A 144179-nucleotide genomic window follows, 5' to 3' on the forward strand; every position below is an offset into this window, starting at 1 on the left:
ATGCAGAAAAAAAGTAAAGCATTTTAGCACAAGAATGCAACATAACAAAATGTAAAAAAATTAAGGGGTCTGAATACTTTCTGAATGCACTGTAACTTACAAACTTAAGAAAAGGGAGTAATTTTTCAATAAAAACCTGTTCAGTGGCTTGCATGTTCATGCCTGAACTTGCAATCTTCAGCGCTACAAAAACGCCACAAACGAACATGTGAGCCACTGTGTATAAGCTCTATAATAAAATTCTTCTCCATCAATACAATCTCTATATCAATTATATATCTCTTGAATATCAATTCATTAAATGTTCTTTTGTGCTCAGTATAAGAAAGTCACACATGTTTGGAAAAACATTAGGATGAATAAATTATAATAGAATGTCTCGTTTTAGGGTGAATTATTCCTTTGACACACGGTTAAGGGAAAGATACATAAAACAAAAGGAGACAAACACAATTCCATTTCATGACATTTATTGATCAACTAGAAAATACTGAGATACTAAAAGAATTGAAAAACACTGAATGCTGGTTGCATCTTTAAAAAAAAAAAAAAAAACTCATTCCATTGAATTTTACGCACAAGTCAACAGCAATCTTCAATATCGGTATCAGTATTTTTTTTTTCTTTTTTTTTACTTAATTTTTTTTTTACAAGATTAAATGTGTGTACAAAGTATATCCATACTGATCTCCCCCTCTCATAAAAGGATCATTTACAAAACCTTGATGCATTTAAAATGTCAAATAATAAATTTAAAAACTATAGATTTCTAAAAAAAATAAAATAATTTTTTTGTAACAGGACCTTACCAATGCTGAAGGAACAGCAGAACAGCAGATAACTCTCTCATCTCCAACATTCATGAACACGTTTCTTCCCTCACTAGCAGCTACCTCACAGAATCCAAATTCAGCAGTATTGCACATTAAGCATGGAGGACTATTGTTCTGAGAGGGGGAATGTCATAAAGAAATAAAACAATGATTTAGAAAACAAAAAGAATCATGCAAACAGTGAACTCTATTAAGCTTCTACTCGGCTATACACCATTTTCTCTAATATGCCAGTTAAACCTTATACATCATAAAAGACACTCAAAAGGACCCTGGACAAGTAGCAGAGGACATCACCAATTCATCCCACATGACTGCTATAAGCAGAGGCCACCATCTCATACAGTGACCTGAAGGGGAAAGGGATGGACTCTGATCTCCATTACCGTACGTTCACACCAGAGGCGACGAGAGTGTCAAATCGACCGGAAGTCATTCATTTTCAATGACAGCCAGCGTCTCTCGGCGGCGAGTCTTGGGCGGTGTGGGCGTCAGATGAAAGGTCAAGTGCAGTCAACATTATGGTAATGAGCTGTGACAGTTCGTCGGCAACCTATTGGAATATAGAAGTGCTCCGCTCTAGCGAAGTCTAGAGAACACAACAGTGTAAACTTTGGTTCCCACCAAACATTAGTTCCGAAGATAAAATGGAGGAGAAACTAATTATTGCCGTGGCGGGTTTCCCAGTAATATATGATCTGGCCCTGTTTGTTTACAGGGATATAAAACCACCAAGACCACAGTTATTATTACAAATGTATTTTATTTTGATAACAAAGAACTATAATTTGAATTACTTTCTGCCATCGATCGATTTCTTATTTTCACATTTTAAAGAGTTCATGAGGATATACGCTACTTGTGATAGGTCGGCAAAAAGTAAATGGTCGACATGTCTGGATGTTTAAATTGCGGCCCCTTTAAATACAGTTCACAAAACAAAGCATTCTGAACAAACGTTGCCGCCTATTTCAACTACGTCAGAGCGTCCACGAGCGTTGAAGGCAGGGCAGCCAGAGCGAATTTTTACACTCTCGCCGCTTCTGGTGTTAATGTACTAACGTTACACTACGTCACAATAAGCAAAATATATATATTTTTGTTGATTGCTGTAATATTATTTCTAGAAGCATATATGCGATTTCTAAAACATGCAGACAAAAATACTCTAAAAAGTGCTTTACAGCTTGACTCAAGCTCAGAGTAAACATTTTCAGGGGCACTTAAATTGTACAATTCAATAAACAGGCAAATATTCAACACAAAATACATTTTGTATTCAAAGATCATGTCAAATCAAATCAGCTTGTGTAATGTTGCGTCAGATTCTCTGTGCATTATACTATTATTTGGCATTTGAATAGGCTTTGGGTATGTGTAAAATCCTCAACCAAATTAGGGGACTTAAAAAAAAATTAAACGGTCTGAACCGGAATAGGCTGAATATTGTTCAAAACCTCAAGACACCATACACAATGATAAAACAAGTTAAGAAATACAAACTATTGAATATCAACAAGATATCATCTCTTTAAGAGAGATTGGGCAATGTTATGAAATGTACGTAAAAACTTCAGACATAAGACATATTTCAATCATTACCGTTATACTATCTGTAATAGTGTTAAAACATTTCTAAGATGTAGAAGAAATTCTGAAATACTGAGTAGGCCAAATATGTTTCCAATCACTGAGACTGGAATTATCTAGTGTCCATACCCTTCTTGATCTCTCTATACTCCCACAAAAACAGGGGGATAATAAAAGCAAAACAACAAAGAATCAGGAAGAGTCAAATAAACATCATTCAGAGTCGTTGGGGTATTCATGAAAATGTAAAAACAGACAATGATTTAAAAAGCCCACACATGGTGACATAAAATGTGTAAAAATACCACTAAGAGAAAATATCAAATAAAAAAAAATCAAACCAAGGTGGGATGTAGTAAGAAATACAGATTTAAAAAATTTGGCTGGATATAATGAAAAAAAAAAAAAGAAAAAGAAAAAAAGATGTAGACTAAAGGCGGTGGCGGCAACTGCAGAAATATTGAATCAAATGAGGCTTCTAACCTTGTGTTTTTGAATATATCCTGGAAACCATACATGTTTACAACCATAACTGTTATTTCTACGTTACAGTCTAAAACCATGAGAAATGCACAAGAACACTTTCCTTGCCGGCATCTAACAAAACATGCTTTCAGCAAATACTTCCAAACTAAAAAAAAAAAACCTTCATACCTCCGTTGAACCATAAAAATGAGGTACAAATAAAGAACCATAATAATAATTAAGAAATAAAAGCAAGGCTGAAAAACATTGTCATTGTCAACATTGCCAGCTCAGCATATAATGAAGCCAAATAAATCAAATACATTTGACTGGTCTTGATTAAAGAAGCAGCAAATCCGTAGCCTGGTCCTAACAGCACACCAGAGCCTCTGATGACTGATGGCACTTTCTTTGGAACACAATATCAATCAGTGGGACCTATTTTCAAAGACAACATTCAGACTTTGATTCTGCCAGCATGTGGCAGCCTTTAGGGACCAAGGTTAAGGCTATTAAGGCCATGAACCAGAAAAAAACCGATTTAGAAAGGCAAAAATACCTCACCTTTCCCTAACAGATAACGTCGCCTTGTGCCTTTGCTCTGACCTGCTCAGCTATTTGTTAATTCTAAAAAAGTGCTTTCATGCATGACATGTAATTGCTTTCTGTGGGGAAGATTGGGGATATTTCTACAAAAAAAGGAAAGCCAAGTACAACAGATACGAAAAGCGAACATAGCTTGATTACATGGCGTTTTGAAATTGTCATTCTCCATCTCACTATCTCTCACTGACCCTGAGAAGCAATGAGAGAACAAAAATGTTTTTTCCAGCCCACCTGCACGGGGGATTGTCAAGGGAAGTCTGTCCTGTGTAAGATCAAGGACAGAATTTAAGTGCTTTCTGTTGTAAAACTACATTATGGGACAACTGGTTCTGAACACGGTCAAATTCCATAAACCATTTGTCCTGCAATAGTAGTTTTGATATTACGATTACATTTCTACATTTCATACGTCGTCATTGTAGTGGGCATCTGAGATCGGATCCAGTAACAACTAAGATATTTTTCTAAAACTAGTTCCTGATATTTATGCTTTAAATTTTATTCACAGTTTATTAAAGCTTTTTTCATCTTTTACTGTTTTAAAAAAAGTACTGTCACATAAACCTGATACACGAAAATAAAATATATTTGTCCATATTGTATATACTGTAGCTTTCTGTATTTACAAACGGGGTCATCTGCATGATTTCTCTAAAACAACCGTCCCTTTAGAACCCTTGACTCATTAAAAGAAACCTCCGTGAACAAAGAAACCTTTTTGGCCTCCGTGGCTGAGGGAGATGATCGTATAAATATTCAGATAGATCTTTCGGGCTGCTTGGTTGGAAAAGTGACTCACTTTTTCCACTGAATAAACCATTCTTGCAGACTTGCGAAAACCACAGTTCAGTCCTTGGGTCGTGAAGAAGGGGGAGACCTTTTATTTAAGTTCTCATCAAGTAGGGCCACAGCTAGAAGTCTGGTATTATTTTACCTGTCCAAATGTATTAGCAAGACCTTGTCCCTTTGAGTACTTGCAGGGGTCTAGTAGTAGTACACTGGACTGCGGAGCTTGTGGTGAAGATGGCTCTCTGGGCAGATAGGAACTGCAAGTGTTACATGCCCTGTCAGCTTAAATTACTCCTCCCATGAATTGGTCCCAGGGCCAAGAAAGCTGGTTTCAAGCAGGCCCTCTCACCCTCGAGACTGAGTCCCGCAGAAGTGGAGTCCCATCCATTCCAGCTGCACTGGTGATGGGTGAGATGAAAGGGCTCAGCTGTGTAAATGCGTTTGACACGTTTTGACTTTCTTGGACACATTTTCCTCTTTGCTTTCTTAAACAGAGATTCCTTAACTGCATAAGTCCAAAGAAATAATTTGTCCACCACATTCACATCACCAGATCAAGCAAGAGTGACCAACAAAAGGTGCTCCATAAACTGGCAAGATATTTTACGTCAAGTTCTGAATCTGTACTACATCATTTCTGCAATACTGAGTGATTCCAAGTTACAATTGACTTGAAAACATTAAGTGTCAAATGAATGTCACAGGTATGACATATCTTAAAGCAGTCTTAACTCAGGTAGTGACTGTAATCTCAGCCTCTTATGTGTGTCTTTGTCAGAACATGTTCCATACTTGTTGGATTAGTTGGACTTTGAGTAAAACCACCAAATTTGTCTAGCTCTTGTGTCTTGTATCTCTTCCTTATGTCCACGTCTCATTTGTTGCTCCTCAGCAGATGACGGGAACCCCATCAGTGTTAAATATCATTCCAGTGGTGGGTTCATAAGTGCCTGCTAGATAGTAAAGGTCTTCACTGTCCTGGTACTTCTTTGTTTTAATCATCTGCTCATATTGCTCTAGGCTGACCACCAGACATTTATGAGAAATGGTTTGAACATCATTCTCATCAATATGAGAGGACTGGTACAGTGCTCGCTAGAAAAAGAAAAGGGGAAATGGAGATCATTCAATATTTTTCCCAAAAAACAAAGACGATTATATGATTTATTGCATTGATTACCTTACCTCCATGAAGTCTTTCCTCTGGTTGGAAGCTTGCAGAACAGCAGGAAGACTTTGGCCAGACATTTCATCCCAGTTCTAAAAAAAAAATTTGAAAAGTTACAAACCCAGATTAAGGATAGATTTGGATAAAGTAAAAATCCAGTGCTAGTGTAAAAAAAAAAGAAAAAAAAAAGCCTTTGAGCATTTAAGCCTGCAACACATATTATGTTTGTTTATTGAGCACCAAGAGACCTTTTTGTCATGAAGTTTCTTTCCAGGGTTTGTTTCCTCTGGATGATAGAACCATTTGACCCGGACCACCATGTTGCTTCCCCAGGACTCCCACATGCTCTGGATGTGTCCAATGAAGGGGAGGTTGGGTCGTCCAGCAGACAGGAAAACCGCACAATCTCCAATACAGATCATTTCCTTCCCACGCATTATGGCCTTGTAGAAAAGCTTCTTTGCCTTCCCTTTCATTCCCCGCCTCTGATAAAAGTTGAAGGGAAAAATAGTTTTCTAGTGGAATTTAACAAAGCAAGACATGTGATTCTAGATTGGCACACACTGCGGTTGGCTTTTACAAAACCCAATATCCCTCAAATCTGACTCACCTGAGTAGGCTTTCCAAACCACTTCCACAGCTGTCTGGCAGGGAGGAAAGCTGAGATCTTGGGTCTGTTCTCTACAGAGGGAAGTCTTTGTCTTTTTGCCAACTCCTTGGTTGTTGGGAGGTGAATTCCCTCACGTCTTTTAGGGCGACCAACACCCTGCTTCACCTTCTGCTGCTTCTGGGACTTTTGTTGCTGGGAACACTGTTCCTGTTGGGTGGTAGAAGAATGTTGCTTCTGGAGCTTATGGATGTTGGCTGAAAGCCCTGCTTTTGCATTTGTCTCCTCTTCCTCCTCTTGAGGTGGCACCTGCTCCACAGGAGATGGTTGAGAAACAGTGACATGTTCTTCATCTGAGCTGCAGGAGGATTCTTCGTCACTGGTGGAGGAGGAGGATGATGAAGATGAGGAAGAGTGGGATCTGGCTGAGGATGAGGAGCTGCTGGTTGAAGAGCTGGACGAGGTGGGGCTTGATGCCCGTGAGCTGTTGGAGCTGGTGGAGTCTTGTTTGTTCTTCTTGTCCTGGGAAGCCCCTTGCTCTTCTCCATCTGATTCAGAGCTGCTACTGCTACTACTACTGCAGCTGGGACACTCTTGTTCCCTCTTTTCCTTATCCCCAGAGCTGCTCACCTTCATCAGACCATCACTGCCACATCCCAGCTTACGAACGCTGTAGGTGGACACGCTCTCTGCATTAGGGTGCTCTGCCTCAACTGGCTTGGTCTTTGCTTTCAATATTTTTTCAGTGGTGGTGGATACTGTCGTGTAGCTGACGCCCATTACTGACTTATTCTCACGTTTGGAGAGGTTCTGGCCCTCCATCATCATCAAGGCTTTGGTCTTCTTGGTTTTAGGTGACATGACTCCTTCATGGTCAAGTTTGATCAGGATTTCAGTTTGAGGTTGCTTGCGTTGCATTTTTACACCAAACGCTGATGTCTCCTCCTCTGCTTTTCGCAAGCGCTTGACTGGCTTTCCTTTCCCTGCGGGAATTGCAGTCCCATTGTTGGACATAAAAGAGGCCAGAGAAGTGGAGGGCTCATTATAGAGATCCACAGACAGAACTTTTCCATAGAGCGGTGGAGAATAGACAGACTGTGGCTGGGAACGCACTTTGGCTGGGGGCTTGATTCCTGTGGTTTTCTTCTGGCTTTCATTAGATACGGGAATGGAGGGACCGGCTTGCTTAATTTTTCTACCTGGCCGTGGGATGCTTTTTTGGCTGGACAGGGGCCTCTCGGGGACCTGCTTTGGGCCTGGTGTGTCAGTCTTTTCATGCTCCTTTGGAACGACTTCAGGCTCTGGAAAGTAGAACAGGAGGGAAGGTTTTAATATGCCAGACCAAAAACACACAGAATGCTGGGAGGCTGAAAGCTGTTACTGTTCTGGCAGAAAGCTTTTTTACCAACCATAAGAAAATGATTTAAAATCTATAAAACCACTAATACAGTTTTGCAAGTTCACTACATTTCTCATTTCAGTAATTTCTAGTTCTGACTGCTTTATGTTTAATTTAAACCAAATGTAATATTAACCTTTATGAATAATAATAATAGTAATTATGTTGTGCTTTTTTTTTTACTTGCTTAAATTTGAATGAGGGCAAGTGTTTGGTCTAAGGAGTGGAAATTACCAGGTTTTGGTTTGGGTTTTCTCCCTCGACCCCTACTTTTTGGGGCAGACTCCTCCGTGCTTTTGCGAGGCATCTCTTTGCCCTCATGTACATCCTTATTGCACTTCCTTCCTCGTCTTCTAGTGCTGGCCACAAGGAGGGCAGGGGATGGTTCTGCACCTGTTCAGACACACATTCAGTTTAGAAAATATAACTGAATGCGTTTGCATGCATCTTACATCGATTATGATTAATAAACGTGAAAGGTCATGTACATGACTTAAATGGTTTTCTTTCATTGCAAAAAACGATGAGCACACATAGATTATCCTGATGTACCCTGATGTCAGCTGCATCTAAACGCGTTTACAGGCATTCTTACCGGCTTATCCAATGTGCTCATAGTCAAGCACATGACTGTTTTTGATTTGATAACAATATCAGTTAAAAAAGATAATTTTTTTAATAAGTTCATTTTATTATAGTTATCAACATATTGTAGTGCATGTAAACATGCTCAATAATAGACACCAAAATTGTATAGAACATTTGTAATAGTTCAAAGCCTATTTGCCAGTTGAAAAATTAAATCTAAATAAATTGCTTTAGTAACCAAACTATTTGCAAATTTCCAAATGTTTCCCTTTGATATATTTTGAAAGCTATCATACACAAAATTCACAGCCAAATACACAGATATTAATATTTATACTCTGTGCTATTTAATATTGCACACAAATTGAAACCTCTCCGTTTCACTCAAATGCAATCCACTGGCAGCTTTTACTTTTTTACTCAATACTTCAAGAGCAAAACCAAACAAAATCAGTGGCTGCATATTGTCCAAATCAAACAAAGCACATATGGGGTGTTTATATATCTTGGACATTCAGGTAATGTTTTAGGCACTCTTTCGTGCCTTGGCATTTACTCCCTACTTTGCTGAATACTCACACTGAATCTTGTAGTCCGGCGGCAGCAACCTAATATGCGAGAGAGGGATCCGCCCAGCGTCTCCATCATCAAACTCCACTGTGATCAAGTCGTCCACTTCTTCCATATCTGGGCTCCCTGGGGACACGTAACAGAATTGAAGATTGACGCAAAGGAATGCACATCACCTCAATTTACGTTTCCACTGAGTAAAACAGAAAATACTGCAGCGCAAAAAGCAGCAGCATATTTCTCAGCGGTGCAGTTGAGGCTGCAGGGATTCATACAGGGCCTTTTCGTTCCATTGGTTGACAGCAGCAGCGGCAGCGACCTCCCTTTAAGAGTTTCTTGACAAGTCTTCAGCTCCCTCCCTTTCTTAGCAGGAGGGAAAATAAATAATAATAGAGCAGAGCTCCGCATGTAGCTAACCACATCATCCTTCATTCCCTGGCTCAGTTTATCTGGCAGTGCTTATGGGCTTGCTTGGCAAAAAGATTTAGATTAAAGGAAATGAAACAAGCCTGTGCTCTGAAAGGTTTTCTTACTGTGCCTCTGTTCGGAGCACAGTGGACATTTGTATGCAATTAAAGTTTTTGCACCTCACTGATTCTCATCCTATTTCTTTATTAATTCTCTTTAGTCTTTATCAATGAGATGCGATGAGAGCCAATTAAGTTGGCTGTTGTCATCATAGATGCCATATTTGATTTAAGCACTTGACTTTAATAATTTTTAATAAATTAAAAATTTCATTCACACAAAATTATTGTATTGGTTCAGAAGAATTTTAATATACTGCATGAGTCTTATCAATTACTTTTACTGTGATTTTATGGGTTTCTTTGTCCTTTTTCAGTTTGACAGACCAGAGTCAATTACATTATGGCGTAAATTATTTTAAATAATTCACCTTATGTGTTTCAAGGAAGAAAGTTATAAATGTTTGGAGCAACATTTATGTGAGTAAATGACAACATTTTCATTTTTGAGTGAATTATCCCTTTAATAGCCTGTGAAAAGCACTAAATTAAGCGGAACATGCAAGCCCTACCTCTTACGACTGTGCCAGGGTAGAGGCAACGGTACTGCTGGCTCCAGTAGGCTGCAATCCTGGTCCCTTGGGGAAGGTATCTGATGGAGGGGGGCTTCACATCAATTATCTGTAGGACAGAGGCAGTGAAAGAGATTAACCATGCAACACTTTACAACCATCTATTTGGTAAGATGAATAACTAATGAATCATTTTCTGGTAATGAGGAAATTTATTTTTTATATAATCCATCAAAGAGAGGCTGTTATGGCTAAGGTTGCTTTTGGCAGTGGTCTGCTTCCAATGGTTCATTAGGAAGGAGAGGCAGTAGTCAAGAGTGTGTGTGCCTAAATCAACAGACAGAGGTACTGGAGCAAAACAGGCCCTTAGCTTAATATCAGGGGAATGTGCTAAACCGTTTCTGTATTTCAGCATGCCCTGGGCATGTTAGCAGAGAGAGAGGAAGCCGAGGAGTGTGCCTGGAGTAAAACACAGGCCCGCTGTGGTGAGCCGTAACATGTATGTGGGTCAGTGACTAGTACAGGGCAGTGTTGTGTACTGACCGCCTCCTGTAGCAGCTGCTCCAGACAGTAGATATGTGGCCTGTTACCCCTCTCGCCCTCCACCACCACACTGTATCTATAAGATAGGACACAGCATCATGAGCCCAAAACAAACATAAAAAAGACTAAATCTGAAAGGCTCAAACACGGAGGTATAAATATAATGTCCTGGAAATAGTCAACAGAAACAGCATTCGCAACCTATATTACTTCCATAATTTAACATATTTCTGAGTGAAACAGAGCAATGCACCAGAGCAAAAATACAAGGCAGGACTTTTATCAAATGGGAATTGTAGACGTTAGATCCCAGAACAGAGCCAGACCTAAACAAATGTTTGCAGTCAATTGTCCACTTTTGGTTTAGATCTGTATTTATCTGTTTGTTTACTCACAATGGTGCTTATCCTGGATGTCTCAACTGAGCGAATACGTCACACGAGACCGCGTGAACTCAGCCCGCTTGTGAAGATTACCAGAATTGATGGATTACAGTTAAAAAGTACTTCTATATTAATATTTTTTCACAACAAAAGTGATCAAATCACTTTAGAAGACATTAATTTAACTGCTGGAGTCATATGGATGACGTTTATGCTGACTGTCTGTTCTTTTTGGAGCTTCAAAAGGTTGGATCACTCTCCACTTGCATTTTAAGGACCAACTATTTTTCAATTTTGATGGATTTGGAAACTGTGCTCAGTGCATAATGGTTTTGTCTAAAGAATATATCAACCGGGCTGTAGCAGAGAGATGCAGAGGGGCTAAATCAAAAGTCTCAGGAGCCCAAAAGCTGAGGCACTTTTAACATGCAGACAGGGCTCCTCTGAGAACTACACAGAGCTTTGAACCAGCCTTTATTCACAATACCCATCGAAGCCTGGCTTTCTCTCTAATCGCCCTCCCCTTTATTCATGCACGACTTCAGGGACGAAATTTGGAGGGCCGTGCATTCCTTGCCCGATAAGTTCATCCTTTTGTGGCTCTGTTTTTGTCTTTACTGTCAAGAAGCCAGTGCTGTGGGGGATATGCCTGATAAGTCAAACAGTTTCTTGACATATTGCAAGTGAGAGCCAAAATGGTCACCGACGCAAATGGAAAAAAGGAATAAAAGGCAGGCAGGCTAGGGTAGGTTAGTGCGTAGGCAGAACAGAATCCAAACATAGGCTTCTAGCTCCTGATTTGGAATATTATTGGAACATTATTCCAGGAAGTTCACTTCTAGTTCAAGACATATTACAGTTTCCACTGCCAAAGTGTACCACCAAGCAAATATATAGATATTGTTCAATTAAAAGAAAGCTTTAAAGGATTAATTCACCCAAAAATGAAAATACTGTCATCATTTACTCACCCTAATTTTGTTCCAAGCCTGTAGGACTTTCTTTTGTGGAATACAAAAGGAGAAATTTTGAAAGAATGAGCTGGCCATTTTTTCACTCCATGCAAATACAAAGAATGAGGACTGGAGCTTTCAAGCTTCTAAAAGGACGCAAAAGCATCATAAAAGAAGTCCACAGGACATACAAGGGTTTGCAATTTTGGGTAAACTAGTTCTTTAAGAGTCTTATGGGTTGTTGGAAAAAGAGGGAACACAGTGAGTGGCCCTTAAAGGCGCAGGTCACTCTGTATCTCTGCTTCTATAAGTCAGCATGGGTTCATGGGACTCAGAGCTAGCTTTCATAGGTGTCCATCACTGACTGGCAGCCTTATTACTGTGACATGGACCTGGGAGGTGATGTGGGACAACCTCCCGAGAACACTTCCTCCTGGTGCTGGCCTGAGGGGGAGGACTCTGCCAGCCAAACCTGATTGGTTGTGTCTGCAAAGCCTGGGATAAATTCACACCAGCTGCCTCATGGGGGAGAAAGATTGTCCAGGCTCAGACCACATGCAGCAGGGTTAAATATCTGTCTGTGGATGTTGTGGATGGCTCGCCTGATATAGGTTTACAATATGGGAATGTTCACCTTCACCAAAATGTGTTTGTTCGCAAGTGTAATGGAAGGTATTTTGTACTAATGGTCAGTATGGAGTCATTTCTAATGATAATAAATGTTCTTATGGAAAAGTTAATCTACTTTTATGTAGCTACATTGGACTTATCAATTTCAATGTGCTATACATTTTTTAAATGTCTCTTTGGAATATTTGATTATGATTGGTCAATAGCAACATTTAAAATGTTTTTTATTTTGCCAAACTGAATAAATGATCTTTGTCCGTGGCAACAGATTCCTACAGGAGGTATACCGATATATTGGTTTTACCGATTAATTGGTGCTGATAGAAGCTTTTTGGAACTATTGGTTATCTGCAAAAATGATGATTTTTTTTTAATTATTATTATTTTTTATTAATCTGTTTCTCTTTGACCAGAGCTGAAGGATTCTACTGTTAGAACAGCTTGGTTCTACAGTATAACAGCAGGCTTAAGAGGTGAAATTAAACAAACATGTGGGGATTTTCTGTATCTAAATCTTTCATCATTGACTATCCATATTTGTTTCCTCACTTCAATGCATATTTTGTTATTCTGATAAGATAATCAATGCATGCAAAAAAATTAATAAGTGACTATATGGAAATGTGCCCTTTCAACACATACATAGTTTCTTCAATTTCATAACCTTATTCCCCATTAAAATTTGGTGAATATAAAGCTAATGTGGTAAACAGTTTATTATAGAGCATTGTAATTAAGTTAAGTTACTTTAAAAATAAGAGCCCGTTGTGTTTTTTGGGCTTGTTAAAAGTCCCACGTTATGTACCAAATCTAAAAAATATTCTGGTTATTATTGGGAATTTGGTTGAACAACCTGCATCTTGGATTTTCTTAATTTTAGTCTATATATCAGTGCCTACATTTTTTTTTTAATTTTTATATTCTATGCATCGATATGCACTCAACCGATGAATTGGTTATCAGCCTTTCCCACCACAATAGTTAATAGTATCAGCAAAATCCACTATCGCTTGACCTATATAATTCCTACACTAGCTTTGCTAGTTTAATGTCTCTTGTGGTCTTCTCACATAATAAAATAATTTGAATTCAAAACAATAATTAATGTCCATTTATTGGACAAGTAGCCACATCAGGGCCTTGATTACCCAGAGAGTGAAAATATACCAGCACACAATGCTAGTTGTCACATAAATTTCCTCTCTAAGATGACATTCACGTACCATTGATTATTGTTAGAACAGAGACAGATGGAACTTTAGTGGTGAAAATTCTCTTTATACAGAGCCACTGTTTTAAAATGCAATTAAAGAAATTACACAAAAATGTCTGTGAAGGATGGAGTGAAAGCTTAAATTAGTTCCCCGTTACACATAATAATGGGCCTGTGCTATTAGCATGGTCTTCACGTTTGAAAGTGTGACAATGGCTTTGCCAAAGAACTTTTCAGAGCAGAAAATAAAGGCTTCATGGAAGCTGAAGCACAGGCAGAGATCAGACACATTTCCTTTCCCTGGATTTCAGTTCCAATTCAACACTAGCTGTGTGAATTATTAGCACAATTAAGCAATCAACTGTCATGAACTTCAAGCATGTTCATGCCCACAGAAGCCCAAGCTCTCCCCAACAGGCGCCGTTAATGAAGACAGGTGAGGCTCATACAGCAGCAGAAGCGGCGGCATATACATCTGAGTGGACAAAAATGGATTTTCAATCTCTAGATGTGTTTAAAAAACATATTTCCAGAGGGCAGGGCAAAGACCAAGTAAAGGCCTAAGAGACACAGTCCTGCACAAAAAAAGCTATTTTTAGTACATGAGACATATGCACAGATTTAGAGAGAAAGAGCGAGTGATATTTCACTGCCTTATGACAAATCACTCATTATTCCATGCAAACTTACAGTAAATTAACAGATTTGAATTACTGCTTTCTAAATAACCCAATTAAGTGTATGATTTTTACACTGCTAAATTAAATCAAACAGAATTGCAAAAATAATGACTTCAAACATGTTTCCTCAACAAACTCACACCATTGGTTAATATACATTACTGATTATTATAATTTTTTTAAAAATGAAAAGCATTTAGAAATATGTTGAAAATATTTTGAATAAACTTACATGAGATGAAGATATCAGTTTCAGTCATATCAAAAACCCAATTGTTTAATTTTACATAGAGCATGTTGCCCCATCATGGGTGCTGCCATGTTTACACCACATGACACCGTGACATGCAACTGATTGAGTTACTACCACAAATAATGACAATAATAATAACACGTTTACTTTATCATGGATAAACGGCGCAACATCAAACGGCAATCATGAGTGCACAGCGGTCTACAACCGGGAGAGAGCTGGAGAGTTGCAGGTCTCCGGCCACAGTCCAGCACACAACAATGCACGAAAATTAGTTTGGATTGAATCCAAGAATGTTTATAATAGAGATGTATGGAGTATGAGATGGTGAAAAACACAAAAAAACAGAAGACAAACAAAAATGTTTGACTAGAAGCAGCAGCAAACAAACTTTCAGTATACACAACGATGGGTGTCATTATAGAGACCTAAACCATAAGTCCTACTGGAACCGACTGGATGAGTATGATTCAAAGTCTTTCTAGCAAGTCAGTCCACTGTCTTTGCAATCTTTGGAACTCTCCTGGGAGGCTATTAACAGTCATGACAGTGCAGCTCCTATCTACTTAAAGGGAACACCAAAATCTCAAACTGCTTGCCAAGCTTACGTTATATATATATATATTTTTTACATCAGCAGTAAAATCTGACAACACCGGTATCATAAATTGTGCTTCTTTGACACATATTATGCTAAAATGTGACATTTTCAGGGATGTCTAGCTAAAGCAAATGTGCGTTCTCGAGTTGATTGACAGGTGATGTCTGTATCTAAAAGGTGATTGGCTCTTTTAACTGTATGGTGGGACTACCTTTCTACATCTGTTGACCGTTGAGCAAAGAGCTCCTTAGTTGGCCGTTTCAATTTCTCCCATTCATTTTAATTGAAGTGACCCATCTCTCATAAATAAATAGTCTCTGGTAAGATGCAGAGCCAATTAAAAACTTACTGAGTGCACCTTTAACCAATGTTGAAAAGCCCAAACAAAAGCACAACAGAGCCAGTGTTACACATTTCGTCCTACGAATGGCTTACTTACAGATATCTGTGCATTTTAAACTGGGTCATGAGACAGTATTTTAACACTGAAAAAAATTACACACTTCAGCTTTAAGAATTTAGTATGTTACAGGAACTAGCATCCAAATATCAACCCCCCCTTACAGAAGGTAGCTTGACCTCTCAGGCTCTCAAAACGCTGGAAGTTGGGAGAAGGATTGTGACGGGCAAGATTGATGGCTGCTCACCTCTCTCAGATTGATAAGAGGAAGATGAGGTTCTGTGCTGCATGCTAAATATGATCATTGAGCTGCTGTGGGCTGCAGCTTTAATGAAACTAAATTGGAGGGAAAACACGTTTCACAGAGGGCAGGAACAAAACAAATTTCCCTGGGCCAGATGCTGCAACCGTTTGACATTTTTTTCAGCAAATGAGATTAGCCTTTATAGAAATGACTTAAGGAATTCTCTTACCCCTAAGGAGCAAATGTCGGTATCCTTGCTGATGTTACACGTGTCCATTTGGGAATGAGGAATGACAGTTTAATTCTTAGTATGCACTTCTCAATATTCATTTAAAGATTTTAAAAAAGAAAGAAAAACTCTGAGAGTGTATCTTCTCTGGGTACCTCTTGTCACTTGTAAGAAAAATGTTGCACAGCAACAGTTGCAGTGATAGAATTATTCAGAAATGGTTTTAAAGCGGGGCTTAGCGAAGGGTCAAAAAAACACACTTATTGTCTATACAAAGTATACACAATTACTTGACCACTCTGGATGGGATTTTTACTTCTGGACCACTTCTGTGGTCTACAAATAAACTTAAATAGGTAAACAGTTCAGGAGACAGAGAACATAAGAAAAACAGCTTGGGTGGGGTTTCTTACATGTCAGGAGAGTGAACGGTGCTGACATGTCCGGCGTACAAGAGTTTGTCATCCATAGGGATGAGGACCCGTAGTCCATCCTGCAGTTCATCTTTGTTAATGACACAGTCCCGGGGGGCTGAGGGGGAAATGGAGGGAGGTAAGCAAGGCTAGAGAGATAGAGGTGTGTCCAAACTTGTGCCTCTAAATGAAGCCTGAGCCATCTCATTATCGCCTGAAATGCTCTAAATGTTGCAGAACACGTATGTGTGAGCTCATCCCATTAATGTACGAATGCAGTCAGGCCGAATTGATTTTCTGATTTTTAAATGGCGGATTAAGATAAAATAAGCTGTGAAATTACCTCTCCCTCACGTCATTCAGAAGACATTCAATTTTAATTGCATGCATGACCAAGAAAATGAAGTCTAAATTTAGTCGTAAAACAGCAATTAAAAATGGGAGAGCAATGGGGAAAAGAGCTCAGCTGTCTTGCTGAATGTGAACGATGTATGCGTTTCAGTGTTTCCTGCATGTTATCTCCAGATATTTTATAGCAGTGAGCTTAAAGTCTGAATTGAATTTGATGGCATAAAAATCCTGTGTACTGCCAAATAACGCCAAAACACACCACGTCTTTCTATTGCTTTGTTTACATTAGTCATGCTGTACGTTTGCAGTCTGAAAAAATTACCCTTATAAGTCGCTTCTATTAATGAATCAATGCAACTGACTGTTTAAATCAGTCTGATGAATCCTTCACTGAATTAACAAACTAAATCAGAATGGTTACATACGCTTCCCTTACTGAACCACAAGTCTCTATTTTCATTCATGACTCATAATCTGGTTCAATACAAATTAAGTTCAATCAACAGCATATGTGGCATAATGTTGATTACCACATAAAACATTAAAACAATTTTTTTTTTAAATATTACAGTGAGTCACTTACTATGGAAGTGAATTGGGCCAATGTTTTAGGGTTTAAAAGCAGAAATTTGAAGCTTATAATCTTATAAAAATATTGCTAGGACGCCATGCGAGAAGTAGACGTGTGAGCGGCGAGCTCCACGCACTTTGTTGATTTTTTATTATTTCTGCGTTATAATCTGGTGAGATTTGATACACCCTGCTACATATTTGCCTTTGTAGTCAATATGTCAAAAAAATCTAAATCTTTGGGCTCTGGAGATATTAAAAGACACTTACGTGTTCAAGCTGAAACCTCTGGAACTGCAGACCAGGGATTCGACTTGAATGGCACGGTGGGAGAAATTCAGCGTCAACTGTCCAACATGTTTGTGATGCTGAAGAAAGTTTATGCTGACTTACAGATCTCGCTGTAATATGTCGATCGATTATGGCGATGGAAACAAAATTGTGAGTGGCAGATGTTGAGAAGTGGGTTGATTATCTGGAGTCATCGGAGAGGGAATTATCTGATAATCCGCTAGCGACCAAAGTTGATTTGGAACACATTCTTTAAAAATAATAGAATAGGAGCCATAGGAATAACATCCGAATTGTTGGAATTCATGAGCACGGGCAGAGATGTGGTGAAATTCCTAGACGAGCTCTTCCCGAGTCAGCTCGACATAACTGACTGCAAGCTGGAAATCGAGCGAGCTTACAGAGTCCCAGCTCATAAATCTGCTGAGGGAGGCTGGCCCCAAACAATTCTGGCCAAATTTCTGAGATCATCCGAAAAACATCTTGTGTTGCGTGAGGCAAGGAGCAAAGGAAAGCTTTCTTGGAAGAATCACAAAATTTTCTTGTTCCCAGAATTTGCGAGTGTGACAAGGGAGAAACGTGATCGATTCAAGGAGTGTAAGAAACTATTGCATCAACGGAAGATCGCTTTTGCTCTAATTTTTCCAGCCAAACTGAGAATAGAAACAAAGGATGGCTGCAAAGTATTTAGAAACGAAGGATAGCCGTGAAGTATTCACGTGTCACAATCAAGCACAGTCATTCATAAATACATTGGAGTGAGTAAGCCATTTGATGTTTCCCATGTGAGTGGACTGACTCGCTGAGCTTACTCTGGCTGTCTGAGGAAGCTGGGTGCCATTTTTGTTTCTTTTTGTGTTGACTCCGCCTAGCGATTAGAGTTTGTTTTTTGGAGTGACACTCATTCAAGGTGCATTTGCCTTGACGGAAGATCACTTTTACACTGAAGTTCCTGGCCAGTGATAAGGATGGAAGCAAAATAGCTACATGCTTCTAACAAGCAAAGTCTTTTATAGAGTTGATGGAATGAGGAAATCATGGTGGGTTTCTTATTTGACCTCTGAGTTAACTCAAATCCGGGACGCCTGTTTGTTTCTTTTTGTGTTGTTCTGCCTAGCGGCTGGAGTTGTTGTTTTTTTTGGATGAACATATCTTCGGGACAGCTGTGGATAAATCTGCTTGATCTTTGTGCCAATGCCTTCTACTGGCTGGAGTTTGTTTCATAAAAATTTCTTCTGTTATGTCATTTTGCCACACAAAATTTGAGCAGAGGCACTTGAGCAATCCGTTGGCAAAGTTGTCGTGGGGGTTCTCGTAGGCGTGTATGGACTGAGTTTAGAGGGATTGACGCTGGTTGGCGTTGTCGTGCGCAGGGTTAATGCACACATTTTTTCTTTTTTCTGTTTTGACACACAATTTATCCTTTATATTATATATTTTGGCTAATATTTACATGCCTAATGCTGATGATCAGGGCTTTTTTATAGATCTTGAAAGGATGTTACAAGCCGCTGGCACACCTCATGATATAATATTGGGAGGAGACTTTAATCTATTGATGGACTCAGTCCTTGATCATAGTGAAGAAAGTGTGTAAGCCCCCTAGAGCAACATAGGCGCTTCACCGGATGTGTAAAAATCTTGATATTTGGAGACATTTGAACCCATCTGGGAGGGACTATACATTCTTTTCATCAGTCCATAAGATTTATTCTAGAACAGATTTAATTTTTATGTCTAAATATTAATTTAATCTGTTGTTGATTGCTCAATTGGAAAAATGTTAGTCTCAGATCACACCCTGGTGAGTTTAGAGGCGTTGCCATATATGGAGAAAAGAAATCGTATAGTTGGTGCTTTAATGTATCCCTTTTGCAAAATCCTGATTTTCAACAAATGAGAAAGGCTGAAATAAGTGTTTATATGGAGACCAACTGGTCCACAGGATCCTCTGTGGGAGTGGCCTGGAAGGCACTTAAGGCAGTTCTTAGGGGCCGGATCATACAATATGCCTCATTAATCAAAAAATCCAAAGCATGAGAACTCGTGGAGTTGAAAGGAAACATTAAAAGTGCAGAGGCCGAATGTTGTCTAATGGCCTCAGAGAATTGACCCGATTGAAACACAGATATAATACTATTTTGTCACAGAAAGTGGTGTTTTGGTTATTCAGGGCAAGACTTTTGACTAGATATATAAAGCAGAGAGAGTCTTTTTCAACCATTCCCTCAGTGAAATCTGCTGGTGGTGAAATTTTTACCTCTGCCATTGATATTAATAAAGCAGATAAAGAATTCTCTTGATATCTTTAGTTCCACGTTTTCGTCTACTGATGAAGATATTAGAAACTTTGTGGAACCGTTAGAACTCCCTAAATTGTCGACTGAGCAAAAAAATTATCTTGATTCTGAAATAAGCTTGGACGAGATTGACGAGGTAATTAAGGCCTTACCTTAGGCAAGGCTCCGAGGACAGATGGTTTTGCTGCTGAACTTCTTAGATCTTATGCTACAGAACTGGCTCCACTTTTGCTAAAAGTTTATACGGAATCATTAAAGAGTGGAAAGCTTCCCCCAACCATGACACAAGCCCAGATCAGTCTGATTCTTAAAAAGGACAAAGTTCCAAGCGAGTATAAGAGTTACCGTCCAATTTCCCTGATCCAGCTAGATGTACAAATTATTTTTCAAAAATTCTGGCTAATCGATTAAGTTATGACATCTACAGATCAGGTGGGGTTTATTTGTGGCCATAGCTCTTCTGATAACATTAGGCGTTTCATCAATATCATGTGGTCAATTATCAGACTCCAGTCGCTGCCATCTCACTTGATGCCAAAAAGGTATTTGATATGGTAGAATGGGATTATCTTTTTAAGATTTTGTAAAAGTATGGGTTTGGGAATACTTTAAAGATAAATGAAGTTACTTTATAGACACCCTGTAGCAGCGGTACAAATGAATGGATTATTTTACTCTGGATAGGGGCACTCGGCAGGGTTGTCCTCTTTCCCCATTATTGTTCTGTCTTGCCCTGGAACCATTAACAGCCGCGATAAAAAGGAGGATGAGATTTCCAGGGGTGATGGCGGAAGGTGTGGCACATAAGCTTCTGCTTTACGCAGATAATATTTTATTATTCGTCTCCGACTCTACTAGATCTATGCCTTGCCTCCACAGAATTATTAATTCCTTTTCCAAGTTCTCAGGATACATATTTAATTGGTCTAAATCCAAAGCTTTGGTGCTGAGAGTGTTCTGCCCAGAAACGGCTTTTCAACTGGGCACCTTTCATTGGCCCAAACAGGGCATTAAGTATTTGTGCATTTTATTCCCAGCAAATTTATTTGATTTAGAGTTAATTTTAACCTTTTAATTAAAAGGTTTTCGAGCGATGTGGGCAGGTGGGCTTCATTACATTTATCTATGATTGGAAAGGTTAATGTTATTCAATTTAATTGTAAATTTAACTTGCTACTGTCTCTCTCTGTAGATGTTCCCCTTTCTTATTTTAAACAATTTGATAGCACAGCGAAGTCCTTCATTTGGAATGGAAAGCATCCCAGGTTACATTTCAATAAGTTACATAGGTCAATTGACAAGTGTGGGCTAGGCTTACCCAAGATTTAGTCCCCTTTCTATTGGTTAGAGTGGATTGGGAGGGGGGTTGCTACACTCGGTGACCTATATGAGAGTGGCGTACGGAGATCTTTTGATAATTTGGTTCAAATTGTAAGATTCCTAGATCCCAGATCTTTAGGTTTTTACAGCTGTGCAACCTGGGAGTGGTGTACACCCGCTTAAAGCAGCAGAATCTCTGGAAATGGTGATGACTGCTTTTGGAAAAGGTCTTGAGGAATCAGTGTATTACTCCCTGTTAATTCAGAGTCTGGGGGATGGAGCCTCAACTTCTCTCGAGATTATGGGAGAAAGATTTAAACTTGGTATTGGAGGAGAGAGAGTGGGCTAGGATCCTAAAAAGCATCAAGTCTGCATCTAGAGATGCAAGGATCCGTCTGATGCAATTTAAGATTTTGCATTGGTTCTACTGGACCCCCTCTAGATTGTATAGGCTTGGTCTTAAAGACTCACCCACCTGCTGGCAATGCCAGTCAGATGATGGGGACACAACCTATGTTTTTTGGGCTTGTATTAAGATTTTGGTTGAGGATCAAGCATTTTGTGTGTGATGTATTGGACACTCGGTTTTCATTTTGTGCCAGACTGTGTATTTTGGGAGATGAAGAGGTCCTGAATATAGTAGATAAATACATGAAAAGCTAGGTCCTAACCAACGGATGATTGGCAGACAGCTAATCCATAGAGGGGATGGAAGTGAAATGATGCGCCCTCATTTTGTGAACATTTTCGAGGAGATGACTTCCAGATGGCTGGGGAACCTGTTGATTTATGGCAGAAAATGGGGCAGTTATTAGTCTCATTTGGAGGGGTCCTAGTGTGGGGCAGTGGAGGAAGACAATCTTTGTATTTAATTTAAATAGTTTTTCCCCTATATGTTGAACTGTCGTTTTTATATACTTCTGTATTTCTATTTGTGTGTCTGTTTATATATGGGCATGAAGATATTTTGTATTTGTGCATGGGGGCTGATACCAAATGCATAATTTTGTGGTTAACATTTCTGTCTTGGCATCAATAATAAAAAAAAACACTTTCATTAATTCTTGTTAAAACTCAAGTATTATTTGAGCTGTAAAGTTGTTTAAATCGTAATTTTTTGTAATTTTAGGGTTTGTTGACATTACAACGTCATGAAAACGATTATGTAAAATTGGCTATAACTTTATAAAGAAAAGGTTAGTAAGTGATTTTATCACACTAAAATCATGTTAACACTAATAATGTTTATGTCTTGTGGCTATACTTTTGTAACAGTGTTCAACGTAAAAAAATTGTCCCCATTCACTTCCATTGTAAGCGACTCACTGTAACCCAGATTTATGCTGTTTTTTTTTTAAGAAAATGTTGGTAGTAATCAACATTTAGCCACGAATGCTGTCGATTGAGCTTAACTTGTATTGAACCTGGAACATTCCTTTAAAATTAAACGAGATTAATTTTGTGTACTTGGAAGATTTATGAAGTTTGTCAGTCATTACACTTGTTCGTATGACAATAGTAAAAAAAGATTACTTTTTACAATAATTATACTTTAATTTCAATAAAAACATTAAAATAGTTTTATAGAATTGTGTGTGGAGTATATGCATGTATAAAGAATGCACTCCCACTGCAAAAGCAGCATTCTACAGCAAAGACGCGAGTGTGTTTCTCACCAGGGGTGCAGGGTCTTTCAGGCTGAGCATTCATAGGGGGATTCTCGTCCTCTGAGAAGCTGCTGTCCTGGTTAGGCTCAAAGTCCTCATCAGCAGCCATACTTTCCATCAGTTTACTGACAGCACCACCTTTCCCTCGAGCCTACGGGAGGAATTCAAGCACATTTTGACCCAATTCCTGTGACAATATGAAATCTTGAACATGGAGCCATTGTTGGTTCAGTTCTAAAGATGAGACCCATGTGCTTACTAGAGTAGAATTGATTCAGAAAAAAACTATTTATATGACTGACAAGCTCAGTTTGCGAGATGTAGTGTTTCTTGATTTAAAATGTGGCAAATACCCAGAGGAGCTTCCGCTGGGTTTTACAAGACGTGATTTATACATTAGATGAAAAACTAGCAGCAGTGGAGAGTTTTAAAATGCAGTGGAGCTTTATCTTGAGATGAAATAATGTCCAAAGAAATAAATCGGGTAGGGGATGTGGAAAAATGGATGAAGGGAGGTGGCGTTTTGCTAATTTCACTGCTTTCCTGCTGAGTGTGCAGTCTAATTAGGCTAACTGCTCCACTGCACTCTCCTCTCCCTTTCTGCTTTCCCATCTCACCTCCCTCCCTTTGGGCATGGTGTGTACAGAGGGCAGGCCCATACAGAGTGGGACTGGGGGCAAGAAGGGATGCTTCATTTAAATGCTTTTCCCAACAGGGGAGAGGGGCCTTGAGTCTGCCAAGTCTCTCGGTTTCAAATATTAATTCGGCATGCTAAGAATGTGAGTTCATGTGCAGTAATATTATTTCATGTATTTGCTGCATGTACTAACAGGCAGCAGAGTTAGGGGAGATCAACAAAAGTAGCATATTTTGTCATTATTAGCACTAGTGAAAAACTGACTGTGTTTATTTTTTGGAATGCCCAATGCCCAATGTGCTCCAAGTCCTCGTGGGGGCGTAGTGACTAGACTCAATCCGGGTGGTGGTGGACAAATCTCAGTTGCCTCCGCTTCAGAGACCGTCAATCTGCTCATCTTATCACGTGGCTTGTTGAGCAAGTTACCGCGGAAACCTAGCAGGTGTGGAGGCTTCACGCTATTCTCCGCAGCATCTACACACAACTCACCATGCTCCCCAGCGAGAACCACATTATAGCGACCACGAGCATGTTAGCCCATGTGACTCTACACTCCCTAGCAACCGGGACAATTTGGTTGGTTAGGAGACCTGACTGGAGTCACTAACTGTGTTTTTTCAATGGCAGATATCTAGAAAGCAGCGTGGTGCCTCTAACGTGTCCATGGACTTGTATGAAATGTATGAAAGTATAAGAAAAAGTATATATCTTGGGTACTGTAACTGGTTGCCATATATTTTCAGTTTCACTAGTAAATTCATTAGTTGGTCATTATAATGTCATAAAAGCTGCATATATTAAATAAGAATTTGCAAAATGTTGTTCAAGTTTTAGATAGAAAATTAGTGATGTACGATTTGTGAATGAACTGTTCTTTTGAACCACTATTTTTTAATGAACCGATTCACAAAGCTTTGGTAGATCACCCAACTGTAAGGGATGACTTGGCTTAGGAGTAAAACTGTGAAATGGCAACAATGTTGATAACAAAATGGGAACAATTAAAACGAACATTCTTACTACTGGCAACAGTATTATTTGTCATGTTCTTAATAATTTTGAAACGATAAACAACATTTGAAACAATCTATAAAATCAAAATTTACCAAATGGTGATAAACAGCAATTTTACAACAAAAACTAAACGTTAAATGCCACACAAGAACACATTTTTAGTGATGACTGGGTTGTCAAATGTTTTTTAAAGCTTTTTTTAAACAAATGCCCAAACAAACCGATTTGGTTCCCAACACTATACAGTATAGTATATCACTCCACAGGGCATGAACATTACAAAAAATTATTTCTTGATTCATAATTTAAACTACTAAAATACATAATACAATGAAGTGTTGCAAAATAGGCGAGAAAAATAAATAATTGATTACATTTCTTAACTTATTTTATTTATTTATTCACTACTTTTCCAAAACATAAAATGTTCCTCATCCATTGATGTCTGCAGGTAGATTGGAGTTGATGCAAGGGGGGACCACCATTTAAACAGCCAACCAGATAGGGTTATTGTCTGATAATAGTCTCAAAACGTTTGAATATCAGCCGATAATTGGCAATGACAGCTAACTCAAGCGATATTTACCTCTCTAGCTTTGGGCTTCATCTTGCTCTTGTGGTCTGGACAGACTGAGTGTTCTCCTGCGTTCTTAGTGGGTGTACTAGAGAGCCGTGGTGTGGGCAGACACAAGGGGGTCTCCTTAATCCTTTTCTTCTAGAACATTCACACAAGAGACAAAAGGCAAACCATCAGTACAGACATGAGTGAAAAGACTCATACAAATGCAAAACACATTCAGGCCTAGTTCTCCCAGACATTACAGCTATTCAACAACATTGGATAGGCAAGTAAACATAAATAGGCAGTCATGTACTAAGCACTAAAAAAAGATTGAGGGAGGATGCGTAGGGAGGAACAGTGATGGCTAGAAATTGTAGCCTGACAAGCGGCAGTCATGCTATTGTGTTCAACGACATGACACTCACAGCAAAAAGCTTTCTTTTCCGACAAATGTAGAGGGACACCTGCTGATATCAAGCGCTCTGGCTGTTTCCTTGCTGTTGGCACACGGGACTCAATCTACAGGTGAAACTCGAAAAATTTGAATATTGTGCAAAAGTTCATTAATTTCAGTAATTCAACTTAAAAGGTGAAACTAATATATTATATAGACTCATTACAAGCAAAGTAAGATATTTCAAGCCTTTATTTGATATAATTTTTATGATTATGGCTTACAGCTTATGAAAACCCCAAATTCAGAATCTCAGAAAATTAGAATATTACATGAAATCAATAAAAAAAAGGATTTTAAATACAGAAATGTCGGCCCTCTGAAAAGTATAATCATGCATATGTACTCAGTACTTGGTTTGGGCCCCTTTTGCATTAATTACTGCCTCAATGCGGCGTGGCATGGATGCTATCAGCCTGTGGCACTGCTGAGGTGTTATGGAAGACCAAGATGCTTCAATAGCGGCCTTCAGCTCTTCTGCATTGTTTGGTCTCATGCCTCTCATCTTTCTTCTTAGTAATGCCCCATAGATTCTCTATGGGGTTCAGGTCAGGCGAGTTTGCTGGCCAATCAAGCACAGTAATACCATGGTCATTGAACCAGGTTTTGGTACTTTTGGCAGTGTGGGCAGGTGCCAAGTCCTGCTGGAAAATGAAGTCAGCATCTCCATAAAGCTTGTCTGCTGAAGGAAGCATGAAATGCTCTAAAATGTCCCGGTAGACGGCTGCGTTGACTCTGGACTTAATAAAGCACAGTGGACCAACACCAGCCGATGACATGGCTCCCCAAACCAACACAGACTGTGGAAACTTCACACTGGACTTCAAGCATCTTGGATTGTGTGCCTCTCCATTCTTCCTCCAGACTCTGGGACCTTGGTTTCCAAATGAGATGCAAAATTTGCTCTCATCAGAAAAGAGGACTTTGGACCACTGAGCAACAGACCAGTTCTTTTTTCTTTAGCCCAGGTAAGACATTTGACATTTGAAGCCCATGTCCAGGACCCGTCTGTGTGTGGTGGCTCTTGATGCAGTAGCTCCAGCCTCAGTCCACTCCTTGTGAAGCTCCCCACACATTTGAATGGCCTTTTCCTGACAATCCTCTCCAGGCTACGGTCAACCCTGCTGCTTGTGCACCTTTTTCTTCCACACTTTTCCCTTCCACTTAACTTTCTATTAATGTGCTTTGATACAGCACTTTGAGAACATCCAACTTCTTTTGCAATTACCTTTTGAGGCTTTCCCTCCTTGTGGAGGGTGTCAATGATGGTTTTCTGCACAACTGTCAGGTCAGCAGTCTTCCCCATGATTGTGAATTCAACTGAACCAGACTGAGAGACCATTTAAAGGCTCAGGAACCCTTTGCAGGTGTTTAGCTGATTAGAGTGTGACACTTTGAGCCTACAATACTGAACCTTTTCACAATATTCAAATTTTCTGAGAATCTGAATTTGGGGTTTTCATAAGCTGTAAGCCATAATCATCAAAATTATATCAAATAAAGGCTTGAAATATCTTACTTTGCTTGTAATGAGTCTATATAATATATTAGTTTCACCTTTTAAGTTGAATTACTGAAATTAATGAACTTTTGCACGATATTCTAATTTTTCGAGTTTCACCTGTACATATATAAAACAAGGACTTACCTTGTTGGGGTCTTTCCCCTCCTTGGCTTTGGCCAGCTCCTTAGGGCTCTGCTGGGATGGTTTGGGGACCCGGGCAGGTTTGGGAGTGAATGGCAGAGGAGTTTTGTTGGACGGCAAGATAGGATTGGCCTGGGCGGCATCATGGAGGAAGATGCGTTCACTTCTCCGGCGTGTCCATTGTTCATCTTCGCTTCCGTCGGCAGTAAGGTCGAAAGTGAACTCCCGCAGGGTCTTGGGTTTCTTCGGTTTGCACCCACGCTTGCTGGGGCTGAACTCCTCACGCATGACATTAGCCGGTGGTAGGAGAGGGAGCTCTGGAGCAGACCGCTTACCATGCAAAAGAGATGGGAACTTCTTTCTTGCCTTAACATCACTCTCGGAATCAGTGAACTTGAATTCTGTACCTACAATCCACAATATATAACCTTTGGTTATTAATAAAGCATGCATATTCTTGTATACTAAATGCACTCACACATAAAAGCAATATGCAATGCATGTTTGAGTCAGTATGGTCACGCACTTCAGCTGGACAAAAACAATATTTCTGTCTTTTTTCTTAATATCACAAACAATTTAGTCAGAATGAAATTCTGTCTGATTTTTACAAAGTTGGACTAACAGAATAAGATAATGCATTGTAGCTTGACATTGTCCAGTGGGTATGCACATTAATCTGACCACAATTGGCCTTACCGTTTTATGCAAAAGACCGAGATTTGTATTTAATGGTTCCTCAGCTGATGTCCATCTTTCAATCATTCAATTATGCATTGTGTCAAGTTTACCAGTATAGACAGATGAAGACTGTTGCTCAACTATGCAAAACTAGCTTTAGCTCCATTATAATGCTGCATTTAAATGTACAGAGTGTTACTGTGTTACTGCATTTTGCATTTGTAGGGCAGAATGTGCCTTTTATGAAACACAATGTAAATACTAAACCCTCGACTAGAATTTAAAACATCTAAATCTGGTCACTCGTCATTTGTGAACTGAGAATGACAATATAAATGTGTACATATGAGAAATAAACAGGGCCAGATGTGGGAACAAAATGTTGTTGCTTGGGCGCTGTTGCTGGGTCTTGAAATAGTTAATAAAGGGGTCTATTGGCCTCCACTGGCAGGCCCACCACATGCACTGCTGGGTACCCGCTCAGGATCACAGCCCCACCTCAAAGGAAGGCCTTTCAGCATCATATTCACAGCGAGCGCATACATCGCAGCAAACAACATGAGAGGATAATGACACTCCATTCTCAAGGTGGGGCACAACTGATGGGTGTCTATATTGCATAACACCCCTACTGAGTGACTGCTCCAAGCTCAATGTGTTTTCCTCTGCCAGTACCTTTCAATTCCCCCACTCAGACAGACAGACAGACAGACAGACACACACACACACACACACACACACACACACACACACACACGACAAAAGACAGCCAATAACAATGCATCACCTTGTCACCTGGGAATTCAAGTACCATGGGCTTGAAAAAGCTGCTCTTACATTAGACAGATTACAGATAAACGTAAAAGTGTAGAAAAAAAATACATGCCACATACAATCCGTGCAGGAAGAGTACTTTCATACCGAGATGGCTCTGCCTTTCCTCTTTTTTCTTGGCTTTCTGTTTGGCCTCCAGTTGGACAATGGAGAGCGGATTGGGGACAATGGGGCTCGGGATGGCACTCGCGGCAAAACGGGCCAGTAGACCAAGTCCACTCTCTTCTACGGATGATGAACACAGCCCATCACTTTCATCAAGCTCGTAATTATCATCATCATCATCATCATCTTCATTGTCATCATCATCATCCTTGTAATCGTCTCGCTCGGTGAGATACTCTGTTAACGATTGAAAGGACAACATTTAACACGTACGCCAAAATATTTGAGGTTTAAGAACTGAATGAGCATGAATTTCCCCTATAACACAACCCATAATTTTAATAATTTATTAATAAGCACTTAGAGATAGTTCACTCAAAATTTAGAATACTCTCACCATTTACTTACCTTCATGCCAATCCAGATGTGTGACTTTTTCCTCTGCTGAACATAAATGAAGATTTTTAGAAGAATATCTCTCACATTGTGGTCCTCACAATGCAAGTCAACAGGGTCCAACACTTTTGAAGCTCAGAAAAGCACATAAAGGTAGCATAAAAGCAATCCATACTACTACAGTTTTTAATCCATGTCTTCAGAAGTGATATGATAGGTGTAGCAAGAAACAATCAATAATTAATTCCTTTTTACAGTAAATTCTACTTCCTGCCAAGTAGGTGGACATTTGCACGGAGAATGCAAATCACAAATAAAAGAAGAGGAACTCTTAAAGAACTCTTGAAATAGGAGATTTGGGGTCAAAATAGACAAATATTATTTCTCACCCATACCCATCATACCGCTTCTATAGACATGGATTTTAGAGTCTGCCTTTGTGCTTTTTGAGCTTCAAAGTTTTGGACCCTTTGGACTTGCATTGTAAGGAGCTAAAGAGCTGAGATATTTTTTCTTAAAATCTTTGTGTTTAGGGCTGAAACATTTTGTTTATGTTATCGACAACATCGACAATAAAAAATTGTCAACAAAAATTTCCATTGTCGAACAGTCGTTTGATCTCATTTAACGAAACACGAGATTAATGTAATCACTATTGATGACATGCGAGAGCAGTACACGCCTGACTGAGGAGAGGAAGAATGACACAGATCAGTCCAGATGCACTCTAAACTTTCCAAACAGCTTCAGATGATGTAGATCACAAAGTATGAGGGAATTATAATGCAAAAATACCAAATAAGTAAATACAGAAGCACTCTCGTTGTGGAATAAGTGGAGCTGCTGCTCCGCAGAATCAAAACTTGCATGTCGAGCATTTTTAAAGGAAACACTCCGATGTTCCATCTTAAATGCAGTTATATTAAATGCATTCCAGCTTTACTTAAGTTAAAATAATATGGAATCAGATCATGTAAATAACTACAAACTCAGAAACTGGCATTTCTCTGTGTGGTCAGCGCCTCTACTATGATTTGCGTGAATGTCCCAATCTAAGAGGGAGAGATTGAAACTGCATCCGGCTGATGCACATACTGCCTCGGGGACGCTCATCCCTCAAGTGCACACACTTAATGCAGATAGATTATAATGTGATGGCTCGCGACTTATTGAATCATAATATACGTCACTGTGCATTTCTCATAGCGAAGAAAATTGGCAATATGCAGCTTTATTAATATGAGAGACTTTGTTTTTTTGTGAGTTAATGATGGATGGAAGTGAACAGAAAGGTGAGAGAGGAAGTCTTCGCCCCATTATACACTGCAATAAAATACATAATTTTTTTTTCTTTGGCTTGTTTTCCAATATAAATATCAAAAACTCCTTTAAAACAACATTCAATTTCTTTAGCAACTGTACTGCAGAAGAATTTTTTTTTATCTGAGAATGTTGAATATAATATTAAAAAAATATATATTTTAAAATACCTAAAAATACTTAAAAACAAAATGCATTTACCTGAGAAGCAGCATAAAAGATAATCAGGCTTGCTTTTTGAGAGCAGATCGTATATTTTGTTTTACTGCACTCACAGAAGTATAACCAAGAGAAAAAATACACCTATATTTAAGATACATTCTCTTAAAGCAAGTCTAAATATATGTATCTTGTTTTAAGGGTTTTTAGACAACTTTAAATGGGAAAAAAGACAAAAAGACTTGATAATAGATTTTTTGCAGTGAATTTATTTACTGAATTAAACTTAATGAAAAGTATCCCCCCTCCCCCCAATTAATTCAGTGAATGTCATTTAGAGGTATTTTTAAAAGATGATTTTGTCCTCTTTATTGTTAGTAAGCACGTTTAATACAACCTTTTAAGTCGGGGCACAAGCTGAACAATCGGTTAAGAGCTACTGATTAATCGTTGCAACAATTGCAGAATAGGCGAATAATTGTCCTAATAATTGTTAAATTAGTCAATTATCAAAATAATTGTTGGTTAGCAGCCATAGTTGTATTCAGCAGGAAGAAGAAAAAAACATCTGGGAATTCTTTGGGTGGATAATCCCATTTTAAGACCGGATGAAACCAAAATTGGATTTTTGTGGCTTTTACTCCATGTCTATTAGCTTTGAAGCCATCGATATGCTGGTGCATGCCAAAAGTTGAAAACTCACTTTTAGCAGGTACATACACTTTTAAAATGTACAGTCTCTCTCTTCTGAAAATTGACAAACTACTGAATGCTCATGCTGCACTTTACACATTTTTGTCCAATCAAATGCTCTCTAGAACAGGGGTCAGCAACCTATGGTACGCAAAAGGATAATCACTGTCACGCCAGCAACGCGAGAGAGGAATGGACTTTTTTTTATGAAATTCTGCACCTGCATTCCAATCTACATCTTGATGTAATCCTTCCTCATGATCACGCAGCGTGTTTTCATGAGCTGTATGGGAGGCTAAACAATAAGTTAAATTGTGACAAGAACACAGTATGCCCAACAGACTCGTGCAGCGCACGCAAGCCATTCGCGCATCACAAGCCAGCTGCTCTTCACTTTCGGTTAATCGTGCAAGCAAACGTGCCCGCTTTGAGGTCATCAGGCTGCATGAATGGCAGCCTACATTCAGTTTCATTTGTTTCTTTTTGCTTTCAGAACAACACGTGATGTAATAAGGAAAACACCACAATTAATCCTTGAGATTTGCAACCCACCTTAAACTATGGTCACACTCAAAATGACACTAAAAGATTAATAGAAAACAAACCCACATTGTGTGATTAAAAGATCTGAGTCTATTCAAAATATATATTAAACCTGGAAATAAAGTTTTAGGATGTTACAGGTGTGATTCACTGAAAAGGGCTATATAATGTAGTTGATCAGCTTGTGTTGCGTGAATGGCTTGCACACACAGCGCGACTCTAGTCACACTTTAATGGTGTTTAACCTCCCATTCAGCTGATGAAAACACTGCATGATCACGAGGAATGATTACATCAAGATGAAGATTGGAATACAGGTGCGAAAAACATCACATAAATAAATGGCACAGCACAGCCATTGATAAGGAAAATATAAAATGGCACACCTTGTCAAAAAGATTGCCGACACCTGCTCCAGAATGCAAGTCCTAATTCATGGCTTAAATGTAACTACAGCCTATTGGCTAATTATAAAAAGGGTATGATCCTTTGATATGTCCTGCCTAAACTTCCAGTTCTAATAATAATTGCGTCAAAACCGTGCTAGTCAAGCAATTTCACGGGGTCCTTAATCCCATGCAATTAAATAAAAAATATCTTGCATGTAATAACCATCTTCTCTGTAAGTTCTAGAATTGTGGTGTGGAGCAAACCATTTAATGAAATCTGCATCGCTATTAATACTATATCACAACACCTAATGGAACTATCTGCCAGCTGCCCTCTCACTCTGGCGCTCAGGATAGCACGTTTCCCATCATACAATGCAATCTAGCACAACGAAAGCCAACTTTCTCTAGATTAATGTGCTTTTGCTCAAATACTGAGGCCCACCCACCACTACACAAGATTAACGGTGGGGGACAAAGCCTTGTTTTATGTGGGCAGCATATACTAAGCTGGGTAGGCAGGATCTTGCAAGTACAGCTTTCATACCCACAGAGCTTTAGGGCAGGATTTAAAATCAGCATGGTTGCTGGCTTGCTCCAAATTGAGAGGGGAAGGGAATGCAAAAGCCCAAACCAAATAAGAGAAGCCAGTAATGTGGCCTTGACCATTGTGCTGAATGAGCCGAATTGCTCAGGGAAAAATAGGAATAGAAATAAGCCACAAGCACTGCAGAAAGCCAAGGTTGCTTGCAGAATCCCTGACTAAGAAAGTCATCAATTATTAACAGGCTGTTCGGCACAGTGCTTGTCTGAACCGATAAAAGGGCAGAAAAATTCTCAAGGACTAACTGCAAGACAGTTGGTACCCACTTTTAGCAACTCCTCCTTTTCTCTCCATTCTCTTGAGGATGAGGGACACGTTAGGAAATGGAAACAGACACAGACACACAGGATGTTCGAGTGAGGTTGCAAGTTAACAAAGCCAGAGGTGAGTTTGTTAAAGACATGAGAGGTACAGGGTTTTTGTAGCAGACAAGAACTTTGATTTGTTATGTTGTGCAGATAAGTTTATAGACACCACAGTTTCTGACAACAGGGTTAAAATTTGAAGCATGTATGACAGCAAGCAGAGGATGTGTACAGTAAGAAGAAAGTGGAGGTACACAAAGCAGGCTCTGTGAGGACAGTCCTCCATGGATCCTGAGATTGTAGGTCTGCTCTGGGTAGAACGCCATCAAGCACTTCAGCCATGGTTATGTTCTCCTTTCTTTAATTCAACCCTACCATTTCTCAGAGGAGATAATGATTTTAGTGTATAAGTTTAAGCAGAAACATTAAAAAGTTAAAAACAGACAAAACCTGCCTTTATTAAAGAGGAAGTGTGTAATTTCTATGCCACTAGCATCATCAAAAATAATTGCAAAAATAGCGACATTTTAAACGGGTTTGGTATCCCAGAACAAACCACGCATGAATAAACCAACAAACAGCTTTTTTATACTGTAGCTGTCCCTGCACGTAAAACTGGGATAGGTGAAAATATTTTAACATTATTAACATTACAAAATTACACACTTCAGCTTTAATGGGGGAAAAAAAGGCAAAACATCCCTCTTCCTTATCCTATCTTAAAGGGAAAGTTCACCCAAAAATGCTAATTCTCTCATGATTTACTCACCCTCCTGGCATTCCGGATATGTATGACTTTGTTTCTTCTGCAGAATAGAAATTAATATTTTTAGAAGAATATTTCAGCTCTCTAGGTCCATACAATGCAAGTGAATAGGTGGCAAAATTTTGAGGCTCCAAACAAATGGTCTGCACTTACATAGCGCTTTTTTAACCTTAGCGGTATTCAAAGCGCTTTACACTGTGACTCATTCACCCATTCACATTCACACACCAATGATGGCAGAGGTAGCATGCAAGGCGCTAGCCTGCCATTGGGAGCAACTTTGGGTTCAGTGTCTTTCCCAAGGACACTTCGGCATGTGGAGTCACGTGGGCCGGGAATAGAACCGCCAACCCTGCGATTAGTGGCTCTACCACCTGAGCCACTGCCGCCACAAACAACACATAAAGGGAGCATAAAAGTAATCCATATGACTCCAGTGGTTAAATCTATATCTTCAGAAGTGATATGATAGGTGTTAGTGAGAAACAGATACATCAAGTAATTGTTTTTTTCATAATTTCTCCTCCCTGCCCAGTAGTGGGAGATATGCATGGAGAATGTGAATCACCATAAACAGAAGAATAAGAAAGTGAAAGTGAAGTGGACATTGACTGAGCAGGGAGCAGAATTTATACTAAAAGAAACGCATAAATATTGATCTGTTTCTCACCCACACCAATCATGTCACTTCTGAAGACATGGACTTAACCATCATAGTCGCCTGGAATACTTATGTTACCCTTATGAGGATTTTGGAGCTGCAAAAATGTGGAATTCATTCACTGACATTGTATGGACCTACAGAGCTGAAATATTCTTCTAAAAATCTTCTTTTGTGTTCAGCAGATAAAAGAAAGTCATACACATCTAGGATGGCATTCCAATGATGAGAATTTTCATTTTTGGGTGAACCATTCCTTACAATCTTTAGTATGACCAGTTTCTTCTCAACACAAAACACTATTGCATTATGTAGTGGCTTCTAATGGAATTGTTTTTAAATAAATACCCTGAATAAAATAAAGTGGTTATAACACACCTGCATCAAAAAATCTGGGTTCTTGAGAGAGAGAAAAAAAATCATCATCATCATAATAAATGAAAAAACAAACAAAATTTAATCTTAAACTTGAGTCGAGTCAGCCAAATCCAGACATAACCATGGCTTCTGGGCTTGAAACAGGAGGTGAGCATGTTAAAAAAGGGCATTTTCAACACCTCTTTTATTTAATCATCAAACAGTTTTTTTTTGTTTGTGTTTTGGTTCTGTAAGTGCAAGCACAAATTAGAAGAAATTATTGAGAAGTCACAGCAAAAGAGGGTGGTGGCCTACTTACAGAACAATGCTCATGGCTCAGGTGACATGGACAGTGACCTCACGCTGAACAGCTGGCTGCCCTACTCCTAGCAGCCCAGCGCTTTGCTTCTTATTTTGTTGCAGCAGGACAAGCAAATGCACAGACCGATAGACAATCAAAAGCATCATGGGTAGGAGAAGGGGTCAGAGGTGGAGGGGTAGCCAAGCAGCTGCAGGGAGAGCGCGAGCAGTCTAGAGAAGCTAGGTTGTTTATTTTTAGTAAAACCAGGGAAAACCCATTTTCCAAATATCCCAAATATACTTCGATGTTCACACATTGGAAGTTAAAATAGTGAAAATCAAATGTCTGGAACTGTAAAGGATTTATGATCTCATGTTATGGTGTACATTTTGCTTCAAAGGGCTAGTGCACCTTTTTTTCATCATTTATTAACCTTAATGTGGTTCTAATCCTTTTGCGTTCCACACATGAAAGAAATTCATACAGGTATGAAAGACTTGAGGGTAAGTAAATAATGATTGTAATTATGTTGTGTGTGTGTTGATTTAGTGAGGGTAATTTCATTACAACTTTTATATGTTTTAATGAGGACTTATGGCCCCAATTTAGGTACTGTAATATACAGTATACAGAGAAACATTAGCCCTACATCAATCTAATCACAATTTCCCAATTTTCTCATCTGGTAAATATCTGATCTCTTTAGAGAACCTAAGAACCAATTAGTTATACTTCTCAAACTCATTTGGCCTAATGAATCTCATCAGCACGGTTCATGAGTGCTGGATATATGCAGAGATGTCCTTGTGACAGCTTTTCACTGATGAAAGGGATATTTGAACAACAGGAAAATCAGGAGTGTGGAGTGTTGTAGTCTAATACTCTACAGCAAGAGATGTAGCGAGAGAGACAGAGAACACTGCGTTTGTTTACTTTCAGTAAAAATTATCTCAGCATGTTTAATAAAGCTTGGGTACCAAACTGCAATACAATTGAGAAAGAACTTTTCATACAGCCACACACATATTAATGCACAATGGCAAGACATTTCTATAAAAGTAAGCATTTAATAGGGACTCTAACAAGAGCCAATTATATTATATACAGGATGTGAGGTAGCAAATTCTGACGCAAGCATCTTAAAATGGCTTCTCAGGAAAAAAAATTATCATAACCAATGGGTCATGGTTAAAAATACAAGACATACCAAAAAACAAGAAAACCAAGGGGATTGCCCTCTCGTTTCTGTGTATAGTGAAGTATGCTTTATTAACCTTGATCAAATGAGTCCTCGGAGGAGCTGACTCCTGCCTCCTGTAGCAATAAAGCAAAGTGCTTATGTTTCCTCTCTTTGGCCGCCTGCTTGGACTTGAGTGATGATGATAACGAAGATGAAGAGGCTCTTTTGGACGAACAGCAGTTTTTCTTGGATGGAGTGCTGCACAGGCTGGTGGGGAGCTGTGGACGTGGGACTGTTCTCCCCAGCATTGAGCTGGGAGGCCAGCCATCCTTCAGAGATTCGTCGTCTTCTGAATCTGTGACTGGAGCGAATCACAAAGGCTTCAGAGGTCTATGAGTTTAAAAGCGATGAACTCAAACCTGATGAACAATTTTACTTGGGTAGTTGATGCAAATTATTCATACAATTATTTTTGTATTGCAAGCCACTCTGCAGGATGTCATATCCACATCTAATTTAAAACTTTTTTAATCATAAATATGTTTTCACATTAGAGGTGGACCGATATATCAATTTTACCAATTAATCAGCGCAGATAGTTGCTTTTTGTAACTATCTTTTATCTGCACAAATAGTTGCAAATGCAACTTATTGTTTCTCCAACTTCATATCTTAACCTCATTAAACCTTCTCTGGTGATGCATATATACACAAAACCCTTCATCTGATGAATATATAGGCTTTAAAAAGCTTAACTTTGTAAATTCTTTAATATAGAGCATTGTAACAGCCAAGTCTCCATTTCCAAATAAGAGTCAATGGTGTGTTTCGGGCTTGTTTATTGCAAAGTCCCTCATTATCCACCAAAGCTTAATTTTTTCTAGTTATAAATGGGATTTTGGTTAAACAATAAACTGCATCTGGGATTTTATTCATTTTGGACTCATGTAGCATGTCTGTGCCCATCATAGCCAGGAAAGAATAAGATTTATTTTTAGCATTCTCTAAACAGTTTTTTGTTTTTAAACTATCGGCCTATTAATGGGTTATCGGCATTTTCTACCATCTTAGTTATCGATATCAGCAAAATCCACAATCGGCCAACCTCTTTTTCACATGCAGCACCACAGCACTAGTATAAAAAAAGACAGCAGTAAACAATCACCAAGGTCACAGTGCTTTCGAAAAACAGCACAAATATATTTAGCCAAAAAGTTTCTGTTTTAAGTGCTTCGGCACAAAAACACTTCCTTAGCACACATTCAGAGAAGCCAGAATTGAAACTAAAAAATATTGACTTACTGTTAGAATAGCTGCTGATTTCTGACCTCAGTTGAGAATAAGGTGCTTTCCACTGGCCTTTCCCCTTAAGGCATGGATCTGAAGACTTGGTTTTGGTGGCAATTTTACTTTTACCTCCTTTGGAGGACTTGTGAAAGATGTCGAAATCTTTCGACAGGCTTGACTTCCCAGTCTTGACTCTCAAGTCCATGTCAGTGAGCAAGGGGATCCTGCTTCCAGAGCTCACCCTAGACTTCCCTGAGGAACAATCTGCAAACTTACAAGAGGGCTTGCCAAGTTTCACCAGCTTAGTGAGAGACAAGGCCTTGTCGAGTTTGGATGCCAACTGCTCCTGCTCGCTCACTCTGCTCTTCTTCATGCCCATTTTAGTCAACTGTTAAAAAAGCACAATGCAACATTTAGGAGGTTCAATCAATTACAGATGCATCGACAGAATGTTCTCCCAAATTTTGACCAATGAATTTCCAAGATTTTCCCAGTTGAAAAGAGCAATTTGCAGTCAATTAAATATTTTAAAACTGGGCACAACTTTTAAGATTTAATACATTTCCATGACTTTACCTGGCTTGAAATGTACAATTTTAAATTCCCCTGATATTTTCAGGACCACGGGAACCCTGATTTAGGCTTTTGCCTCGATTATATAGACTTTTTGCATGAGAACACTGTGTAGGACTTGAACCTGCATCACCCGGATAAGCGTCACAGCTCAATGTGTCTTGAGCATGTGCGCTTTCTACTGCACAACAGCTCTGACTGGAGCAAACAGCTTTGTTTGCTCAACAAAAACCCAATTGTTAGAAATACAGGAGCTAAAAATGCTTTGAAAAATTCCAGTATTTCTAGAGACCTACCTCGTGAGAGTAACTTGAAGATGCCTCTTGCTCACACCAGCTCTTTTTCTTCTTCTTCTTCTTCAATCTCAGAGCACTGCTATCTTCCTCCACATTTCTACTAAAGGGCCGAAAGCGCTTCCTCAGCACCTCACCACTCTCAGAGTCCTCAGAGTACAGCACGCTTCTGCCCAACCTGCAAAACAACACAGCCTTCAGCTTCAGGGCAAGGCTTTGTGGAGCACAGCTGGGCTCTATCGGGCTGAGCTACACACTCACTTTGCACACTTCGAGTCCAGCTTGCCGGAGGGTGGAGAGAGTGTGCACAAGCCGTGTTGCCTTTTTCGGGGACGTCCGGGGCCCCTGCGGGCCAAACTCTTGTTCCTCTCCTGCTGGAGCTGTTGATGCAGCTGACGTTTCTCTCTATAAACCACAGGGATCATAAATTACAGATTGCTTGATATTTAGTGGGAATCAAGGAGGCTGATATTACTGGAGGTAACGGACAGAGGGAAAATACAATGCTAAATGGAAATATTAAAATGCAACTAACCATATAATCGAGCATGGTAAAGAGAGCAAAATAATTAGGCTTATGAACTTTTAAAAGGGAAGAAAAAATGGTTCCCATATAATTTATTGTTGATCTTAAAGGCTGTGTATCCTATAAAACTCTACTGTATTTTGATGCAAATTCACTGGCCACTTGGTAATATAGCTAATACCAATACAATATTTGGCCTAGTGTTTGTTCATGTGTTAGGCTGATAAATCACCCTTCTGCTGTCATTGATGCATTTACTAAGCATTTCATTTTCATATTTAACTTATGTCATGTAAATATTTTCACATAATGTTGCCAATCAAATCTGAGTCCAGAAGCAAAACCAGTTGAGAAGCACCGTTATAAAGGGAGATAGGTTAAAGCAATTGGGAGACTCACTCTTTGTCTCTCCGTCTCTGCAGTTTGCCCAGCTCTCGTTGCTTTTCCTTGTAGTGCTGCTGCAGCTTGGTGAGTTTCACGCGGTAGTCCACTTCCACAGCATCCATTCCCTTCAAAGACTTAGAGAACAGCTAAAAAAAGAGAGAACAAGATTACCTAAGCTTTGACTCCTAGCCAGTTTAGTCAGAGTTAGAACAGGTGACGAAGCACCTCAGTGTTAAAGTGTTAGAAAGCTTAAAGTACTATTCCGCAAAAGCTTGCTGTGATATATAGCTTGGACTGGATTGGCTTCGCCAAAATCCCCGTGTACAATGGCAAACAAAGCTTCAATATGTAAAAACTCCTATATGTAAAAAATGTATCCACTGAAACGTCATAAATGAACAACGTAACAATTCAAACACAGGCTAGAATTTGTAAACGCTGCTAAGTGTGAAACAATAACATAGCAAGGAACTATAACATAGCAAGAATTTGTAACTAAACTAAAATTCTATCAGTAAGGATTTGTAAACGCTGCTTAAAAACTTGCTAAGATGAAGCTAAGCTAGAGCAAAACCGTTAAAATGCTTAACGTAAGAATTCTAACATAACTAGAATTTTTTATATTGTTTAGAGTAAAAATTTGAAAAGCTAGAATTTATAAATGCTGCAAAATTATAAATTCAAACATAGCAAGAATTTGTTAATACAGCAAATATAAAAATTCTAATATAGCTAGAATTCGTTAACATTGCTAAATGTTAAAATTCTAACAACCAGAATTTTAAATATTGCTTTACAACTGAATTTGTATACACTGTCGAACATAAAAATTCGAAAATTGAAAGAATATGTAAACATTGATAACTTAAAAATGATAACAAATCTAGAATTGCAACCACTGAAAAGCGTAAAATTCTAAAGCAGTTAGAAACAAATTTGAAACGTAAAAAGTCTAACATAAGTAGAATGTTAAACAGTTAACGTGAAAATTTGTACATAGTTAGAATTTTTTATTTATTCTCAATAATAATAATAATAATAATAATAATAAATTACTCAATTTCCCCAACGGGATCATCATCACTACTAGAATGTAAACATATTTCAAACTAGAAACTCACAGCAAAAAACATGCAAATTCAATGTAACAGAGAGCATAACCTCTTATGCAAAGGTTTAAAAGATGGAGAGGAAATGAGTCAGAAAAAGGCATGCATACAGGTTCATCTTTCTTCTGTCTCCAGCTGTATTTCTTGTTAGGATTGAGCTCTCGTGGGAGGCAGATGATAACCTCAGGTTGACATTCAATGGCCTCCAGGAGGACCTGCCTGCCAGCTTCCAGCAGACTCTCCAGCCCACAGAGCATTACGCCTGCACACAAACACACGATCGATACTAACATTAATTATCTCCAGGCAGCACAGGATAGCCCCACTTTCTCCAATACATCCGTAAATATGGGCGTTTTTGTGTCAGAGTGCCTTAATGGATTAGCTTATATCTATCCTAAACCACCTCACACTGCTGGAGTACACTAGATCAAACTCATTTCCTTCATCTTTCCATATCCCATCCTCTAATTGAAATAAGACTCACCGTGTGTGTTATCTCTGGGTTGCATCTGCATCTCCAGCTCTGCAATCTGGCTGAGCAGGGCCATGCCCTCCAGAGCAGTGGACTCTAGAGAACTGACGCCCAGGCAGAGCTCAGATCTAGAGCTACATGACTCTGTGAGGATGGACACGGGTCCAGCCTGCGGGAGCTCGCTGGCCGTGACCAGGGCGATCATTCCCGCCATGGGGTCTTCAGGTAGGATGAGCACTGGTGCGGAAGTGGTATGAAGGTGAGGAGGACTGTTGTACGGGAGGAATAGATCATCATGTTTGACCACCAGGTCTAGAGCATCAGGGGCAGGCTCCTGGAGCTCTACCGGTTTTAGTCTATCAGAAAGATCGAAGGGTGGGTTTTCTAGCTGGACGTCACAAGACACGTCAATGTGACTCAATGAGGGTTTGCAGGCTTGGTCTATAAGACCGACTGAGCTTTCTGCAGCTTCTGCTGTGGTGATTCTTTCAGAGTCTGTTCTTGATGTGTTGTACAACCCTGGATGGCTTGAGGAGGCCACTTCGACTTTGATAGCCTCTTTTCCATCCTGGTTTTCTTCATTCTCAGGGGTAGCTATGGATCTAGGGTGGGCCTCGGCCTCTATAGTGGTGCTAGAGTCTTGGGGCATAATTGATGCAGCACTGCTGAGCGAGTGGATGGGCCTCAGGATATCCTGTGTCAGTGTGTCTTTGTTTTCCTCCAAGCTTGGCTCTTTTTTTAATTGTGGGCTGCTATCCTCCATGGACTCTGGATCTCTGGAAACCTGCAATGGCTCCACCACTACTGGAGAACACAAGTGCCGGGGTTTGACATCTGCAGAGCTTTCCAAGTGCTTTGAGGTCTCCGCCGGCAATGGCACATCTGGTGCCAGGCCGTCAGCATCTGCAGCAGCGGCCGGTTGGAGGAGGTATGGGTAATGGCTGCCGAACGGCGCGTTATGGATTGGAATGGGTAGCCGTTAGGAATTTCTGCCAAGGAAACAGAAGCAAGAGCAGTTTGAGGGGCTTGGGGTGCTTATGCAAAGAGTAGAGGGTCTTTAGTTCCATGTGACAAAGTGACAATATGATTAATCACCCCACATGTTCTTCAGCACAGGGGCTTTATGAAAATTTCATGAACCAAATGGTCTCAGCACAAGCATCCCAAAAGCCCTTATATAAACATAGGGCAACATGCTCGTGCATACTCATACATTCAGAATGCACCATGAGCAGAAAATCCATTTTTTTCTGAGCATTGAACATTTTTAAAGGGAAATCGCTAGGGGATATGGGTACAAAAGGGCTGCTATCATAAGAAGTTTCCATTCCAGTGAAGTGGCAGCTGGTAATCCCATATGTGAGGATATTTGCAGACTGCTCATTAAGACTGCACTACCCTGTACATTCTGACATGAAGAATAGCACACTGCCTTTGATTACTGTCCTGTGTGGATTCTTGGTCCCCAACCAAACATATTTCCTTAAAAAAAAAGCACTCTGGTGATTACTGGCCATGTGTGATTAAAATTAAGCTTTTATTATTTTTTTTTTATTAGTATCTTTCTAATTTATTGTGCAATTTGTAAATAAACTAATTACATTATGCAACCATGCAAATCCATAGCTGCTGCAATTTCAGGAATTATTTTACACAGAAACTTGTCACCCTCATGATGTTTCAAACCTGTATGACATTCTTTCGTGGAACACAAAAGACAACATTTTAAAGACTCACAGCATAAATGTCATTTCCTCAAAAAAGCTACTGCGTGGCTTCAGTTGACTTGAAATATAGCACATGAGTGCTATGGATCACTTTTATGGTACTTTTTTTGTCATTATTTAAACTTGAAAGCTCCAGTCCCCATTCATCATAATTGCATGGAAAACAGCAACCTGGACAGTGTTCACACTCCCACCCCCCCCCACCCCACACAGGACAGAGACAGACAGACATAGATGTTTGGAATGACATGAGTAGATTTTTTGGGGGGTGAACTATTCCTTAAAAGCAGGCTCAAACCTGGACATTTATTTTGAGAAAACAAAATGCTTCCCACTTACCAGGGTACATGGATGGGAAGGGAGAAGATGCTTGCTTCTGTAGACTAAATGATTCTTTCTCAGGCACTTCCACAGTCTCCTCCTTAGGCTGGATGGGGGAGGTAGGATGGGGCGAGGCAGAAGCAGGGCTGACTGGGTGTGGAGCAGGAGATAACTGGTGCAAGTAGGGCTGCTGAGAGAGGGACTTTTCCACCTTGCGTCTCTCCTCAGACTTCAGTGCAGTGAATGGTGAAGGTAGCGGCGTTACAGGCAGGGGAGTCAGCGCTTTGCTGTAAGAGGTGGAGGGGGTCGGGGAGCGTAAGGGAGGCTTGCGTGAGTGAAGGGATGGAGCAGGGATGCCTGACAGACTGGCTTTGGTCCCCTCAGTTCCTCTCTTGTCTGGTTTGTCCTGCAAATCTGCCCTCGGGTGACTTGCATTAAGCCTCTCCTGCACAAGTGAAAAAATCTTAATTTAAAAAAAATATATATTTTATGTAAAAGTCTCTTCACGCCAAGTCTGATGCCAATTTTCATCATTCACAAGTAATTTCAGTGGGTTTTCACCAGCAAAAAAATTTAATGAAAAATAAACACCCCTTGCACAACTGAATGTTTGAATTGCCTGGCAAAGGTTGCTTGTGGTTTCAATGGTTTCTGGATTACAAGTAAAAAAATAAACCTAGATTCTTCAAATAAAATATAAAACCAACAGATCACATTTGGACTCATGGTGAAGGAGGGCATAGAGATGCATCATTTCATTTTAAATCGTAGTTATGCATGTTTTTCATTCCAAAAAATAAAATAATAAAAATTCATAATAAAAATAATCAAACCTGGTGTGAATTTGCCTTAAGCATTACTAAATGATAAATACAAGAGTACCTCCCCACATTATAGCAACATTATACTGACAGACAAGTCTCATACCACTAACTGTGCATTCCTCTGCAGTTCCATGACCTGTGCGGTCTGGTGCTGGATCATGTAGAGCTCCTGTTGGCGCAGGAGCTGCTGGTGGGACAGGAGTTGCAGCTGATGGGCGTGCTGCAAAGAGCTTCCTGCCGACGGGTACATGGCTGACCACAGAGGGGGGCCTCTCTCTAACATATCAGCTTTTTAGAGAACAGGGGAAGACTTGAGCATTGTGTATCAAGTATATTTATTCCTTAACATGATAGCATCCCCATGACCCTTAAAATGCCATTTATGTAAGCACTCACAAAATTGAGGGAATAGGTTTCGAAAGAACACGTGGAAGACTGAAGCATTACGTATCAAGTATGTGACATGTTCAAATATAGCGTGCTCACATTCACACCACATATATGCGAGACAATACAGAAAATTAGAAATGCAGAAATTATGGACAATGTACCATAGTGCGGCAGATGCTCTGTGGGAACAACAACCAGCTGTCCGGTTTGTGGGTCTCGAGCAAACTGGTACGGTGGGGGGATGGAGCCCGTTAAGGCAGGAGAATATCCTGGAGGCAGGGCCTGATGAAGGGAGGGGGGTCCCAGTCCTGTACAGAATTGATTGTATTAACTGGGGTCCTTTACTTCACCATACTTGGCCCATTTGGACTGCTTTCTGGCAGCATTGCACACACTGAAGTGTTAATTCTCAGGAGAAACACCATTCCCACCAAAATCTTACCCGTGTGTGTGGAGCATGGACCTACTTGAATTCCAGCCAAGAGTCACAGCACTTTAACTGCAGCAATTTTCTTAAGGGACATTCTTGTTTTAAGTAAAGTCTAGACAGAAATTTGTACGACAGAGCTGTGAACTGACTGTACTGTTTGCTGTTATTCTTGGATGGAAAGTAATAGCGGGAGACTGATTGATTCTAAGAGTGCCTAAAACACTCAGCCCAGACAAAATGCTTGAACCATCTGGCAGGCCAACAGACTGCCTTGAGGAAATAATTCAGAGTCCAAATCATTTTCACAACACAGTTCTGGCACATTTCAAACTGATTGTGACCCACAATCATTTATTTCTCATTAAATAATAAAGTGCATGGCATTACTAGTTCTCAGATCACATCAGCTTTACTTAACACAAACAAGAAAAGTTGGGTACCATATGGAGAGCCAGACAGCCACATGGAGGGGGCTCCAGGGCGGGGCAGCCAGGGGTGGGAGGCCAGGTGGGAGGCGGGGTCAGCAGGCCAGCGGCCTGCACCAGCCAGAGTCGGCCCACCAGTCATCATTAGGTTGGGGTTCATTCCGCTAGCAGACGCCATTGGTGGATGCAACTGGGTATAGTCAGCCAAGTCTTTGCTCTCTCTATGAATTAGAAGAGACATTCATGTTAGAGGGTTTTTCAATGGCCTGTGCCAATATTTAGAGAGCATTGCAAGCAAAGGTCAATATAAAACCAATATTTATATAAAATAGCAACAACAACAAAAACAATGCTGAAAATTAATGAACAATCATTTACTTTCAAAAACATTTGAAAACAGGGAATGTAAATTTTCCATTCACAAGGCAATCAGTAGATTTGATCACTTATCAAATAATCAGGCAATAATCTCAACATGTCTAAAAACATCACGATTAATATGCCTTGCCTATAATTTGATCATATCTTTTGGACAAATATGTATGACAGACATTGCTGACAAAAGCGATTTTAAACCATTTTGAGATACATTTGAAATCTTTTCAGTAAAATACCAGATTATTGCTTTATCTGACAAACGATTATCATAGATATACAATATATTAAATTCCTTAAAAGACTGCCAAGTACTCAATATCCAGATGCCTACATAGTATAATCAGGTAATTGTCATAAAAAGTCATAGATGCTTTTACATTCCAAAATTCTTCCTTATTCAAGTCCAATAGGAGGACTGGCAGCCATTTAGCTGATTGAGACCATAAATCACCAGTCTATGACTTCTATTCTGCCTTTACACTTAAGGACAGACACTGAGAGCAGAATCCTGCTGAGAGTGCCAGTCACTTTTATAAGCACCAATTTCCCCAGTGGGGAAGACTGGCTTTTTCTGCTCCTAGACATGAGAGCCACACATCGAAAATAGGCTTGTATTTGCTGAGACATGTTGCCATAAATCCATCCACTCTTAGAAAACCACACTGAGAGTGTGACCAATGAGAATAAAATGTTGTTACGTTTAGCCAACGGTAGTATCAAAGAAACACAAATCAATTTGCATTAGCTGGATATGCCAAAGCCGTGCTACAAAGTAGACCTCAACTATTTTAATAAAAGTGCGCTTTTAATTAACAGACTTATATCCACACTTCTAAAAACCTTTTTAGGGCTACTTGAATATAGAAATGTCCTTTTTGGCACACATTATCACTCCGCTCTAAAATGTCCGCTGAGATTTCAAACTAGCTTCAGCCCAAGCAACAAAGAGCATATCTTTAAAGACCCACACATTCAAGCTGTCACTGATTTTGTAATGAAGGGACTTGAATGAGTCACTTTCACAGGACATCTATCCTATGGTTGGTGATATGTCAACAGTTGCCCATATCACCAGCTTCCACAGAACATCAGGTTGCAAAAATAATTGATTTTAAATTAATAAAATAAAATAATACATTTTATTTTATTTATTATATATTAGGGCTGTCGATTTAACGTTAATTCAGTGCGATTAATTTTACTAAAAATAACGCGTTAAAAGAATTTACGCATTTAATTGCAATGCCCCCCCCCAGTGTTCACACAACTGACGTAAATGGCTCCCTTAAAACTCAGGATTGAATTTGCAGCTAGACAATTTCTTCTCAGTTCTAGGGTTCTCCAAGTGCTTGCTCCAGCAGTTATGAACCCTCATCTTACCGTAACAATTTCTCCTGCTCTCGCTCCACTCGTCCTGGCAGTAGACGCTCGCTGTGGTGACGCACCCTCTCGTCTCCTTGTTCCTCGTCTACATTAATTGGGCCTGTACGGTTAAGACAGACCAAAAGAAGACATTAAAAACAGAACCAAAATTACTACAATGTATTTTTTTTCAGTGTCAATTTTATTTTGCCAATGACATACGAGTAGTTAACATGAAATATTTTGGGAAGCTGACATGTCCTGCAGTGCATTTTGCTAATTCTTTATAATTATTATGCATGCAGCTTTTAAGGCCCCATTAACTGAAAGGCTAGATGGAATATTTGTACTTATCTTCAAAATTCGTTTGTCACAGTGGAGGACCATTTGAAGTGAACTAGTGAAGGCAAAAAATGTGATTCAAATTGTGAAAATTTTAAGTCAAAGGACCCAAGATATACAACATACCTAACATTTTGAGATTCTACCTAAAATAATATACATACATACGTATTAGGGCTGAAACTAACGATTATTAGGATAATCGATTAATCTAACGATTATTATAATTTATTTTTTGACTATTCTGCGCTTATTGCAAAGTTTAATCAGTAGCTCTTAACTGGTTATTCTGCTTGTGTCCTGACTTAAAAGGTTGTATTAAACGTGCTTTCTAACAATAGAGGACAAAATCGTCTTTTAAAAATACCTTTAAATTACATTCACTGAATTAAAAGGGAAAAAATACTTTAAATTTAATTCAGTAAAGAAATTCACTGCAAAGAACCTACTGTAATCAAGAGTTAAGTCTTGTTTTCAACAAATCTATAAAAGCAAGTCTAAATATCTTATATGTTGCTTCTCAGGTAAATTTATCTTTTTATAAGTAGGCTGTTTTAGAGATATATATATACACATATATACACACATATGTATATATACATATACACACATATGTATATACATACATACGTACGTGTGTGCGTGCGTATATATGTATGTAATACTCAAACCAGCCCATCTGGCATCAACAATCATCCATGTGATTATCTAATCAACCAATCGTGTGGTAGCAGTGCATAAATCATGCAGATTCAGGTCAGGAGCTTAAGTTAATGTGTAATATATACACACACACACACATCCATACATACATACATATATATACACACACACACACACACACACACACACACACACACACACACACCCGGCCATATAAATAGATTTACAAATGTATACCTCGTTCTGTACAACACACCTTCACTTTTACTTCATTTGCACCTTGTACTGTATTCATAGACATTTGCATTGAGCTGGTCTCTGCTTCTCTACACCATAACTTTGCACTCAAAAAAAAACAACATACTATATATGTATATACACACACATATTGCTATTTGCACTTCTGGTTAGATGCTAACTGCATTTCATTGGCTCTGTACTTGTATTTTGCACAATGACAATAAAGTTTAATCTAATATAATCATCGACCCATTTCATTTTCATAATTTCAAATTTCTGAAAACTCTCAAACTTTAAAATGCTCATCACTCGATCCATTACTTGGCCACTCTTAAAAAGATAGTTCACCCAAAAATGACAATTGTCATCATTTACTCACAGTGAATGCATTTACTCACAAGGTGAACATTCTGCTTAATAGCTCCTTTGTGTTTCACAAAATCATATGATTTGAAACAACAAAAGGTGAGTAAATCATGACAGAATTATTATTATTATTATTTTTTTTATATCCCTTTAAAATTAATGCTTTTGTAGAGTCTGCCAGTCTGGAAAGACTCATGTGGTTCTGAACCTCTTTTATAAAAACACAGCTCCAGAAATAACCCCAACTCTATGGGTGTTTATTAGTCTTAACACCCCACACCAGTCATAAGGAGTGTCTTAGCACATGTATGAGATTACAGACAGACCCTTTACAAACTATGCAGAGGAAAGAACCTATGCGGACTAGCATATCACTTTTACAAGAACGTATTAAGGCCCGTCAACCACTTAATGTTTCAACACCACTGCAGCATCATGAATAGATCTTACTGCTCTTTCATGTACCCACAAACTTTGAGATGCTACAGACATAAATAACATTTCATAATTGCAACTAAATTAAAAATATTTCAAATTTGTTTTCAAAATACCAAAACAACAAACATGAAGATGCACAGCATTGTATACCAAAAGATAACCTAGATCATATTTCTGAGAGGGATTTAGTTAGGAGTGTATTGAACCTTTCAGTATTGACAGGCAGTGGCAAAGAGATTGTCTTCTAAACCGAGGGGGGGGACGATCTCTGTCATGCTCCAGGGAAAAGGTTTCAGTCTGTTTCCAAGGTTACCAAAAGCCTGTTCGACATGCTATCCGTTTGCATCAAAAAGAGGGCAAATTAGACAAGCAAAGCTCTGTCCCTAACACTTTTTTAAAATGTAAATTCAAACCGTCTCTGTGTGAGGGGACTAATGTTTTACTGCAATTTTCTTGCTAACAGGAGGACATAAATTAATGACTCTCCCCACCTCTCTTTCTGTCCCTTTCCAAGGCTGATTTGACTGCAAAGCAACAAACTTAAGTCATATTAGAATGCGCTGCTGCTTTGCCGCCTTTAGTTGTGCTCTGTAAATTATGTTTATAACGCAGGAGGGCATGTGATGTCTGAGTGAAAGTTTTAAAATACACTTTTTGCTAACAGGAAACACTGGGCCAAAGCAATAGCAAAGCTCCTGCTGCTTAAGAAATGAAAGTGCACCAGCCCTCTTCCCAAACACAGCACATCCACATAAATGGGCTAAAACCATGGAAAATGTGCGATAGCGTCAAAATGTTTATCTTTAGTTCTAAAATGTGAATGTGTGTATGAAGAGAGGCTGGAAATGTAAACAATTTACATTCCCTGCTTAGTAATTATTTTGCTACTTGCGTCATCAAACAGGATTACAAAAATAATGCCAGAACACTACCCCATATTGGTGTTCTAGGCCTATGTTGCTATGGTGGGTTGGTCGAAATGCTCAAACAAAGCAAATGTTTTGACAGATCCACAGACACTACGTTTACATGTGCAGATATAACTGCGATATAGTAGGTTTTTGAGGTAGTCTCATCTGTCTATCCAATCTTTCCAAGATTATATTTGAAGGAAAGATGTCAAATACGGCTGGTTAAATCCATGTTGTGAATCACCTGTTTTTATTCTAAGGCCACCCGTTGTCTAATTAGTGTATAGATGCTGGATGAAGTCAAGGTAAAATCGCATTATCTAGGGCTCACTCAAGTGTTTACATGACATTTTAAAAAGACAAAGTTTTAGTCTGACTAAAATCTAACTTTTGAATTGCAAGTAAATATACTGCGTCTACACTTTCCTGAGAAATAAGAATATGGCATTCACAATATTCTTGGTTGTCAATGCATGTTAAGCAGGGATTTGGAGCAATTATTTTAACAAACAAATTACACACTTCACCTTTAAGAACAATACTGAGAATGGATTGAAAAAAGCAGCTAACCTTTGATGGTTCCTCCAATAAGAGGACGGTCCCTGTCTGTTACTGAGCTGGGCTTGCTGCTGTTGTCCCTCTGACGAGCAACCGCCACTGCGATGCCCACTGGGGGATGCCGAACCTCTGCTTCCCCCTGAGAAGAGCTTCCGTCTCGACCAAAGGATCTGGCACTCTCTGGTCTCTCAGGTTCTTTCTTTAACTGTTTTCCAGACTGTTGGGGCAGAAGATGCTGAATTCTTGATACTCCGGGATAACTGGCCTCCAGTTTCATGCTGCCCAACCCTCCAAACGGACTGCGGCTATCAGAACCATGCCTGGAGCCAGACTCGCTAGAGAAGTTGCCACTGTACTTGATGAGGCTTTGCATTGCTGACACTTCCTCATGTCCCTCGGGACTTCCACCGCTGCCCACTGGCCTATGCAAGCCTGTAGTGTCTAGGTACATCCGCTTGCCCTCTTCCTCACCTCTAGTGCCATGGGTGTGCTGGGAGGCCAATGCGGCAATGTGGCTTGTAGCATAATTCCCCATCTCGAAAGGTTTCCATTTAGGTTCAGCAGAAACCAAGCCCCTCATCGGGCGTTGCTCTGAATGAAGTACGCCTGGATCCATTCCAGAGAATGGATGGGCAGACCTTTGTAACCGGTCTCGCTCTTGGCTGCGGGATTCAGCCTCAAGTCTTGATTGGATCATGTGTTTAGATGTAGTGTTGGTTAAGTCCCTGGCATCTGGGCTGTTACCAGATTTATTTGTGGAACCTTCTAAATATAAGGGCTTCTTCATGGCCAAACCATTTGACCTAATTACAGACCCTTCCTCTCGTAAAATGTCTCTCTTGACGTCCCCATGAGGGGGCGACTCACTTCTAACAGAGGACCGACTATGATCCATATGTGTTCTCTCATTACCCAACTGCAGGGATGATCTGTGCGAGTCCCTCTCCCTGCTCTTGTCATTTTTATTATCTCGAGCTTGGGAGGCAATTTGAATTGGCCCTTTTCGCTCATCGTAAACCTCAACAGAAGGCACATAAGTAGGAGCTATCACTCTGTGTTCTTTGCCTGGCTCTTTAGCTGTAGAGTAGAGCGGGTACATGCTGGGTGGCATGTGGTGAGGGGGAGGGTAGGTGCCAGAGGACACCAGCCTGGGCGGGAGATGGGATTGGTTGGGCTGCAGGGAAGAGGGACAGGCATATGACACATGCAGAGTGCCAACTGATGTAGCGACTGAATCACATCTTTTCTGTTTGTCGGTGCAAACTTGGCCCCCTGGTCGGCTGTTTTCATCATCCCATTCTCTGTCTCTCTTCTCCTGTTCTGTACTTGGGTGTCGATCTGGTATGCTGCTGCTGGTCCTGCAGTTACTGGGTAAGTTCTGGTGAGGTTGTTTAGGTTTAGTGTCCGTGGTGCTCAGAGCAGGCGAGTGCTGGTGAATGAAAGACCGAGTGTGCTCTGCAGTCTTTACAGGCCTTTCCGTGTTGCCCGCTCTGCGCTCATCTTCTGCCTTGATGTCCTGGGTGAGGTCCACCACACTGTGGGGCCGTGACTCCTCTTTTGGCCGCTCTCGTTCCTTTCTCTGGAGGGAGTGGCCTACATCACTTTTACAGGGCTTCTCTTTACTCAGTTCTCTGCTTGATTCTTTAGAGCTTTTGTGAGAAGGTAGGGTCTCCTTTTCCCTGGAGAGGGAGCCAGGCATGTGAGCAACTGGGCTCCTAGCCATTACAGACTGAGAGTGCACTGAACCTGGCAGGTAAAAACCCTCTGAGAGAATGAGGAAAAAAAAGAATGAGTGAGCCTGACCAAGCTAAAGACATCTGGTGTAAAAGATAAGACAGCCCAAAGGCCTTAAAGTGCAGAAAGTATATAAAAAGATAGGTCATACTCCATTTAAATTGTTAAACACATAAGAGGCACCATCTTCTTTGAATACCCTTAAATATTTTTACAAACTGTCCTGAATGAAACATGCTGATGCTTTACATAATCATTGACTAAATAAATGTTGTTTTATGTAGCACCATGGTCCTGGAGGAACATTGTCTCATTTTGCTGTGTACTATACTAACTTTATATTGTAGAACGACAATAAAAACCACTTGACTTGTTATGGATATTGCTGGTATGGCCTGTATGCCTTTTTCCTTTTACTATTTCTCTTATGTTGCTTTATGTTATGTGCTACCATGTGAAATCGTTTGTTTTTTTAATGTAAAACTGTTTGTGCTGCTGTCTTGACCAGGCTCCCAGAAAGAAAATATCATATCTCAATTGGACTTTCCTGGCTAAGTAAAGGATAAATAAATCAATAAAAAAAACCTATAGCAGTGCAGAAATGACTCTTAAAAGTTCAGGAGCTAGTGGGTGAATGCTAACAAAAATAAAGTGCTGCCCTTTTGCATTGGGTCTGCTAAGGTAGAATAAGGTCTAAAGTTTTACAATGAAATATTTTACTGTGACACAGGTAAAATACACTGGGTTACAGATATAAAGTCATTACAAAAATTGTACGGGTAAAGAAATTAAACTTTTGCACCAAGTGATCCAATACATATAGCATACCACCCCAAGACACTTTAGTCCTGTTTTTCATTTGATAACATATACACATATATATATATGTATATGTGTGTGTGTGTATATATACAGTGAGGAAAATAAGTATTTGAACACCCTGCTATTTTGCAAGTTCTCCCACTTAGAAATCATGGAGGGGTCTGAAATTGTCATCGTAGGTGCATGTCCACTGTGAGAGACATAATCTAAAAAAAAAAATCCAGAAATCACAATGTATGATTTTTTAACTATTTATTTGTATGATACAGCTGCAAATAAGTATTTGAACACCTGAGAAAATCAATGTTAATATTTGGTACAGTAGCCTTTGTTTGCAATTACAGAGGTCAAACGTTTCCTGTAGTTTTTCACCAGGTTTGCACACACTGCAGGAGGGATTTTGGCCCACTCCTCCACACAGATCTTCTCTAGATCAGTCAGGTTTCTGGGCTGTCGCTGAGAAACACGGAGTTTGAGCTCCCTCCAAAGATTCTCTATTGGGTTCAGGTCTGGAGACTGGCTAGGCCACGCCAGAACCTTGAAATGCTTCTTACAGAGCCACTCCTTGGTTATCCTGGCTGTGTGCTTCGGGTCATTGTCATGTTGGAAGACCCAGCCTCGACCCATCTTCAATGCTCTAACTGAGGGAAGGAGGTTGTTCCCCAAAATCTCGCAATACATGGCCCCGGTCATCCTCTCCTTAATACAGTGCAGTCGCCCTGTCCCATGTGCAGAAAAACACCCCCAAAGCATGATGCTACCACCCCCATGCTTCACAGTAGGGATGGTGTTCTTGGGATGGTACTCATCATTCTTCTTCCTCAAAACACGGTTAGTGGAATTATGACCAAAAAGTTCTATTTTGGTCTCATCTGACCACATGACTTTCTCCCATGACTCCTCTGGATCATCCAAATGGTCATTGGCAAACTTAAGACGGGCCTTGACATGTGCTGGTTTAAGCAGGGGAACCTTCCGTGCCATGCATGATTTCAAACCATGACGTCTTGGTGTATTACCAACAGTAATCTTGGAAACTGTGGTCCCAGCTCTTTTCAGGTCATTGACCAGCTCCTCCCGTGTAGTTCTGGGCTGATTTCTCACCTTTCTTAGGATCATTGAGACCCCACGAGGTGAGATCTTGCATGGAGCCCCAGTCCGAGGGAGATTGACAGTCATGTTTAGCTTCTTCCATTTTCTAATGATTGCTCCAACAGTGAACCTTTTTTCACCAAGCTGCTTGGCAATTTTCCCCGTAGCCCTTTTCAGCCTTGTGGAGGTGTACAATTTTGTCTCTAGTGTCTTTGGACAGATCTTTGGTCTTGGCCATGTTAGTAGTTGGATTCTTACTGATTGTATGGGGTGGACAGGTGTCTTTATGCAGCTAATGACCTCAAACAGGTGCATCTAATTTAGGATAATAAATGGAGTGGAGGTGGACATTTTAAAAGGCAGACTAACAGGTCTTTGAGGGTCAGAATTCTAGCTGATAGACAGGTGTTCAAATACTTATTTGCAGCTGTATCATACAAATAAATAGTTAAAAAAAATCATACATTGTGATTTCTGGATTTCTTTTTTTAGATTAGGTCTCTCACAGTGGACATGCACCTACGATGACAATTTCAGACCCCTCCATGATTTCCAAGTGGGAGAACTTGCAAAATAGCAGGGTGTTCAAATACTTATTTTCCTCACTGTATATATACACACACACATATACATATATACATATATACATATATATATATATATATATATATATATATATATATATATATACATATATACACACACACACACCATTTATAGTACAGTATAGTATTATATACCATTTTAATACTATGAGAATAACATAAAAGAATATATAACGCCAGATTCATTTCTTTGATAGGTGGACAACAAAAAAAATATCTGAAACACATTTCTCCCAAAAATAAGTAAAATAAGCAATTACATTTTTTATTATACAAAATACCAATGCAAATTGTCATTACTGTAGTGCAAAAAAAAAGCTCCATTCTAATTCCTGTAATAGTAATGAAAATCATGCCATCCAAATAATTTTAAAATAAATTTCCACTACTCTAATGGTATTTATTTTTTTTTAAATATCACATTGCAAATATTCTTAATCCTAAAATAGTATTTTTTAATGCATTTCTTTTTTCTAAATAATAAAAATAAAAATATAAATATCACATGTACATAAGTATTCACAGCCTTTGTCATGACACTCAAAATTCAGCTCAGGTGCATCCTGTTTCCACTGATCATCTTTGAGATGTTTCTACAACTTGATTGGAGTCCACCTGTGGTAAATTCAGTTGACTGGACATGATTTGGAAAGGCACACACCTGTCTATATAAGGTCCCACACTTAACAGTGCATGTCAGAGCACAAACCAAGCCATGAAGTCCAAGGAATTGTCTGTAGACCTCCGAGACAGGATTGTATCGAGGCACAGATCTGGGGAAGGGTACAGAAAAGTTTCTGCAGCATTGAAGGTCCCAATGAGCACAGTGGCCTCCATCATCTGTAAATGGAAGTTTGGAACCACCAGGACAGTGGCCTGGCTGCCCGGCCAAACTGAGCGATAGGGGGAGAAGGTCCTTAGTCAAGAAGGTGACCAAGAACCCGATGGTCACTCTGACAGAGCTCCAGAAACTGCCCAAAATTAGGTGTGCCAAGCTTGTAGCATCATACTCAAAAAGACTTGAGGCTGTAATTGGTGCCAAAGGTGCTTCAAAAAAGTATTGAGTAAAGGCTGTGAATACTTACGTACGTGTGATTTTTTTTTTCCCCGTTTTTTATTTTTTATAAATTTGCAAAGATTTCAAACAATCTCCTATTGTTTGTAGAATTTTGAGGGAAATAATGAATTTAATCACTTATGGAATAAGGCTGTAACAACAAAATGTGGAAAAAGTGCAGCGCTGTGAATACTTTCTGGATGCACGATACTGTATAAATTATTATAATATTATACAAATACTGTATGACCTTTTTACATTTGACAGTTTTGAGATTCCATCCAATATGTAAATATTAACTACTAGTTGAATAAATTATTGTGAAACTGCTAAAATGTGATATCACACACAAACAGACCTTTTTGGGAGTCAAAGAGTGCATGCTGGCTGAACTGTGGATGCTCAAGATGGCCCAAGGGAATGTAAGGGCTGGGGTAAAGACTGCTTGGCAAGTGAGGGAAACCTGTAAATGAGAGAGTACAGATTTAGAGGCCTAAACAGTCAGTTCGTTCTTCAGTATTTATTGTAGCATCTGTTACTGAATATCATCAGCCAGAAGTAACGTTATTGCAATAACCTTTGAAAATTGTTTATGACAGCAGCTTTTGTGAGTTATTGACTTTTTTTAGTGCATCATGCTATGCCCTGGACATTGGTCCTCAAGAACTTTCCAATCAAATTATGCACATTTACAAACAAACACTCCAAATCAAAGATTTTAAGATTTACTATCTTATCAATTAATTAATCTGTTTCATAGTCAGAGCTGCAGCTTGTCTCAGTCGAATCATAAAACTGACTTATGAGCACCCAAAGCAAAGGACAAAATATAATTCTCACATTTGACATCTGGTACCTGGGGAGAGGCCATTAAGACATGCAATGAATTTCGTCTAAGATTTCACAAAGGACAAAGACACACAAGTCCATACACACATAATTGCACATTCATAACATCAAACAATACAAACAGCCATAATAAACAAAAAGCACTTACAAATAGTGCTGACACACAACATTACTCCTCCTTAAAAAGAAAGGTTAAATGAAAGACAAAAAGGGTTGTCAGAGCCAAAAACAAAAAGCTCTCTAAAAGATAGAAATACTTGACATTCAAAGAGGATGACAAAATGCTTTGAGCATAATCCTCCAGAATAGAGAGTCATAAATGTCCTGGCTGTAGTAGATACATTCTAATTGGTTGAATCTGATCCTTCACTCAGACACTCCACTGCAAGAGGTTCATTGTGGGTGGGGCAGGCTCGCATTTAAAGCCAGTGAGTCCCAATGCACATTCTAGACCTGTTGCAGCTTTTACAGAGCAACTTGGCAGTACAGCGCAGGCTCACACCACCCTGGCCCCTGGCACATGCTGATCTGACAATGACTATGAGATCTCGGAACATTTTTGTTTTCAGACGGCCACGTCTTAAAGAGCATGTAATTATTCAGCGCGGTAGCGTCTGCATCACAGTCACGTCAGATTTGCGAGATTTTGGGAGGCGTTGGGATGACTCATACAAACACCATGAAAAGATGAGTAACCACTAAATCAAAGAGCTCACAGTAAATGTTGCGCTCGCGCCGAACACTAGTTGCTGAAAAGAGACGAGAAAAGCTTTGATTAGAATCGGCAGCAAATTAATGGAGTGAAATGATGCTGGAATGTACACTTCTCCCTACGGCAAAATTACAACACAATTAGACAAGTTTGCTAGAGAAACGTCACAATCAGGTTTGATAGAGAAAGGTAAAGCAGGCATTAAATCGGATATATAGCCAAGTTAAAAGGGTTGCTGAACCACTTTTTACAAGACTATCGAAAGTGAAGATGACCCGAGAACAAGGTGTTAGAACTCATTTTCCAATAAACAGAGATTAAGAGGGAATATCTACAACACGGCTGCCTGCCTATCCATAAACTCCTCACTGAAGCTGGACGATATATCAAAAAACAAATCATTTCACAATATATTTTTCAGCCTTTTGACAATATTCAATCTAGCCTATATCCCAATATTTATGCACCTGCTCTGATGTTGCTTGAAGGGTTGATTTTCTACAATCTAGGGACACATCGATCTGATACCTGGATTGGTATCAGCTCTGATACTGCTGTTTTAGATGGATTGGGTATTGGTCTGACAAGCCCAATCCAAATCAGATACCTTGTTTGTCATGCTTGTTACTGTCAAGCTCCAAAAATGACATGAAAGAACCATAAAGGCATCATTAACGTAGTCCATATGACTCATGCATTTTATCCAAAGCCACTTGAAGGCAAGCGATAGCTCTGTGAATTGCAAAAGGCTGCATTTAATAAGTCAACATATTGTATGCATGTGCAGCACATTAGTGGATGGCACAACTCTGTTGCCATACATACATACATAGCACGCACAAGCTGTTGATGTGCTGCACAGAAATGTATAAAACTTACCAACTCTAAATCAGTTTTTGCTCAAGATTAAATCAAAGACGATAGGTCGCGAGACTAAGAAATGTAATGGCCAAATAAAAAGCACATCAAATCAATCAGAATATTTACTATGGTCCTTTCATTTATATCACCAGCCAAGTAATCACAAATCTATCCTGAGAACTTGATTTAGCAGAGATTGAGCGGGTTTACCAATAAAGTTGGCTACAAATGACTTCACATTTTATATATTAATTGACAGACAAGCTTATATTGCAACTAAAAGTAGTCAAATTCATTAAATAAATACAATTATAAACCAGTTATGCATTTAGTTTAATCAGAGACATAAACAAAAAAAATGCATATCATCATTTAAAACCAATGTTGTTTGATTTCTATCACCCAGCTCTGCATCTTACAGAAGGCATTCAAATTCATGCTGCTGTTTAAACAGTCCAAACAAACTAGTCTCCTCAGTGTGAATATTGACAACGTTGGTGTATAAACAACAGCAGGAGTGTCTTACATTTAATGGGTTAGTTCTTACCACCAAAGCAATTAAATCAGGTCACATGCACCATTATGGATTGACTCATGTATGCCCAGAGCAGTCATTTCTCCAAAACAATGTTTAGAGAGATAGCAGATAAAGGGTCCTGGAGGGGCAGGGTCAAAGGTTAGCCCATTTCAAGGAGTGTTGCCAGAGCTCTGAATGAAGGTTTATTGGAGCCACATGGAAACAGTCTTAAAGCCTCAGAGAACTAAATGGTCTTCAATCTCTGCATGTCTCACTTTGAGGTCTTATATCCTACAGATTAAATTCCTCAGTCAGACACAGCCATACTGACTAAAACATGTTCTATTGTCAACAGTGAGATATATAAAGGACTGAGTTAGCCAACAAAGCAAGTGTGGTAATATTACCAAGTCATACGACTTACAAAATGGCATTGGTTGAGCTGTTTATGTACCGTATGAAAGACAAATAACAACTGCATGTCCCCCCCCCCAAAACTAATAAGAAATTTTCACCAACCACATTTAAGTCAAGTCAAGTGGTTTTTATTGTCGTTCAACCATATACAGTTAGTACAGTACACAGTGAAACGAGACCATGGTGCTACACAAAAACAACATAGGACATACACACATGAGACTACACAGACTAAATAATATTCTACATAAATTGCACGTGCAAACGTGCAAAAAAGTAAGGGACAGTACAATATATTACTAAAAAGAACAGGACAATAGGCACAGTAAGAGACAGTGCAGCGCGACCAGTACACATTTGTAATAGAGTAGTGCAAAAAGATGACTCTTTCTAAAGATGCCAAATGTAAACATAACATACTATGAAATGGTATTCTATGGACATAGCATTTATTGAGGTAGCAGCCAGGTATAAAGTGACAATGAATTAAAAGTGCAACTCTGGACAGGTGCGAAAGATGGATGGTGTAGGGGGTGGGGGGTGGGGGGTGTCATGTATGTATGTATGTATGTATGTGTGTACGTATGTGTGTGTGTGTATGTATGTGTGTGTGTGTGTCAGTCCAGTCTTTGATTATTGAGGAGTCTGATGGCTTGGGGGAAGAATCTGTTACACAGTCTGGCCGTGAGGGCCTGAATGCTTCGGTACCTCTTGCCAGACGGCAGGAGGGTAAAGAGTTTGTGTGAGGGGTGTGTGGGTTCATCCACAATGCTGGTTGCTTTGCAAATGCAGCGTTTTGTGTAAATGTCTTTGATGGAGGGAAGAGAGACCCCGATGATCTTCTCAGCAGTCCTCACTATCCTCTGCACGGCTTTCCGAAACGGTGCAAGTCCCAAACCAGGCAGTGATGCAGCTGCTCAGGATGCTCTCAATAGTCCCTCTATAGAATGTAGTGAGGATGGGGTTTGGGAGATGAGCTTTTCTCAGCCTTCGAAGAAAGTAGAGATGCTGCTGGGCTTTCTTGGTAATGGAGCTGGTGTTGAGGGACCAGGTGAGGTTCTCCACCAGGTGAACACCAAGGAATATGCTGCTCTTGATGATCTCCACAGAGGAGCCGTCGATGTTCAGGTGGAGAATGGTATTTTACAGGAAATACAGCATTTTATTTTAATTGGGAGTAGGTGACAAAACATTCAACATAAAACGCCAGGGTTACTCAACACTTGGCTACAATCTCAGCTCCACAGTCAAAATAAAGTCTTCATAATTAGTAATAACAGTGACATGTACACGTTAATTGTTATAAACATTGCTTCACTTAGAAGTTGCACAGCCATGTATTGACTTAAATACTGTATGGGAAAAAAAAGGATGGGCAGTAATGCTAAAATATTCTAATAAATTCAAAATTTTACAGTCTTTTGATGATATTCAAACTATACATTATTATTTATGTATTTGGTCTGAAAAGGCTTAAATGTTAGATTCTTTTTTTAATCAGTTCAACCAAACAATCATTGTCAAGCAGATTCATCATATTTAAAAACTAGCCTAAAATAATTAATGCATGTTTTATACTGTTTTTAATTAAATGTGCACAAGGAGGAATATTAATAATTTTTCATTTATTTGCACAAAATAAATTCCACAGTAATAGGTGTACACAGCAATATTAACATTTTTACAAATGTTGTATTAGTTTAAACATTTTAGTGATGGTGCAAACAAATAGCTGAATCTGAAATTTATTTAAACTATTAGTTTGAACCGATTCATAGAAATGACTGAAACATGCCAGCTTAATTACCAATATGTTATACTTTAAAACATCATCTTGTCTTAACGTTCTCATAATCACAAAATTAGCACATTTATTTTTTATTCTTTAAAAAAAAAAAAAAATTCTCCCCAATTTGGAATGCCCAATTCCCACTACTTAGTAGGTCCTCGTAGTGGTGCGGTTACTCGCCTCAATCCAGGTGGTGGAGGACAAGTCTCAGTTGCCTCCGCTTCTGAGACCGTCAATCTGCGTGGCTCGCTGTGCATGACACTGCAGAGACTCGCAGCATGTGGAGGCTCATGCTATTCTCCGCAATCCATGCACAACTTGCCACACGCCCCATTGAGAGTGAGAACCACTAATCGTGACCACAATGAGGTTACCCCATGTGCCCTGCCTAACAACCGGGCTAATTACTTTGTTTTGGAGACCTGGCTGGAGTCCCTCAGCACACCCTGGATTCGATCTCACGACTCCAGGAGTGGTAGTCAGCGTCAATACTCACTGAGCTACCCAGGCCCCCACAAAATTAGCACATTAAAATAATTATGATATTCACAATGCTGCTTAGTATTTTATCGCCAGCAAAATCACACTGAATATATTTTGTGAATATTCCATATCACCCAGTCCTAGATGGAAACGTTACTTAAATATACTTCAATATCTCTTACTACTATTACTACTAATAGCCCTGTAAAAGTTTGGTGGTTCAAAGGCTGCCACTAGTACATCTCAAGTGACATGATGGCAGTACTATGCTGAACATTGCATTTTGACACCATGCTAAGAGATGACTGAAGACATCCTGCTTTTAGCAACAGGGCTAGAACAGCAGCAATGCATTTATTTCGGTGTTCTTCTGCATGCCTCAACAGAGGTGGAACAGAGACAAGCATGCATTCAATGAGATCCTAATCAAATCGGCTTTAATCTTATTTTCAGTTAATATGAAACGGTGAGCAAATCGCAGCCTCCATGACATCTTGCAAGATCATTTGTTTTGATCGCTTAATATGCAGAAGGACGAACGGACTGTTCAGCCCTTTAATCTACCACTGCTACAGCAGTTAAAGCATCGCTTGTTCACTGTCAGACATCCAATCCTCTGCTGTAATCAATGTTCCTGTTATTATGCATAATCCACAGGCTTATTTGTGAGGTGTTGAGTACTTTTCATTTGAATATTCTCAACGCTTCACTGTTACACCCTATTTTCACATTTGTCACAGCCAATCAACTTGAAGCTTTTGAATACATGGGTATTTTTCAATATTTCTCCATGAGTCTGCAGCATCTGCAATGTTTGTTAAAGACATGTCTGATTGAGAATGTACAGCAAAAAGAAATTGCATCCTCTTCATTCACACATTTATTGTCACATTGTGCAAAGAGCTGGGCAACAAACGTGTCATTTGGTAGAAGGTAGTGTTGTCAAAAGTACCGGTACTTCGGTAACAAGTTGATACTAAAATAAAAAATATTATACCAGTGTTTCTGCAGTACCGAGAACCGACTCGATCCGGTACAACGCTCAGTATGACGGACACACGACTGCATTAAAATGCTCAGACTTATTTTGAACATGTGCGCCAATTACACTTTTTACACTGAAATGGACACTTAATCAAATTAAAATTGTGACATGTACTAGTGTGATTTATTAAACCACTAAAGGCTGCAATCTTACTCTGGATGAGCTGTGTACTTTAAAAAATCTGACCGCTCATCCACTATAAACTCCGCAGACACAGACTCATTCACGTTATAGAAGATGACAGAGCACTTAGCCGTTGTGAACAATGCAGCACATGTAAAATATGGATTATTTAATTAAAATAACAGCATTTGCGCTTTAATCTCAGCTCAGCTTTAATTATATTGCATTTAAAACAACAGTGTTGACCAAAGTGCTTCGTAGTAATACAATTTAAAACAATAAAAAAATCACCACATGCACAAACACCAGTAATCTAAAATACAAACACTCCAAAACTTTGTCCCACATTACATTTGTCAGACTCATAGAACAGTGTTTACCTGGAAAAGTTAAGCTTCTGCCAAAAAATGCACGTCATAATAAAAAGCACAATTCAAAATAAAACCCAGATGCCTGAAATTGAAGAAATTGCGACAGAAATGTACTACAACTGTACAATTAAAATATGTTATATGCACAGTAGTAATAATAATAATTATTATTATTATTATTATTATTATTATTATTAAGCAATACATCACAAGCAAGACAGCTGTTGAATAAAAGTATATAAAAAAAAAATGCAATGACATATTGAGAAGTTCAGAAGTTGATGATGAAATTAAATTAAACTTAAAATAAAAATAAAAAAATGGTCTGGAAAGTTCTGGAAAATAATAATTATTATACTATATTCATTAAAATAATTAAAAATAACTAAACTGGTGTGTTTAATGTTACATTATTATATTAACACTTTTGCTGTGGTATCATGAACTGTGAAATTTCACATGTATCGGTACCACCTACAATACAACACTATTCAATATAACAACTATTCAAAAGTATATTAAAGCACCATGAACTAAAATAAAACAAAGTACAAACTTGTAAAGTATGCATATTTATACATAATATTATATAAAAGTACATTACAATATATTTATATAATCTAATGAATTATACAAATATAAATATTATGTTTACATTATATAAAATATGAAAACACCCAAATATTAAAATGTAAAGTGTTTTACACTTTAAAATGGACCAAAATTGGAAAATTTACATTGTGGTTATTTTTATCAGTCATTAGTTGCTTTTGCATTATTTCGGCATTGAACTGTACTTGTTCTCACGGTCATGGAGCTCATTCTCTCTCTTCCGGTGTCTGCTCTGCTGCAATCCAAAAGAAGTGATTGTGAAGATGGAGTCATTTTTCCATGTGAATGAGCGTGATTGTTTATCCAATCAAGGCTTGTCGTAGAACGCATGTCCACATGAAGCTTTCATTTCATGAAATGCATCCAATAAAAACAGACTGCTGTAGCTCATTTTAGTGCAAGAATCTGAGTGTGATGAAAACATTCATATCAGCTTGACGTCTTGTCCTTTCTTCAGTAAAAGCAGCAGCTCATTGGTCACTTGACGAGAACACAAGACCCACCTCAGTGACAGAATTATTTTTTCCAAACAAAACGGATGTTTTTTTTCAGTCTTTGAAGCCATTAACTAGCCGGGAGTCCCGACAGTTAAGTGATTAAAACTTCCCCCTGAGAGATGCTTATACGTGCGTGGCCTCCCTCTGCCAGGCCGGTGATTATGTTAATGAAGCAAACACTTGAAAATCATTGGAAAAATCGGCCACCTATAGGGACGTGTTTTTGCACTTGTGTCCATTGTGCCACAAAAAAAAAACAAAATAAAAAAAAAAAAAAACGCACACCTAAATAAACTACTCGACCAAATTAATCGATCGACTAGTCAGTTTTTGGACAACTAGTCGATCATCCTGACCCACTCCTTTCCTTTAGGTAGAGAAAGGTAACATTTTTGTCCGCTGCCACCTTATCTGTACCAGAAAGATACAACCTCCCAGTTATTCCTTCCCAATCGGCAACTACCTCTGCTCTCCCTCTTTTCATTATCTTTATTATATATCTCCAATTTCACAAACACATTAGTATTCAAAACCATCATCTGGACTCCGGGGAGGCCACAGGAAGCACAGCAAACATAAAAGCGCTACCTGCGCCAGCAGATCCATCATCATAGCCAAAGAGGGGCCTTCGTCTCTGAGTGAGTCCAATGTGTGACAGCAGCAGCAGGCATGGAATCTCAATAAATCACAGAGTGCCACCCTTCAGCCACCATCATCTCCTGCACAGTCCAAAGGTGAGATGCCCTCAATGGCCAAGCATCTGATTACAGTGTTGCTGAACCACAGACCAGTGCAGATAAAAGGCACCAACACATGCTCATAATTAAGGACAAAATGAAAGAATCCCACACCGCAGCTGAGAAGCCACATTAGCCTTTGAATTAAGACTTGGGAGGATACATTCCAGGGATGCATTCTTGACTAACATAAACAGCGATGTTTAAACTGTCATCTGCGCATGCACCAGCCGCACAGGGCTCCATTGTTGTGGAACGCCTCATCCTTGCAGAATCTCATTACTGCATGCATAGAGATTGTGTACTTTAAAGTTAACCACAGCTCTAGGGGGTGTTGTATGAAGACACTGCACATATAGCAGAAAATCACGGCAAAACAAACTGAAACATTTTATAGTTTGCCGCAATTTAAGCTTATTAATTGCACTTCAAAGTTAAATCCAACAGCACTGCAGAAGTTTTTCCCTCTGATTACGGAGTACTTGCAATCTACATAGGAGCCAGTGCAGTATGCCTGATTGTTTCACACATTTCATGTAAAAATAGCCAAATTCTACAGCTGCTACTTTGACTTCCTTCAGTTAATAAGAGCCAGGTGCACCCTTCAGAATAAACAGGTATGTTCAAATATTTTCACAGGCAGCAGAGACAGAGTACACTTCAATGTCAGCTATTCATCACATTTCTGAGCAGGCAGAGTGAAGCAGGCGTGCTATGATCTGTGCCAAGGTTTTAGACAATTCATCTGTACTTTCTCTGCAGGGACATGAAACAGGCCTTACGGGTAACAAGGCCCTTCAACAAACCTTGTAAATAATCTGTCCACACCCTTTTACAGAGCTAGCATTGCTTTTCATTCAGTTGTTTGGTACACACATGAACCATTTTGAGAACTGAAGTATCTATCTTCTCAAAATGGCAGGATCTGGAACGGCTTCAGTACCAAATGAATCATCTCGCTTAAGCACACAAGTTTGAGTTCAGATGAGGGCTTGAATTTACACACTATAAGACATACAAATTTGAATGAGGAGGAAACATGTAATGCACCTGTTAAGCAAAAAATGGAATCTCAGAATTCTATTGCTGCTTGCAAACATTTAAGCACAGTTACAAAACCTTGCAAGGTGCCTTGCTGCCTACTGTCTACATGGGCAGCTGCTTTTTTAAACCTATGGTTTACCGTTTTTCAAATGCCATTCTGTCTCAATGGCAGGCAAAGATACGGATTTGTCCACGTTAAGCATAATCTAAATGATTCTTTTTTGCCTTTGAGTTGGGAGCATGCCTATGGTGGGACAGTTCACCCAAAAATGAAAATTCTCTCATCGTTTACTCATACTCTTAATTTACCATCATGTCATCCCAGATGTGTGACTTACTTTCATCTGCTGAACACAAATTAAGATTTTTAGAAGAATATTTCAGAAGAGCCAATAAGGACATAAAGTCAGCATTAAAGTAATCCATATAACTCCAGTGGTTAAATCCATGTCTTCAGAAGAGATGATAGGTGTGAGTGAGAAACAGATTCATATTAAAGTTATTTTTAACAATAAATCACCACCTTTTACCAGCCCCAACCAGTAGGAGGCTGAATGAAAATGTAAGTCACCACCAGAATGTGTGAGTGAAAGTGTGGATTTACAGTTAAAAAGGAATAGAAATCACTTGAATAGTGATCTTTTTCTCACCCACATCTATCATATTGCTTCAGAATATATGGATTTCACACTGGAACCTTATGGATTACTTTCACTGTATGCTGCCATTATGTTCTTTATGGAGCTTCAAAGATTTAGTCACCATTCACTTGCATTGAACGGACCTACAGAGCTGAAATCTTCAAAAAATCTTAATTTGCATTCAGCTGGTATGGCATGAGGGTGAGTAAATTAGAATTTTCATTTATGGGTGATCTACCACTTTAAAACACTGCCTTCTTAGGTAGCTCACAAGGGTTTTGGAAGAGAGCCTCTATATCTTCATGATAAGACAGCAATGTGATATAACCAAGGCTATAAAGGTAGTACAGTTACACAAAGAACTGCAGCAATAATATCTCTCAACCTGTCATAGCTCTTGGATACTGACTATTGACCATCAACACCAGCTATTTCATCAAAAGAATTGCTTGAAATTACATTGCAGCAGTCGGCTGTCAGATGAGGCCTATTCTACATTAGGATTGCAGGGATGAAATAGATTTTTTATTGCCTTTTCTACAGCCTTTGCACACCATTCACACGAATCTAGTTAATTGACTTCAAAAGAGAGAGAGGGTAATTCATTGCAGACATAAGACATGACTGCATATAACACATCACCAGGCCAGAGCCTTAATCAGCCACACATTCGCTTATCAAAAACAATACTGCGCTTTTATCTGCTCAAGCACAGCCCATGCCACATTCTTGCCCTTCCAATCCCAAGTCGATTTCCATTAACTTCAAATATAAAGCCACCTAAAAGTCCCCATGGGTCATACCATAGAGGGCGGGGTTTATTTTCCATTAGCCCGTCCACCCAGACCTGCCAGTCACCCAGCTTTTGTCTGAGTTCACTGATCTGCCAACAAACCTAATCGTTAAACTCAATACGTTCAAGCGGCCTTGAACAAAGGCAGGTCCTGCTTTGCTTTAAACAGTGAAGTGATCTTTTCTGCTGCAAATAGAAAGGCAATGGTTCTTACCTTCGTGAGGGTGTGACGCCCAGAGCTGGGCCATTTGTAAGCTGGCTGGGTTGGGGGCTCGGAAGGCTGGATCCGAGGACAGAGGGTTTGGCCCCCCATGAGTGCTGGAGGCGTATCCGCTAAGGAATGGGCTTGAGGCACCTGGGAAGGAATCACCTGAGAAAAAGAACAGAGGATCAAACGTTTGCTTATCAAGTGACTGAATGAAATGAAAAATAAAGACCACAAGCATTGTCATCTGATATGATGACATTCCACTCAGAAGAATAGTCTTGGCAAAAGCAGAATGATTACTCTGAACCTTTTGAAATTCCACAGCCAGATGGGCTTTTAATTCGCTTTAAAGAAGAAATGTTTACCGAGAGGCACAGAAAGACCACAAACACGAATAGCCTTTGCTTGTAAACAAATGTCACGAATAATTATTAGTCATCCTAACTATTATGTTAACTGTCATTTCAATAGCCACCAGATGTGCAGCTTAGAGCTGGAACGTCTAAATAAAACTGTTTTCATTTGCCGGATTTAACATTGGAGCCAGACAACGCAGAGAAGTGTATGGTATTCAGTTGACAGACTCTCCAGAGCTTTTAAAGTCTAATGGATAAAAACAACAATGATGGCACAATCAGTTCATCCACAGTGATCATTACAAACGTTTCAAATGCTGGTGGGGTACACAGAGAAGTGGGATGGGTCACTTGTTTTGATTAGAGCATGTTTTCCCAAAACTGGAAACTACAGGTGAAACTCGAAAAATTAGAATATCGTGCAAAAGTTCATTAATTTCAGTAATTCAACTTAAAAGGTGAAACTAATATATTATATAGACTCATTACAAGCAAAGTAAGATATTTCAAGCCTTTATTTGATATAATTTTGATGATTATGGCTTACAGCTTATGAAAACCCCAAATTCAGAATCTCAGAAAATTAGAATATTGTGAAAAGGTTCAGTATTGTAGGCTCAAAGTGTCACACTCTAATCAGCTAAACACCTGCAAAGGGTTCCTGAGCCTTTAAATGGTAAAAAGGTAATTGCAAAAGAAGTTGGATGTTCTCAAAGTGCTGTATCAAAGCACATTAATAGAAAGTTAAGTGGAAGGGAAAAGCGTGGAAGAAAAAGGTGCACAAGCAGCAGGGATGACCGTAGCCTGGAGAGGATTGTCAGGAAAAGGCCATTCAAATGTGTGGGGGAGCTTCACAAGGAGTGGACTGAGGCTGGAGTTACTGCATCAAGAGCCACCACACACAGACGGGTCCTGGACATGGGCTTCAAATGTCAAACGTCTTACCTGGGCTAAAGAAAAAAAGAACTGGTCTGTTGCTCAGTGGTCCAAAGGAGCAAATTTTGCATCTCATTTGGAAACCAAGGTCCCAGAGTCTGGAGGAAGAATGGAGAGGCACACAATCCAAGATGCTTGAAGTCCAGTGTGAAGTTTCCACAGTCTGTGTTGGTTTGGGGAGCCATGTCATCGGCTGGTGTTGGTCCACTGTGCTTTATTAAGTCCAGAGTCAACGCAGCCGTCTACCGGGACATTTTAGAGCACTTCATGCTTCCTTCAGCAGACAAGCTTTATGGAGATGCTGACTTCATTTTCCAGCAGGACTTGGCACCTGCCCACACTGCCAAAAGTACCAAACCTGGTTCAATGACCATGGTATTACTGTGCTTGATTGGCCAGCAAACTCGCCTGATCTGAACCCCATAGAGAATCTATGGGGCATTGCTAAGAGAAAGATGAGAGACATGAGACCAAACAATGCAGAAGAGCTGAAGGCCGCTATTGAAGCATCTTGGTCTTCCATAACACCTCAGCAGTGCCACAGGCTGATAGCATCCATGCCACGCCGCACTGAGGCAGTAATTAATACAAAAGGGGCCCAAACCAAGTACTGAGTACATATGCATGATTATACTTTTCAGAGGGCCGACATTTCTGTATTTAAAATCCTTTTTTTATTGATTTCATGTAATATTCTAATTTTCTGAGATTCTGAATTTGGGGTTTTCATAAGCTGTAAGCCATAATCATCAAAATTATATCAAATAAAGGCTTGAAATATCTTACTTTGCTTGTAATGAGTCTATATAATATATTAGTTTCACCTTTTAAGTTGAATTACTGAAATTAATGAACCTTTGCACGATATTCTAATTTTTCGAGTTTCACCTGTAGAGGTGGGGGTAAATATTTAGGCTAAATGTAACTTACAATCAAATGAAAGTATAGCAATATTTTAACTCGAAATGCTATCCCTCTTAACTCACAGTAATTTTTCTTTTGGGGAAAAGAAAAAGATTGGCCATCATTCAGAGCAAGTGTTTGAGAAGGCGAAACAAATTAAAACACTCGAGCTACGAAAATAATTGAGCAGAACACAGAAGTCCAATGTAGATTAATGATAAACAGATTATAAAGACACAGAGCATAAAGTATCATAATATTATCTTATCATTACTCTGGTATCGATGTAATATTGTATCGCCAACCCCTACTAAATCTGTCCGGCATTGTCAAACTATACTATAGCACATTGTTTGCATTTAATCAGTAAAATAAACCCTAAAGGTCCACACGCCACACTATCTATTCAAGCATGACGTAAAACAGGGGAGGCAGTCTAAATTAATGAGCCCTTCCCCCAGTTCCTTCAATACAACCTCTTTCTCAGTTCCCACATGTCTTTCCTCAATCCAGCGTGGGAGGAGAGCTTCACACTTATTACTCAAACCAGAGATGGACTCAGACACACTTTCACAGATACACACACACACACACACACACACAGCACTTCTGTGACACAGACACCATAGCACAATGGGTCCATTTTTTGCATGTGTAAATAGTGCATTAGCATGACAAGAGGAGGAACAACAACAAGGCATCAGTGGCAACATGAGCCTTTTGTAGCAGAGGTTAGCATGTGATTAACCTAGGAGGGAAGCAGTCTTGCTCTGCTGATGAACCGTTGGGCCATTGTATTCCACATCGCTAATGGCAGATGCGAACCCTTTGGACTGCACCTAAACATTAACCACAGGACAGATTACACCTCTGGATGGGTTGGATATGGAAGGAAATGTAAGAGATAACAATCAGGAAGTCCATACTGCCTTACAAAACAAAAAGTTATTATCATTTTCATGACATTTCAAGGCATCCTTTGTTATGTGACAAAACATCTTATCTCAAATGTGTGTCATTTTGAAGAAAAATGGTAGTCGTTTGTACAGTAACTTCAAAAAGCCCTAGTGAAACAAAGCATGAGTACAGTAACATCCATTCTGCACTCTGCGTAGTTACTGCCTTTTTGCTTTGTAGGGCAGCATAGTTTGGGTGATTGGCATCCACTAGATGTTAGAATATTGCTGGAAGGATTTGATTCCATTAAGCACCAATAATAAAGTCAGGCATTTCTATTGGGTAGTTAGGCAAGTGTTCATTGAGGTCGAGTTCAAGGCTTTGTGGAGTTCAGTCATCTCAATTGACTATTTCTGTACTGTCCTTGCTTTATGTTGGCCTTGGTTTGTGCATGTAACTATTGTCACATTAAAACAGGGAAGGGACTTTCCTAAACTTGTGTCAAAATGTTGGAAGCTAAGAATACTATAGAACATCTTTCTGAATTGAGAAAAAGAAACCATTCCAAAAATAGAAAGCCCTGTCGCTCATTGTGTGCTGCAGCTGGTTAGGACAAAAACTCTGATTAACATGGAAAAGATGTCACTGTGTCTGGTTAGGACACTGTTAAACAATAAAAAAAACTTGCCTCAGATGGATCATCATTCTTGATGGTGAATCATGAATTCACTTTTTAGAGACTCCCAAAGATTCTTAATATGGTCAATTTACTGCCAAAGTTTGCTTATGGCTGTGTACTCAAATTTATACAACTGTTAGTGCTGGGTGTTGATGAATGACAATTCCGAAATTCTGCCTACACCTTGGTCTTGTAGTATACATTCTTTCACATTATTGAATCAATAAAGCTCAAAACCATTTCCGCAGTTGTATCCTTCTACAATATCTGCAGGCTGCATGTATCTCTAAAAGTATCACAGGGATGTCTGCTCCACTGAAATGGAAAGCAAGCAGGAGCTCTTGACAAATAAACAAATAAAAAACTCAAAGCTAACATTACATATGCACTGAGAACCACAGACCTCAACAGAAACCAAAAACTGTTGCCTTGATTAAAGCTTACCAAGGAGTATGTCCAAGAAGTCAACTGTTTCACATTATCCCATCTGCACAACATTTATCACTGCCATTCAATCTCACCTGAACCCAGAGTTTGCAGGGTATGTTAATGTTTTCCAATCACTCAGCATCAAACACACACAGTTATCCTTTTGGATACGTATGGGGAAATGCAGTTCAGTGGGTCACAAATAGTTCAGTCAAAGCCCTTAACATAAGGGCTTTTCAGAAGGGTCGAATAATTTTACTCCTCCAACATAAAAGGCACAGTCAGTCAAAGACACACTGAACAGTAGGGCTGTGTGTTTTTTCAGTTTTTTTCCAAATTAGAGTTGACATGATTTTTATTTTTTATAATTTTACAAATCGAGAAATCAAGATTTTGCATTGAAAACACTGTAGTTAGATATGATGTAAATCCACCAAAAGCTGAATTAGGAAGACAAATATTATTTTTGACAGTCTTAATGCCACTCCAGATCTTATCAGCTGCACGTGTGTGGCACGCCCCAAATTAACGCAACCTCAGTGTGATTGTAGCTCAACTTCGTCCATCATGCATGTATACAACGGCTTAAACCATAAATTGCCTTGACTTATGCATGTTGATGAACCGTCTCCTTTCTTTGGCCCATAAAATGTATCAAATACTATCAAATAATTTAGATAGACTATATTTGGGAGAATCAAATATCCACCACTCCTTTTTCCATGATGATTCAGATAGATCGCCAATTATTGCTTTGTTCTGTGATGTGTTTCAAGTATACAGCATCTATATAGCCAACATTTGGCAAGCGATCATTTTGATGAACGTTGCAAGTTGAATTGTAATGTTAAATTATTTCATATTGCTGCACTGCTCAAATGTGAAACGCTAGAGGGTGCATCTTTCTCTATCTGCAGGGGTTTATGAATATACACAAATTGTTTGCTAAACAATGAGTACTTTCTTGATAAACTTGTTTATTTACAGATATTGATTTCTAGATAACTTTGTTTTGATAAAATTAATACCTACACTGGCTAAGTATTTTGCAGTTTTCTTATTTTATTTTATAACATTATGAACCCCCTGTGGTGCATTTGTAAATTTTTCTTGCACACATTTGTTTCCTATAATGAAAAGAACTTGAATTTCTCTAACCAGTTTGCCTTGCATTTTAGTAAAGAACATGCAATATGAATCATGTTGGAGTGCATTTAAAAGCTGGAAAAATTCAAATTGTGAATTGTCCATAAATTTGATCAAAATCAGATTAAATTTTTTTGCCATATCGCACATCCCTTCTGAACAGCACAGAGGAATTTCCTAATTGCTCATGCTGCCCAACTCAACTGGAACCCAAGGCTTTGCGTTGAACTTTTGCAATTCCCAGACCAACACCCCTTATAATTAAAGCCAGCCCCTTAAAAACAATTCAGAAAGAACTCTTGTAAATTAGAGAAAAGAGACACTAATTAAAATAAAATAATAAAAGAAACCAGGACCATTAAAATACTCAGAGGTACTCTTAACTGGTCCTTCAAAGCCCACCACCTGCTCTGGAAAAAAACAAAAAACAAAAGGTGGCATTATGATAGACGTTGCAATGCAGTGCAGACATAACCTATGCTCAGCTGACAAATTCACAAATAAAAAAGGAAAACATATAGTAGATTTACATTTATTGTAATTTAAGCAATAAGCAGGACAGAATTACACAAGAACACAATACATTTGTAAATTAACACATATTTAAAGTCTGCTCAACCCTGATATCATCTTACTGAGCCCATATTATGCTACAGGTTCATCTTTTTATTTTGGGGGTATACTAGCATAGGTTAACATGCTTTAATGTAAAAAAAAAAACCACATTATTTTACCAGGCGTTTCAGGAGAAGTGTTTTCTGTGGGAGAGAGTAACTCTCTTTGGCATGAACTTTGTGTTTGTAACTTTGCAGACCTTTTACATGCACAAACAGCTATGTTACACACTAAAGGTAAAATTCTAAAAAGCATAATAGAGCCTCTATAAGGTTTGGTTACAATTCATTTTGTCATGTGGCATTCCGTATCATGCAAAGTCGAGTGTTCAGCACGGTCAAAAGTTCAAGTAACAGTCTGATCAAAAGATACTCTTTTTCCACGAGCCCATACGGACTATGGCTGCTTTGTAAGGCTGTCAAATTAAAAATATAGTCGAATTTAAGATAAAAATGCACACTCGACTGCTTAAAAGAGCATTTGTATTTTGGATGTGTGCCAAGCACTTGTGAAAATTACAGTGTCTACGTCGTTACTGCAAGAGGCATGATGCAATAGACAAAGAAGTCCATCTGGCACTTGATTACATAGAAAAAGGTTGGACGTCTTTGAAGGTTGCATATCGACTATGCCCTGCTCTCTTATCAGCGTCTCGCTGCATAAGCAATGAGTACATACAACTGTATTAAATGAAAAAGGCTGTAGTACCGCCCTTATTATGAAGATTATTATGACGAGTCTGTGGCAGAAGAATAGCACCGGTATAGGCTACTGTGCAGCACCACGTTAACAAAAGAACCATCTATTGAAATGTTTCTCTTCTCATTTTATACATGCACTGTACTAATAACGAGGTTTGAGTTACGCAAACTGTGTGCAAAATGTAACGGCACACAGAGAACCAAAGTATACTTTTGCCTTTTCACATAATCAGTGAATAATCTCTTTGCTCATATTTTCTTGTAGCTATATATGCAAGAGAAACATATTGCACAAACCTTGCACAGAATCAGCTCAGGCAGCTGCAAAGTTCTCTTAGCAAGTTTCTACCATTAAGAGGAAGGCTTTTAGTGCCAGTTCCTTTTAACTTGCACTACTGGGAGTTCAAAGATTATGCCAGAAAACAGCTGTTCTTTTAGTTTTACTGCATGCCTAAAATTAAGAACCACCCTTGATGAGCACAAATTTGGTAACAGTTCCTATCCATTACGTTCTGCAAGCAGATATCAGCATTTTCACTTTTGCTAGTATTAAGGCCAAATGGAAAACAAGTAATTTGGGGATCTATCGCAGCTAGATGCTATACCTGCAAAGAGACAAAAACACATGTCAGAACATACCGTTTCTAACAAGTCAACCAGAATCTAATACAATAACCTGAATTCCTGCACTCCACTAGCACTGCAGGGCTCAAACTGAAACTTTTGTTCAGATGTTCTGAGTAAAAAATAAGTTTAGGCTCCACTTACTATTCAGCTACAAAGCCAAATGTGTGGAACAATCTGTCTGGCCTGCAATACAGCCTAAAAAATGGCAAAGATTATACATGGGCCTTTGTTGCATACTGTAGTGAATGTTTAGTTTAACATGCAGTTCTTCCCTTTAGTTTGAGCAGAAGAATACTTGCCAGTAAATATGATTGAGAGGAACAACAGGTACCATTATTTAAACAGGACTTAAGTCAAAAAAATCAAAAAATAAATAAATAAATAAGAGATTTTTCCTTTGTACTTCACACAAGGCAGTGTGTGTAATTTAAATGAAATCCCCGATGCAGTTTATTGTACTACTCCAAATCACAATCAATTACCAGAGGAAAAAAAGTGGTACATACAGGACTTTTAATAATAAAGAAGCCCGAAATACACGTGGGACTCTTATTTATGAAATGTCTCCGCTCCCAGTTGTGAGCTCACTGATGGCTGAATCGTTGAGAAAGTGAATCTGATTCAAACTGCTAACCTGCGCTCCTGTGTTCAAACACTCAGTTTTTTTCCGGCGATTCATGAAAAAGATCCGGTTCAAAAGAGTAATTTGGTCACGACTCTCTCACTCTGGGTTTGTTGTTGTGTGCGGTGCTCTTTTGCATGTAAAAGGTCTGCAAATTTACAAAGCACAAAGTCCTTGCAAAAGGGAGTTGTTCTCTCCCACAGACGACACTGCTCAAGAACTACAAGAAACAGGCTGTTTGTAGTCCAGCCATTTCTTCCGTTAAGTATCCACGTCACTATGTCACTCATTTGCATAATGCCCGCCTAAGAGCTACTTTGGACTACCCTCAAATAAACGTAGTTATAGCCGAGGCCAGGATGAGTTGGGTTAGTGTTGTCGCCATGTCGAGAGGACACAGTTTTCTTCACTGTGAAAGCAAAACCTCTTTGTTTGGACTTCCAAAAGGCAGATGAAATGAAGAATCAGTGGTTCAAAATTTTAATTATTTATCAGTACAACCTCAACCAATGCCGGATTTTCAAGATGGTTACTCCTGAAAGATGGTGCAGTTCCCACATTGTTGGGACAATCTGGCGCTTCAGGACCACAACCTGCAAGTACGCTTTATTATTTGTGGATTTATCTGCTACCGAGAGTTCAAATACAGTGTTTTGTGTTGTAGCTATACGTTGCACACTAGTGCACAGTTGTAGGCCTCTGCTAACCTAGCTAAAGTTACAGTGTTGAAATAGTTTTGCAAATCAGCTGCAGGTTCACTTTTACCTACAATTGTGTAAAATTATAGAGATTGTTGCTGTTCTTATCATAATGAATAGTGATAAATTGTGGAGATGGATTAATTTTTACATACAATCATTTTACATCTGCAATCCATGGTAATACTCTGCTAACTTGCCATGTAATGTTATTGATTTGGTAAGGGTTTCCTATTCAGCTGTGGGCCGGCTTTTACCTCAAACTGTGTAACAAAATGGTCAATATCAAGAGTCTTATACAATTATATAATAACAAGCTGTAATGTTTCAGCCGCTATCGGTAGTGCTAGAACTTGCTAACTAACTCCCTAATACCAATAATATCCAACTGGGAGTAAGCCTCTGTTCTCGGTTCATATCACAGGCGAAAAAAGTTCAGCTACACCCATTCCAGCAAAATATGACTAACTTAGATGCACTACGTGTCTTTTACTTGAAGCTTTGTTAGGTTCACAATAATCAACTGTGTACTTGCTACAAAATTAAAATTTACCACTGTGAAAAGTCCTGCTAAAATAGTGCTTGCGAATGTGGTTCGGCTCGATCAGCTTGTTCTTCCAAACTTTCATTATTGGACTCGGGCTAGAGCTGGTACGGAAAAAAACGACGGCACTGTTACCATAGTTACAGTAAAGTAACAGCTGCTCACGAAGACTTGTGATTACTTAGCAGCAGTGCAAGGCCATATTGCGATTTCAGTCTTATTACAATCCATTAGACAACCTAGACGGATATCAAATCGAAGTCTCGGAGTTAAATGTCTACAAGTGTTAGCATTTTGGATGGCTTTATATGCCAATACAGATAACTAAGTTGGGAAGACAATCCGATAACCGATTAATCGGCTGATAGGTTATAAAATTGATACTGAATGAAAAAATAACATTTAAAGCAGAAATGCATCGATTCTGAAACCTCCGTATAGGCCGATACCGATCCCCATCCGATACCAGTGTTGCTTTTTTGCATAATCAGTTTAGAATATCTTTACATTATAGTGTGAAACTAATTGAGAGTACTTTCTAATATGTAAATAAACACAAACCTCTAACACATTATTTCAATATTTGAAATACTTTATTATTAACTAGTATACTGGATAATGTAGCAGCAAAATTAACAGTAATTCCAGTCTTCAAAAATATTTCAACTTACACCTGGGCTTTAAATGATTCAGATCTCTATGTTGTTTAATTTAGTTGTAAGACATCAGTTAAATTTTCAGTTATTTTTTGGAACCCATTCAATTTAAATATTGTTATAAATTGTAAACAAATACTAATGCTGACAATAATAATATACATATATATATATATATTTAAATACAACAGTAATATATTTAAGTCGTGCATTTTTTAAACCCTCACGCTTTTAATTTTGACATTCCATCCAAACTCTGCAGGAAATCATGTATGTGTCTGTTTGTAGGCAAGTTCACAGTAGTTTAATTTGCTTCTTATTCAAAATCTGGTTAAACTCACCTTTGGTGCCATTCTAAATGCATATTATAAGTGAACCGACCTGCTGAGCATCTACATCTGATATGTTGTTATCGAGTATCGCTCAAATATTGCGCAACGCCGTGAAGGCTAAAAATAAACGCGCATGTGTAAACAGAGTAGCACCATTCACTAACGCGCTGTGCATGCATTTTATATATTTACTTATTAAACACAGCCTTGTGTGATTCAGAGCTATTGCACATCTTAAAGTGGCTGATCACGTCACTTCTGGTGAGGGGTCTTTAATGTGAAACTAGGGCAAACTAGTGAATTGCAATGTCTTATGCTTTAATGCTTCTATAAGATTTAGTGATATTTCTGTTTGAGTTTTGCGCTGTTACTCTCGTTTTAATTCTCCAGGAAACTCGTCACACGCACGACGCACGCACGCACGCACGCACACCGATCACTTGATTATCTAATCAAAATGACAAAAATACTTATTAATGTGAGGATAAAAAATTTATTTTTATACGTTTCTCTTTACTGCATGAAGACATTTTTCTCAAATCTCTCACTACCTTTAAATATACAACTTTTAGCTACCTAAAGCATAAACGTGACTGGATATAAACTAATGCAAATAGATGGTAATACATTTTATTTAAGCATTTGGGTAGGACTTGCATGTTTTTTTGTCACATTGTTCTAACCGCTTGGTTACTTTAATGTTAGCGAGGCATCAATGGTAGTTTTTATTTCTCCTCTAGAGGCCGCTCTCATACTGTATAATGAATGCGTGCCCTTTCACAGCCTCTCCAGCACCGGACACAATGGGGGAAAATTATCAATGTGGATTTTTGCCGATAACCGATAGTTCCAGAAATTGTTATCAGTGCCGATTAATCGGCAAAACCATTGGTCGACCTCTAGTTTTCCACTCAAAATGTAACTGTGACATTCGTAACGAAGAGATGTCATGTCTGTAACAATGGTTTTCATCCCATTTATGTGAACAACAATTAAATCTTAGTGCCAACCCTCCTACATTCTGTTGCTGATATTATTTCTGGATTTTTACAAGTGTGTGGACTCCCAAAATTTCATGTCGTCTTAGTCACATTAAAGTTCCTGATCTAAAGTGAAAGAACTTTAAGACTGAACCTTTTCTGATGTCTGGAGTCTATCTGCAGGTGTTTATGATGAATGGTTTGATATACTGGCCATTAGTACTTTGGGATGTTAAACTAAGTTTTTCCTGCATATGTCACATTTGTTATGCTGGAATTGCCGTCATAACAGAATGAACTATGAAATGTGGAATGTCACAGAATTTCACATATTTGAGATAAAATGTATGAATACACATTAAATCCTATTAAAATCTTGATGTCATAATGTGGTGATTTAACTGCTTCTAAGTTATTAGACATGTTCAAAATTGTGTACAGTCAAGAGTATGTCATTTTTTTTAGGACAAACTTCTCAGCCGGCAAAACTGTACATTCTTAAGGTATGGATGTTAAAATGAATAATTTATACATTTGCATCACGGGACTGTGGCCACGTTCTCGGATGAAGAAATGATAACAGCGAAAATAGTCTACTCTGGTTTTGTTAAACAATTGCCATTTAAGCACAAGGAACTTTCTTGGTTTATATAGTACATCACTTACAGTTGAGAAGAGTAGTGCAACTTTATTTAACTTTTTAAATGAGACGTCTCCTAAGCTACTGAGGTAAAGTGTCCAGTCGATCTGCATTTCGGAAAGGAAAAGTAGGTTATTACAGCTATTTCTCAGCTTACTCTTCTGAATACTGAGGATTCTGACATACTATTTCAGAAATATATTTCTAATAAATAGTAAAATGTTATATTACATTTTGTATATCAATAATAATTACAATATATTTAACCAATATCTCACAAGCAAGAGTCATTTTGTACTAAATAAATGATTATTTCATTACTACTAGTGTGTGGTTTGTAGTCAAAAAAATTCTGAAAATAATACTGATTTCATAGGATCCTAGTTACCAGAAGCAACAACATGAGCCAGCACTAGAAAGGTCAAGCACATCTGTTACCATATTCAAGTATTCAAGCCTTCTTTTCAAGACAGAACACTGTTTATTTTACAAAAGTATCATTTGTTCACAGGGTGTCTTTTTAAGGTGCTATAAGCCCATAGCTGCAGCCTTGTTGCCATGGAACAACGTGAGCAAGCCAGTCAAATAATAATAAAAAAAAATGATATATTAATAATGTTGCACTACAATTAACTCATGCTGGCAGATGTTTAGCATGCTACAGCTTTCTCATAATATAAAAGCTGCTCATCAACATTGTACTTCAGCGACATAGAAAATAAGAATCTGGATGGGTTGCACAAACAAGTATTAATTTTACATTTAGATTACATCAAGGTTTATCTGATAATTTTGTTGCAACAAACTTATAATCACGGTTACATTTTAAGGACGGATTTGATCCTGATTAAAATTGTACAGTAAATCTGAATCAACTTTAATGCTGTTGCTCCAATACTTTAATCTCTTATTTAAATCTCAGTTAGGGGTTAACTTTAAACTTGCTGCTGAGATGATTTAAATAAAAAAGCAGACCTACAATTAAACATGAATGACTGGGCAAATGAACAGTGGATGTGTTGTCTGCCCTTTGAGAGACATTTGTCATATTATTTATGTTTATTATGGTCTGAAATGTTGGGCCATTGGCCGCAATGTGTAATTTCAAATTCGGTATGAGAGTGCAGTGGCTCGTCTCAGTGGCAGTGCAATTACCTGCTTCCCCATCCTTCACATACAGAGACACTGGACAGAGACGAGTCTCTCAAGGAGAAGTGAGAGTAAAGTGTAATTTCGGCATTTAACGAAAATGGTTACAAGTGACAGGTGATCATTATAGCTCCCCTCCTCTCTTATACTAATTTCAGTCTGCAGATTAGCACATGACAAATGCCTCGAGTAAGAAAGAAAAAAATATACTTCAAAAAAATTAAAGGGTACAATCAAGCCCTTTAAAAAAATTAAATAAAAATATAAATCCATGTGAGCTTAAGGTCAAAACAAAAATAAAATTAACATTATTACCAAACTGGAAAACAGAACATGTTTGCTAATTGCAGCTTCACAAATTCAAACTGCACTCCTTTTTCCCTTCTTGTATTTCATAAGGCGGCTTGTTCAGAAACACAGCAAATTTGTTTATGACAACTCCAATAAATGGATTGCTTTACCGTGATTGCGCAAGGTTTAACAGTTACTTAACCTAAACCTGCTCAAAACCAAACAAATAAATTTAATTAACATCCCAGGTGAACAAAACTAAAGGAAAAAGTATATATGTGTTAAGTGTAACAACTTGGCAGGCTAAAATCGCCTGTCTCTTCATCACTTTGCAGGCACTGTAACAGGAGTCAGTGATATGAAAGCAGGGCTGGCTTTCATTTCAAATCCTTTGTTAGGTTTTCAGAGGCATGGCCTAATCCCAGGTCAGGTCACCGCTCCCCTGTGTGGACACGGACACAAACTACCCCACCCCCTTGTGGCCGGTCCAGACACCTCCCACACTGCCCTTTGGCCAGTCCTTCAGGCTCATCTGTGAACATGCACAGCAACGTCTGGGGAGAACCTCAATTATTACTCAGTGACTCATTATCAGCTATAATCACTAAAGCATTTTTAAGCACTTTAAAAGAAAAAGAAAAAGTCCAGTAACAGGGACACTATTTGAGCATGTATGCATGTATATATATATATATGTATATATGTATATATATATTATAAAATCGATATATAATGACGTAGTATGGAGTGGTGGCGGCGTAGTGGCTAAAGTACAGGGCTGTTAATCAGAAGGTCACAGGTTCTAACCCCACGGCCACCACCATTGTGTCCTTGAGCAAGGCACTTAACTCCAGGTTGCTCCGGGGGGATTGTCCCTGTAATAATTGCACTGTAAGTCGCTTTGGATAAAAGCGTCTGCCAAATGCGTAAATGTATATATGTATATGTATATGTATATATATATATATATATATATATATATATATATATAAAAAGATAAAATATTCAGATAATTAAAATGCATTACATTCTTGTGGCAAAAGAGTATGTATTTAGAATACAATGGATTGTTTACTACCATATTATTGATCATAAGTCAATCATTGACACACAGTTCACAGCAATTCATTTCACAAGTGAATTTGTCAATCAGTTGGAGATTTATTATGAGAGCTTGTTTAAGGACCCGTCAATCTACACCCGCGTCAGACATGCTTGTGTAGTATCACGGGTGCGTGGCATCATAAACATATCATTTATAGGTCACGGTGTCAAGTTAAATGTAGTTTAATACTCAATCTTTAAACACATCTTGAGATCACTTAGTGTGTTTGAAACGCAAGAACGTAACACATTTCTGTGTTGTTGCTGCTATGGAAGCTCAAAGAGACCATGCGTTATTATTTTTGTCTAGTTTTCTTGTGATCTCGACATAACAAAGGTGGTTTTCTTGTGATCATGACTTAATTTTCTTGTGATCTCGGCATAACAAAATTTGTTTTCTCGTGATCATGACAACAAAAAAAAAAAATGTGTGATCTCGAAATAACAAAACATTTTTTCAATAAGGCTATCTGGAGGCAACAGCTAAACGCACTGTTGCATAATGGATGACCGAATACGTCATTACTTTGATCAAGGACTCACTCAAGCTGAAATAGCTGTATGTCTCTCAGTCATTGACAACTTCCAGATTAGTGTCAGACACCTTAGAAGACCACCATCACATCTACAACATTGTCGTAGATAATACGGTGACCCTGAACGTACGGTCAATTTCATTGCCAGCCAACTTGAGGGACCGGGACGTCTGCACAAGCCAGCCGCGATTTAGACCGGACTGCGTGCATATTGCAGTAATGACAGTACTTTGCAGAAAGCACAGAAAGACGTGCTTCTTGACTCCTGTTGAATGCAGAAGAAAGCGAGTATTACTATATTGATGAAAAAGCGTTTATTAAGTGTTCGTGACATGCTGGTGTTTATTAATATCTTTGATTTAGCCTATGTGAAAGGTGACTGGTTATAAATTATTCACCTGCCCCATCCAAGAGTCTTCTAAACCAAAGTGTACTGAATTAACATAACATTACATTTACATATTACATATAATAAATGTTACTTATCTGCCAAGGATCTCTCATTGTCCTTCATACCTTGTAATAATCTTTGAATTGTAAATCCTGTAGGTCAACTAAAACTATTTTGTTTTTGAAAATTAAAAAGGCAAAAACAACTTTGTTATGCCGAGATCACGAGAAAACCACCATTTTATGTCGAGATCATGCGAAACGAGACAGAAAAATAATAACGCACGGCCTCTTTGAGCTTCCGTAGCTAAAGGTTGTTTTCTTCACTGTATAAACTGTGCATTTTTCACACAGCTGAAGTTTCACTTACTGCCCTCTGGAGTAAACCGGTGGTACTACAAGCTTGCATTTGTAAGGAATCTTCCTTATACCGGGGCATGCGATTAATTGCATGTATGCATGTGTATGTATGTATACACACACACACACACACACACACACACACACACACACATATATATATACAGTATCTCACAAAAGTGAGTACACCCCTCACAATTTTGTAAATATTTGATTATACCTTTCATGTGACAACACTGAATAAATGACACTTTGCTACAATGTAAAGTACTGAGTGTACAGTTTGTATAACAGTGTAAATTTTATGTCCCCTCAAAATAACTCCACACAGCCATTAATGTCTAAACCGCTGGCAACAAAAGTGAGTACACCCCTAAGTGAAAATGTCCAAATTGGGCCCAATTAGCCATTTTCCCTCCCCGTTGTCATGTGACTTGTTAGTGTTACAAGGTCTCAGGTGTGAATGTGGAGCAGGTGTGTTAAATTTAGTGTCATCGCTCTCACACTCCCTCAAACTGGTCACTGGAAGTTCAACATGGCACCTCATGTCAAAGAACTCTGAGGATCTGAAAAAAATTATTGATGCTCTACATAATGATGGCCTAGGCTATAAGAAGTTTGCCAAGACCCTGACACTGAGCTGCAGCACGGTGGCCAGGACCATACAGCGGTTTAACAGTAAAGGTTCCACTCAGAACAGGCCTCGCCATGGTCGAACAAAGAAGTTGAGTGCATGTGCTCAGCGTCATATCCAGAGGTTGTCTTTGGGAAATAGACGTATGAGTGCTGCCAGCATTGCTGCAGAGGTTGAAGGGGTGGGGGGGTCAGCCTGTCAGTGCTCAGACGACATGCTGCACACTGCATCAAATTGGTCTGCATGGCTGTCGTCCCAGAAGGAAGACTCTTCTAAAGATGATGCACAAGAAAGCCCACAAACTGTTTGCTGAAGACAAGCAGACTATTTCAGGATTACTGGAACCATGTCCTGTGGTCTGATGAGACCAAGATGAACTTATTTGGTTCAGATGGTGTTAAGCGTGTGTTGAGGAAACCAGGTAAGGAGAACAAAAGACAAGTTTGTCTTGCCTACATTCAAGCATAGTGGTGGGAGTGTCATGGTCTGGGGCTGCATGAGTGCTGCCAGCATTTAATTGAGGGAACCATGAATGCCAACATGTACTGTGACATACTGAAGCAGAGCATGATCCCCTCCCTTCAGAGACCGGGATGCAGGGCAGTATTCCAGCATGATAACGACCCCAAACACACCTCCAAGATGACCACTACGCTGAGGGTGAAGGTGATGGACTGGCCAAGCATGTCTCCAGACCTAAACCCTATTGAGCATCTGTGGGGCATCCTCAAATGGAAGGTGGAGGAGCACAAGGTCTCTAACATCCACCAGCTCAGTGATGTCGTCATGGAGGAGTGGAAGAGGACTTCCTAAAAGCAGTGCTGGAAAATAATGGTGGCCACACAAAATATTGACACTTTAGGCCCAATTTGGACATTTTCACTTAGGGGTGTACTCAATATTGTTGCCAGCGGTTTAGACATTAATGGCTGTATGTTGAGTTATTTTGAGGGGACAGCAAATTTACACTGTTATACAAGCTGTACACTCACTACTTCACATTGTAGCAAAGTGTCAGTTCTTCAGTGTTGTCACATGAAAAAATATAATCAAATATTTACAAAAATGTGAGGGGTGTACTCAATTTGTGAGATACTGTATATACACACAAAAAACATTTACTACACAAGTAGCCCTCAGCCACCTTTATTTTTTTTTTTAAAGTAGCTCACAGAGTAAAAAAAGGTTGGAGACCCCTGTTCTTGAGACTGTTGTGCATGAAAATCCCAGGAGATCCGCAGTTACAGATATACTCAAACCAGCCCATCTGGCATCAACAATCATGCCACGGCCCAAATCACTGAGGCCAAATTTTTCCCCCAATTCTGATTGTTGTGAACATTAACTAAAGCTCCTGACCCATATCTGCATGATTTTATGCACTGCTGCCACACGATTGGCTGATTAGATAACCACATGGATGATTGTTGGTGCCAGATGGGCTGATTTGAATGTTTCCGTAACTGTTGATCTCCTGGGATTTTCACACACAACGGTCTCTAGAATTTACTCCGAATGGTGCCAAAAACAAAAAACATCCAGTGAGCTGCAGATTTGCGTACGTAAACAACATGTTGATGAGAGAGAAAGAGAGATCAACAGTGAATGGTCAGACTGGTTCAAACTGACAAAGTCTACGATAACTCCGATAACCACTCTGTGAGAGCAAATATTTCTCAGGTCAGTCGGAGTACTCATGGTACGCACAGCCATACAGATGCAGCCACCACTGGGCGCTCGCTTGCAAAGGTATGGGAAGGTATTTCCTAAGAGGCCAATTTTAGTTTTGTAAAGAGGCCCATGTTAAGCCCCATGTTTCAACCTACTGTAAGTTTGTCCTTTACCTGTTGATACCTTTTTGAGCACAAACCATGAAAATGACATACCTGGACTTAAATGGTTGTATTTACTGAACCCTTTGGAGTATGGACACAGTTGTATTATCTTTTGAAAGACACTTTGGGCTTTATTTCCCAAGTTTCAGAATTAATATATGTTGTTATTCTTTAAAGTCAGAGAAGCTGAAGTTTATAGCAATGGAAATATTTTTGCTGAACATCTAAAAATACAATAATAAAAGTATCAAGACAACCCAGAAATTCTAGAAAGTCTAAAGAAGTTGTTTCAAATTTAAAGATGATATAACAAAAAATAAGGTTCCTGCAAGCTTTCTTTTTCCCACTGTTCTCTGTTTACGGGACTCTAATATACAAGATAATATACAGTTTTACAACATGAATGCTGCTCAGATTGCATAGTTTGTTGAAGAATGATGATGGGTAATTCTTTCAGGCGAGATCTCATGTAAACAATGGAGAATATATCAATATTTCTCAGATTTATCCCTTTTATGGACAAAAAGTTCTATTGGATGTTTTTCAATGAACACTCGTCATGGACAATTGACCCAAGTGTGGCAAACTGGATTCATCTGGTGATCGTGTTTTCATAAAAGGTATGAAGCCCCGTTTTGATATTGCATATTTTCATTTGTACTCCTGGCACAAATAACTAAATTGCTGTTTCTGGAGCATTGCTATCGTGAAACAGAGATCAGATATCAATGTTGAACCCTTAGAGCTGTGAAAAGATGTTTCATTTGTTAACATTCATTACATTTATAGATGGTCAATTATATATTAAAGGTAAGCAGAGTGAAGTCACCACCGCATGTGGGGAATTCCACATCAACAGGTTAATGGAAACACAAGAACTTTGTATTCTGTATGAAATACACAAGAACTGAAAGATAGCCCTATTTATGTTTGTATTTATTAATTATTTATCTTTTATATTTGATTTGATATTTTATAGCTTTTATAATCACTTTTACATTTAAATTTAAATTACAAATGTTTCAAAAAAAAATTTTAGGGCTATATACTGAAAGATTCTCATTAAGTAGGCAAATGCATAGCAGGCTAAAAGGGCTCTTGAAAAAGTTATTTTTCACAAAAAGAAAGAATCTTTGTCATGTAAAAGGTTATATTAAATGCTGTTTCATAAATTTGTATGATTGAATTTGTGCTCAAAGATAGTGTGATATTAAAAACAGCTAATTTATTCTTTATGATGAATATTTCTTTGTTACACTGGCAAAAAAAGAGGGATTAAATAACAAAAACTAAAGAAAACAGAAGAAAACAGAAAAAGAAAAAAAAAACCACGGTAATTGGCCAAATAGTTATTTTAAACATCGGTATCGGCCTAGAATTTCACAATCGGTGTATCTCTATTGAGAAGAATAGCAGGTTGGTGCTGTTTTGTTGGCAGGAGGGGGACTTACAGAATTTTAGGCAGGTGGTTTAATGTTGTGGCTGATCAGTGTATGTATATACAGGGTTGGGGAGTAACGAAAAACAAGTAACAGGAATACGTATTTAAAATACAAAATAAGTATTCCACTACAGTTACAATTTAAATAATAATTAAAATATAGTTACATTAAAAAAAAATTTGATTACTGAAGAGATTACTTTGCATTTTATTGTCATTTGTTTCATTTAATATTTAGTCCTTTCAGATGGAAAACATTTATACATATAAATGCTGCGATCCAAAGTGCATTTGATCAGCAGTGAAACACTTTCTTATGATGTTACAGACAGACATAAGTTTGAAGTAAGTTTGGAGCAGAAGAAATAGAAATAAACTGTAAATTGTTAGCTTTACGCCAAGCTAAAACGCTATTTCTAGCCATTTTACATGCACGTTACCAGACACAATCATATTCTTTTATCAAGAAAATTCCTATTAGATCATAATTCCTTTTTTCTAGTAAGACCTTTGATTTTAGAGCAAAAATCATATTTCTGATAATAATTTTTGTATTGTTTTCCTGTAAAAATATCAAAAAATGTAAAACAAGATTAATTTTATTTATCTTGCTTTAGAAACAACACTGCAGAAGATATTTAGGATATTCAGATAATGTATTTTTAACATGTCTATTTTGAAAAAAAAAAAAAAAAAAAAACGTTTTTCTCCAAACAATGGGTGCCAAATTAGACAAAATTATCATCTAAACAAAAACATGTTTAATGTGAAACTGGAACACACGTAAATGTGGCATAAATCAGCAAGCTATTTCAGTTTTGCCCTTTAGCACTGGGATCCAAATGAAACGCCACAGAAATGCTGAAGTTTTATTCTAGGCCAGAAGGCTCTACAAAATAGAAACCAGATCTAATCAGCCTTCCAATCACTTACCGTCAAATTACATTTTAATAAAGTTTTTTCCACTGCCACTTCGAACAGATGTTGAATCAAGGATTTTTTAAACCACGGTGTTCCTTTTCCCCACCTTTGCAGAAAAACGGAATCATTTTAAAAGCAATTCATAATTAGTTAAATGGCAATTCTAGGAATTTTTGAGAGGCTAAAATGCTAAGAGCAAAAACAGCTAAAAAAATAAAAATACCTGTTTACTACATCTCCCTTTTTCAATAAAAACTGTGAATCATCCGACCACTAAAAACAGAAAAGAAAGCTGCAAACGCCCTGCAGTGAGACCCATGCTCATAAAACACATTCATGTGAACGTGTCTAACAGCCGGGGCATTTTAATTCAAATGTGCACAGTGCATAACCCATGTAGGATGAGCAAATGGGGTGTACGCACCAGGACACTAAACACTTTGTTTAATTCAGAGAAAAGTCAAGGCTGCAGGACATTTACACATTTCCTCCCCCCGGTTCGCCCCGGGGGGTGTACTCCTTCATTTTACCATTCACCCTTTTCAGCCAAGCTCCTCGCCTGTCACACTAAATCACAATAAGGGACAGGTCTCATACTGTCTATAACAGCCAGCTCTTGGCCCATGCTGTGGGCAGATCACAGAGAAAGTTCCACTTCCATGATGGAACCAGACAGCACTGAGGACGGGTGCAAATTAATTGGGCGCTTGCCACATCCTGTTGCTAAATAAACTCCAACAAATCATTGGTTTAGCACCTTCCTCCCTCTGCACTTTACATTGTAGGAACGTTCCTACCTTGAAACCTCAGCATACAGAGACGAGGAAGTATAACACTAGGATGGCAAAGGCCATTTTTTACAAGCGGTTTTCCCCCTCAAACACCCTTCAGGGTATAAATGAGGGCTTGTTCCCTTCCTGATGGGTTAAACCAGATTGGGCAGTACAGCCAATTCTGGAGAAGCCATCAAAACATGGTATAATATACGGCTTCTTAAAATAAAAAAGCTGAAATAACATTGCATTGCAGATACAAAACTTCCATCTTTTAAAAATGTTTTCACTAATCAGTCTATAAGAATCCCTGCATTATTAGGGTGAACCAGATATGACTTGGTTATTTAAAAAAAAATAATAATTAAAAAAACAGCCAAATGGAAGCATAAAAGATTGGAAGAGAATGTCCACGTCTTTGCGCATCTTCTGTACATGCGCCTGCCTCAAAGCAGTCATAATGTGCATGCATCGAACATGTACCGTAAACATACTTACTTAGAAACATACTTTGTAAGGCTGATTGCTCGACCAAGCTTTAACAAAAGTATACCATATCCTCAAAAATCAAATGTGTAGAACCTCATAAACAAGCTAATTAAAGCGATGCCGCTAAAAATATCAAACATAAAAATCTACATAAGTCAACCATTCCTACTTTGACCAATTCATACCATAGATTGAAATCAACACAGGATATTGGAGCCCTGAACCGTGCCTTCCTATGAGCTTAGAAACCCTTGGACTCTCAAAAGGATTCTTTTATGAATATTTATTTTTAAAGATCATAAAACAAGATCATAAAACTGAGCTGACATTTGAGGGTTTGCAAAGAGAGGGTTCCCAAATGGAATAAAAAAAAAATTATAATCTAGAGGGGAGTGAACCATGTGGAGGCAGTCAGTCCTATCTTGAGGCCAAACACCAGGGTCCTCGATTAAAAACAGCCCATAAACCACCAGCAGGGCTGCAACCCCAGGTTTCTCTGATGCGCCATATGAAAATCGTTCAATCGTAAGTTCCAAAAAGCACTGCACCTCAAAAGTCACATCAAGCAATGATTTGCATTTTCACGTAATGCTTTGGTAAATCAAGGTTTCAAAGAAACGAGTGTGCTTTGAGTAAAACACCGTATTCCATGCTTAACATCTTAAATACGTTCAGCAAACTTTAACTTCCTGCTTTTAGCAAGGCCAGTATTGCTAAAGCAACACAAGGAAGCAAAAATAATGGTGTCTTGTTCAAAACTTGTGCAGTCACAACAATAGACAACCATTGACTTAAAGCCAAAAGGAGAGGAAAAACATCAACCAGACAATGCAGGACAAACAAATTTAGTGAGAGAGCCATATCATCTCCAGGTAGATTAATGTCCTTTAACTAGGGGTGTGACGAAATCTTGTGCCATGAGATCTCTTGATATTTAAACGTGACGATATTTCTCGTTGAGGTGAAAAGCTGTCTCAAGATATCAGCATGATGGAGCGTGAGGGTAAAATTAGCATAGAAGATGTCCCCGCCACTTTTAAATTGTTTGTGTGGCAGCATTTTGGGTACCCAGTGGAAACAATAAATGGCTACAGAGTGACAGACAAGACACAAACAATATGTAAGCACTGTAAGAAAACAGTGCTGTACACCACGGCTAACACGAGTACTATGCAAAGTCATCTACAGAACCACCACAGCTCTCATCTAAAATCAACCAGGTCTGAAAACTCTCTTCAGATCATACAGGAGAGAAGCCAGTAAGTTGAGTTTACGCTAAGAAAACCTTTTACAGTGCTTGCATATTGTTCTGTATTTACTGCATATTATAATTCATACTTGGAAAGTAAAACTGAGGTGACATTCATTATAAGATGATTGGTTAAAACATTTAATTTTGTGACTTTCAGTTGAATAAAAATGTTTTTTTCCAGTCATATATTTCATTTCTTAAACATAGTGTTACGATATCACCTTGTCTTATTCTTGTGAAGCCAATATTGTGCATCATATCGTCTTGTGAGCTAAGTGTATCGTCACACCCCTATCTTCAACAGATGCTAAAGCCATTACCCAGAAATTGTGTATTACACAATTTATACTTGCTCTCTTTCATTAATCTAACCAAAAATGGGTCATTCTAATGCCACTGTCCCTAATCTACAGTATCATATAAGTGAGCACATGTCACAAAAGAATACATTGTGCCTTTGCCAACACTTTAACCCTTTGGGGTCTGAGGGTGTTTTGGGCCCTGGAGAGGTTTTGACATGCCTTGATATTTGTGCAAGTCACTGAAATAAGCCCATATAACACATACTAAACATTTGTCCACAAGCCTTTTGAGAACTGGATCTTAAAGCCTAGAGTTTTTGCTACAAAATGATGTGAAAACCACCCTGATCACTCATTCATACAAAACAATATAGTAATTTAACTTTTGTAAGACACTTAGTGTTGAACGGTCATATACAAGGAGGCGTAAACTATCATGAATATGGATTGTAATTCACACCTGAGGAGACAAAAGACCCCTCCCCTGGGCCTATCAATGAGGAATGTGACAGAAAGAGAATGAATGTGAGGAGACTTAATGATCAAAATCAAGTTTTAAGTTAAAAGAAGTAATCTGACTATACATTGTCTTAACATAAAGACTACTTAATTTTATACCTACACTACCATATAAAAGTTTTAGAAGAAGTCTCTTCTCCTCACCAAGAATGCATTTATTTGATCCAAAATACAGTTAAAACATTGTGTGAACTCTGAATTTTCAGCATCATTACTACACTCTTCAGTGTCACATAGGGCTGGGCGATATGGCAAAATATATTATCACGATATTTTTTTCCATATTGATCGATATTTGTTACGATATATAATTTAATAATGCTGCCCGTTTGAAAAGTATACTGATAATGTTGCCTGAAGAAACCAGAAGGTTCAATAGTTGCTGAACTATATAGTTTATTAACATAAATAAATAACAATGCAAACATTTAACTGTGCAAACATGGATTGGTTGAGAATATATTTTGTTATAAAAGAATACTGATAAACTTTAAATCTAAATGTTAACATTTTACTTTTAGCAAACATGCTTTATCTGCCTTGACAAAACAATGCAAGTTAGCTTGCCTTGTAACTTATTATAAAATATAAAACTAAAAGCTGTGACTACAGTACTATCACATCAAATTTCTTTGGCAGGGCAGCAAACATTTCAAAATGTTTGTAGAGGTACAACAAAGACAACAAATGTAAACACGTGAACCACAAAGTCCCTTGCAGATTTAAGTACTTAACTGTCAGATAAATAAAATATTAATTGTGTACTGGTTTTAAATATCTCAAATGTTTTAGAGGTAGAAATCTGAGTAAAAAGTGCAAAATGTAAACATTGTAAACCAGTCACTATGCTACACCTTTTAGGTAGTGCTCATGTAACCCTAATTACCCTATTATAGGTTTTTTGCCAGAAAGACTAGTCTGTCCACAGCATCTGGTTTTAAAGCTGCCCTGTGCATGTTGGGCAAAACTTGTGGACGGAGTAACATTAACATGGGCCCGCATTTTCATACTTTCAGTGTGGTCGCTGGGATGGTACCTTTTCAGGTGACCGAAAAGGTTTGTTGTGTTTCCCGTCTTGGTTATCACCGACCGACGGCATATTTTGCAGACCGTCTTTATTTGCGTGTCGTTGCTTTTCAGATATCCAAACCACTTCCATATAATTGACGTCTTGTTACTTCTTTTGTCAACAATTTCCTCAGCTTTGGAAGATAGTTCGAGTTCACTTTCACCGTCGCTTTCGTGTTCGACGTTTCCACTCATTTTTGCTTTACATTCACTTTCTTCACTGCCGGTAGCTCAAACAGTGCTCTGCTAGCAAATGGGCGTGTACTTAGACGCACAAGCCAAAATCTGCGTTCTGACTGGCTGTTGTCCGTTTATTTCTGCTTTGTAATAGGCTGTTAGGTCTATCCATATCGAGTAAACATGTCAAAAATGTATCATCATAGTCTAAATAAATATTATCGCGATGCCATATCGAGATCGTTTTATCGCCCAGCCCTTGTGTCACATGATCCTTCAGAAATCATTATAAGATGGTGATTTTCTAATTTGGCCATATTTAAAGTGCATTTTACTAATTTACACCTGAACAGATATTTTTTGCAAGCACTGTTGATGATAATGAGGCAGCATAAACAATAGATAAAATATATTCTAAACATTCATATAATTTGATATCATATTACTAGAGATGCACCGATTGCAATTTTCTTGGCCGATTTCGATTTCCGATTTTTTGCAAGTGTGACCTGCTAAAACTATTGACCACATATACAAACAAAATCTACCTTTCTTCAATGCTAAATATTATTTTCAGAATAAAATTTATTATTAAACATTACAATTTCCCCCAAACTGCACTAAGTTACAGGATCTTCTCTCACTTGATCCTAAGTTACAGGATCTTCTCTCACTCTTAAAATAAAGTGCTCTGTGACTAGAAAGAGGTAGAAATAACAATTAACTGCAAATGAGTTGCTTTATATAACAGTTGTCATTTTCCACTATTTTTAGAAATGGACCTTTTTCTCTTTATTACTCGTCTAACATAACAATTCCAAAGATCTGAAAAACTTAGAGCAACATGCAGGTTGAATTTATAACTGAATTAATACTTTATATTGTCTGCAGAGGTCTTTTAAAAACACATATGTAGAAATTACTAATGAAATCTCATTTGATGTAGAGATTTTGATGAAAATGTGCTAGGCTCTGGAATACGCCTTTCCCGCTATAGCAACGCGTCACATGACGTAGGGCGAGGCAAATAAAAGAGCTCGCGGTCAGCTCTCTCATTGTTGGGTGTTGATGTAGTTAGAGCAGTAGTGAGAGACAGAAAGTTTTAGATCGAGTTTTAGAGAAGCCATAATGGTAAATTATTGTGTTTGTGCTGGTTGCACGAATTCCAGCCTGTCAGGACATCGTATCCATCATTTTCCTCCTAGGAAAAACAAGGCTTTTCGGTCTTGGGTGCGTTTTGTGCAGGTGAAGAGAGCAGACTTCACTGCCGCGTCTGTTACCACACACTCGGTCGTTTGTGGTGCACATTTCACTCCGGAGAATTATCGACCTGGAGATTTGTTGGAGTCTCGGATGGGATTTCGGAGTAAGGACCACGTGAGGCTGATTACTGATGCTGTTCCCTCGGTGCACTCGATGGAATCAAGTCCACCGTCAAAGTTTACACCGGATTTTGGCGCGGGCGGGACTGGAGGACCAAGTGCTAAAGTTAGCAGACATTCTATGCAACGAAAACGAGCACTTAGCAGAGTAAGTCTTACTTTTAATTATTTTAACTCTTAATTTGTGTAATTTCGTAATAATAATAGTATAATATTTTTATATAATATATTTTTTATAATATTAAATATTTAATATTTATTTAGTATAATAATACAGAGAGAGGGAGAGAGACTGAGCTTTAGGACAGGTTGTCGTAATGTAATTGTCTGCCTTCTGAAATGAATTTAGTAGTTTGCACAATGCCATCATAGGCATGTTCATCCACACCGGAGAACTCTGTTTCTTCATTCGCATCCATTGTAACCTGAGCTTGAGCTTGACAAGACTCCCTCGGCCATCGTCACTTCCGGTTAGTGCTTTATAGACGCGGAAGTTATTTTATCACAATTTATCTCAAAATACCGTTAATGGCTAAATATATACTCCAGTTCAGAAAATCTAGTTGTTTTATCATCAACATACACTATGCTATATAGGGGTGTCCAACCTGCATGTTGCTCTAAGTGTCCAATACGTAACTTGTGTACTGGTTTTACGTTAGATGTACAAATATCAGTTGTAAAACTGAGCACTGCTTCGGGAACGGCTTGCATACCTGTCAACACTCCCGTTTTTCCCGGGAGACTCCAGTTTTGTTATTTCTCCCAAAAAACACCCATAATTTGTATGGCCCAAACCACGTTATATGAATAATCAAATAAATATCTTATTCCAAGGTGGTCCAGTTGCCAGATCTTGAATGAAACGCATCCTACTCACACAATCGACACATCATACTAATTACAAATAATTTAGGACCACAATCTGGTAACCTACAACCCATTTGCGCTGTTGATATCTGCGCAGGCAGTAGACGTGGGATGTTAAATCAAGCATCACTGGTAGAGGGAAGACGACTCAGCTGGTGCTCCGGTGAAAAAAACAAAATATACATGTACATTTAACAACAGCTGAATGGAAGAATTGAATTTCATATCCAGAAGCCATATCGACAATGCCCACGCCTTTTGCAATGTGTGTCGCACTGATTTTAATATCGGACACGGTGGGAAAAATTACGTTAAATCACAACGGCACAATTTGTATAGTATTTAGCCTGCCTCTGCCATCCAGCACCCCCCTTCCCCTCTCCCGGATTTGCGTACCCAAATGTTGACAGATAACAGGCTGCATGTGTGACATGACACGAGATTAAACAACTCGGCAACACGATGTCGGAAAGTACAGGGCCATGAATTCCATAATTTTCTTCGTACTTGCTTTGGTATTTTCGTTGCTCATACCAAGGAATGATAGGAGAGGCTGCTGACTTGTGGCTGGCTCTGAGCTCTGGCTAGCTTAAGCTGCTTTCACTTTTTAGCTTTTTTTAAAATGGGCATTTTCAGTTGGGTGGTGTTATAAATGTCTAATTACGTTTGTTGTTCCGAAAATTATTGTGGTGGTTCCCCAACGGTTTACTTTGGCCTTAAAATTATTATACATTTCGAACTTAAAGTATTCTTCACTCACAGTGAAGATCTTCCACACCAATGACATGTTTACATGCGGCTGTGACGTTATTGCCTGCGCCGCTGGCAACAAAACGGACCGGCTTGGAATCGGTAAGACGTGAGGCCGAGCATGCGGAAAATCTACTAATTCCGGTCCCTGGCCGGTCGATCGGTGCATCTCTACATATTACATCATATAATTTAAATACCTGCTTTAGCTGAAACAGCATTTAAATGTAACTAAAACTTGCTTATTAGGACATATTTCAAATTTCAATCTGAATCCTGGCTGGCAAGTCTGGAAACAGTCCCACTAGTAAAATATGTACATGTTTATATAAAATAGCATTTCAGCTAATGAAAACTAAATGACTTACTCGCCCGAAATTGTATCCACGGCTGGATCAAGTCTCTCTTCAAAATACAAATGTTCATCGGAGTCCCGCTCTTCTTCTGAGGAAAATGTTAACTCTTCGTCTCTATCCAGGAGTTCTCACTTGTGTATCGTGCTGTCTTCCAAACATACAGATAAGTGAATGAACTATGTTTTCACGGCACAGTCGGGGGCAATTACCATTTGATTTGATCGTCTCAGCACATTAGTGTATGAATGGTGCACTCTGCTGGTGGGTGTGATCACATTAGATGAACCAGTAAATAAAAAAATGTCATACTGCTTTGTTTCATACAGATTACATTGCAGGAAAATATTTGTTTTAAATTTGAATAATTTTATTTAAAAGTAGAAATCTTAAGCTTTCTTTAGACATATGTTTCATGTTTGTGTGAAAAGTATTCGCAGAGTTTCAGTTAATTTTTTTGACGTGTTACAGAAATATGCTTGTGGAGACAGACGTCTGATAGCTCACCCTTTTTATTTTACAAAAGCACAAGGTTTTGTTGTTATTGTGAGTGTACACAAATAAAAGTAGACCCTTTATAGCCTCTAATGATGTCTTACACTCATCTGTATACCCAAAAATGACAGAGTATTTTAAGTTGTTTCCGCTGTAATGACGAAAATATCTAGCAGGACCCACCGTCGTCCCCAGAGGGTTAAAATGCATGGATGACATTTCCATTTAAGCTATAGCCTGCTGTTAAAAATGAAGTCTCCGAAGAAATTCCCTCCCATCACATCAGAACAAACATTCCTTTTTCAGTGGAAAGAATGGTTTCAGGGTGGGAAATTAACTTTTTTGCCACAGTGGCTGGTGGATGCCAAATTTTACCAGCCACTTATATTTTTTACTAGCCACTTTTTCCAGAATTCAAATTTATAAAAGAATGTGCACTAGCATATTTTAAATTTCTTCCATCATTTTTTTTTTATTATTAATACAAAATTAATACATAATAAATCAATCAAAAGTGATGTGAAAAAAGTCACTTTAGTCTTCTTCAGAGTCATCATCATCTTCAGATGTCTCCTCCTCATCTTCAAGTTGGCTCTTCTTGGCTCCTCTTTCCATGAAAGCTCGATAATAAAGCAAATACAGATAGGGTTGGAGATGAAAAGTTTAACTGACACGCAATCGAGCTCCGGAGCACCCACGGTAGGCTATCGGCTCCTATCCTCGCGGCTGCTAAAACTATCGCTAAACTAAAAAAACGATAGCTATCTAGCTATCACAAAACACACAACTTCAAGTTAGTAATTTAACGTTACTTACTTGCACATCCAAACGTAGTCCCGAAAAGGTCTGCCCTTTTTGCCGATCGCATGGACGTTTCTGAATAGAATTCTCATTCGGTCCAACTGCGCGGATTGCATAGAGCAGATAGCCTTTATTGCCACACTTTGCTCCTGGGGTCCCGTCTTCGCCAGCTGTATGGCAGTGCACTTGATATGAGACTTGGATGACTCGTGCTCTTTTATTGACTCTATTTTAAGGTTAGTTGTTCCTCTAACGAACTAATTGTTTGCATTTTCGGACGACGCATAGGTTCGACAGTAAGTACAGTGCATGGACAGTTCGACGGGAAGGTAGGCTAACCATTCCCTCGTTTTCCCTTCGTCATCAATACTTTGAAAAAGTACCCGCCATTGGCTGGTAGCGGGTGCTAATTTCCCACCCTGAATGGTTTAAATCTGTAGACCAGCAGATGGGCAAGTTATATGCACCTATAAAATGCTCCCAATTCATGTTTCTCAAACCCTCTCTCAACATCCATTGCCATTAAAAACACCATTCAATACATATTTAAACCTAAAACAAAACTAACAAACCCCTGTAATTCTAATATAATGTTGAGTAAATATATTGTTCATACACGGAGTGTTGAAGGGTCTTACCTTACAGAGAAAAATCTGTAACCTCTCAAAAACACATTGATTTTCAATAGAAATACTCTGCAAACACATTTTAGTGAAAAACATTTCCATAACAGCAATGTAAAGTTAAGGGACAGAATGCTGTCACGTTGATATCCAAGAATAACAGCCATCTGGCAAGTTGGATTCGTGCGTGAAATTTTTGGAACGAGTGTTCAGTGTTGTACATGTTTGCTTCACAAGCTGGTGCAAAAATTACAAAACGTATACCCACCCAATCCCAAAAACAGTGATACTTGCACTTCATTTAGCTAGTACAATCAGCTACTTTTGTGAAGTATAAAAGACAAACAATACCTGAAAGTCAATTTCTACGGTTCTAACCCTTCCCGATTCATTGCCCAGCCAGTTCTTTCTTTTGGACAAATCTACAAAGTATTACAGTACGAAATGGTGCCATAAAGAATCCACTATGACAAACAGCTGGGTGAAAGACAGTGTAATATAAATACTTTAGAATCCTAGGGAAGCACACATATGGCACAAAAATAGATTGTTTTCTTTTCTACCCCCACATGTTCTGTCAAGGCCATGTAAATTCAAGACTCAAAATACACATTTTCATATGTTACTCCATATAATATTTAAGGCATTTAGTTATGCTCATGCCCCTCAAGTCTTTCACCATGTGACTTGGTTTAAATCCTCAAAAAAAAAAAAACTGAAGCCAACATCCCTCCTAACCTGGCACTGAGACAGCATGGGGTTCAAAAACAGGTTTCCTTTATTATGTTCACAAGCAAAGTGCTTTGGAAATACAATTTAACAACCTCACTTCCCGCCATTATTTATGAACGGTGAGCCAATTAAAATTATAACACATAGTTATTTGTTGCTCTTAACACTTTAAAACCCTCTGTGCACACCACATCCATTCCGTTTGGCCACTAATGTAGCCTTTCAAAAACAACAACATATTCTGTAGAATCTTGTCATTCTGAAAGCGAACTAGCCGAATAACAGACCAAAATCTGTCTTCCTGTTCTAACAGAGGAAATTTGTCTATTGAACAGTTATTATTGGAAAGAATGAAATGTTCAGGCAGTTCTCAGGAAACAATATCATTCAATAAACGTATGATACACTCACTACCATGTATGAGGACCATTTATGACAAATTAAGTCATAAAGTACAACCAAACACACCTGTGAGAATTAAGTCAGTGTGATGAACACTTTGAAAGGGAACACTATAAATAAAAGCTCTCATATGATGTTGTTGGAATTCATTTCAAATAAAACTTTAGGGAACATATGAGCTAGTGAGCTTTTTATACCCAAGAAATTGCATGAAAGTAGCTAAAATAGTTCGATTTGTGCACACACGCTAAACAAAATGCATTGTTTATTCTTTAAAGATCTAGATGACTCAAAAGCTCTGGGCAATAATCATAGAGTAATCAAAGTTAATCACCTGATATGGGTAAGGTGGTGCCAGAATACAGTGACATAATTATTGTACTACTGAAATCTAATTAGTATAAAGCATCCAAAAACATGGCATAAAACAGTCATGTTAGTCCAGGGTTAGTGCAACTACAACAAATATCAAGCATTGAGTTAGAGGGCAAATATCCACAGTCAACTGCTGACAGCTAAACACCCCAGTGCAAAGTGAAATATCCTTTCTTCAGAGATCTAAGGCTCTCTTTGACATCTGCATTACAGCTTCAAGTTGAATGGGGAGGGAAGAAACAGAAGAATGCTTGAAACAATTTCATTATTTATAACTACAAAAAAATCAACAATATTTCAGTTATACTAACATTCTAAGAATATTCCAAGCTTCAAAAAAAAAGCCAAACCTGAGATTCACTAATTCAAGTTCACAGTTTCATCATATTACTGGGATTTGTATATTACATTTTAATTAGACTGTTCAAATAATTACAATGATGCAGTCTTGAACAGAATCTTAGAATTGTTGTTGTATCCATGAAATAAACTTTGATATAAATGGTGTTCTGTTTTACATCTGTTACAAATTATTCGCATTGAGTCCAGCCCCATGACATGCACAATAGCAGTTATTATATCAATGCATACTTACATTTAACACTATCTCCCAACAATACTGCTACAACTACTGCCATAATCTTGAGTACATAATCAAATTGCAACACATTAATTTCCCTTATTGCACATGACAGAAACCACAATTTCCCAATAATTGACGTAGACGGCAAAAGATACTATAATCTATTGACTGCTTTGGTGAATACAGAGAAGAATACACTAAGAGTTTTTTGTTTTGTTTTTATCCTGCAAACTCAATATCCTCAAAGCTTTTCTGGCATTCTTGAAAGTCAAGAGGGACATCAAAACACAATGTTCTCATAAACATTCAATTACATGCAGTAAATTATGGCCCACTAGCTAGAACAAGAGCAGCGTTCATGGATTTTTCCTGAAATTTCCTGGATTTGTCTCTTTTCCGGTGTCTGAACATTTCAACTTAAATTATTCTCAGGTTGTATTTTGGTGGGTTTTACGACGTATATTTAGCTTTTTTTCCATGATACTAAAATATAGTGCACTGACAGTCATACAACAATAATGACGACTGTAACTAAAAGATCACACATCACCATTTAGTTATTTATCTGCATATGAGGATACACTGTGCATTTGCGTGTAAACCCTAGTCATAACAACCAGGGGCGTCGGATTGGGGGGGTAAAGGGTACCGAGTACCCAGGGCCCCGAGGCAGGGGGGGGCCCCTTAGAAGTCAGTTTTCTATACATACATATTTGGTACGGGGGCCCAGCAAGATGGTTTGTACCCAGGGCCCAAAATTTGGTGCTACGCCCCTGATAACAACACCAGCATTTACGTAAAGAAGCATTTAGAAATGAGACATCTTGACGAGCATAATTTTCCCTTGACATGCAGCATATTATAAGTGGAGAGTTTGTGAGCACCTCTAAACATAAGGTTAAGACTGCACCTTAACTGAGTAGCAGGGAAGGCAATAGTTTACTCTGAAGGAGCAGTAACTCTAGCCCTGTGGAAGGGTCGGGGAGTGATGGAAACCAAATGCGGCGATTTCAGTCATGAAACTATAGTACTGTCGATTCGGTAAATGGTGGGTGAAAATGTTAAGACTTACACCCAAAATAAACTTCATGTTTTACCTTAAATAGACGAATATTCCAACATGCAATACTTTACGTGTTTTAAGCATTTTCATTAAGTGCTGTGGCAGGCTGCAAGCGACCAAAACGAGCATAGTGCAGGCGAGTCCTGCTCTGTCACGCGGCACTGCACGATTACAGCAACTGTTCGCATGAATGTGTTCATGATTATAGTTGAACGCATGGCTCGCTCTGTATATCTTAATACTATGTATTAAGAGACAGCATTATACAATTTTATCGTATTTTATAAACAAGCGCGTTAGCTAATATATCATCCGTAAAGTCTTAAAATTATGCATTAAAGAATATAAAAATACTAGTGCAATTAAAACTAATTTCCACCTGTCTGTAAAGTCTTGCCCAATGTCAAAAGTGTGAAGATCTAAACAGCGCTGCGTATAACATAGCATAGCCAGACAGCAGAAGTTAGAAAGTCACTTGCGTTGAAATGTTGTTATTCTTCCGTTTAAATGAGCGACATAAAAACACACATATTTATACATTATACACACACAAACAGAAAATTACTGATGCACTTACTGTGGTGAGAATGCATGTTCATGGCCGGCGATATAAATTTTCCCGTGTGTAGAGCCGCCGGGTGCCCCGCGCCCAAGTGACCGGGAGACGGTGGTATTCTACCGGCTGCAGCGGCCGCGCCGAGTCGGTGTGACTCCATGGCCAACCCCGAGAGCAGAGACGGCGGTACGTGCACGGATCTGGGGGGTCCGAAGTCTCGGCCATCCATCATCCACAATGACCAAAGTTGATCAAAGAAACAGTCCGATCGGGTAATTCCGAAAGAGCCAGTCTTGTTGGCTATAATGTCCCTAGATTTCTAGGCAAATCAGTGTCCTTATTCGGCATTCTGCCGACCTATAAAACAGAACAAGAAAATAGTCTTGGATATATGCGGATGACTGCTAAACTAAGTCTGAAATAATTTCGGATATGAACACAAACAGTGCTGTCATGTAATGACGCAGTTTTAATCCCAAACAGATCGCTGGAAAAAGAGCGTAATCTTCTCCAGAGCGAGTGGTGAGGACGCAAACGAGGGACGATATTGCAAACTGTCATCGAAATGTTAAAATTATACTACAAGTCAGTTTTAGGATAAACAGCGGTGGTAAATGCGACAATCCAGTTGCGTTTTGTGGAGAGACCGAGCAGTCGCGCGATGAGTGACCGTTCGCGCAACGGGATTATGGGCAGAATTATAATTGTTCGTAATATTGTATAATTACAAGTAAAGCGAGGAAACGCCTGTAGATACTATTTAAAACGCCGCATTTGGGTCTAGAAAGCAGATACTATGCAAAGATAAAGCTATAACAACCATGTTTATTTTAAACCTGCGGATTAGAAACAACATTACTTCTATGTTTTGGCTTTTCGTGCCTTTTAAAGGACTCAAACAAACAAGGTTTATTCATAGAATTTTCCTCATACGTCTGTTTTAATCCCTCAACAAGCAAATTATGAAGAGAATATCCTCTCCAAAGAATTACCTCATCGTTCGGGTTCAACTGTAGTTTCACACGCCGATATAAATGCAGTTTGAACGGTTTGTCACAGCAGCATCATTGTTGTTTTGGGCATTATTAGCTTCAAAAAGATGCTATTGTACTTTCATTTGCTCATGTTTTACTTCTTGTTCATTTTTTAGATTTGCTCGGTCGTATCACCGCGTTTTAAGATCGCCCAGAGCTAATATTGCAGGAGTTAAACACAGCATTGCGTGTTTATCAGAACGGCTTACGCCGAAACTTCCATTAGCTTGAATGTTGCTATGAGAATGTCACGAATACGTCGATTAGATCCCAAACGCTGAGGGAAATATTGCCGTATCAAAGTTTAGATTCGTGCATGTTTTACCAGCCATGCTTCACGATGGCAACATCAGTCCGACCAACAGCCACGTTTCAAACTTTCCCGTTTTCATTTCCAGCATTTAAACTTTTCCGCCCAAACGTTCAAACTCGGTGTTTAGTGACTTAAGGATAACGCACTACTAAATCTAACCTATTTTACAACCCCTCTTTTTTTTAATCAAGAAAGCAGTGCATTGTTAAAAAATAAAATAAAGAGTCTCCGGTTTTGCTTCGTAAACAACACGTTACTGTGTAACGGATCATATGCAGAGCAACTGCTATCGGCGTCTTACTTGAAATGGCGATTCAGTTTATAAAATCCAGTTTCTCAGAGAAATCCGTGAGACGTGTGGTGGAAAATGTCTTAGACTCCATTTACAAACCATCTGTAGTTACGCATAGCGAAAGCAAATACGGGGAAGGCCCTGCGTTCAAACCACCGTAGCCCTCGGTAAACTCTTCTGCAATGAAACGAGCGTTGATAAACACGCTCCGCCCACACTGTTACGTTCTGCAGCGAAGAATTCGATTGGTCTCTCTGAGTGTCCATCAACTCCGTGTGAACACGTTGGACACTCGCCAGCTCTATAAAACCAATTATGGAACAAGGGGTGGAACTGTTTCAAGCCCCCCCTTCCTTCAAGACTTCAACGATCAAAACAAGCAAAGAATTTTTGGAGGGCAGTTTCGAGGCCGCTCAAACTCGACTCATTTAGAAAGACGAATACGGACTTGTTATATAATGAACAGGCTGCAAGAGTGGAGTCCAGTCTCGTGTTACGGTGGCGTCTAAAACATGGCATTGTGTTAATGTCCGACTACGCTACTGTGAGCTGGACAACATCATATGATGGAAGAAGGCGGTTTAACATATATATTTCTTTAACCCATTTGACCAAAAGGCTTTTCATTTCTTGATGGTAATAAAAATAACATTGTAAGGTTTTGCACGTGTTTATTTGTTCAAATTAAAAATTCTAGTGTCTGTATTCTGTTGCCTTCTTACAATTTAATGACCATGATCATCCTGATCTGAATGATCATTATTTTAAAAAAATATTTAGACTCGGTTACAGTTAGGGGCATACAATAGACCGTATTCATGCTAGCGCCATCTTTAACAGGAATGAAAACGAGGCTGTGAGGGATGGACTTACCACCTGTTTAATGGCAAGCATGCTATAAAGCTCCTAGATCGAATGTGATTTCCCACAACTCATGTGGTCTGGAATTCTTTTTCTACTGAATGTTTTTGGAAATATTTAATTTTAATGTTTTGTCCCTGAAAGGTCCAAAACAATTTAAACTGCAGTACAGTCCATTGAAGAGACTTTACGTCTATCCTTAACTGCCTTGTTGTCATTCCCGACAAAAATCAAAGATACATACACTACACTGAATTAGGTCTATTATCACACACCAGTGGTAGCATCGGTTTTGAAGGACTAGACACATGTTGAAAGAAAAAAAAAAAAGTCTGTTAACACTCGTTTCCTCTTTGTGTTTATTACTTTATTAAAACGAAACCCAACAAATGTTGACGGAATATGATGACTCTCACGAGCCATCGGACATTCGCAAGCTTACATCGAGAAACTCATGAGGGAAAACAGAATGACAAATGTCCTTTGTGAGCCAGTGTAGTGCTGCTATGACTTCTGGGACTTCAAATGGGTTCTTGCTAAAAAGTCACCATCAGATGCATCCTCGATATTCTGCCTGATCAAGAACACTGTGTGATTTTGTGCATTCTCTACTCTTGCGTTCTTGTCTTGAGTATTTCGGCAGTGGATGATGATGGTGAAAAAGTCCATGAGAATGTAAGCAAACAAAAGAACGCACTCTGAGAAACAGCAAAGTCTTTCTAGCAAGTCAGTCCATTGGCGGCCATCTTTGGAATGCGATGTTATTATTAGTCATGGCAGTGCAGCTCCTACCTACTTGAATGGGGAAAACACCAAAATCTCAAAAACTGTTTTCCAAGCATATGTTTAACCGAGATAATTCACGTCAGCATTAAAATCTGACAAAAATGATATCATAAATTGTGCTTCTTTACCTCAGAATACGCTAACAAACAACATTTGATGTCTGTAAAAAGTCTAAAAGGTGACTGGCTATTTTTCCTGTAAGGTGGGACTTCCTTTCTACATTTGGTGACCATTGGGTGCTCAGAACCTTTTTGGTTGGGCGTTCCAATTTCTCCCATTCATTTTAATAGAAGTGGCCCGTCTCTGCTAAATAGTCTCTGGAAAACAGCCACTATGTGAATTTTAGCATGTTAGGACTGCAGCCCCATTCACTTCCATTGTAAGTGCCTTACTGTAACCACAATTTACCATATCTTTTAATAAACGAGAGACCAACATTTAGCCACAAATGCTGTTAATTGAGCTTAACTTGTATTGAACCCTGAATATTCCTTTAAAATAAATTAAATCAAGACTAAATCGACTATGCTCTGAGACAGTCAAGAAGAAAAAAAAATAGAAAATTTGTTAACTTTTCTGAATAACAATTTACTTCAAATGCATTTGACAGTCATTGAAGTGTGACCTCATGAATTTTACTGTTTGAACTTGAACTACAAACTCGGTGATCCATCGATCAGTTCACGAGACCTCTTCACAGTGGGGAAAAAAAGATGAATACAAAAAAATCTGGTGCGGTTTCAAACCACCCCTGTCGCGCGCCTCTCACTGAGGCGGTTTCAAGGCATCCTCGTGAAGACAGTGCAAACGGGTCCGACAAGAGGAAAAGACCTCTGAATTCTCAGGGTTTAAAAAAGCATGTCTGAATTTCGAAAAAATAATAATGAAATACAACACTTTTGTGTGGGGGGAGAACTCCCCGAGCGTTGGAGTGGCCATTTTCTCGAAGTACTCGCAAGGACAATAGCGCTGATGTGCTGTGGAAACTGTTCATCGAGACTATGCATGGCCATCAGTGCAGTCTGAGGAGCAGCAATAAAACGAAGATCCATTCGGGTTTGTTCATTTTTAAATGCACTATGATAAACTTAAAATTTTTGGACTGGATTTGTTGATTTTAACATACAGCTACGCGCTTATAAAAGTCTGCATGGATTTTTGATGCATGCTTGGAAATGTGCTTTCTCCCGACCATTGTTCATATTGACCCATCATCTCGGTTGTTAAGGTGGGGTGTTGAATGCGTCTCATGGAAATAAACATTTTGCATTTATTAGAGCCTATATGTTTGTGATACATCTGCTGAGGTTTACTGAAATGGCTTGCACCATTTAGCATTTTTCTTAAGGATTTATTGTGATGGAATAAAACAAGTATTTATAATCTAAAGAATATAAGAGTAAAAACGGAGTTTATTACAAAGAGTTAAACCGATAATTCCGCAAAGAGGCCCGGACGCTAGATTTAGTCATCCATGTTCTCTGAATCGGATGTTTCTTTTTTATTTATTTTATTATTATTATTTTTATTTATTTTTAAATCGTTTAAAAAGCATACGTAGGATGCTCAAACACCGCCTTCATTTAACAACATTTTCTGCAACACGTTTGTGCTGAAAACGGCTTGTTATTCAGAATTAAAATAATAATAATAATAAAATAACATATTATTTCTGGCATAATACATGCACAACACAGATATAGTCATAATATAAAACAGAAATGTCTTATGTTTTATGGTGGATGTGTTACATGTGAAGTCCATATAAAGAAAATAAAATTAGAAAAAGATAATATATTGATAATATATTAAACACATTCATGGCAAAGGGCAAAATATCCAGTTGCAACTTGCACGCTGCATGACTAAGATAATGTTTAGGTCTTAGATATGCTCCAGACATGTTCCTCAAAACTTATATTATAAAGATGTTATATGAAAGTGCACTTAAAAATAAAGTGAAAATGATATGAGGAAATATGTTTGTGTCAGTTTCATCCTCTTTCATCATCCCCTGTGGTTCAGTCAGCATATTAAAATAACACGCTGATGTTGGTTTCATTCACAATAATAGGACCATTTAAACATAACAGCAGAATCGTAGGACTTAAAAGATCTTTAAAACTGTGCAAATATGTACATTTATTTAGGCCAAAAGGGAACAAAATAATCGAATCGGCAAAGTGCAGATGTAAGCCCCACTACCTTAGATTTTGCTTGGTCTGCATTACAGGCCTTTTTTCTGAAATGTCCATATATGTGATATATAATGCCTCATAAAAAAGTTAGATTGGCTTGTACTTCCCATGTACAAGTAAAATCCTCTTTATCTATGCCATTTACTTTGAAGGTACAGTAGTTAAGATGTTTTTGTAATTATAATGCAAACACACTGCAAATCCATGATGGGATTGATGCACTGAAGTTTGCTGAAGTTAGAAGCTGTAGTCTTTATTTTACAATATTAAGTTTCTCCCTCTTTAAAAATATATTTGTAGATTGGCAAACTATTCTGGGCTCAATTTTGTTTCTCTATAGTATTGAATACCTGAGACTGGAGACATCTGACTTTAAACATCCATTTATTGACTTGAAATATGGTCTGGAATAAAAGCTTTCATATAGTTCCACAAAATGAATAGTATTTTACTCATCTAACTTCTAACATGTTACTGAACTATATTATGAATGCTGCATCAGCCAAAATTATGATTATATAATAAAACAGTTATTATATGGACTACGAAAACGGATCAGAGCATTTTCATGTCAATTCCTTTGGCAGGGTGGCTAATCGAAAATCTAATAGTATACCTGTTAGGGTAAAGCGGTCAAATAAAAAACGGTATGCCGAGACCTGAGCATGCTGGGGAAATATCTCACATTATAGGGGAATCGGTTGCCTAAAACTACATACACGGTCTCTTTTTAGAGATCCTAACATGAACTCTTTAACAGTTTTAATATTTACCTGAGCTTACATTTATATTCTTATCAGGCATTTCTTACCAAACACTTGAAAGGCTGTTCCAACAAACACAATCTTATCTTATGGTAACCTCAGCTTTGGAACTATAACTATGCATCTGTGCAAGTTTAGTGAAAAACCCATTCCATATAATAAAGATATTATCTTCCTCCCACCTTTACTTTTAAATCAGTTGACTCAAAGAAGCCACTGTCTCCACATTAGTGTATGTGAGAGGGAGTATGAATTGAAAAGATACATTTTGATTATCTTTTGACTTCTATTTTAGCAATTAGTGAATCTTTTTCTCAAAATTTTACTGTTATTTATTTATTTTTTAATCATGAAGGGCTAGAAGGACTAATTTCAGGGTTTTTACAAAATGGGATCAACCGTGTGTTCACTGTAGGTGCAAGTTGTGCATAAAGATTTAACAATAAAATGCAAAGATTTACTTATAGTATGTTGTTTAGCATACAGCTCATTCATTATCAGTCACATGTTGAAACCACAGTGGACACATATATAAAGAAGACCATTTTAAGAGATGATTTCTACAAGCGTTTTGCTATTACATATTAACAATTCAATTTTGTATACTTTACATATAATGTACCTGAGACTTTGTTTTTAACTATGGGTTGACTGCTTTAGGTAAAATGTCAAAGCCCTGTCTGTTATCTGTGATTTGGTGTTGAAAAAAACAAACAAACATACACTATAGTGAGAAATGACGCCCTCTAAAGGTAAAAGTCACACATATTGCAGTTAATATCTGTGGACCTCATTTCTCAAGGTCTAAAAACAGGGAGGGGACTGACCTTAGCAACCCATGCAATTTAACATACTTGCATCTAACCTTGATATTTAATCAGCTGCCTCAGCTCATTTAAAAAAAAAAAAAGTACTCCCCTGTAATTTTCATACAATACTGCAGAGGAAATTCACCTCTTTTTCAGTAATGGTGTGACCCCCTCCTCATAAAAATTAAATATAAACCAGAGCACCTGCATCTGCTTCATATGTTCACATTACTAACGTTGCACGTGGACAAAACAGCTCAGTGCATTGGATGCTAGCCAAGAGTATGTCTTTTCTACTCTATCATAAATAAAGATTGTTGTTTATCAACCGATATAACTTAAGAGTCAAGGGCAAAGCGACCCTAGTGCTGTTCTCAGACTGACATAGAAGTGTTGTGTGTAACTTTACCATTTGCTTATGTAAAAGCAAGGATTGGTTTTACTTTTTATTGCTCTGTCTACAGAATGCCATAAAAACGCATGACATTTTTTAAATAATTTGTTAATTAGCAAACTTCATAAGACCTACGAGACATTCGGGGTTCAGCTTTATGTCTCAGTAGTATTGGATACAGTAGAATGAAGACTTCTGATAGTTAAAATATAAATATAATACTGTGTAAAAAATAAAGAAGTAAAAAATACATACTGTACAGAGTGCACAAAATGCCCCCAAAACAAATTCCCCTATTAAGGCCTAAACTACATATTATTGTATAAAGTATGAGTTGATGTTGTTGATTTAATTGGCTAAAAGTAATACATTCTCAATGTAATTATTCATGTTAAGAATGTATGTGAATCGACTGATTCAATTTAAGTATTCGAAGTATATGGATGACATTGTTTTTTCATATCTTTTTGGTATAATTAAGAAATGCCCTATAAAGGTGTAAAATGCCACTGAAAATCATATCCAGGTGGCAAATATCGTCCCATTATAGAAAAGAAAATTTCTGCCTCTGACATTATTTCACAGCTTTATGTATAGACAAAAAATATATATATATATATACATAAGAAAACTGAATTTGTCTAGACATGATTTTACTTAAATATGAATACTTTGGTATTTCATACACAAGCCATGAAATAGTGTAAAAATCATTCTAAAAAGAAAAATTCATTATTATGCTGAAGTCACCTGCAACCCTATTATTTAAATTATTGGCAATGATTTCTGTGTGTGTGAGATGAAAATCCACTCTTTAAAATGTATTAATCAAATTTGCTGACAGTTGTGCAACAGAACAATATTTTGGGCTGGTAAGTTATGCTGAGATATGCAGTGCACAAGGAATGCCGGTGGGAACTTTTTAGTGAGAACTTTTGCAATGATTATCTGGCTGAGCAAAACCCACAATAAGCTAAAAAAGCAGTACATTTTCATCACCATGCACAACTAAAATTACCCTCTTAAGTTCAGTTGTGCCTTTTCGATTCAAATGGTTTTCCTCTATCTGTAATTTCAGTCACACAAGCACTTTACATTGTTCCCCTGGGGCAGATGTAATCTGCTTACTGCTTTATCTACCATTTATGGAGACACGACTGCGCTTTCTGGAATAATAATACGTCAGTGCATCAAAAGGTAAATCACCAACTTAAAGATCTGTTCTGAAACAGGACAATCCTTTTCTTTTTCACTAAACAGGAAACAAATCATCTCGTCTTTTAAATACATCCACTTTTTATCTTCAGCTTTTGCGGAAAATAGCACTGGTGGCATATAGAATTTATTGAGCTTTACAGACCTCCATTTCTGAGGGATCCTTGGCAGAAATCCTAAAAGAATCTAGCTTTCTGCATGCCCATGCTTTCAGTCTTACAGGCACTGACAACTCAGCAATTGGCAGGTGGGTGAGACAACCTGCCACTGATCTTAGAGACCTTCCCAGGATAACGAGCCCTTCTGGGGCTTAATCTCAGTGTGGTGGTCCTCTCTCATCACAGGTTTAATTCTCTCCAGGCACCATTCATCATGCACTGTCTGCTGTGGGCGTTTAATCAAATGTACCCCAGGATATACATATTTCGGCCAACTTGTCCCAGCCTGCGTTACACGGTCACAAATATTCATTGGTCCTTTATTCATGAGTTTGTTTGCCTTTTGTTAGGCTGCTCTCTCCCCTGTGCTGCGTTTGTCTGGGAGTGACAAGAGAACAACTGTCAGACTAGACTGCTCATTGTAGCACTAAAAAGAAAAATGTCTAGCTATGACAATATTCTTATCATTTAAAGGCAAATAAATCTTAGTACCCTTATTTGTTAGAATATTAACCAGCCATATTTTTGAGAAATAGTATTGAGAATCATATAGTATGAAGATTGTAAAGAAATATTTAACATGCTCTTTAAGAGCAGAAAGATATTCATCAGAAACTCTGAACATCAGAAATAATGCAGAAAATAGAATTTGGCCGTTTTCTTCAAAATATTCCTTAGTTTCCACTTTCCATAAATCCATTTGTAAAACTGGAATCTACCTCTGGAAAGGCACACCGTGAATAAAAATTGTTGTTGTGGCTCAAACATTTCCAGTGAAATCCAATCAGGTACTTAACACAAAGATTCAAGTCAAGTCAAGTCAAGTGGTTTTTATTGTCCGGATCGGATCGGGAAAGATTCCATCAGCCTCAGAGGGAAGAGAGCTTTCAGAAAATGTAACTTATTTCAATGAAAAATTAAATGCAGTTGAAATCAGGGCCTATATTGAAGGGGTATTCGGTGCGGGTGGGGCAGCATTTGACATTTTTTAATTAACTCTGGCTTTGTAGTAGCCCTGGGTTCATCACAAACCAGCAGAGTACCGCAGTAGTCGAGATGCAGACATTTCAGTCATTAAAGAACTTGGCAGCTCACATACCACTATATCATCAGCTCTTCCCCATTAACCAGCACACTTGACATTCTTTGACTTTCTCACTCTCTTTTTTTCACCTGCTTCTACTGACTTCTGGTCCTCAAGTGTCAGCCTGAAAATTATGTGAATCGAGTAAGTAAAAGAGCAGAATTTAAGTCTGTCATCTTCCCAAGAGCTTTGGAAGTTCCGCTCATAAGTTTTTATACCCCTTACAGAATCTGGAAGATATGTCAGAGATGCAGGAACCAAATCCAGAGTTGAAAAAACGTAAGAGTTAAACATAATTTACTAAATACAAAATGGGAAAAAACTCAACCAAAATTCCCACAAGTGGGAAAACAAACAATCCAGGGCTGGGGCAGTGAACCAGGACCAACCGGACCGGACAGGGATGGGATGAGGAACAAACAAGACTGACTGACTGGCTGACTACACAAGACTGACTGGATCACATTCAAGACTTGAAACAAGACGAACTGGCACTGGACAGGACAAACAGGAGGAGACTAAAATAGGGAGAGAAATCAAATGGGTTAACAAGGGACAGGTGAGGTAAATTAACAAATAATAAGCAAATAAGGAGGCGGGATATGACATAAGATAGAGAGACATGTGGCGATACGGAAACATAACAAAGCCACATGCTCTGACAAGACAACAAAACACCCGAATGGCATGAGCGTACATTGCCAAACAATGAGGCAATATAAGCCGATGCCAACCGACAAACAAGACAAGAGAATACGTAGCAACGCCAAACAAAGCAATGCCATGCATTCTCATACTAAACAAATCCTGAGTGTACATCGTAAGGCAAACGCCACGCGATGCACGCAATATGCAACAAAAACAAGACAGGACACCTGTGTGAGAGTTGGGCCACACACAAACCTGAAATCTCAGACCGAACGTGAAGACAGCTCATGTCCCAGGCACGCAGCGCAAGCGAGGAGCACCCATGTTCACGAAGGACAAACTATTGATGTGAGTGCATGCTGCCAAGATGACATAAGCATGATGCACCCATGTCAATAACAGACAGACATGGAGCATGAGTGTCCAGATCCCAACACAAACCGAAACCAAACAAGATAGGAAGTCTGGATCCAGACACTGCTCCCCACATGAAACAAGACAGACTGGAGAGTGCACGGCAGGGAATACAAACAAAACCGTGCACTCACACAAAGACAGACAACGAAACACAAGACAGACATGGGACTATAATGCAACGGTCCTGTCAGTCATAAACCCAGACTGACAGAATGACAGGACCGTGACAAGATGTTTATGATTCTCTAAAACATAAGAGGAATCCCATACAGTATTTGACATAACAGATATACATACATTCCACAAGACAAAATGAAATCTGAATTTACCAACGTACCAATACTCATAATAATTCATACGAGATGGCGAAATCATAAGATTTCATACAAATTGGCTTGTACGAAAATATACAACTTATATTCTCATAGAGTCCAGCCATTCAGTGACGTGCAGTGACTATTTTAGGAAAGGAAACACCTGTGAACAAATTTGGTTGCTCATTCCAAATGTATTTATGCAATACAAATGACAAATTATGTACGTCATAATACGCTGTTGTACACAAAATATATTTTCCTATTAGGATTAGGGTTTGGGTAAGGGGTTACACTTCATGGTTAGGTTTGGGTTAGGAGTTAAACGTACAATCTCATACTATTATTATGACTTATGAGAGTGGGTTGGAGTGACAGTAAATTTGGCATCCTTCACATTTTTTCTCTTGCTGTTGGAGCAAATGGGAGTGCAAAAATTATGTTTGCTGTGGTCTGCCATTTAGTGCTATAGAACTTTACCCACAATAGTTTATTTTCACAATCCCAACCCAGAAGGTGGTAATCGGCTACATGTTTAAAATAATTACATCATAAGGATTGTGCTAATTACAATATTTAATCTCTTTTATTATAATGTAGCTTGAGGATGAAAAATAAATGGTCCACTTTTGTAAACCTTTTTTTAATTACCAAAAATATAAAGCTGAACTCTTCATAGCATTTATAACCATCTGTATTATTCATTTTATGAGTCACATGATTAGTCATTTGTCATAAAGTGTTTATTACTGACAGCATTCTGCTGTAATATTGACTGTAGACAATGATTCTCATGAGGTTCAGCACATCTGCAATGCATTCACATAGAAGTTGAAACAAAACGCAAATACAACAAACAAAATGATTTCTAATGGATGATTGATGACAAAACGAGAGCAAATGAGCAATACTGATGAAATCCAGCAACAAAGCAGAAAATCACTGTTATTTGTCACTCTTCTTCGGATCAACTAACATACAATGGAAGCTAAAAATGTCAGAGGAGGGTTTGTTCCACCGCTTGTTCGTCACGGCTCCCGTAATTTAAATAAAAACCAGAGGTAAGTAATTTCAGATGAAATGGGGAGTTCTGATTATCTGCAGAGGCGGAATGTCAGCTCTGATTTGAGCTTCAGATACATTGAATTATTTGTTCAACTAGACTGTATTTGACCACCTGACTGAATATGATGTATTCATTCAAAACACATGCTGATTCTACAGATATGACAGTTATGATGTCAAAAATAATCATTCACATTGAAAATATATATATATATATATATAAAATATATACTTATATCTAGGAAAAAAAATCATTTCTGACTTTTTTTAATAAGTACAATTTACCGTTAATACTTTTTTACTTTCAAGTATTCTTGGGCTAAATAACTTAATTGAGTAAAACTTTCACTCAGTATCCATACTTTAACTTATGTATAATTTCCCCTGAAAAAAAACCCTAACCATAATATGATTCACACTTTCTTTGCATCCCATGCTTCTTATTTTGGGGTCTACTTTCATTATATTCTCTTATTCATGATTATGATTGTTTTCCAAGTACAGTCACAAGTTCTGTAATGTTTAGTGTGTGAAGACATTTACCAAATGTTGACATTTGGGAATATGTGAGGTTAAAGTGGCCTAAAGTTTGTATGTGCTGTGTTTCTTGTTGAACTGAATTGCAAACTGCAAAATGTAGCTGGTCTCGAAGGTGAAGAAACACATAACTCATAATGTCAGCCAAAACAAGACATTGCAAACCTCATGTTATTGAGAGAACAAGCAGACAGTATTTATAGGATAAATCATGTGGGCAGATAGTTTTTCCTTGAAATTGTCCTTTTCAGAATTGTGTGTCTGCTGCCTGTTTTGTTGTTCCTACAACGGTTTAATGGCAAAAGGTTTTAACCACAAAATAAAACTACTCAACTATTTAAAGAAATAGTTTACCCAAAAATGATAATTCTCTCATCATTTACTCACCCTCATGCCATCCCAGGTGTGTGACTTCCTTTATTCTGCAGAACACAAACGAAGATTTTTAGAGGAATATTTCAGTTCTGTAGGTACTCACAATGTGATTGAATGGTGGCCAGAACTTTGAAACTCCAAAAATCACATAAAGGCAGCATAAAAGTAATCCATATGACTCCAGTGTTTTAATCCATATTTTTAGAAGTGATTTGATAGGTGTGGGTGAGAAACAGACATTTACCGGTAAGTCCTTTTTTTACTCTAAACTCTCCTCCTCAACCACTACTTTAACTGCTGGAGTCGTATTGATGACATTTATGCTGACTGTGATTTTTGGAGATTCAAAAGAGAAATCTCCATTCGCTTGCATTTTAAGGACCTACTGAGCTAAGATATTTTTCTATCTTCCTTCAAATGTGTTCTGGAGAAGAAAGTCATACACACCTGGGATGGCATGAGGGTGAGTAAATGATGAGAGATTTTTAATTGTTTGGGTGAACTATCCCTTTAAAATATTGATTTGTTTCTCACCCACACCTATCATATAATTTCTGAAGACACTGATTTAACCACTGGAGTCCTATGGATTGCTTTTATGATGTCTTTGTGTGCTTTTAGGAGTGTCAAAATTTTGGCACCCATTCACTTGCATTGTTGGGACCTACAGAGCTGAAATATTATTTTAAAAATCATTATTTGGGTTCAGTAGAAGAAAGAAAGCCATACACATCTGCGATGGCATGAGGGTGAGTAAATGATGAGAGAATTTACATTTTTGTGTGAATCATCCATATGCATTTCAACATAAAAGGGATTTAAATCAGAACCAATGAGACAAGGAGACGCAGTGATTATACTCTACAATCTATAACCCACATCAGTAAGCGTGTAATCACCCTGTCTTTTTGTAGATTTTGTTATATAAAGAAATAACTGTGACTCTTTTGATATTAAGTTTTAATCGCAGCTCTGATGTGCATGAGATCAGAGTGTAATTTGCATATACAAAACAAAACCTTGCATAAACAACATCATTAGGGCAAGAGAACATTTAATTCAATGATTAAGCTTCGGAACTGAAGCATGCTCTTGAGAAAAAGAAACTGCTGAGAAAACAAAACAATTGTGATAAGTTTTATGATCATAGAGCTTAAAACAAAGCATAATTATGCTCTCTAAGTGATTTGTAGCAAATGCACAATGTTATATTGTGAATAATGAGTGGACATGTAAGTCACAGCCTCTTGAAACTGGGTGGTGTGAACACTGAGGCCAGGCTTCTATGTAGCATGACTGCCTTATTTCCCGCCATGCAGGGAATGGGATGGAGGATGCAGCTGCCTCACATCCATGTCAGTGTGAGAGAGTATATACAGTTGTGCTCATAAGATAACATACACCTTTTTTCTTATACATTTGCACACCCCTTGCAGAAACTGTGATTGTATTTTATAATATTTTTTATATAATACCCTGCAGACAGAGGCTTCATAACATATATTTAAGTAGGCCACTATTCCACAAGACAAAATAATAACATAATTTAATAAATTATCCTGTCCAAACATATGGTTCTTAAAGGAATAGTTTACCCAAACATTCTTGTCATTACTCCCTCATGCAATCCCCAAGTTGTTTTTTTTTTTTAATTGTTTTTTTTTTTTTAGCAACACAAAAAAAAGATATTCTAAAGAATGTATGAGGTATTTTTGTCCATACAATGCAAGTAAATGCAGTCCAAAACTTCCAAGCTCCAAAAAGTACATAAAGGCATGAAAGTAATCCTGACTCAAGTGGTTTAATCCAAGTCTTCTGAAGCGATCCAATCAGTTTTGGGTGAGAAACAGACCCATTTTTAAGTCCTTATTCACTATAAATCTTGACATCCAGGCCGACTGGAACACAGTGCAAACTTCAAGAGGGAAATGCTTTGAAGCTGTAGATGGATGCCAGGTATTCTATCCCAATATTATTGTATGTCAATAAGACGTTGCATTTTCATTTTCAAGTGGTGACATTTGGAAACGACGACATATTTTTAAAAGTATCCCAGAAAAAAACCCTAACCATCGACTCAAAATACGTCAAACACAATAGCCCAAAACTGGCTGTGAAAACCACAAACCTGGCAACAATGTGTCTGGTTTATGAACAGCGTTGGGTAAGTATGTGAACAAGCATCTCTCATGAATGTGCCAGTGAGTCTGTGGATGCCAAGATTTATAGTGAATATGGAGTTAAATTTTGGTGTTTCAATGAATGGATTGCTTTTATGCTGCTTTTATGTCCTTTTGGAGCTTGAAAGTTTTAGACCCTATTGACTTACACTGTATGGACAAAACCACTTCATACATTCTTCAATAAATGTTTCTTTACGTTTCACAGAAGAAAGATAGTCCTAGGAGTTTGAGACAGCATAAGGGTTAGTAAGCGATGAGAACATTGATATTTTTGGGTGAAATATTCCAATCCGGTCTCATAAGACGTCATTACCATTGTAGGAGGTGGCGAAATCATAAGAAATCGTGTGAGTTGGCTTTTACAAAAACAGATTTTTTTTTACTCCCACATGTTCTTCTAAGCATTCTTACAACTTTTCCTAAGTGTAAACTAGATTTACATAAGATTTATGCTGCTAAATGAGGCAGAATCGTGTCATCACATATCACAGTTAGTAGGAAAATGGTCCATAGAGATGTTTTAGGACATAACTAGGACATAAAGCCTCAAAGCAACACAAACATTACATTGATTTAAAGCTACCATAATGCTTATCTTAAAACATGGTCTAAATAGCTTGTATGTGCATAAAGGTGACTCAGAGCTGGGTGGTAAGTGTAGCTCGCCATGAATTCTGGGAAATACAATGTGATGTGCTTCAGCTGTTTGCCATTAACCCTGGCGCACCTACCCTGGAAGGTCATCTGACCTCTCTGAGGTTAAATAAAAGACTGATGCTTTGAATAAATTGGTCAGATGAAGAGGAGGATTGCTGTAGCACAGCATGAGCGCCACTGCATTGTGATACAATGACCCACGATGCTATAGCGATTTATAGCTCAGCTTAATATTTAGTGATAAAAGCTATGGTGATGGAAGGTGACCGCTTCTGGCACAGAAATAAATCACACAGAAAATGGAAGGCTCTCGCTTTGAGCCTGAATAAAAAGTATTATTTTGCATTATTGATCTCTTGGAAGCTATGACCAGGATGATGGATGGCAAAATTTCTGTAAACCTGCATGGTTTTGAAAATATATGCATGCGTTAGGGATATATGGTTACACGGGTTCGATAATTAATTGTTTCTGACCATGATTGAGGCAATTGTTTTTTGTTTTGATGTGTTTATTTTGGTAAATGTATAGTTAAATATTGACATACATACAGTACATACATAAAGGCAATGATAGCTTTACACAAGAGTGGAAAGCAAATATATTGCCCTGCAAAGCCTCTAAAATATACTAAAACAGAAGATCAAATGAGATACTCAAGGGATAGTTCACCCAATAATCATATTTTCATTTAGAAGTTTCAGCGATGTAGAATTTAGGTCTTAAATTCCATAAAGCGTTCCGCATGTGAATGTTATCAAAAATCTACGAGCATTGAACCTGTGTACAAAAAACCCAGCGTTGAAGTAGCTTTGAAGTTTGCAAGCTATTGTGCAAAAATAGCTCAGCATGGCAAAAAACAAACTCCCGTTAATATGCACCAACTTGCTCTGAATGCACCTCACAGCATATCATCTACCCGTGTGTGGTTGGCATAGTCTGTGAATCTGAAGCCTCTAGAGAACAAGAGTGTCAGCCTTTCTCAACCACAACATGCATGCCATTTCTGAGCATAAAAACCATAGCTCACTCACCCCAGGAACCGAGACTTATCATGACAAACAATACCTCACAATAACACTGTCTTTGCAGCATTCTTTTAATCATGACATCATAAGTATTGGCTTCCTCCTCTGAAAAAGCACCCAGATGCAGCTGCTCATGTCACTCCATAAAGCAGACAAGTGCACGCAGATTAAAGAAGCTGTGCCGCTTTGGCACAAAAGCAACTTCATATTACGAGACTGAGAGACAATGAAACTGTCATTGTTGATGATCTACAGTATATCCAGCTGACGATGTCAGGCTAACTTGCAGGAAATGTGTTCATGTTGCTAACAAGAATTTACAGGCATAGTTCACCAAAAAATTACAATTCTGTCATAATTTACTTACCCTCATGTTTTCCTGAACCCCTTTGACTTTCTTTCTTCTTTGGAAAAGATGTTTGGCCGACATCTGGAAAACACAAAATGAGATGTTAGGCAGAATAACAGCCTCAGTCACCATTCACTTTCATTGTATGGAAAAGAATTTGCAACGAAAGTGAATAGTGACAAAGATTTGCATTCTTACACCTCCTTTTGTGCTCCACAGAAAAAGGAAGTCATGACATTATAGTTAAAAAGGTCTTAAATATATTTTTTCACACCAAAAGTGATCATATCGCTTTAGAAGACATTACTTTAACTTCTGGAGTCGTATTGATGATGTTTATGCTGACAGTCTGTGATATTTGGAAGATTCAAAAGAGAAATTGAGTAACTGGATAAATTCTACAAATTTGGGGAACTATCATTGCATAATGATCCAAATAGGTTGCCAAACCATTTTCCAATATGTTGATCTCTCCCTGCATCCGCAATCACTTCTACTTCTTTTTCATTGCTGTGGTAAAGGATCCATCAGGAGCTGTATTATTTAGGATACAAGTACAACTGTCAGCTCCAAATATTACACAGACACCGCCTTTTTCCTGCCAATAGTCAGTATAGTGCCTATTTTGCCATGTCATTTTGCCTGTTGCAGCTAGTCACCTAATGCCTCCTACACACTACATAACTACAGAACTTTCAAAGACGTCAGATCATGGTACCATTCATATTACACGTCTGTCTTGTCATGGAAGTCGTAGCGTTTTCAAATTACACAAGGAATCGGTGACAGGTGTGAACACATTACAAAACATTTCACTATTGACAAATCCCAAGTGATACGAGATACAAAAATAAATGCATGATCATATGTTATGCATTTCAGAATATGATGTGTATGTTTTTAATCACCTAAAGGCATCATATATTTTATAGGTTACAATATGAAAAATTATTTGCTTACCTGACTGTCCAAGATAATTGGCAATTTCGCTCCAACTCTTCTCTTTCTCCACCTGGTTGTGGTACAGTTCAGATGAAACATAAAATAGGCACTGGTGCTCCTGCCAATATTCCACTAATTATTTCTCCATTTGTTCAGTCAAATGAGACTTTCTTGATACTGCAGCCATGCTAGTTGATGTTCTGTTGCAGGTACATCAGGACTCCTCCCACTGAAACGTCCCGTGCCTTGTTTCTTGCTCTCTTGTTGGCTGTAGGTCAACACTGCAGTTGTATTCAGTCAAAACATATTTCACATTGTGCGATTTGGAATCACAGACAGATCCAGATATTTAACATGCTAGATGTCTCGCTGACATCGGCGACGCGTCGGCGCTTCTCTGAAATTGCGTCTTTGATCGTCCATACATTGCGATCATCATTTACGGGAGCGAGCACCGATTTGCGATTTCTGGCTTTTGTCGGCGATCTCCACAAAATTGTCAGCAAGCAAAAATCGGGCTTAAAATAGTGTAGTGTAAAATCGGCATAAGGCCTTCAATGCTTCATTTGTGTAATTAATGTATCTCTGCTGTTTATAATAAATGTAATTAATCCATTCTTATTGGGTGTTATCCATACAAATATAGACTCAAAACCTGATTTTATTTAATCTCTAGCTTTAAATTCTTGTGGTACTCCTCTTGGGTGACCAATTGCGCCTATTTTTACATTAGGGTCAGGCTGATACACTCTTTTCACTCTATGTTTGTTTTGTACAGTTTTTCTAGATTCAGTCTGGATTTCAGATTCAGGTGCAAATTCCTTTCCAATTTATTGGTAATGTAGCCCACAATTGTTTTCCACCACAAACCCAGAAATAGTCTGCTATGGCTACTGTTTGCTCTTCATATACCCCTAGCAGAGGAGGAGCCAAAGTGTGGTTGTTACATATGAAATATGCATAGTGATAAGCAAATAATTTGGGGCTTGTACTATTGCAAACTTACCTTTTATTGTGGCTGCCGCAAATGCTGTTCCATTGTGTGCAAACATACTTCTCTGTCAAATTATTGCACAATTGCCTCGAACATTTCCCACATTACCCATTCCAATAGATTTGTTGAAGCACTCATATTCAAGCTTGAGGTTTATGTCATATTTTAAGGGGGTTTCTCTTTTTTCTCTGATTTATTCTTATGTCTATATGCTTACACTCAGTTCCCAAATGTTCTTCATTATAGTATTTTTTATATTTTGGACTTCCAAGACATGCCAGACACTCTGGGCAAAAGGATGCTTTTCTCTCTATGCAATACCATGTGCAATGTTGTGTATATTTTTGGGCGCATTGTGCATAATCATATCGACTGGGCACTACCATAAGCTTTTTCAAAGGTGATGGTGAACATACCAGACAACTAAACTCCAAAAAAATATTTTAGCCTATTTTCAAGATGTATCAATTTCAATTGAATTACAAATTTCCATCTAATTGAATTGCCTAATCTTTAACAATATAAAATGTAAGCTTTCTTCTGCTAAAGGGATGCTGAAAAAGGCAGAGCACAGGTCAATAACAGTAAAATAATTGGCAGCAGGAGGAACATTAGTCAACAGCATATTTGGATTTGGAACTTCTGCAGGCCAGTCTTCCACCACCTCATTAACTGCTCTCAAATCATGCACTAAACGCCATTTTGATTTGTCTGCCTTAGCAACTGGCAATATGGGCTTGTTACAGTGACTTACTGTTTCAATTAACACCCCTGCCTTAATCAGTCCCTCAATAGTCTTTTTAATTCCTTCTACAGTTTTCTGTTTCAGCAGATATTGTTATTTTCTTTGTAGCTGCACTCAAAGTCTAAGTTTAATTCTAATTGCATTAGCAGTTCAATTGGTTCATGTTTTTCTGTTTCTTACATTTATTCAGCTGTTTTTGAATCCAATTTTTCTTTTTCTTTAGTAGTCACCACAACCCTTGGAATGCCACAGCAGTATAGCATAGAATTTGTAGGTATGTTTTGTCTGCTGATTTGAAGAGTAAAAGGATTTTCTGTGGCTTCCCACTTTTTCCTTCTGCTCTTCTCATCATTGGTCCTAAATATATTGCCTGACTGAATTTGGTACTTGAAACCATTTTTCAATAAAGTGACATTTCTCAATTTCTACTGCTGCTCCTTCTGGCCCTTCAATTATGTATTGTGAGCTCAATGGAACTTCTTGTCCTTTTGTGTCATTCAGCCATTTCTTTTCAAGCTCTGGGTCCCTATATATTATAGTACAGTGGAGTTCAGTTTTTGGCATGCTTAGTTCTCAGAGCTGCTATTTTCCCCTTTTGTTTACTGTTTTTTCTACATCTTTTCCAAAATCTCCTAGCCAATATATGGTTGCTTATTAGAAAATTCCTTTATTATGTCTTTACATATTGGATACATTGAGCACATCTGCTCTACTGGCATTGATGTAATTATTGCTTTAAATTATGATCACAGTGTATGTTATTTAACCCCAGCTCGTGTCTGTCCTTAACTAGTCTTCACCAGGCTGGTCAGATGAGTGTCACTAAAAGTATCTGACCCCTGACTTCCCCTGGGCTTTTGCTGGGTTGAGTACTTGTCACAGTTCCTAAAGTATTTTATTAGTCTTTCTCAGATATTTCAGAACAGTATTTATTTGTTTTCTGGTTAATGGATTTACAGGCAATTCCTCTGCTCCTAAACAATGTGAATTGTTCTGCATCCAGATAAGGTCTCCTCCTAGGCTAATTATGTAAAAACTCCAAAGCTCATCCTCAGTAACCATCAGCCTGTGGCAGCTCCTGCCCAATGCATAAAAGTGAGAGATGGGGTAAATTCTACTTGACACCCTCCCCATAAAACTACAGAAATATTTAATTCACTTCTATCACAATATTCTAAATGAAAAGGTTCAAGGAAGTCAGTAAGGGCTTCCCTTTCTTCTTTGTTTAAAATTCCCCTTCCTCGCTTTCCACTCTTTTCCCTTTTCCTCTTCTATAAAAATCACTCACAGTGGTTTATAGTGGTTGATTGCTAAATCTGTTACTTCTTTTTATTTTACCACCCATATACTTCCACCCACAACTGTCTCATCTGCCCTGGGACTCTCCTCAAAACAATTGCTACCTCCACCTTTCCTACAGTCCCATTTGTCATGTAAATTGGTGTTATTTCTACCCTACTTTTCTTAGGATTGTTACTCCTCCTGTCCCCCATGGCCATCAGCTCCTCGAATTCCCTTTGACATAAGGCACATACACTGGGCCAATGGGTAATTCTGCTGATTATACTAATTGCCCAAATTGAGTAGGACTCAGCATATAAAGTTCATCCAATTTTACCAACAGTTCAAAGGTCAAATGTTTATTCACTGTAGCTTTCCTGTCCACACATGGCCATTCCTGTTCTATTTCCTTCAAATTTGTGATTGTAGTCAATTTGTTCAGAAACTTTTTTCTTTTGTTCTGTCAATTCCCTTGTCTGGCCTAAATAGTCTACATATTCAAACTCCTTCCAGAAATGATTACTTGTCCCCTGTGTCTCCATTAATATTAATTATAATTCATTCTCTTCTTCCATTTCAGGTAGTCTTGCTGAACAAATTCTTTCCAACTCAGCAACAGCCAGTCAACTTAAAATTTTGGTTTTAGGAGGAAAACAGAAAAAAACCCTTCTCTGTGTCTCTCTTTTACTCTGTCTGCTCACAGCCCCTCCCTTCTCACTCTCTCTGTCTGCTTAGTTACAGGTCTCCACAGCACACAATCAGCCTTGCAGTCTCTCTGCATGAGAGAGGAAGAGAGAGAGAGAGAGAGAGAGAGAAAAAAACTTATTCAATTTAGTTTCTTTATCAACAATTGCGTTTCTTTATCTGGATCACACCGACTACAATTTGGATGATGTCCAAATAATCAACAAGGCCAATATCTTGGAACGGTTTTAGTTCTTGGAATGATTTTTCTAACTTCTTTCATACTCCTTTCATCATTCATTTTATAACTATCAAATACTAAGCCTAATATACCTGTTTTTACAGCACAGTTCTCATGAGAATAACAATTACTTGGACATATACAGTATATATACACTGTATATCAGCACACTCAACCACACACTCATACATATAGCATAACACATTGCAGCCAGCATAAGCACAACACAGTCAACATGAAAACATCAGCCAACTCAGCCAATCTACAAAAACAATGCAATTAATTTTGTCCACAACTCAACACAACCAAACAGATTTGACACTTTTCAGCCCAGGCATTTAAATATCAAATATCTTATCTATCACAGCGCCCCTCTTGGGTGACCTCTGGCATGTCTGCCAACTGAGCCCTAAACGCAGGGCTATTTTGAGAACAACGCCAACCATCAAATTGTGGGCTCACTGTTTCTCAGCCAGTTCAAAGGCCACTTTTCAAAATGGGCTCCTTATCCCTTCTAGTGTCACTGCAGAATTTCAAATCACACCTGCCCATTCAGCCCACCCCTGCCTAGGAGTGCGGTATCCACAGTACCTGCCTATTCAGCCCACCTCTAACTAGGAGTGTGGTATCCGCAGTATTTTGTATGCTTCAACTTATTTACAATACTTATTAACATTTGCATGCACAGTTTTTGAAACCTGGAACCCAGTTCTCTATTTTATCCAATTAGTCATTTAACAAGTTCGAGACTGGAGAGGCCTTTTTTCCACCGCTTGGGCCAAACCTTGCAACAGACTTCACAAAAACACCATTTTAATAAAAATTGCTTACCTGAGTTTTTGACACCAGTGATTTTGTGCAGTCAGTGCAATCAAGCCCGCAGCAGTTCCATTGGCCCCATGACAGTCCCTTCGTAGTCGCCAATTTTATGTTGTAGAGCGTGGAAAACATTTCTTTTATTGAGCGGACCAAAAAACCCTGAGATGCCAGCTGAGATCTGACTCTCTTGGTCCAGACCCTCATCTTTTATTCAGTTTGTTATCTGGCATTACCTCATATCTACACCCCTTTACTATTTTTTGTTGTCAATGGATACTGTCCACCACCATTATTTTACAGAGCCTCAGTCTTCTTTTTAATGGTGGAAACCTAGCATTTAGTACATTTAAAAAAAAAAAAAAACTTTTAAATTAATTCATTATAAAAGTATTTATTTTGCGTAAATAAAATATAACAATCTGAGCATAAAATGGTCAATTTGACCATTGGCCGTGTTAATCTTTAACTTAGCTGTATTTCCCAGTGCTTTCTTGTACCATTTTCTCTGCTACAGCTGAGTGCACTGTGTTTCTAGCAGCATAAAACATTTTAGTAACCTCACATGCTCTCTCCGGGGTCACACAAAGTCCAGGCTATTCTATATAAGTACTTTTCTATGTTTGATATAAAATTATACTATGATATAGAAAAATATACTATAACAGATGTATACGTGAGGCCACCCCAGAACAATCATTAGCCCCCCCATTCCCCCTCCTCCAAGTTGGTCATGCCCAGGTCCCCATCCTGGCCCGAGCTTGAAAACCTGTCCTCTGCTACTTGGGTTACTTTAGTGCCCCTTGTTTCCCAGCCTTCTCTGCACATCTGGGTGGCTTCCACTAGAGGCTACCTGATGTTGAGATCCAGCTTTAACACCAAAGATACTCAAGCAAGTGTTAGACTATTCCCTACTGTCCAGGCCCAGCTCTGGTACAAGGGGCAATTGAGGGACTCATACACAACCCAATGGAGGGTCGCTAACACTCAATGATTCCTAGTGGGTGAAAAACCATGCCTAGAGCCCAGGGCCCGCATACACCTGTGCGGGATGACCAGGAAGATGTTAAACAGGTGAGGCAATTGTGTCATAGTACTGTATACAGTACCTCCAAAAACAGCCTAGTCGGATCATTCAAGACTTGTCAATTTACCAACAGATGCTTCAGCAAATAATCTAGTATTTTGAGAACAATGTTCCCCAAAGACAAATTGGAAGGATTTTGGGCATTTCACCCTCTACAGTGCACAATATAGTTAAGTGGATGGATTGAGATGGTGCGAAATTTGGAAATTACACCATAAATATTTAATCATGAATAAAATCAAAGAAATTTCCTTCAAACTTATTTATAAGTACTGCCCCACTAATTATTTTCTTGTAGAGAGATTTAATTGTGATGTCGATATATTCTGTACATTCTGTGCTTTGTTGGCAAAGTTTGATATTCATAAATGTAAGTATGGTGGTTATAAACCATTAGTTTTCATTTTTAATTCAGAGTTTCATCAATACCTAAGAACAATTTCCAATTTGAGTAACAAGAAAGCTGTAAAGTGTATTGAAATATGTAAAACTATATTTAAAAAAAAAAACTATTTATTTATTTATTTTCCTTTTTGTTGTTGTTTGTTTGTTTTAATATACCTTTTAGATCTAGATGCAAAAGTTTTGTAAGCATTAATAAAAAAAAAAGTCTGCCGCAGGTGTAGATTGACGGGTCCTTAAACAAGCCCTCATAATAAATCTCCAACTGATTGACAAATTCACTTGTGAAATGGATTGCTGTGAACTGTATGCCAATGATTGACTTATGATCAATAATATGGTAGTAAACAATACATTGTATTCTAAAGCCGCTTTTTTATATATATATATGTATACATACATACATACATTTATTTATGTATTATTAATATTTAATTATCTCTTTTTGGGGGTCTTTCTCAGCAAATATTGATATATGCAATTAATTGTGATTAATTTGATTAGTTATTCACCATGTCATATTATTAATTTGATTTGATTTGATGGCCTTAATTGTTTCCATACAATGACAGTACATAGAGTCTGAGGATAACATTCTGCCTGAAATCTCCTTTTGTGTTCCACAGAAGAAAGAATGTTATACAGATTTAGAAAAACAAGAGGGGCAGTAAATTATTTTGGGTGAACTATCCCTTTAACATGCTGTCATTTTGCTTCTCAAGAAAATGCATTAGGATGTTTAGCTATTTTTACTGGACAACAAGACAAAATATCCTAAGCACCAAACTGTTTTTTTTTAGTGCTCTGAATAATACATACAGTGTTATTTCTCCCAGGACGTATTTTCTCTAAAATGTTAGTAGTCAAACCGCATGGGTGGAGACCTTCATTACTCATGTTGCCTTATGAGCTTTTTTGCTCAGACCGAATAAACTGTACCAGCATTCTTGATCTAAAACGAGATATATGCTGCTGAGAGTTTAAAATGATAAAACCTAAATATGTATTGGTGCAGAAAATAGTAGTTAAACACATATGATATTTTAAACCATGGCTGACGATCACACTTTATTTCCCTTCATTTCTAATAGCTCCATCTCGCTGTGCTCTCTAGGGTGTGTCCAGTGTATAGAAACTGTCTATTTGCTGTCTGCAAATCTGGGTCATAGTAGCCCAGCCCTCATGGCCTTTAACAGAGCACAACCCCATGAGCATGGCAAACATAATCCATCTCATCTTCTTCAAGACCTTAAAATGTTTTGCACACATTTTTGTATACATTTGAACAGATGCAATCAATACGTTTTATTACAAAATCCTGTGCCAAGTCCTTGCTGTCAAACCATTTTTCCAGATTTGTGATTGCTTGAGTGGTTGCATTGACGGATGCAATTTTTTAAAGGCAACCCAGGCATCCTTGGGGGTGCTTTATAGTGACAGTAAATGTGGTATGTATATTGAAATGGACCTTGTATTTCACATGACAAGATCTGATGCTGTCCAATTTGCTCAGAGGAGCCAAGCTTCATAGCTGTATTCAGTAAAACTGCATTATCTGAATAATCCAATGTCTTGGCTGTCTTCTTTTGAACTGGCCTTTGCACAGTGTTTGTAAACATTTAAGGGACTCTGGCCTTATTTGCAAGTCCTGGCTAGTGTTACAATCCTTGTTTGCAATAGAAGGTTTGATAATGTAGCTAATGTAAATAGTTTAACATATAACAAAATCAGTCTAGAGCTCTGTAAAGATAGTGTCTCTGTTCCAAAAGCTAGTGAGCTGCCTTCTAAGGCAGTATCCTAACCAACACGGAAGCCCTTAAGAGACTATATTAAGCTGGCTCTACACAAGCAGATTCAGAACAACTCGATTTGGGTGGGAGGCGTCAGATTTAGTTACTGTTTTTCTGATATTTCCCTCCTAGTTGGTGAGCCTGTCACACTTACTAATTAAAAACAGAGGGAAGGTGTTACACTTAATGACTGCCTTTGACTTTTCTCAATGCTTCACTGACATGCCCCATTTTCACAGTCAAACAACCTGAAGCTTTTGAACACACAGGTATTTTTCAATATATTTTCAGCAGTATTTGCAATGTTTGGTTGTTTGTTAAAGACATGCATAGCTTTCACACATTTATTGTCACATTGTACAAAGAGCTGGGCAACAAACGTGTATCATTTGGTAGAAAGTGAACTATTCAAAAGTATATTAAAACACAGTGACCGAATAATTTTTTCAAACAAAACAGATGTGTTTTTACAATCTTTGAAGCCATTACCTCATTAGAGAGTCCCGACAGTCAAAAGATTAACACCTCCCACATTAATGTGGCTCTGTCTCCCTCTGACTGGTCGTGATTATGTTAATGAAGCTAAAACCTGAAAATCATTGGAAAAATTGGCTATCACACTCTGAATTTGGCAACAGTATGTCAAAAGTTCTACTGCTGAAATGAATGCATATTTTAACTCCCTAACATAAACCTAACCTTTAGTAGGGTAACATTTTTCATTTTAGAGCAACCTCCAAATCACACTCACTATTGTTTTTGTAAACACAATTGCTTCCTGGTTCTCTTTCGGTCAACTCATTCGACATCTCACTATGGGACATCCCTCCTGTGTGCTCACCCATGAAGCCCTATGCAATCATGCCAGGGAACAGGCTGCTGGGAACAGTGCGCCAGGGAAGCCCCGCCCCTTCCCAATATAATCAGTAGCACTGGCCTAAAATGGCATCCTACATTTCTTTACTCATGGCATCCAAACTACAAGCCCTTTTTCAGTTCACCTAATGTTGAAAACTGTTGGCTAGATTTAACTGTCCGAAAGACGAGCTACCACTTGTTATAGGATGTCAAGCCAAATAAAACAAGAGTTATATCAAAGAAATTGGAAGACGCTTTACCAAGCAATATAAATTTCAAATAAGATCTTACTTAATAATATCAACTTACCAGTTGAATAAAGCTTCTCCCAAGAAGTCTGATAAGACCAAACCACTGTCTCACACTTGTCCTGGAGAGTGTGATTTTTTTATTTCAGCCAGAGATCCACATGTTATGGGCCCATTGTGTCAGGGCCCAGAGCACACCCAGGCAGCATTATGGACACCGGTCTCCTGCACACAGTGCAGTAAATTCTCAGATGGAGTACTGTGCAGGAGAGTGATGTTCATGCAGGATGTGTGTCATGATCCCTTACAAGGAGGGGACATGAAGGTGTCCACCGAAGTGACGGATTCCTCACCTCCAGTGTCAAGTTGGGCTGACCAGCTTACTCCAGATGAGCTTTGGGAGTCGGTTAGTTTCTAAACGGATATCGAACCATTCCTGAAAGTCCTACCGGATGATGATTCAATTTCCATCACTGCTTCGGGAGGGCTGTCAAATGACGACGATGGCAAGGAGGATTCGTTTGTCTCCCAAGCCGATTCACATGGATACCTTACAGGGTCAGAGGAACAATCATCGGCAGAAGGGTATGAAACTGTGCATGATGTTTGCCTACAGGCAGTGATTAGACTGGGCATTGACTGGCCAACGGCTCTCCCTGCCACAAAAAGCTCAAGACTAGATGGGAAATTCCTCCTACCCACCACCCCGGTAGCTCATCCTTTCCAGGACTGTATGGCTTCTCCTCACTGGACATGGCAGGTATGGAAGAGAGGGGCTGGTCTCACATACCGCAGCGTCTTTGTCGGGTCATCGTAATCCTCGATCAGCGTTCGGTTTATCCATGATCGCCCCCAAGCTGCCTCAAAGATCTGAACGCTTCTCAGCCTTGATTTTGAAAAGATTTTCAAATCTTCAGCTCAGATGGGGAGTGCTCCCAATGCAATCACTCTGCTCTTGGCCAACATCGCAGAGTTAAGGGAGGATATGTTGTGATATAGTTTTAAAGGAGGATATAGTTTTGATGCAGGAAAAAAACATCACGGAGCTCTGGAAATAAATTTGCACAGTAATAGACCTTATTTTGCATTCTTCTGCCTGGCTCAGTCCTGAACTCTCTGGGTTTTGCAGTGGTGGGCAGAAGAAATCTATGGCTGATTTTGTCCACAATGGCCAAAAAAGAAAAAGGAAATTTTCTCGATCATCCAGTGGACCCTAAGGACCTGTTCGGACCAGCTGTGGCAGCAATGCAACAATGGTTCAAAGCAAAAAGGAGGGAACAAGAGGCTTTCAAGATACTCTTGCCCCAAAGAGCTCCCATACCAATGCAGCAAATGGTAACGTGCCATCCTACCTTTACCCAGGCAGGGCTGGCTAGAAGTCAAACATTGTGTCAGGGGCCGAGAAGGGTTAACTCGTCCTCTAGGGAAATATTTCCTCGTGATCAGGGAAAACAACCTTTTTCCTGACAGCAAAAGAGCTCAAGCGGCAGCGGGCCCTCCCCCTCCTACCCCTGTGGCGGGGGTAGAAGAAAGAAGCATGCGATTTAGTATTATACCGATTTTTACCTCACTTTGCCTCTGCAAATCCCCCATAAAGTAATGCTGAGATACAGAATTATGCATTAATCTCCACACTTACCCTGGGGTTGGTCTGAAAAAGTCACAAAACACTGTCACACATTCATTTCCCCTGTGTTGATAAGTCAAAAAAAAGAGTGTTTCCACGTACAATCACCCTGTGGCCTCTTGCATAATTCAATCTCTGAATCCAGACAATTTTTTCATCCTTCCCATAAAAGATGATTTTTTTTCCCTCATAATATGGTTATACACAAGTACCCGGTAAAAACTTTTAGTACAAAAATCCATCTAAAATCCCCAAAATATGGATGAAAACTCTGCATATTCCCAAGTATCGCCACTACAGGTCTCTCTCTAAGACTATGAATGAGCGAGATAAGAAATTTATCAGCACATCTGCACAACTGGGCAAAGTGTACAGACTCCCAGTGGGTTTTCAACACAATACAAAAGGGGTACAGACCGCAATTTGTGAGAAAACCCCTGCATTTCTCTGGAATAAAGCAGTCAAATGTTCAGAAGGAAAATGGCAAAATTTTGAGAGAACAAATAAATTCTCTCCTCCAAAGGCAATTTGAGTAGTACCGACAGAGGAAACACAGAAAGGTTTTTTTCAGCTGGTACTTTCTCATTCCCAAGAGGGGTGAGGTATCCACCCTATTTTAGACCTCAGATTTTTAAACATATACCTGAGGATATACAGATTCAGAATGCTGACACACAAATCCCTGCTTCAGTCTGTACAGAGGGAAGATTGGTTCACCTTAATCGATCTAAAGTGTGCATATTTTCACATCCAGATCATCCCCAAAACAAACTATTTCTGTTTTGGTTTGCATTTGAAGACACGACTTACGACTTACGAGTTCAAAGTTATTTTGTTTGGCTTTACTGTAGCTTCCTGCATTTTTACAAAATGTGTGGAATCAGCCCTAACACCATTAAGACAAAAAGGCATGAGAATACTAGCCTATATCGACGATTGGTTAATTTGTGCCAGGTTGAGAGAAATAGCAGAAGTGCATGCGACGACCGTATTGGCACATTTGAAAGCTCTGGGTTTGGTGAACCAGAAGAGCTCATTAAACCTGGTACAATCGATTGTAAACTTGGGGTTGAATCTAATCTCTGTAATTTATCAGGCATCCCTGTCCGAACAGAGAAGAGTAAGGCCCTGTCCCAAATGGCACACTCCGGACTTGTGGACTTCCTCAGAGTCCACACTTCGGTGACGTCATGTAGTGCAGACTTATAGGGCCCCTCGAGCAAGTCCACAAGGGCGCATTGAGAAGTATTTTTGGGACAGACTCGATCGTGAAGCGTGGTTATTGTTGGACAGGAGCTGCAGGTTCGGTTCGGGGAAATATGCTGCCTATTGTTGTTTTTACTATTGTGTTTGCGAGATGGCTTGCCATGCAGAGAAATCACATTTATACGCTCCAACGTCGTAGAAGACAAGATTATTTTTCATGCATACAAATGCTGATGTTATGCACGGAGCAAAGGGTAAGCAAGTAAATGTTATTGACTTTGTAGATAAACATATAACTTGTCAAAAGTCATTAATGCATTAAGTCATTATTATTTGATTTACTGTCTAATTTTCTTTTTCTTTATATACATATATATATATATATATATATATATATATATATATATATATATATATATATATATATATATATGTATTTTATATTTTTATGTGTACCTTGTTTTTTTATGTCGCTTTTAATTTACAGGTTTAAATATCCATACTTCACTTACATATGACTCAGTAAAGCCCTGCCATTCGGTTCTATATAATGAATCGTTATGCGATCAGCCTATTATTCAGCGCGCTATTACTATGTTTGAGACATCAACCACTGGTCGATGACCATAATGTTTGTATAAACTGTAGGTAACAACTGGTAAAATGTACACAGTCATAAAAACCATAATGATACTTACACTTAAATATTTTCTTCTCAGCCATGTTATCAATTGTCTGTGTCCGTGAGCGAAAGCGCTCTTCACACCAGTTGTCTGATTGGCCTTTCGCAAGGACTCCTGGGTACTTGAAGTGCATGAAGCCTGGATCTATGCGGGCTACGCGGAAGACCGCTTCAAGGGTACAAAGGGGGCGCTGCTGAGCACACTTCAGAGCGTTAAAATGCTAAATGGGACGGCCTACGGACTCGTAGACTCAGCGAGCACGTGCAATTTAAGTCCACGAGACCGAAAGTCCGCATGAAGTGCGCCATTTGGGACAGGGCCTAAGTCTGTGAAAAGTCTTTTCACCTGTGTCTGAGACTGTTACGCCCGTTTCACACATACTCCGTGTGCAGTGCGTATGCGGTGCGTATTTTTTTCCGTACCCATGTTAACAGGCTAGAGCTTTTACACTGCACGCGGATGCAGTCCGTCGATACGTTCCAGTTGCGGTGCGTATACAGCAGTGCAGCGATGGTTTACGGACCGAGTCTATTTTTGCTGTGGTGCACCACACTGAATTAAATTAGCAGCGCATTGTTCACATTAAAATAGACATAGATTGTCAAGAAACAATAATTTCATCATATACGCATAATTACAGTTAATGTGTTCTATAGTTACTAAATTACAGGGTCAAGAAAAACAAAAAAGTATGATTATAGTCCCAAAAGTTGCAAAATGCCATCATATATGATTTTTTTACCCTAAAAAAAGACAGTGAACCCAAATGCGTCTCATTCTTCTCCTTATTAGCAACAGATATAGCGCGATAGCTTTTCTTCTGTCAACAACTCGAACTACATGTAAAACAAAGAATCACAATGATTAAAATACATTTTCATACTGTTTCAATGCCATAAACAATCTCAAAGTTAACGTTTGGGTTTAAAATAAAAATTCCTTACACATTTTTGTTTTTGTGGCACACAGAAACTGCGGATCAGTAACGCACTGCAAACGTAGCATATGTGAAAGCACTATAGCGCGTGCTGCTCCTGTACCGTATACGCACCGCATACGCACTGCAAACGCACTGCACACGGAGTATGTGTGAAACGGGCATTAGTTATGAGACTGTTCTTATGGCATCTGTTATCGCAGTAGTGCCATTGGGACTGTTGTTCTTGAGGGATTTTCAGAGATGGATGACTTCTCTGAAATTGAATCCCACCAGACATCTATTTATGAGGGTGCATGTATCAGCCCAGTGTCTCAGTGCATTGCACGTCTGGTGAGTCAAGAACCTTCTGAAGGAGGGGGTGGCAATGGGCATGATATCAGATTGCAAAGTTGTCACTACCAGCGCATCCTCCCTTGGATGGGGAGCAGTCCTGGAAGGACATCCTGTGAATGGAATATTGAGGGATCGGTCAGACTGATGCATATAAAATGTCTGGAACTCCTCACTGTGTCATTGGCCCTTAGACATTTACTCCCACATATACGAGGCAATGTGTTGATCACAGTAGTCACATACAGTATACAAACAGGCAGGGAGTCGCTCGCTTGAGTCATCTACATGTCCATGGTGAGACAATTGCTGTTATGGAGCAAGAAACACCTGCTATCTCTAAGAGCGACACATGTTCCAGGCCTGTTGAATTCCAGGGCAGATCTGTTGTCAAGGAGAAACCCTCACCCAAGAGAATGGAGGCTCCACCCAGACATGGTACAGCAGATATGGCCAGGCGGCCATAGATCTGTTAGCCTCGAAGGAAAATGTGCATTATCCGCTGTTCTTCTCACCGAAGGTACAGGATGTTCCAATATGTGTAGATGCACTGGTGCATTCCTGGCCAGAGATTCTGCTGTAAGCTTTCCTACCAGTCAGTCTGATCCTCCCCACTCTGTCCAGAATCAGATCACAGAGGGGGGTGGTCCATTTAATTGCTCCATTACGGCCAGGGAGGCCATGGACAGTGGAAATATTTCAGCTGGGCTTTAACCAAAGAGGATGTTTGTGCGGCAGCTGATTGGGCTTCCCCGCACACATTCGTGAGTTGGTCTATAAGTCAACCAAAAGAGAACTTTGGGTTATGGTTGTAACCTCAGTTCTCCGAAGGAGATGAGTGAGACATCTCACCAGAGGGCCCATTATTCATCCGCTCGGAAGAGCTGCAACGTACGCCATTTTGGGCCAGTGCTACTGATTAAATAGGAAAGGGAAAGGCTTCCCTGGTGCACTGGCCCGCAGCTTGTTAGGTGTGATTGCATAGGGCTTCATGGATGACCATGCAAGAGGTGTGTCCCATAGTGAGATGTCTCACTCATCTCCCTCAGAGAACCAAGGTTACAACCATAAACCAAAGTTCCCATGGAACCAGAAACATTGTCTTGGAGGGTGCTCGCACAACATGCTTTCAATTTAATTAGAATGGCTTCCTGGATTTTGGAACGGAACCATATTTTTTCTAAGAACTATGTGTATAAATGACTTTCCAAATATTTCAGAGAAACCAGATTACTTTCCTCTTGTATTGTTTCTTCTTGTCCAGACCCAGATTACAAAAAACTAAAAAGAAATATCCAAAGTTCCCAGCATAACACTATCCCCTTTCAACCTGATCTGAAATTCAATACCATATTGAGTGCATGTGTGAGTGAAAATATAGGTAATTTAGGTCATGTAACTCCTGTCAAATCATAATCCAATAAATAACCTGCCACTGGAGCCCTACAAAAGTAAAAGTATAATCCCATATCAGCCTGGGTTTTCATAAAAATCCTGTAAACTGCAGCTAATGCCTTGTGCGTTTCAAAAAAGATTCCATAAATGATATCCTAATTGAAGGTTGTACCCATTTAGCCCGTCAAGAGCTTTAGCTTGAATGGGACTTTTTTAATCACATGACACTTGATTTGTATGCAGGGCCATTCAACACAATTATAATCCTTACTGCATTTGCTGCTTAAAGTGGATAATTTGTCAGCGCTTATCTCCTAATCCAAAAGTAGAAAGACAGGATATAAACATGAACATTGTGTAAATTACTAGAATATGTCTGAGTAAACAAACGAATTAACGCTATTAAAAATAGAGTAAATAAAACTAATCTTAATCTTGATTTTGGTTAAAATGCCTTTAAATTCTCTACAACAATTAATAAATGAATAAGTAAAAAAAGTGTATTACATTTTGATGATACTTGTTTATATTAATGCAATATCAGTTTGTTTATATTAATGCAATATCAGTTTGTTTTGGGTGGTTACAAGTGTATTACAAAATGTTTGCAAGATGGTTGCTTACTAGGCCAAGTCAAAAGAGACCATCCCCAAATCTCTATAATATCCTGTTCCCCATCTGTCACTCACTCGACGTTGTGTCGAATTAAGTGCACTAGGGCTCTTTCTTGAAGTCCTCAGTTACCCCCCGAACTTGAGAAAAGGCCAATGATAAATTGGCAGATGGAATTTGCATGTCCCACCCCTGGACATACAGGTATAAACGGAGGCAATTGTGCGTCTGTCCATTCAGATTTTTTCTTCAGAGTCGAGCGTTTGTCTGTTCAGCCAGCTGGTGTTCCACTACTGTTCCACTCGCCTCTAAGAGCATTGATGTTGGTTCTTACGGCGCATTACCAGCGGCTTTCCCCCCTTCTCTGCACGCCAGCAGTCCACACCTCTGAGCGCTTCAACAGAGTTTCCTTAAAGAGCAAGTAGACCTGTAAAAGAGTGTATTTCCTCTAAAAGAGTACACATTGGCGTTGAACGTCTTTTTAAAGACGTGTCTTTTTAAAGATGTCTTTCTGCCTTTGTGTAGTTCCTGGATGTGGCAGATTTCTCTCCGCTTCTGACGGTCACAAGAGCTGCCTCGTGTGTCTGGGCTGGGATCACATGCAGGCAGCGTTTTATGAATGGTTCATGTTCTCATTGCGAGAACATAACCATGGCAACGTTGTGGTCGTGGCTTTCTTTCCTCTGAGAGAAAGCCACTTCAGCCACCCCCCGTGCCGCGCCGCCTTCCTACGGGATTGGGGCAGGCGCGGCTGCCGATGAAGGCTATTTGGGGAGTGCAGCGGGAACGGTTTCGCCGGGTAAATCCCCACAAACCACCAGCCCCCCAACAGGCTGGTTTGCTTCCGTCCAGGTCTGACGCAATGCAGTCTGATGTCTCCCTCGGACCCCGCAAGCTGGATAATGATTTCCCCGCTGCATCAGAGAATGTCACAGTGGCGTCTGATGCTGATGACTCGACTGGGCTGCCACCTTCGGTTCTGCTAGTCCAGTCTGAGCCTGAGGCCGGTGTGAGCGCGGGGCTGGACTGGAACACTTCACCCCCCCTCATGGCTAGACGATTGATTCCTCGAGTCAGGGCGCCGCTCACAGCCACATCTGCGAGTCCACCAGGCCAAGGCACTTAAAGATCTACACTTGAGTAGTCCTGATCCTGATGTGCTGCAGGAACCGAGCGCCGGCACTCGGACAGGCAACGCCCACACTCGTGATCCAGGAACAACATCTGTGGCTGAACCTGGTCGACACCGTTGAAGACTTTGCCCAGCAGTCTTCCGCAGTGAGGAAGCAGACAGAGGCCACCTCCCACATCATGTCTCGCCACCATTCCAGCATGGACCATGCGGCTCTAAACAACAGGCAGCTCCGCTTCAACCTGCATCCAGCTCTCAGCCCCAGCGTAGAGCTCCCCCGCAGGAAGCTGACGCCCACATCTCATAAACCACCACCAAGACTCAGAAGTCTCCCAAGCGTTCCTGAGATGATTAAACCAAGGAGCAGGATGGCTGCTATGGAGTCGGTATCTGGACCACTCCATCCCTTGGTGGAGGGCTGGGAGGATTATCTCTTGCCGCACCACCCTGGGCTACGGTACCCAAATTGCCAGGAGACCACCTAACCGGTGCCCCCACACGGCATTCTCACGGCGGTCTGGCACCAAAATCCTAAAGTCATGGCCCCATGGACGCGGTCCCCTCACCTCCACGCCTTCGACTTTAGACTCCTGAAGGGCCAGTTCTGACGAGTCTAGAGGACGCTTCCATACGACCTCCTCCTCAGTCACTTTCCCACCCCCAGCTTGGTACGAGGAGCAAGGTAAGTGCTTTGGGTTTTCTTCTCAGCACAACTGTTTCGGGATGCAACTTTGCACCCCAACATAATATTACCTGCTCCCTCCGCTGCAAAGCCCCACCGGGTACATCATACATGATCGTCCCCTTAGTGCCCCCTGCTCGGAGTTTGGATGCATCGCTTACGTCTCTCTTCCCAACCTCCCACTGCCCACTCTGGTACTCCCTAACGGAGGCTTCCCTCAGGACAGATGCGCTGGAACACAGCTGTCCCCGGCGGCTGCGCAAATGCGCATTTCCCCAGTGAGCCTACTTGCACAGGTGCTGTGCAAGGCCAGGGAGGATGAGGAACAAGTCACCCTAGTGGCCCCCTATTGGTCCTCGGACTTGGTTCTCAGATCTTACGCTACTCACAACAGCACCTCCCTTGCAGATTCCCCTGAGAAGGGACCTTCTTTCTCAGGGATGGGGCACCCTCTGGCATCCATGCCCAGACCTCTGAAACCTCCATGTCTGAGCTTGCACGGGCTGCGGAACATCCAAGTGGCCTACCACCTGCTGTCGTAGACATGATCAACCAAGCCAGAGCTCCCTCTACCAGGCAACTTTACACCCTGAAGTGGCGCTTGTTCGCAAATTGGTGTTCTTTCCGATCTGAAGACCCACAGAGATGCACAGTTGGGTCAGTGCTCTCATGTCTGCAGGACAGGACGGAGGAGAGGCTGTCCCCCTCCACCTTGAATGTCTATGTAGCTGCCATGTCAGCTCACCACAATGCAGTGGACGGCAAGTCCTTAGGGAAGCTTAAGATCATCAGGATACTTAGAGGTGCCTGGAGGCTGAACCCTCCCAGGCCATGCCTGTTGCCCTCGTGGGATCTCTCCGTGGTCCTTTCGGGCCTTCAGAGACCCCCCTTCAAGCCGCTAGAGTCAGTCGAGCTTAGAGCCCTTTCCTTGAAGACGGCCCTCCTGATTGCGCTCGCTTCCATCAAGAGGGTTGGGGACCTGCGAGCGTTCTCTGTCAGCGACACTTGGAGTCCGGTCTGGCAGATGCTCACATCATCCTAAGACCTTGACTGGGCTACGTGCCCAAAGTTCCTACGACTCCCTCAGAGGTAGTGAACCTGCAAGCGAAGCTGCCCCAGGAGGAGACAGACCCAGTGTCTTGATGTGTCCAGTGCGTGCTTTACGTACCTATGTGGACCGCAAGCAGAGCTATAGATGTTCTGAACAGCTCTTTGGCAGACAGCGGAAAGGGGCGTCATTTCCAACAGAGGTTGCCCACGTTCTCGTGGGCACTGACCAACGGCACCTCCCTAGCAGACATCTGCAGAGCGGCGGGCTGGGCAACACCCAATACCAATCTCAGGGTTGAGTATGTCTCGTAATACTCGGTAATACGGAATGGCTGACCGGGTGTTTCCGCTTGCACATAGCGCCCTTCCCCTCCACTGATGCGATCACGTGCGCTCTTTCTCTCAGGAAAGTCCACTAAACGCTCACGCTTCCTGGATGTCTTTCCTCCCTAGCCCTCTGGTTCGCAAATTCAGTGGTACAGTCCCCCTGCCGGCGGACCCGCATCTCCCTTGGGCAGTCACCTCTGCCCCCCGGTCGCTGCGTTTGTAGCAACTCCTCCCTCGCTAGGTAGGATCTACCACTGCGCCACTTCCACATGTGGCCTGAAAACCCATGTGATTTATTTGACACATTTAACCTCCCCCAGGTTAAATGTGCGCTTTGTGGATGGGTACGTGCAGTTTGATGCAGCCTGCTGCTTTGGCACGCAACTGCCTGCCCGCACCTGTGTCAGCAGTTCACATATACGGTTCAGCGCATGGCGTGATTGAATAGACCCCTAGTGTCGCTTCATTCAACACACCGTCGAGTGAGCGACAGACGGGGAATGTCTAGGCTACTATTGTAACCCCCGTTCCCTGATGGAGGGAATGAAACGTTGTGTCCCCCCGGCCACGATGCTGTACCGAGCCACTGTAATGGCCGAATCTCATTCTCGGCTCCTCAGTGCAAAACCTGAATGGACAGACGCACGATTCCCTCCTTTTATACCCATATGTCTGGGGGAGGGACATGCAAATACTGTCTGCCAATTTCTCATTGGCCTTTTCACAAGTTTAGAGGTAACCGAGGCCTTCAAGAAAGACCCCTAGTGTCACTTCATTCAACACAACGTCTTGTTCCCTCCATCAGGGAACGGGGGTTACAATAGTAACCTAGATGATTCCTATATAAATGTACAGACATTTTCAATGGAATTCTATGTGATTTTTCATACATGGTCAGACCTTCCTCAGACATTTAAATACCAAAATAAATCTTTTAGATTATAAACCATGATTCTGCATTTGTTTCACTGAAAATGAAGGTTTTACGGAATATGCTCTGTAAAAGTACCACCACTCACATATAGCTGGAACTCTTTTTATATTAAATGCACTATAAAAGCTTGTGTTCAGTGTTAAAAACAAGCCTATATCAATGTTCATATTTATAGTCACAAGGGAGGTGTGAAGTATATCTACTATACTTTACCAGGTGTTAACTGGTCAGGCTGGGAGACCAGCTTAAACCAGCTAAGACCTGCAAACCATCATAGTCTGGTTTAAGCTGTTTTTTTAGCAGAGGTACTAACCACATGGGCATTGTTATACTCATTTTAAGCCCAAAACTCAACCTTAGCCAATAACATGTTACGTTATGCTTGTGTATCAATGGAGGATATTATGTGTTATGTGTAGCCACATTAGCAACTTCACAGTCATGTCAGACACTTAGCACTGTCTGGACCAGCTGTCAAATGTAACCCTCCCAGTCTACTCATTACAGTCCCTGTATCCCTGCCATTAAATTTGTCAGGGTAATTCAAACACACACAAATGTCTTTCTGAATGCAATATGGCTTGAAACCAACCAACATGGTAACACACTTGGTGCTGTAAAATAATCCTTACCCTGGACTTTCCTAAAACAGAAGCACCCCACCTGCTGGCTGAGTAAAAAAAATATTTTTAAGATTATTTAAAGGGATAGTTCACCCAAAAAAGAAACATTGTCTAATTTCATCACAATTATGCCATCCCAGATGTGCATGACTTTCTTTCATCTGCTGAACTCGTATGAAGATTTTTAGAAGAATATCTCTGCTCTTTTGTCCATACAATGCAAGTGAATGGGTGCCAACATTTTGAAGCTCCAAAAATCACATAAATCAGCATAAAAGTAATCCATAAGACTCCAGTGGTTAAATTAATATCTTCAGAAGTGATATGATAGGTGTGGATGAGAAACAGATCACTCTCACATTCTTCTTCTTGTGTTTTGGTGATTCTCATTCTTTATGCAAATCACCCCCATACTGGGCAGGGAGAAGAATTTTAAGACAAAAAATACTCACATCTATCAAATCACTTTAAAAAAAAAAGATTAAAAATCTGTAGTCATATGGATTACTTTTATGCTGCCTTTATGTGCTTTATTGAGCATCAGTTTTGGTATGAGGGTGAGTAAATGATTAATTAATTTAAATTTTTTGTTGAATTATCCCTTTAAGGAGTGTTACAGATTTCATACAAGTTAAAGGGTTAGTTCACCCAAAAAATTCCAAAATAAGGTGCTTTTTCTGGAAAATAAAAATGCTTCAGTCCTCTGGCAAAAAAAAAACATTTTATACACAATCTGCATGCATTGGTCACTGCCTTGGTGGCGTGCTCCCACCCCACCCACAGCCAGTGATAATTTCAAGCAAGCCAGATGTGTTTTGTCAGTCTTTCAAGGCATTATCTCGGCTGGGAGTCCAGACTAATCAAGTGATTAGAACCTACGGTCTAGCACCTCACTGAGAGGTGCTAGGCCGTATTTATACTAGTGCCATCTTTGATTTTGAATGGGAATGACAACGAGGCAGTGAGGGATAGACACTGGCACGCATGGTATAAAGCTCCTAGATCACATCTGATTTTACACAGCTCATGTTGTCTGGAGTTCTTTGTATACTGAATGTTCTTGGACAGATATTTTATCAATGTTTTTGAACAATCAAAAAACACTTTAAACTGCAGTACACCCATTGAAGAGATGATAAACCTATCCCTCACAGTCTCGTCGTCAGTCCCATTAAAAATCAAAGATGGCGCTAGTGTAAATAAGGTCTATGGGCGCTCTGTCTCCCTCTGCCTGGCCAGCGATTATGTTAAAGGGGTCATGACATGAGAAACCAAATTTGCCTTGATCTTTTGGTATATAAGAGGTCTTTGTATCATTAAAACGTCCTGCAAGTTTAATATTTTAAGACGTCCTCCCCATTCTAAACGAATCATTTATTTAATCAAGCTCAAAATACAGCTCGTTCTGGATTCATGGTTAGAAGTGACGTGTCGGTTAGAAGTGACGTAACAGCGTTTGCATATGACCGCCTCCAGCACAACATAACTACGCTTATAAGCGCAAGACAACTACGCTCATTTCAGTATCGCCGTGCGCCTCACAAGTGTTCAGTCGATGGACAGCGAGCTCTGACAGAGACTACTTGTGCACAGGAAAATTACGATGCCACACAGATGTGCTGTTCCTGGCTGAGGTCAAACAAAACCTCTGAATAAGCTGCCGAAAGATCCAGACGTCAGGGAAAAATGGATGCAGTTTATTTTTTGCGGATCGACCCAGTCACGGCAGTGTTAACTTAAGCGTTTGTTCTGTACATTTTAAGGATGACTGTTTTGAGAACAAATCTCAATATGATGCTGGCTTTGCCAGAAAACTGTTGCTCAAAGATAAGTCCGTGCCGACTATTCTGGGAACAACGACGACGTAAACTGTAAGTAATCTATTTTAAACTTTAAACTACTTTTTAAAGCGCAATTTCATTCATTATGAATAATCACAGTGTTTTTACTTAGTTTACTTGCATATTGTTCTGGCTGGGGCGTCAATATTTGATACATAGGCACTGACGTTAGCCAATCATAACAGTGGGCGTTAACACTGAAGTCTTAAATGGAAAACGCCCCCAAAACAGACTGTTTGAATCAGAGGATGAGAAACAGGGTGGGAAAAGGTCATAAATCACTAGATTTTAAAAGTTTTTCTTAAAAAAAAATATATTAATACTATAATTGCACCTAAGGGAACATAATAATACAATAAAAAAAACCATGTCATGACCCCTTTAATGAAGCTAACACCTGAAAATCATTGGAAAAATCAGCTAGTGTAGAGCCAGCTTAAATCTAACCCTAAACCTAACCTTATTAACCGCAAATGAGAATCTTGCGAGACTATGGTTGCCAGGGTGTTACATTCTAGACAAGTTTCAGCTAATATTACCCATAATCCCTTACTTCACGGGTTAGAACTACAACTGCCAAACATGAAAAACTACAAACATGGTAGTTTTTACAACTTAAACATCACACAAGTTTAATGGTTTGCAAACTCTTTGCAAAGAAACTATCTTGCTCGCACTGTAGGGTGAATATGTTGATTGGCTCATTAAAGGGTCACGAAACCCCAAAACAAAAGTGTTGAGATGTTAACATATGTACAGGTAGCACATTTTTGTAGCACTCATTATGTTCATTGTTAAAGATAAAACATTTATTTTATTTTTATTTTTTTAGCCATTTCATTCTTGTTTAAAAAGAAAACTTAAAGCAATGTCACATAATATGCGGTTTGTGTGTAAATTCTTAGTTGTGATTGGTGCTAGTGTGCGCGCCACATTACTCGTGAGAAGGAATGCTTCCATCCCATCAATGAACATGACAGCGGTTCCTGGCCGTTGCAATTTCAACAGCATTCGCAGAACAGATTTGAGATGGGCTTTAGCACAATACACCATATTGTCACATACTGATTAGAGATAACAATAGGAAAAACAGATAATTTTGGTTTGCATAAACTACACATTACTACATGCAACAAGCTGCTCTCCACACAAAAGACCCCAAGTCAGATCTTAAACGATGTGCTGCATCTTCTCTCTAATACAGTAGAAAGCATTACAGGGTAGAATAAATTAAATTCAATGGAATAAGGAATAATGAATTAATGATAGTAAAAATGAAATGAGGAACATGCATGTTATTAGAACTGTATCATGATGATTGATGTACGTAACAATGCAACCAAGAGGAAAGGCGGAAAGATGTAAATACAAATGTGTACAGTAAAAATGCATACAGTTAAAAAATGTGAGTTAGTCTCTTATAAGGAAGATCATTATGAATCTTTCAGTCTAACACTGATTTCTCAGTACACTTACTGGCTAAGAAGGCATAAGCCATAACATTGGGGTCACAGTGTCTGGCATGTCATTAAACATTGAACTCTTTCTCAGTTAGAGGTCTCCAAGCAGAAAAAAAAAAAATGTAGTAGGATGGTAAGAAGTTTGCAATCTGCTCCATCCCCTGAGAATTCATCTCCATGTAATCAGTATGTCTGTCACGGTTGTGACTGCTTTCCTACATACTGACAATTTAAACCATTCGCATATCTTTTTTATGAGTTCAACCTTCAAGCAAACCGACTCCATTGCCGGAGTACATTTTTATTAGACAGTACCTGCCAGAAACTAACACATACTGTACATCTAGTATTTGCTATCTTGAGTGTACTGACACTTGTATACACCTGTGAAATAGCTAGTGTGAGTGTGTGTTTCAGAGAATGTATGAATCCAACCTTGGTGATGTTCT

The 144179-nt window shown here is 39.0% G+C and overlaps 1 protein-coding gene across 1 annotated transcript; it reads right to left on the reverse strand.

The window, feature by feature from the left end:
- Nucleotides 1–459: 459 nt before the first annotated feature.
- On the reverse strand, nucleotides 460–103118 carry LOC127647449 (trinucleotide repeat-containing gene 18 protein-like). The gene is given in 31 exon segments (XM_052131696.1): nucleotides 460–5378; nucleotides 5469–5543; nucleotides 5700–5936; nucleotides 6062–7359; nucleotides 7692–7850; nucleotides 8625–8741; nucleotides 9655–9763; nucleotides 10198–10273; nucleotides 16197–16314; nucleotides 22705–22846; nucleotides 24933–25061; nucleotides 27011–27414; nucleotides 28610–28864; nucleotides 36396–36662; nucleotides 37604–37976; nucleotides 38458–38632; nucleotides 38716–38859; nucleotides 39380–39510; nucleotides 40584–40735; nucleotides 40961–41902; nucleotides 41905–41937; nucleotides 43015–43441; nucleotides 43924–44108; nucleotides 44372–44518; nucleotides 45081–45286; nucleotides 46824–46926; nucleotides 50336–52087; nucleotides 55992–56096; nucleotides 67339–67494; nucleotides 101341–101676; nucleotides 102968–103118. Coding segments are annotated over 30 exon segments (8835 nt in total). The 5' UTR covers nucleotides 101552–101676; nucleotides 102968–103118; the 3' UTR covers nucleotides 460–5171.
- Nucleotides 103119–144179: the final 41061 nt, after the last annotated feature.

The sequence above is a fragment of the Xyrauchen texanus genome, chromosome 8, assembly GCF_025860055.1.
Source record: "Xyrauchen texanus isolate HMW12.3.18 chromosome 8, RBS_HiC_50CHRs, whole genome shotgun sequence".
NCBI lineage: Eukaryota > Metazoa > Chordata > Actinopteri > Cypriniformes > Catostomidae > Xyrauchen > Xyrauchen texanus.